Source organism: Gymnoscopelus braueri (genome assembly GCF_963280865.1).
Source record: "Gymnoscopelus braueri genome assembly, chromosome: 12".
Classification (NCBI taxonomy): Eukaryota; Metazoa; Chordata; class Actinopteri; order Myctophiformes; family Myctophidae; genus Gymnoscopelus; species Gymnoscopelus braueri.
Window position 1 is genome coordinate 16516652 of NC_137614.1, and position 132678 is coordinate 16649329.

General features: G+C 41.0%; 8 protein-coding genes across 14 annotated transcripts; 5 read left to right on the forward strand and 3 right to left on the reverse strand.

The window, feature by feature from the left end:
- The first annotated feature begins 11183 nt into the window (after window positions 1–11183).
- clstn1 (calsyntenin 1) lies at window positions 11184–48388 on the forward strand. 5 transcript variants are annotated; one of them, XM_080444223.1, is made up of 19 exons: window positions 11184–11501; window positions 26481–26603; window positions 30535–30564; window positions 32176–32371; window positions 32870–33078; window positions 33449–33598; window positions 33913–34098; window positions 34630–34878; window positions 36644–36765; window positions 37448–37610; window positions 38229–38279; window positions 39757–39914; window positions 40361–40509; window positions 41716–41957; window positions 44063–44233; window positions 45366–45511; window positions 45796–45931; window positions 46510–46694; window positions 47987–48388. In XM_080444223.1, exons 1-19 carry the CDS (start codon window positions 11414–11416, stop codon window positions 48179–48181), a joined length of 2949 nt encoding a protein of 982 aa, XP_080300349.1. In that variant the 5' UTR covers window positions 11184–11413; the 3' UTR covers window positions 48182–48388. The 5 variants fall into 5 exon arrangements, with proteins under 5 accessions (XP_080300349.1, XP_080300350.1, XP_080300352.1 ...); XM_080444224.1 differs by having other exon boundaries at window positions 46525–46694; XM_080444226.1 differs by lacking the exon at window positions 38229–38279 and having other exon boundaries at window positions 11185–11501.
- Window positions 48389–52835: 4447 nt separating this feature from the next.
- Window positions 52836–57218, reverse strand: lzic (leucine zipper and CTNNBIP1 domain containing). The gene is made up of 7 exons (XM_080445849.1): window positions 57006–57218; window positions 56395–56540; window positions 55477–55612; window positions 55177–55275; window positions 54962–55057; window positions 53311–53392; window positions 52836–53221 (listed from the first exon to the last, which is right to left on the reverse strand). Exons 2-7 carry the CDS (start codon window positions 56493–56495, stop codon window positions 53166–53168), a joined length of 570 nt encoding a protein of 189 aa, XP_080301975.1. The 5' UTR covers window positions 56496–56540; window positions 57006–57218; the 3' UTR covers window positions 52836–53165.
- A 494-nt stretch (window positions 57219–57712) lies between these two features.
- Window positions 57713–63687, forward strand: nmnat1 (nicotinamide nucleotide adenylyltransferase 1). The gene is made up of 5 exons (XM_080445848.1): window positions 57713–57817; window positions 58609–58768; window positions 59730–59913; window positions 60891–61015; window positions 62042–63687. Exons 2-5 carry the CDS (start codon window positions 58654–58656, stop codon window positions 62437–62439), a joined length of 822 nt encoding a protein of 273 aa, XP_080301974.1. The 5' UTR covers window positions 57713–57817; window positions 58609–58653; the 3' UTR covers window positions 62440–63687.
- A 6735-nt stretch (window positions 63688–70422) lies between these two features.
- Window positions 70423–71907, forward strand: rbp7a (retinol binding protein 7a, cellular). The gene is made up of 4 exons (XM_080445850.1): window positions 70423–70555; window positions 70858–71036; window positions 71499–71600; window positions 71706–71907. The coding sequence occupies exons 1-4, from the start codon at window positions 70483–70485 to the stop codon at window positions 71763–71765; spliced, it is 414 nt and encodes a 137-aa protein (XP_080301976.1). The 5' UTR covers window positions 70423–70482; the 3' UTR covers window positions 71766–71907.
- Window positions 71908–74675: 2768 nt separating this feature from the next.
- LOC308097142 (beta-microseminoprotein-like) lies at window positions 74676–75783 on the forward strand. Its single transcript, XM_080444745.1, has 4 exons — window positions 74676–74742; window positions 75072–75153; window positions 75333–75438; window positions 75562–75783. The coding sequence occupies exons 1-4, from the start codon at window positions 74740–74742 to the stop codon at window positions 75689–75691; spliced, it is 321 nt and encodes a 106-aa protein (XP_080300871.1). The 5' UTR covers window positions 74676–74739; the 3' UTR covers window positions 75692–75783.
- Window positions 75784–81023: 5240 nt separating this feature from the next.
- Window positions 81024–84827, reverse strand: LOC308096965 (sialic acid-binding Ig-like lectin 5). 2 transcript variants are annotated; one of them, XM_080444495.1, is made up of 8 exons: window positions 84730–84827; window positions 84021–84413; window positions 83316–83639; window positions 82810–83070; window positions 82406–82696; window positions 82143–82251; window positions 81885–81951; window positions 81024–81694 (listed from the first exon to the last, which is right to left on the reverse strand). In XM_080444495.1, the coding sequence occupies exons 1-8, from the start codon at window positions 84803–84805 to the stop codon at window positions 81269–81271; spliced, it is 1947 nt and encodes a 648-aa protein (XP_080300621.1). In that variant the 5' UTR covers window positions 84806–84827; the 3' UTR covers window positions 81024–81268. The 2 variants fall into 2 exon arrangements, with proteins under 2 accessions (XP_080300621.1, XP_080300620.1); XM_080444494.1 differs by having other exon boundaries at window positions 82143–82257.
- Window positions 84828–93767: 8940 nt separating this feature from the next.
- On the reverse strand, window positions 93768–98460 carry LOC308096399 (sialic acid-binding Ig-like lectin 5; the record flags this gene model as incomplete). Its single annotated transcript, XM_080443822.1, has 9 exons — window positions 98402–98460; window positions 98005–98111; window positions 97292–97678; window positions 96570–96893; window positions 95523–95783; window positions 95122–95409; window positions 94893–95004; window positions 94625–94688; window positions 93768–94388 (listed from the first exon to the last, which is right to left on the reverse strand). Exons 2-9 carry the CDS (start codon window positions 98078–98080, stop codon window positions 93768–93770), a joined length of 2133 nt encoding a protein of 710 aa, XP_080299948.1. The 5' UTR covers window positions 98081–98111; window positions 98402–98460.
- A 3705-nt stretch (window positions 98461–102165) lies between these two features.
- Window positions 102166–132157, forward strand: ube4b (ubiquitination factor E4B, UFD2 homolog). Of its 2 annotated transcripts, XM_080445853.1 has the most exons (29): window positions 102166–102486; window positions 103884–104103; window positions 106147–106282; window positions 107182–107269; window positions 107874–108018; window positions 108176–108404; window positions 108576–109055; window positions 110556–110660; window positions 113610–113751; window positions 114204–114304; window positions 115311–115425; window positions 115998–116081; window positions 117186–117242; window positions 117957–118073; window positions 119434–119532; window positions 119627–119740; window positions 120091–120289; window positions 121616–121754; window positions 121843–121942; window positions 122394–122521; window positions 122877–122975; window positions 123357–123592; window positions 124128–124254; window positions 124571–124715; window positions 125562–125696; window positions 126007–126198; window positions 126502–126676; window positions 129472–129618; window positions 130737–132157. In XM_080445853.1, exons 1-29 carry the CDS (start codon window positions 102463–102465, stop codon window positions 130802–130804), a joined length of 4146 nt encoding a protein of 1381 aa, XP_080301979.1. In that variant the 5' UTR covers window positions 102166–102462; the 3' UTR covers window positions 130805–132157. The 2 variants fall into 2 exon arrangements, with proteins under 2 accessions (XP_080301979.1, XP_080301980.1); XM_080445854.1 differs by lacking the exons at window positions 108576–109055; window positions 110556–110660.
- Window positions 132158–132678: the final 521 nt, after the last annotated feature.

Sequence of the window (132678 nt, forward strand, 5' to 3'; positions counted from 1 at the left end):
TTGTCTTGGAGCACTTGAAAATACACATGGAAAACCTGATTTATATCTTTCAAGTGATGTGTCCAAACTTGAATCGATTTAACTTAGACCCTATATTATCAGTTGACCGGGGTCCCCCAGGGCTCTATAAGCTCACAACACGTAAGATTGCAACGTGTTGTTGTGAGCTGGTAGATCTGTTATTTTCACCGAACGTTCGCTCCAGAATAGGAATACATAGGGTTCAAATGGTTAAAGCTTTGATGAGATAATTGGCCTGTAGCTCATTATTATGCCGTTATATATTTCCACATTATAACCATATATAATATAACCATAAGATTGGCCTGGGTCTGTACCAGTGTCTCCTCCTCCTCTTTAATATCACCCACATGCCGTATATGAACCTTCTACAAGAGTAATGAGGGAGCATCAGATTACTCACTTCCGCTGTCTGGACAGCAGGTTTTCCCATATACCAACACAGGGACGCAAATTTTTATCACAGACTTGTACTACCATGGGGGCTGTTAATATGAGTAGGCAATGTGTGTGGAGTCTGCACTTGTAATATTATAGCTTCATCCGGTGTGTGGGTGTACGGATGTGTTTGTGCGCACGCATGTGTGTGTGCTAACTTTATTTTATGTTCCCAGCTATTGCTAGATATTGTAAGCCTGTGATTTGCTCAATCTGTTTGATGATAGCCACAGAAAGTTGTCTGGAAAATGGTTAACTGAGTCTGAGCTCTACTGTCTTGCAACTTTTATTTTAGAGTGTGGCTTTCTTTCCACCGTGGTGGATTTCTTTCACTTGCTTGGAAAGTGGAAAGAATCTAGTAGTATTAGTGACTTCCCTATTTGTTGTGAAACGTGTATGATGTTTTTATCAGTATCACTAACTTTGATTTGATTGCAATTAGTTTTAATTCCCTGGCCTACACATCAACTGTATTAATTTGCCTCCCACAGGACCCCTGACTCTTAATTCTTAGGGTTCAAAATTGGAGTCCCCAGGGACCCAAAAGGCCATGCCCATCACAGATGAGTGATTAGACATGTTGTGACAGCCATGTCACTGTTCTCGCCCCCACCATTCTGAGGCAATAAAGCCAAAGAGGTGAGAGTTTGACTTCAGCTTGACCCACAGTATGAACTCCCTCTATGGCATGTCAGAGGTGACCTTCTGTGGGGGTCATAGGTCAAGGTCTTAAAAAAAAGAAGATCAAAAACATGGCACCCACACTGCTCCCATACGCCTGAGCAACATGGTGTCCATCTGGAGGAATTCTCTGTTGAGATCGTGGAACTTTTTCCAACTTCTTTCTGTAACCTGTTTCTAATGAATGGAAATCAAATCAAATTGAGGACGGCATAATTATTGGTTTAGGATTAGGAAGTAGAGTGGCCGCCTGGCCGGCTGTCCATCTGGGAACTGGAAGTTCCCTGGTTCGGTGCATGGCTCCTCCTGGCTTCGCGTCGAGGTGTCTTTGAGCAAGACACTGGACCGCTAGTGTGGCTTCCCAGTTCCCACTGCTCCAGTTAGGATGGGTCAAATGCAAGGAATGAATTTCCCCATGCCATGGAGATCAATACAATTAACAAAACAAAACAAAAACAACAACACAGGGCCATACTAGCTGATATCAGCGTACTGATTCTAATTAATGTATGACTCTCATTAATATGCATGTAGTCCTTGCTTCTGACTGTAGTCCTTGTTTCTGATCCTTGCGTCAGAGAATTCTATGGAAGGTCTAGGTATGTTATGAGGTAATCAGGACCCCATCTGTCAGATTCCCACTCACTCCTGCCATGTGATAGTGGCACCGTCTTTAATAACAATGGTGCCTGAGACTGCAGATCCTTACCACAATATAATAGCAGGATTTCACAGTACATCTATGATTTGATTTTTGCCAATATTATTGAAAAATTGTGTGTTGGCAGTGTACTAGAATATTTTATTTCCTAAATGCCAGAACAAACTTCAACATCACTGCAAGAACTAAACCCTCTTTGTGTGCAAACCAAAAGTAGGTAAACATGATTTGGAACCACATCAATATAGAAATGAAGAAAACTAATAAATAGGTTTAATGTCCCGTAAGACAAGCTGCAAACACTGGCTTGTTATATTGATGACAAGAGTCATCATCTGGCTTGTGTTGAATACTAAGTGCTTGAAATTAAATAGTAATGGTGAAAGCACTCTTCCAGCATTCTCTGAAGAGTTTTCATAAATGAAAGTGCATGTGGATCCACTGGAGACGATGGAGGCTCTGTGGTTAATAACTGACCTTGAGCGACAGCACCAGGCTGGAAGATAAATGAGAGCAGCTTGGGAGGAAAGGAACCAATCGCCAAAGATAACTTTTCAATGTTCTCCATAGAGAATGTATGAAAGAATTATTAGACTGCAGGCGACACCAGCAAGGCTCCCCTCCCCTGCTCCCCTCCCCCACTGACAAAACCACCCCCACCCCCAGACCCAATGATTACAATATTTCCTTTGAGGGACATTAATTTAAGAAGTTAAAGTTCAATTCCCTCCAGTGAAATATTTAAAAAATGTGTTATTTGCATTCATAAAGAATTCCAATTCTCACTCTGTTAAAATAAGATATATACATTTATGTTTTACTAAGAATGCAGACTGAAAGTTATCATAACCATTTCAGCAACTGCAATATCACATTTATAAACATTATTTATATTCAAATACGTGTAAGAACCTCTGAAAGAGATAGTAGCTTCCACAGTAAAATCCTCAGTGTTCATCTATCCATTTATAACTACTCAGAGAGTGTACAAATGTAATAACCAAATGGACCTGTAAGGCATCACTCAGTGGTAATTTAACTCAAATGAACACTGAGTGTAGTACAGATAATCGGCTGGTTGTTTAGAACCGGACTCAAGATCCACTGTGAAGGCCTAGCTGGGTTGTAAGGCCAGCTAGTCATCCTGAATATGCAATCCGTGATTGACTGGGTTGTAAGGCCAGCTAATCTCCTGGTACTCTGGAGAGAGTTAAGATGCTCTTCGAGCGTCGCTGAGGACACTGCCTTAACCAGGGCATCCAGTGACCTGTATACTGCTGGCTGTGCCCCTGATGTCACCACAGGGATGTCAGATAGTGTCAGACATCTCCATACATGGAGCTGCCCATGTCAGTTATGCCCAAATATGGGACCATGACGTCAGTCCTGGACGTGACGGCCATCTCCATATATGGAGTCTCTGGGAAGGGTTCGCTGATGTCAGACCCCGTATCTATGGCACGTCTTGGGTCTCTATGGCGACTTCGTAGGTCGATCGTCTCCATTTATGGGGATCTCCATATATAGGCCAGTGCTGGCAAGTATGCCCTGAACGTTCGCAAAAGCTGCCACACGGATTTCCTGTGGAAATACGTAAACATACAAGAACGTTCTCTGGCATACGCCGCCCCACGGATTTCCTGTGGGAATACGTCCAAAGTCAGAGAACATTCCCTTGCCTATGCCTGTGCCTCCATCTTTGTCTGCTCCGCATGTTTTGACCCATCATACATTACTTGAGGTAGTGATGAGCCCACTGCCCCATGAGGACATTTAGATGAGGTTTATTTACGTAGTAGTGATGAGCCCGCTGCCCCATGAGGACAGTTGGATGAGGTTTCTTCACGGAGGTTGGATTATATTCTTGATAATGCTTTCCATGTTCTCAAGGTCGTTGTCCATGAGGTTGGTCCCTGCCGCTGCCCCGTGAGGCTTCCAAGTTTTAAGATTCACGTGTCTAGCTGTGGGCTTTCCTTTGGCCTCCATGGTGTGGGCTTCAGCTAGAACTTGACTTCATTCACTCAGTGCAAGACAAGTTATGCCTACTGCAGCTCTCCACCTAGAGAGCATATACTCTGCCGCCTCGTCAGAGAAGTATTTCTGGTCGTCGTCTCCTGCGTGCCGAACCCTGATCGGTCGCTAAGGAACTCTGCCTTGAACGAGTCGCCCGATGGGACTGCCGTTCAGGCCTGAATCGTAATCTCCTGCGTGCCGAACCCTGATCGGTCGCTAAGGAACTCTGCCTTGAACGGGTCGCCCGATGGGACTGCATGCCGTTCAGGCCTGGATCGTAATCTCCTGCGTGCCAAACCCTGATCGGTCGCTAAGGAACTCTGCCTTGAACGGGTCGCCCGATGGGACTGCCGTTCAGGCCTGGTGAGGGGCTCCGTGATCTGAGCTAGAGGTCCCTGCGTGCTGGGACCGGCCTGGGGCTCCGGCATATTGCCCTCACAGTCAGCTCTGTATCCGGCTCTCCGTCGAGGGACCATGTAGTACAGATAATCGGCTGGTTGTTTAGAACCGGACTCAAGAGCCACTGTGAAGGCCTAGCTGGGTTGTAAGGCCAGCTAGTCGTCCTGAATATGCAATCCGTGATTAACTGGGTTGTAAGGCCAGCTAATCTCCTGGTACTCTGGAGAGAGTTAAGATGCTCTTCGAGCGTCGCTGAGGACACTGCCTTAACCAGGGCATCCAGCGACCTTTATACTGCTGGCTGTGCCCCTGATGTCACCACGGGGATGTCAGATAGTGTCAGACATCTCCATACATGGAGCTGCCCATGTCAGTTATGCCCAAATATGGGACCATGACGTCAGTCCTGGATGTGACGGCCATCTCCATATATGGAGTCTCTGGGAAGGGTTCGCTGATGTCAGACCCCGTATCTATGGCACGTCTTGGGTCTCTATGATGACTTCGTAGGTCGATCGTCTCCATCTATGGGGATCTCCATATATAGGCCAGTGCTGGCAAGTATGCCCTGAATCGCAACACTGAGGATTCTACTGTGTAAACACTTTCCAAAAGATGGTCTCCAGTGTCTTATGTGACAGCTGGAAGAAAAATAGAACAAATTATTGGGTTCCCATATCATCATATTCTAGAGAGACCAGAGGAATCTGGAGCACTGCAGTTGTTAACAACACAAGCTTCCGTCCACACTCTGGAGAGAAAAGAACACGCTGTAAAATCCTGAGTATTAATTTAACCACTTATGCCCTAATTTATACTTTGTCATACAACGGTGTCGGGGGAAAATAGCCGATCTACAAGCTCTCAACACATGGAATTGCAAGCTTGTAGCTTGTATTTGAGCTATTTTTGACAACAATGACATGCCCAAAATATGGATGCCAGGTTGAAAGTGGTTAATTCAGAGAGTGTACAAAACATAAACTATATGGGTCCATTTGGTATTTTGGATACATTTGTTGTTTTTGTACACACTCTGAGTTGCAAAATGGTTACATTCACACTGAGGCTTTTACTGTGCAGTGGCGTCTCATGGTCACGGCTGCTTTAAGATTCTCCTGATAACACTGTTTTCCTTGCTCTGTCTGCTCCCTATGCAGCCACCCACTGTGATTACTGCCTGCATTGAACGCTGCAAAAACACTCTTCCATTCTTACACTATCAGGATTTAGCAGTGAAGCCTCAAACAGCTCACATATTCTTTTAGGGCTGGTAATTGAATTTGTCTGGCGCTCATGCGCACGCGTACACACGCACACACACACGCACGCACGCACACACACACACACACACACACACACACACACACACACACACACACACACACACACACACACACACACACACACACACACACACACACACACACACACACACACACACACACACACACACACACACACACACACACACACACACACACACACACACACATCCTGTACACAAAGGAGCCTGGCATAATAGGATCTTTGCAGCCATGTAGCTGGTTTGTGACTCAGGTTTCTCTAAGGGCAGTTTCTGTCATACTCCCTAGCTGGTGGTAATGATTATGTAGGCAGGCACACACACACACACACACACACACACACACACACGCACACACACACACACACACACACACACACACACACACACACACACACACACACACACACACACACACACACACACACACACACACACACACACACACACACACACACACACACACACACACACACACACACACATATAGGAAATACTGGGGCTGGGGAAATGGAAAAAATCATGATATTATTTACTACATATACTTCGATATCGATATTGACGATAGTATCGTATTGTGACAATATCAAATTTATTTTAAATTGTTCAAAACTTTTCCAAAATAGTGAAAAAAGCAGATCTATAAGTTCACATCAGAATATCGATATGATATCAATATATTGGCCACTGGCCAGCCCTATAGGACAAACACCACAATCAGTCTGTCATTCAGTCGCTGAGCTTGAACTAACTATACTATTGGCAGAGCATGACAAATGCAGCAGAAAGGGATGTGACGTGGATGGGTGTTGAATTATGTATTCAGCCATAAGGCATTTGTGACCCTCGATCACTCTAATAATGTGGTAAATCCCTAAATCTAATCCACAAATCCTTGTCTGTGGCTGCTGTGAAGTGAGGCCATTCTCTGTCTCAGATGGAGAGCAACCTCAGGCAGGGTCTTTTCATTATGGAGGGTCATTGAAGGATACCCCTGGTTCAGCAGATGGCTGTTCTCCATTTCTCTCTCTACAAAGGCCACATGAGTGCACATGGGGAGCCTAAAGCCTGATTTATACTTGGCATCCTTCGTGTCTCGCGCTAGCTGATCTACAAGCTCACAACGCATCACGCTGCATACACATGGGGGCCTATTTTGCACGCTGCCTTACCCCTTCTGCCTACATTCTTTTGACATGTTTTACCACTTTGAAAAACAGTTTTAAATAGTTAAAATAGCCGACCTACAAGCTCACGAAGTGTCTATTTTCACTATTTTAAAATGTTTTTCAAAATAGTAAAACATGCCTAAAAGCTTTACGGCAAGATAGGGCCCCATGGTGTATCATATTATGTAATACTTCAAGGCAGTATTTAACTTTTGTTGGGCATTCACACTTTTCAACAGATATGCTTCTATTGAATGTCAAGATTGTGCAACTTCCAAACATATGCACTTAAAACCCCACTGTGTCCTTTCTTTATTTTAAATTCATTTTATTGTGTATAGCATGACTCACATTTGAGTTACTTTTCAACATGTTTATACTAACAATGAATCCAGTACATAAAAGGAATGCATGTCATATATTTCTAAATTAATTTGTGTTGCATATATATGTAAAAGAAAATATATTTTGTGTGAATAAAATGCATAAGCTAAAATAATTTTTTAGTTACTAACTTACTGTATGCTAAATTTAGAGAGTCGAGAAGGTTTTATTTGTCATTCATACAGGTACAAGTAGCGAAATGTTGCTGTGGCGTGTCTGCAAGATTGTACAGCAGCTTAATATACACAACATAAGTGTAGGGATACAAAACATATAAAATTGAAATACGGTGTGTGTGTGTGTGTGTGTATATATACCCCCCCCCCCCCCGCAGTGTGGGATGTGTCATTATGTTTTGCACTCCACCATATGTTGTGTTGAAAAACAAAGCAAGTAATCATGTGGAGTTTTATTACAAAGTGAAGTCTAACAATGGTTCCCAGATTTCCAACGAGCCTGCTTTCAAAGTCAACCACAACAAGGCATTAAGGGCCATGGAAATCCCTCAGGAGAGTCGTCATTCACAACAGTGGGTGAGGTGGTTACCAAGGAAGTAACACCTTTGTGATGCCCCACTGCTGTCTCACAGTCAATGGTCAATGGTCTCACGCATATCTTCCAAACCACTGCCGTTGTTTGCCATTGTCCCCCATAGGAATGACAATGGGCATTCTGTCCCCTCTGGCTTTCCCTGGAGAGATGGACATCTGTGGGGGGCTTCCACTTTCTCTCAGCCACTTCATGTTTTGCCAAAGGGCAAACAAACGACCATTGTGCCTTGGCTTGGGCATCGCTGCTCTGCTGATGGCTATATAGACCGTCCCAGTTCATAGACCATCAGTTAATTGTGGCCTCACACAAACATGGCCATTCTGTGTACTAAAGCTAGATAGATAATTGCAATCCCTGAGAGGGGCTTAAACTGTAATGTATGGTCATTATCTTTGTTAGATCACTTTAACATGTAACAGATTACATGCAAAGGAGTTACCTAATTACATTACTAAATAAAAGTAACTCATGAGTTACAATTACACTATTGACCCATCATGGCAATTAAATTACAGTTACTAATCAAAATGTTGGTGATTACAAAAGGGTTGCAGTCAAATATAAGGGTTCTGAGTCTGACTGATGCTAGGTTCTTGGTTTACCTGGGATTCTAGTTTCTAGTGCCTCAAGAAACAGAGACAGTGTAGTGGCTACACGGCCTCTCTGCATTCTATGTATGTGACCTATGACTTTTTGTAATAAAAAGTTGCCATATCTAGGCCTATCGCATTATTGCAGGTAGAGTTCAGGGAAATGTGCATGCAGGCAGCAAACATTTCAAGGTGGGTAGTGTTGATTTTAGAAAACCACTATGTTCATTTTGATTTTGATTTAAAATAAAACACATCAATATTCATTGAAGTTATATTGAGCAGCGTACTTATGTTGACCTGTTTTTATTATTTGCTATAATCTATCCTGGTTCAAAACATGTATTTAGAAAGTAATCAAATGTAATCTGGATACATTACTTTGATAACGTTATCAAGAGGATTAGGTCAAGTTTTAGGAGGGCAATCAATGTAGGCCTACTTTGTGGTGGATTGTATTTCAATAGGCTAACCTTCCAGCCCTGTTCTGGATATATGCAGTGGTGTAAAGAGCATTTACTCAAGTACTGTACTTTTTGAGGTATTTCTTTTACTTTACTGCAGTATTTCCAATTTTCAATACTTACTTAAGTAAGTACTTACTTACTTACTTCTACTCCACTACATCTCAGAGACAAATATTGTACTCTTACCCCACTTCAATTATTTGAAAACTTTAGTTACTAGTTACTGTAGATTTTGATTGTTATTACAAAACATACATTAACCCTATACATATCGGTCATTTGAAAATAGCCGATCTAGCTCACAAGCTAGATCGGCTCACAATGTCGATCTATGCGTCGTGATGCGACGCATTGTGAGCTTGTAGATCTGATATTTTCAAAATATTTGTATACATTTGAAAACTTGTGAAATGGGACATTCTGCATAATGAGTACTTTCAGTACATTTTGATACCAATACTTTTGTACTTTTACTCAAGTAAATTGTGAATTCCGGACTCTTACCTTCTACATTGCAGTATTGATACTTAATACTTAAGAAAAAAGTAGTACTTTTTCCACCACTGTATATATGGACTATACCGCTTGCATGATGAAAATGGAAAGCTGTTATGCAGTAGGCTTTTTCACAGAAAACACTTATTTTGAACATTGTTGCTGATATCCCAATTTAAAACGATCAACACATAAATCTACTACTGCAATTTAGACTACAATGCACGTGCAGGACTGACATTGCAGGAATTGGATAAACTATTAATGTTGATATCAGTATCACAAGCCTGACAAATTACAAAAGCATTTTGTTATAATCTCTTTCATTCCAATCCAGCCTATCATCTCTTCATGATTAAAATAGAGGCCATCTAATAAGGACTAAGGTGACACAAATCGGATTCATTTTTAATAGAAATTAGTTTGAGATGGCTGCCGTTTTAGATTGCTTATCAATTATGGAAAAACATGATGTAGTCTACATTCTCTCAATCAATTTTCCTGCATCAAACATTGCTGCATAGCTCTTTGCCTTGAGGGTGTTATACCTCTATTTGTGAGTGTTGATTAGGTAGCATCCTACGCCATGTCGCCAACAGTCACAATTTGGCAGCATCTTACCCTCACTCCACCACCAACAGTCCTCGAGGCGTGTTGGTTGTCATTGGCTCATAAATAATCAATGCTAAATCAACTGGTTGCTAATTTTCTTACATTTTAAAACATGCATAGCTCCCTCTTGCTCTCACACATATTATTTTAGCCTGAAGGAGGGGGGGGGGGCAGACAGTGTTGATTGATGGTTGACATGGAAACAACATCTTCTGGATATTCCACAACACACACACATCAGCTCCCACTATGACATTGGTTCTCAAAGTGGGGTCCCCAGCAAAATTAGGTATGCGTCACAATCATTTGAACCCCTTTATCCATATTTTATACTTTGGCTATTCAAAAATAGCAGATCTACAACAAGCTCATAGCGTGGCACCGAGTGCCACGCTATGAGCTTGTAGATCTGCTATTTTTGAAAAATCTTGAAAATGTGTGCAAATCTTTAAATCATTTTTTAAACAGGCAAACATTTTTAACACAAATCTTTGCTTCTGGGGGTCCCTGGCACAACACATTTTCAGGTGGGGGTCTGCGGCCACGCCCACATCAATTTGGGGGTCCTTGCCATTGCACGAAAAAGTTTGAGAACCACTATGATACCTAATAGAAGATGTATAGGGCCATATTCCTACCAGGCCCAGGGTGTGGAGAGGGTGAACAAACGGGTGTGTCCAACGTTTTTATGATCCCTCCTCGTGCTCGTTTGACCCACAGGATTAACACTTTATGCATTACTACTGTCTGAAAGGGAGATATGGGAAGGAATATTGTGGATTACAATGTAACTGCAGGTTGGACCTGAGGTCATTGTATATCACTCATTCTTTTTTTGGTCATATGCTGCATATGATATCCTACTATGCATCATGGGCTATATGCATGATGTCCATAATAATAGCATCCGCTTCAATACCACCACCATGCTCATTTTATTAGGACTCATTCTGGCAACTCCCCTCTCTACGCCAACAGAAGGCACTTGGCCCCCACCCTCGGTCTGAGTTTAGCCGTGTGTGTGTGCGTGTGTGTGTGTGTGTGTGTGTGTGTGTGTGTGTGTGTGTGTGTGTGTGTGTGTGTGTGTGTGTGTGTGTGTGTGTGTGTGTGTGTGTGTGTGTGTGTGTGTGTGTGTGTGTGTGTGTGTGAGTGTGTGTGTGCGACGTGCGTGCTCTAAACTCACTGCAAGCGCTCCCACAATAACAGTAGTGACGTCACTCATTGCCACCAGTCTCGTTGGATACAGCTGCAAAACTGAGAGAGAGAGAGAGAGAGAGAGAGAGAGCGAGAGAGAGAGAGAGAGAGAGAGAGAGAGAGAGAGAGAGAGAGAGAGAGAGACGCTCACAAGCACATAGAGAGAGACACCGAGAGAGCGAGCAAGAGTCAGAGAGGAGAGAGAGAGAGAGAGAGAGAGAGAGAGAGAGAGCGCTGATTGAGGTAACAGGGGGAATAGCAGCTCGAGCGGCGGAGAGGAGACAGACGGCCATCTTAGCAGCTATCCGCGGCTCTTAGAAACACATCATCTTCTGGGATATTATTTCATTCTTGTGTAGAGAAATATTCCACCCAGCCGACGTGGACAGAAGAAGGCTCCCCCGCGTGTTTTTAAACTCTATTTCGGGACGATGCAGCTCCGAGGGAATAAGCTATTTGCATCCCTGGTCGGACTTGTCCTGGGACTATTATGTGCCGTGGAGACAGAGACAGCTAAAGGTAAGGGATAAGTCGGGATTTACATGTACATCCTTATGTTTGTTGGCGCTGTACCACAATAAACGGACCGTTTACACACATGTTTAGGCTACCTATAAGTCTATCTGTGTTCTAGGGTTAAGGCCTACACAATAAGGATGATAGGATAGCTCCTATATGGTGGTATTCCCACGGGAGGGATGCGCGTTGAGGAACCTGTTCCAGGGATGGTCAGCCTGGGAGCCGCATAGCATAGGGATGGATGGCGCTCCGCTCCGCCAGGAGAACAAGTGCATCTATTGCATTTATTATTTAGACGAAACACATGTTATTTATAACGTCCAATTGTCCACTTTTCTTTTCTTTTCTTTATCTGATAACGCAACGAACTGGGTTATTTCAGAGATCGAGTCCCCCGATACGGCGTTTGTTCTATTTTTGGGTACCAGTCTGTTTTATTATACAACGCTCGTTGTAATAATCACGTTATTATCTCGTTCGTGTTTAAAACATCTAACTCCACAATACGGAGACGTTTAGGACTGTGAACTTGTTCACATTTTCTGTCTGTGTTCGTTTTAAAAGGGCACTTTCTTTAATCGTTTTTTTTTTGTGGCATTGAACATGATTAGAATATGTCTTCTGAATAATTCATGCCCCTCAGCCTCTGCGTAGGATATGCGACTTCTGATGGTCCTCTTTTCTTTCTTTCTGTCTTTCTTTCAATATATATATATTTTTGTACGTGTTTTTAAAACACCCAGGTTCATCCTTTTCTATTCGTGGCCTAAATGTCTGCTTTGGCAACGTAATGGGCGCGTAGGTCCGAGCTTTGCACGCATTGCAGGTCCTCCTCATACCAACAAGCACTGTTATGTGTGTCGGTGGTTTCAAAAATTCATGTGTTGCGAGCAGCACAGCCCTTTAGCAGATCTACAGACCTAGTTATTATGACAGGAATGGACATATTCACTCCCCTTTGAAATGTAGGCCTGCACTTTGTGAAGAATTATACAGGCCTTTTACTGCAGGGGGGGGGGGGTTCACCTTCCCTTCCCTGAACATCCCAATTCCTCATAGCATGGATTTATATACAGTAGATCTATTGAATATATTGACATCATCCAGATACCTCAGTGTAGATCTGTCCCAAGCTGTTAATAAAGGGCAGGTTGATATTAGTCACTGGATATAGCCAACGTTTCAGTGTCCCTGTGGCAACCTCCAATATACCCGAGGGAATAATGATGAGTAGTTTGTTGTTTCTGTGGCACACCCATTTTATGCTCGGACCTACAGTACAGGGTATTGGAGGCCATGATCAATAAAATGCTAATAAGAGAAGACCGGGAATGAATCAGTAACCGTCAAAACTTGCTGAAGGTATTGTTCAACAATCTATAATAGGCGTGTTGGTCATGTCAAACAGCTGAAGAAATGTATTAGCAATGGCCAGTCACCATCTGTAAATCTGTAAAGCAATACGTTGATTTTCATTAGGTCAATCAAAGGACATGCTGACATAGGCCTAGAAATTAGGTGTGTGTGTGTGTGTGTGTGTGTGTGTGTGTGTGTGTGTGTGTGTGTGTGTGTGTGTGTGTGTGTGTGTGTGTGTGTGTGTGTGTGTGTGTGTGTGTGTGCAAAGGAAGGTGTATATTTGGATAGTCAGGAGCCCACACCTGCTGGCATCCCTGGTCTTATCAGTTATGGGACGTCACCTGTGAAATGGTGTTAGCTTATCATTATTGTCTAAAGTTCAATTGCCTGTGTAGAGTTCCACCACATGTCCTCTCTAGTACAGCCTTGTATGTTTGCTCGTATGTGTTTTGTAATCCTATTTTCATCAAACTGTATCATCTGAAGCTTCTGGGCCTTTCGTAAGTTGTGCATTGATATTGACAGATGTCAGATGCACAGTAGATGCCTCTGTGATGATCTGTATCATTATAGAAACAAGCTGAGGCAGAGTCTGGTGGAGCTACTGGCTGCAGCAAAACATATTCTCAGGACATTCAGTACCTGTGAAAGAGTCACTGCCCTTACGCAAAACATGTGGATTTGCAGAAGTTATTCGTTTCCCTTTAGACATCGGGTGTGGGAACGTAATATTAGGTTTTAGTCAGTTTTGTGGCCAATGCTTTTTCCTATTCTGCTATGTTGAGCAGCTGCTGGATGTGCCCATATTCCCTCAGAGTGAGAGATTAGGCCTGTGATGCGCAGGCCTTTTCTCTGTACACACAATCCAGACAAAAGGGGCTGACTGCTGGGAACCATTCTCAGCTCATTCATCATCGAATTAACAAATTCTAGTTGAACAAATTGCTTTGTGTGAAGCACAAACAAATGCATCCTCTGCAAAGTCCTCATACGTATGAGCCCCCCCCTACTAGAATTACTAAATGTTGTTAGTTGATTTTACATGTATTAGGGAAATTTACTTGGACATAGTTGTTGACTTCACAAGATAGAAGTGGCTGTTCCTAATAGTCAAAAAAGTTATTAAAAAAAACTGTACAGAATGTAGCTCTGTTGAGTATAACCGAAAGATAGATTGAGGTTGATCACCATCAATTGCCAGGTTGCACCCTGGCTAATATCACACCTTTTATAGCCGATGTTTTGCAGAAGACTCACATTACAAAATGACATGTTATGCTTTGAACAAACAAACAAGATACCTGTATGACGCAGGCCATGTGACATACTGTAGAGCTCTATGTCTTGCTATATGGTGATAAAACCAAAGCTATGTGGATACACACAGCTGACAATAGCCACATTGTTCCCCTCTCCCATGCTGTTCTCATAAGACTGTTGCATGCCATCATTCAGTTCTGACACCAGAGTTAGTTTACAGGCTTGTTTTTCCTTTCAAACCACATTAAATAACACGTTGCCTAATGACAAACGTAAAAGAAGGCAATAGAGAGAGAGAGAGAGAGAGAGAGAGAGAGAGAGAGAGAGAGAGAGAGAGAGTCCGTGAAATATGATCATACAATACTCATCTTCATTACCTTAAACCATTACCTTAAACTGTGCATACTATGCATGCTAGCCTACATCACAGATGTTTCTCTTTGAACATCTGTGGGGTTTTTCCCCCCTGAGCTGAGATACATCAAATAAAATGTCAGCTATCTTTAATCTGTCACCTAGGTGGTTTTGATTGATGAACCCAATTAAATTTGACATTTATTGATTTTTGACTTCAGCCATCAAGTGTCATGCTTCAATGATAGGAATCACAGCTCAGACATGATCAAGCACCAAACACTACTGTGCCTGTGTAACTAAAAAGCCCTGCAATATGAAATCATTATATTGCTTCCTTTGAGCATCACATTGCAATTCTGAGAATGATTAGGCCTAAATAATTGCACTGCACTGCCCTTAATAACAATTTGCTTGCCCTACAGAGGCTTTATCTATCAAAGTTAACTCTTGAATTGTTGCCTGATTTATTCATAGAATTCCCAGTGGAACAAAGAGCTGTTTTGGCCCACAGTTCTGGGCCTAGATTTTGAGCGCACACATCACAATGTGGTCACTGTTAGAGGGACCACAACTCAAGCCCTTCAAGAATGTGTATGATAATCCTCAAAAAGTGCTGTTGTTGGAGGAGTGTTGCAGTTTGTAATGTGTAGCCTACTCAGACAACTGTCTTTAATTTGGGCTTGGTGATGACTTCCCCTCATTGGTTCCTTCAGTGGCTGAATGGAGTCAGTGAACCATCAAGAATGGGTCATTCAATTGTGGAAATTAAAGTCGTGCTCCCCGCTCAGTCAGCTGTCCAAGGAGCTATGTCCAGCAGAAAGAAATCTACATTCCCTTAAACCCTTTCTCATGATGGCATGATGTACTGTTTCTTACGGTGTGTGTCAGATTGACTTTTTCTTTTGTGCAGGTAAATGTCAGTCACAATAAGTAATCAAAATAGCAATTGAGTTTTTCCCTGTATCAAGAAATTACACTAAATAGTAATTAGATACAATCATTTCCATGAAGCAAGGTTATGGAAACTGCATTGACACCTGTTAAAGTAACTTGTCAATGGAAGTAGTTTGGCTATTATCGCAAAACTAACCACTATCCACAATGGATGAAAGGGAAAAGCTTCCTTCTTTGTCCTACTAATGTCCAATTATGTTGATCTCTCAGTGTGGTATTTTTCTGACACAGAAATATTAAACCACTGGCTGTTAATACAAGCCTTACAGCAGAACTGCAGCTTATCTGCCAGTAGATCTGCAGTTCTCCCCAGAGCATCATCGTTGCTGGGAGAAATATGGCTCTCCGGAGCTTGGTGTGTGTGTGTGTGTGTGTGTGAGTGAACACATTGAAAACCAGGAGTCTCTCCGTGTGAACCATGTAACCAGAGCGCACGTTACCTGCAGTCCCAGAACCGCAGGTCTGATACACTGAGCAGCCCCTGTGCAGAGTTACGAGGCGTCTCACTCCCTCACTCTCACTGGGCCTTTGTGCCATTCACACAGAGCGGTGATTGAGTTGCATTGAAACTTCTATGGCTCCCCAACCCCCTCTTCAGAGGAACACCCCAGCCCTGTTGTCGGGAAGGGGGGGGGGGGGGGTAGTTGGTCAGCCAGTCGGATGGTTGGTTGTGATTGCGTGAAGTAAGGACAAACAAACGTGGCTGGACGGGCAACTGAGAGGCACTCCTGTGTGAGTTGGATGTTTAGGTAGCGGGGCCCCCGAGAGACTGGCCTTGCCTTAATGGCCATCAACGTTTCCTAGAACAGTCGGTGCTCTGTGGTGGAGACGGCATGCGTCAACCAGCAGCACGGGACGTTGCAAGGCAAGGTAAACAGAGAAGTGTGCCTACCAGTGTTTCAGACCACAAGCTAAAACTCTGCTGACTACTTAAGACAGGCAAGCACAATGGAAGTCATTCTGTGACTTGCATTGCACCAAAGACCAGCAATTTTGACATCCGTTTCTGGTCTTTGTGACTGCAAGATATTTTTGTCAAACATCATTAAGTCCCTGAAGCAGCTCTCTGAACCACTGTGAAGGGCTGTGTGGGTGATTTTGTGTTGAAAATGCACCTGTGTGTACTGGAAAGGAAAGCAGTTCTGGGCAAGCATAGGAATTTTCCAGAAACCAGCTATACTTTGTTTTTCAAACTATACATGTAAGGGATAACACTTAGCCAATATTTACAGTAAAATAAACAGATTGACTGAGTGTCAATTATAATTACAGCTACAGTATTTCACCATCAATAAACTTACAAAATAAATAAATAAAGATATTCCCATTTCTATGACACCTGACTGTCTTTTTAATACCTGTTGTACAACAACTCCCATTCCATAATTAAATGAAGCTAGTCCATTGGGCACTTGGAACGATACAAGTTGGGAATGCATGCTGGTGGCACCCAGAATGCAGGAATTGAGAATAATTATGAATAGTCCTGAACAGCAATGAGCCAGTCAGCTGACCATGTGCTACCAGGAGTTACCGTCTCAAAAACAGTATAAACATTATTTCCGGTAAAAAGATTGTATCATCATTATTACTTCCAGCCAGGCCTGGGCAGAACTGTCCGTTGATCCGTGCAAGACTGGATGCTTAACATCGATGCCAGGAGCATGTTGACAGTTTTCATTAGTATTGCTGCGTATGAGGTTTTCACCATGCATACAAAGAATGTGGAGAAGTGTGTACTATCAATAAAATTAAAGGTAGAAAAAGCAAAAAAAAAAAGAAGAAAAAAGATAATAATAGTAAACATTTACTGACATCTTCTAATCTAGACAATCAGAAATGAGGATCTACCCATAACATGAATGTCGGTTCATGTTGTCGTAACATTTAAAAAACAAATTCACTGGTTTGTACATTGACCACATAATTGCGATGTTTGCAGTTTTAGTTAGTTTTAGACAGGAGGCCTCTGTTGCACGGCATCCCCTCCCTCTACCCTGTTAACAGTCTGTTAATATGCCTGGTATACCATAATGTAATCCCAAATCAATGAGTGCATTATGATTTGAATCCACCTTCAAATATCATACACTAATGACATTTTCTAATTACACTGTCGATGAATTCTGGATCAATTAGTATCTTGAGGCAAACGTAGTCAGAGTGCGGGGCAGATCTACAAGCTCTGTCACAACACATGTTCTGTAAGCTTGTAGATGTGCTATTCTTGGTGTGAGACACAATGCGTGACCAAGTGTAAATCAGGTTTAAGAAGATATACGTTTATTCCATGAGTTCGCAGGAGAAGTACATGATACACACTGTCGAGTAGTTCTCAACCAGAAGCAGGGATCAGACACAGATAATAGATAAGAGAGGGAGCTTGTTTCATAGAGCCAAGCTTTACTCATAACCATAAATACCAGGACCAGCATGTCGTGGTGTATTGAGATATTCAGAATATATCATACGGCCAACAACATACTCATGTTAATGTTTGTCACAAGACAGGTCATTACAGGCCTAGCACACACTAACAAGACTTGTAGGCCTTATACCATAAATTAGTCCACAACACAAAAGAAGTGTAAGCCAATAGTTTCACCAACTTAAACTTTACAATAAGGTGTGGTTCAGTGTTGTATTTGAATGGGAGAAATGATACCTTATCTCCTGCAACCCGTTTGCAGTCCAATGCAAAACAGGAATCACACAATTGAAAATGCAGAGCGCCTCCAGAAAATGCCACGGCCACTGCCACAGACGTGAACTACTGGCTGTGTTCTCATCATTACATAACAACCACTGAGAGGTTCCACAGCCTTATGAATGAGTTCATTTAAAAACGACAGACTGATCATGATCTCAACAACTAGCCTACGCTGTCATAATTTTCTGGTTCATCCCAAGATGACCAGTAGCTTAATGTTATCTTATCTTGTTATGTCTGTCCACTACTGAAGGTTATACTGTTGCTGGGTATGTGCAGAGCTTTTCAAAAGCAATAGAGACTAGAGATAGAATTCTTTCTTCACATCACACATGTAACAAGGGGACTGTGTGTGTGTGTGTGTGTGTGTGTGTGTGTGTGTGTGTGTGTGTGTGTGTGTGGGGGTGTGTGTGTGTGTGTGTGTGTGTGTGTGTGTGTGTGTGTGTGTGTGTGTGTGTGTGTGTGTGTGTGTGTGTGTGTGTGTGTGTGTGTGTGTGTGTGTGTGTGAGAGAGAGAGGGAGAGAATAGAGAATAGAGATAGACAGACAGACTGATAGATCGACCGACAGACCTTGATCCCACAAGGGAAATCAGTTGTCATGGCAGTATGAAACACAGGACAGAATAGATACAGAAAAGTAGATGGAGCTGTGTGTGTGTGTGTGTGTGTGTGTGTGTGTGTGTGTGTGTGTGTGTGTGTGTGTGTGTGTGTGTGTGTGTGTGTGCGCGTGTGTGCGAGCGAGCAAGCACGTGTGTGTGAGGTGGTGGGGGGGCTCATTGAACTATGGGATTAACAGGACCCATTGTGGCCCTGTAATTCTCACAGGAAGTGTTTCAGCATGGTCAGTAGGTCAAACTGTATAGGTTTCAATAAAAGTGTTGGGACTATCATAAAAGGCCTGTGGCTTTTATGTCTGCTGTGGCTTTCAAGAGACTATGTTTTACTGTTCCTTTTGGAGCTATGAATTAGACTACAGGCATTTCGAGATGTACATTTGGGCAGTTTTTCAGATGTCATCACACTGTTTCATTCCAATGGCTGCCTGCACAGACAAAATAAATCCAATCTGAATTAGTCCATATTGTTGAATCGAAAGGTAAGCTGTTGACATCTGAAAGATGATCCTTTACAATATTTTTTTTTCTAATTCAGTTTACAAGGCCAATACAGAAAAATTGTGCACAACATAAATGGTTATTCTGAGCCTGATGAGTTTCTTGATTAAATTATTATTATCATTCCCAATCACCTGGGATCCATGCTTTTAGTGAAGCCAGGCTACCTCAAAGTACAGGCCAAGTGTTCAAAATTGAGCTCATTTTCATATGATCTTGCTTATTGTGTACTACTAGTATTAATTTCGTCTTTGTGTTGGCTGCTGGTGGGTGAGACTGAGAACTGGGTAGTAGATATGTAGCTTGGTACAGCAGACCTTGGCACATATGGAGCCTCGCCATGGGAATTATCCTTGCCAGAGGTCAGCCATCTTCCAAACCCTGCAAACCCTCCTTTCACTGCAGAATATGAACCGCACAATGTGTCTTCCGATCATCTCAGTTTGGTACATGGAAGTGAATCAAAAGATTTGGCAGGACTGATTGTGTGTTTAGGTAGGTAGGTACTTTATTCATCCCTGAGGGGTTTATTATTGCACTATTGTATTGTCATGTTCTCAAACAAACATACATATCAAAAGAATCTGGTTAGATGGAGAGTAGTCTGTAGATAAACATGAGTTCCTGAAACTGTTACGTTCAGGCTTTCGTTCATGCCACCCATCCCCGTCCCCCCTTCCACAGGACGGGGCGCCGGGGCGGGCTGTTTGTCCATCAGACAGACAGCGGTGCGGTAGAGTTTTTCACTATACAATAGACATGCATGCGTATTGCAATTTGAATTGAAATAAAGGTACTGTTGTTCCTGGACAAAAGACAGATCAGTGTAAGTATCAAAAGAAAGAAATATGCATGGTCCCAGACAAAGGACAGGTAGGTACTGGTCAATTAACATGTTTTAGTTTGAATAGAAGATACAAATAGTATACACCCACACCTACTATTCATGAACCACATTAAGTTAAAGACATGCTAGGAAATCGCATATTCGCATATGTGAGTGTACTGACTTAGGATGCTTTGTATAAAACATTGAATTTGTGGAAATAATTCTCGACTAATATTTTTTTTACTATTTATTACCCTACACATTATTATATTACAAAGAAGATCGTGCAATTAGATCGTGAATGACAGTTTTATGTTTCTGTGCAGTCATGTCAGTGGGATCGGATGCACACAGTTGCATTCATATAGTAGCCCGTGCGCTCCGCCGGAACCAGAAGCGCTACTGAAAGTTGAACGTGAACAAATCATTTGAACGGAACATTGCCGTGAATATGAACGAAATCGTTCGTTCACTGAAATGAACGTTTTTTTTCCCACCACTAGAGCCAATTCCATCGTTTGTTTTAAGTCTGGCTAGTCCTTCGACCTTGCGAGTCAATGAAACAGGCGCATCCCATTATAGGATTAAATGTCAGTGGCATTATATGCTGTGTAGCCTGTGTAACAAGATTGCATACAAGGTACGGTGTAGCGTGGCTGTGAGCAGGTCCAGTCACCCACCATCTGTGCATAGCACATGTCTCTCTATGCGTTTGTCACTTGACACGTTCATTCTGCAGTGGGGTTTACAGGAATTCATGTCCTCTTTTTTCTACCTGCAAGGTTTCATTTGCTTTCTGAATGCACTGGGTTTAGGGGCATTACATGCTGGTGGCTCAAATCCACATAACCTGCATCATGACCCATGTCACATATCCCCCCTGGTCCCTATTCTCTGCACTTTGTAATACAACAGAAATGCTTAAAACATGTTGCACTGGGTTTAATAGACTGATAAAGCATGTGATATGGCTGTACAGTTAAAACGGCATATTGCTAATTTTCTTCTTGATTTAATTTGTCGAAATGTTTAATTCAATTTAGGACAACCTCTAAAGTGGAAAATAGCCAAGATATTGATGCATACTAGTGCAGATCTGCGAAGTGACATAGTTCTCCAGATGATGAAGGTTAATGACCAATATGTCTAACAGCATTCAAGGTGTAAGGGTCCTGAGGTTGTTGCTGGAATAGATAGGCTTTATTGTTACCATATTGTTTGCCCTATGGAGCAAGCATGTCTGTGGGAATACTGAGTTGTTGTTTTTTACCGTAATGATAGTGCAACCACATGGTCATTGTAACATCCGGTCACCCACTGGTGTGGCCCATTAGAGCAGTGGTTATCAGTAGGGTCCGGGGACCCCCAGAGGTCCTTGAGGGGGTTCCAGGGGATTACCCAGCAAAATGAGGAACGTTTGAGAACTACTGCATTAGATTTGATCTCTTTGGCTCACTGACTGTGCACAGTGCACACTCATGCTGACAGTGTGCAAACGTTTCCCAAGCCACTCCTACCTCTTTAACCCACCATGACATTTCTACTCTTTATCTGTCTGCACTGCTGCATGATTAGACACATTAAATGGTTTAAATGTGTGCTCAGTTTTTTTATTTGCAAACTGCCCTTGAAGTCATTCAATGGCTTGAACATGGAATTAAATTGGTTTAAGTGTATGGATTTCCCTTTATTTATCTTTTTTTTGTAATTTGAGAGAAGCATGAAACTTGTAGATAAAATACTGCAAGACAATTGCTTGTATGCTGAGTTTCTGATATGTGTTCTGCTGCTTGCCAGATGCTTTGACACAAGTAGGCTATGTCATTACGTAAGTTGTTAGAATGGAAATATGCATTAAAAACGAAGAAACGGCACATATTCACTTACATAACTTTGACCCACATCATTTCAAACCCTGTAAGATTTAGGAATATGTCTGTACATTTATTTCTTACAGCTACGTGGTATGAATTTTTATTAATTCCTCATGTCAGTTTTCATTAGGTGATCATTTTATATCATTTACAACATTATTATAAACATGGACCAGTCACTCTGCCCCTTTAAAAACTGGAAAACATGCTTTTGGGTTAACTATTACAATCTGCTGTGGAACTGTTTTCCAAACATTGCATACAGTGTCTTATATGCACCACACCAAGTGCTTCTGGACCCATCGTATTCTATATCGCTTGTTATCTGTCCTGGATATCAGTGAAAATTATCCAGGTTAACGTCCAGACTCATAGAGCATTGATTGATTTACCTGATTTATATATATTTGCACACTGTGTTGCGGACTGAAAATAGTAGATATATACAATCTTGTAGATCATCTATTTCCACTTCCAGTGTGCGACACTAGTGCGCAACTTAGAATAAAAAACTCTGTAGGATCCAAGTCATAATTGGTACCTTGTGCACCACATCAGACAAATGGTTTCCCTTATAAAGCTGAAGTAAGGAACTGGCAGGCTGCCATGTTAAGCAAAAATGTCAAGGTTGCCTACCTATTTACTAACTACCTACATCAAAGCTCCTTCCCTAATCTCATTCCCACCAATAGTCTGCCCTCCTCATTGGAGGCAAGCCACTCCCGTGATAATGATTTTTTAACACGATAATGCATAACACACAGTTCACACTGTCCAGAATAAGCAGCAGTTCATTATGAATTACCCAATTAGTGCTACCAGGGAAACAGAAAACAGTTGCATTTCGCTAAATTAGTGCTGGATTTGACTGAACGCTCTATGGTACAACAGATGTTCCTCCTATTCATGGTGGCTTGGAGGGGGATAATAAAGTTGTTTTGTCACCAGGGCCTTGTCGACACAATTTCACACAATGTATGTGTTCATTTCACGCTTTCAATTCAGTTTCCTTCTAGATTGCATTTCACGGGAGGTGTCAGAAAGTGAAACGTTTTTTTTGTTTGTTTTTTTCACCCACAATGATCCAAAGGCATTTGTGCCGTCTGCTTTTTGAAGTCCTCCTGACTCTGTCTCATCCTCTCCTTTCTTACCTAGTTCCCACTGTTGGTCATGTCACATGTTTTTGCAAGATGGTAAGCTAATAGCTTCATTTAACCACATTAGCCCTGGCCTCCATATTTTGGACATGTTATAGAGGCAAACAAACTAACAAAAGTAGTGAAAATAGCACATCTACAAGCTCACAACGTGAGCTATTTGTCATGTCAAGTATATAAGGCTTAAGTGCTAAGCCAACCATTATTGTCTCTTGTCTTCATTGTTATTCAAAACTGATTTCACTAGGCTGCCCAATTGTGACAAATGACAGTCCCTGTTTGGAGTGTGACTCATGTCTCTCCGATTTCCCTCAGCAACGCAGCATGTGGTTGATTAGCTTGTGTCAGAGTTGTCAGGCTAATAAGGCCGTCTGAATATTTTCTGAATTTGTTTCCTATCCTGTTGGGAGACTTAAAATTACATTATTTTAAAATCTCATGACATTATTTTAAAACCAGATTAAATATACTGTTTACGTATGTTTGGTGGGAATTGGGAAAACTCTCTCCAGAGTCCCTTTGAAAACGAAACTGGTGGCTTATGCAGGTTGACAAATATACTGCCCTAAGGAAAAACACTACACACTCCTTCTACTGTGGGGTTGCAAGCAACCATTGTGAGAATAATTTTGAGTAGACCATAAAATGGTGGTAAAAAAATCTGACATATGATGATGAAAACGTAATGCAATCAAAAAAATGTTTGCCTAATTTTCCTTTTTATTATGTATGGAACAAAGACTAATGATTCAGATTTTGGTGATGTTGCAAATGGCACATATTTATTTACATCACTAATAAAAATGATTTGATTACTAGACATTAAGTTGATTACATTTCTGTCTATCGATTATATTGATCAATAATTTCATCAATAATTTCATCAATAATTTCATCAATAATTTCATCAATAATTTCATCAATAATTTCATCAATAATTATTCAATAATTCATGACATAATTTATCAATAATTTGATTAATTGCCCCTATTCTGTAGTGTACGTCCTTCTTTTATGACTGAAGCACAGGTTATAGGTTTAGATTAGGACTATCTGTTTGACAGGAACATTGGAGCTTTGAAAATGTTGTCCCTGTAGGTAAGTTGGCCTTGGCAGACTCATGAACAAATTTAAGGCCCACATGTGTGATGTGACCGTGTTAATAGTTCATGTGAGGGGTAGATATTATTGTAGTCTGGTGTGGCACTGGCAGACAGACTGCCAACCAGTACACTTAAGGCCACATGAAGACACATAGGAAAATATGTTTATAAGGCTCATAAAGGCAAAAGAAAGGTGAGCATGCTTGTCTTGTTTTAGCAAGCTTGTCTTGTTTTAGTAAAAATGGACAATAGGCTATGCTTTAAGATCTGTTTTATGATGCTACTTTTAGCCTATTTGTGGATGTCCTGTGTTTTGTCAGAATTGATGAGGCTGTCATGTCATGTTTGTATTTCTGCAGCGGTATGTAGGCTAAGCCTTGCGTATTAGTCTAAATGCAATTTTCCACATCACATGAAACCACCCTAGTGTACTAGTGTAAGACAAATATCCTACCACCCCCACCCCCTGACAAATAAAAAAGTCTGTTCAAATGAACATTTTGCATGATATCCATCCTTGCTTAATTGTCATTGGAATATAAAAAAATTGCTCTAAACACTGTTATTTTATTCTTGGCTCAGACAGTGCCTTTAATGTTCCTAGGATTAATTCTTATTAGATATATCACAATTTACAATTTGGGCACAAAGTCTAGATTAATAAGTCTTAAAACAGGCGTAGATTTATACATCTGAATAATGAAAACCTGAGGGTCTATCTAATTTATCTCAGGACAGGGACTGCAAAAGGTGAATTATATAACTGTACCTCGGGGCAAAAACCAAGTAAAATGGAAAGTCTTAGTTTCATTTGGTGCCCACGTAATCCCAGTCAAGTACAAATAGCTTACAATTAATATATAATGATTGGGTAATTAACTGAGAAATACTATTAAATTATGTAATATCCCTTAAAACAAGACTAATTTCTTTTAGCTGAAATTGGCTTTGGCAGACTGATGAATGCTGTATAAAAGATTTAGCAACAAGTCTGTATATTTTCTCCCCTCGTTTCTTTAACAGGTTTGTGTGTTATGTGGCTTTTTCTGGGACTTCATCGATTATTGTGGTTGCTAATGATCCCTGTTCCTCATATTATGTGGAATCACAGTACTAGCTGTCTGACACCAACTCTACTGGAATTGATGTCTCTAATGCATCAAAATTAAGAGGATTAGCTATGGTAGCCACCAGCTGGACGACCAGTTGTATAGGTTGCTATAGCTTTAGATTTATGATTGTATAAATGATTGATGATTCCAGCCAGTATAACATGCACCAGAGAATGATGAAGCTTGTCGGATCACCACTGCATCATTTTAGACCTCTTTTTCCCGTCACACCATAGGATTAACCACTTAAACCTTATACTATCTGGGGTCTCCCGCAGGGCTTTATACTTGATCTGCTCCTTTTCCCCCTCTGTACTACAACTATGGACAAATTATGACGTAGTCTTGGACATGTTGCGTCTCCTGATTGGCACCACAATAACATGGGGTCAAAGGGTCATTGTGAGGTAAATTGTGGGCTTCCTCTACTTAGTATTCCAGTATCCCTACTAGGTGTCCTACTAGCTCTTGTCAGTGTCACATTACGCCACCAATCCCACCGACTCTGGAGAGGGGACATAAACATTGCTGTAGGAGTGCAGACTAGATTCTCCCATGCATCCAACACAGCTATCTAATCCAGCCTGCATGTGTCAGTCACTATACAGTAGCCTTTCATACAGTAGCCTTTCTTCTGCAGCCGCCATCCAAACAGAGCGCTGTGTGCAGCTGGGTTGTTTCCCAGGCTCTCAAGGCAGAACGCTGTAATGAGCTCCACTGCTGCTCCTATAGGCGCAGTTTGCACCTGAATCTCACTGGAGGCTGTCGCCATCACCAATGATGTTCCTGTCAAACCCCATTCGTTAGTATGGATCGCGGCTGCGTCCGTCTCAGGAAACGTTACCTGGCGGGACATAGCACATAGGCTTATCATGAATCTTTTTTCAAAGAATTCGTAATGGGTGTGTGCCACTGCAGGAAGTGATGCAGGCTCAGCAATTTTGTAGATGTCGATAATGATCCGAGGTGTATTTCTAGAACTCTGAAGTTTGATCGTGTTGGGCACATGAAACAAAATCTAATCTAATACAATACGGACTCTCTCTCTCTCTCTCTCTCTCTCTCTCTCTCTCTCTCTCTCTCTCTCTCTCTCTCTCTCTCTCTCTCTCCCTCCCTCTCATTCTCTGTCTTTGTGTCTTTCTCTTCTGCAGTTAATAAGCACAAACCATGGATTGAGACGACGTACCACGGGATCGTAACAGAAAACGATGACAAAGTACTACTGGACCCGCCGCTAATTGCACTGGACAAGGATGCACCACTGCGCTATGCAGGTGAGAGAGGAGGCTTGATGACGCTATCCTTTCAGTGCTGTCTCAGCAGCTCAGTAACATTGAATCACTCTCCTCTCCTTTCAGTTACCATTATCATAGAAGGTTTAAAACACATGCTAGATACTTTTTACCCTGAAGCTGTCAGATCATTTTCATTAGTGACAGATTTAAGAACATTGCACTTTTGTTTTGAGAGTTTGCCATGGAATCTGTGTGTATTTTTGAGAGACATGATCATGTCTGGATTATTCTTTTGGGTCAGACAGAACATACATTTGTCATGTGAAGAGGAATGTGTAAGCCTACCCTACATAGCATAAACCTGAGTGTTAACACTTTTTATAGTGTAAATCTAGGTTTGAATGGAATTTCTGATCAATTGATTAATATAAGTTCCCAGTCCCATCTATGGTAATTACCAAAAATGTAAAAGTCTCTTTCCTCTGTACTGCTTACAAGTGATAGGCACTGTTATGCGAAACACACCACATTTTGTACATACACATATATCCTCAGTGTATGATGATATGACAAAATGTATTATTAACTTATCTTAAATAAAATAAAAGCTGCCAAATACTGTAGCATAAAAATCACATCTTACCTAGTTTGTATATTAACTGTTAAATAATAATTCAGTTTATGTATTTACAGTGTCAGGCGTAGATTGCTTGGGGGTACGCCGCATGAAGGGTATTTTATGACTTGGCTCTCTACAGCTGGCCACCATATCCACCATCAGGACCTTTTCATATTCACATCAAACAAAGTTTGCTTTTAATGTTTTTTTTGTCCCCAAAGAGAGGCACAATTAGTGTGCCTTATGTGCCATGGCAGCATTAGACCGGGAGTTTTTAATCACATGGGGATTGACTTTGGCCACGGTTCAAAGCCCCATGGCATCGGGAACGCTCCCCCTCCCCCTCCCCCATCTCAATCTCATGAGCTCTATGATCTTCATACTGCTCCCTGCCTTTCATTCCACTATTATCACATATACCAGAGCCTGACCGATGCCACATTCTTGGGTCTGATGCCAATCCCAGTCCCGAGTCCTAGACCACCAATTACTGATGTTTTGATCGATATTTTATCGAAAAGTAACTTTGAAATCAATTCGAAAAACTTGGATTTGATTAAAATTTCTATTAAAGAACATTTAACTGATGAAAAAACAAATACATAAAAATAAACACAATGTTTTGATACCAATGTTGTGAAAAAAGTCAGATGATGGCCAATATATCGGTCAAGCCGATTGGTCTGGCTCTAACACACATTTCAGTGAATACACTGTTAACTTAACGTATTTCAGATTTTGCAGTGTAGAATCGTTTTTGTTTTTGTTTTTGTTTTTGTTTTACCGTCCAAACTGGGTTTTACACTCTGTTATGGACTGGTGTGAAGTGACTGGATTTAGATTTGTCCTGGCATTTGATTCAATTAGCAACCACTATTGATTGATAAAATGCACTTGCCCAGCATAGAGTCCCCAACATCAGAGTGAACTTGAATCAAGTACTGTGCCCATTCATCACTTGATGTCCAGCTCCTTTCTCAGTATATTAGAGTTCAGTTGATAGCTTGGTGCCCTTTCAGCTTTCAGTGGGGGGGCTCCCTCTTTGATGAACAGGGCTTTGCAGAATGGACAGTGTGTCCCTGTGAATTGGGTGTCCCAAGAGCCATCAATCTCATTTCACGCGGCAGCAGGGGTGCCTGTCTCTGCTCTGCCAACCTCGTCCGAGTCAATCCCTCTGCGTGAACAAACAAAGTTTAACTGTAAAGTCGACCCACAGGCCTTGGAGAGGCTTGACCACGCACGCCAATCACTGGATTTGAGCGAGGGAAGGTGCTGGAGATGTGTGTGTCTGGACATTAATGTCCATTCATTTGATGAAGGATTGACTTTAAGCATCTTCCTAAGTCTGCATGTGTATGTGTCAAGTGTTAACCCATTAAGACTTGAGGCCGATCCTACAAATGCCTTCTAAATCAGCAGTTCTCAAACTTTTTCGTAATTCCAAAAAAAAATTCAAACACTTTAAACATTTTTCAAAAATGTTCAAAAATAGCAGATGTACAAGCTCGCAGTGCGGCATGAAGTGGCGCGCTGCAAGCTTGTATATCTGCTATTTTTTAATAGCCAAGGCTAAAATCTAAAATGACAAAGATGCTTTCCTGGTTAGAATGGGTTAAAGGACCATACCGGTGGTCTGGCATGTTTAGCACACTGACTACAACTCACAGTATACAGTACTTGACATTACCAAAGCCATTTCCCAAAGCATACCGTTTGTTTAGTTTTTGAGGAAGCCACTGGATTCCTTTCATTTCCGTGCAGTACTAAATCAATTTGCAGAGACTTCAAACTTGCTTGAGATAGATAATCCAACACACTAAATATAATTGCAAGGTTTTTTGGTTAAAGTTACATTATCGTTGTGTTTAATGCATTTTAATGCACGGATTGGTAATGTAAAAGCCAAAAATAGTACCTAGAGAAAAGATTCAGAATGAAATTCAAACAGCTGCTAACAGCACAATGACTTTTAGCCAACATTGAATCAATTATTCAGGGAAGTTGTAAAATTGTAATGAGAAAATGTAAACAAATGTAAAATCTAAAAAGTAAAGCCATTAATGGGGAAATGGTCTATGTTTCTGTACAATATATGGACACAGCTGTGAATAGAACAATGACATGTATTGATGCCAGTGTGGCCCTTTAAGTTCAAGGGGGAAGTAATGTTTGGACAGTTTAAAACACAGGGAAATGATCTCTGCATTCTTCATTACCATGCTCAATAACAAGGCAGTTTTCATCCACAGTGTCCCAATCCAAGATCTGGGATATTTGCAATTTAGTCCAGGTGACAATTAGAACAGTCTGTCGACTAAATAAGGCTGACAACTGCTTTCATTCCTGTATACTGTACATTTATTGCAGAGGGAATGTTTGCTGCACAATTAAATACATCACAATTACAGTAAATTCATACTGACTGTTTTATTAACACCCCCCACATCCATAATTCTTCAGGTTTATATAAAACCAGCACATACCCAGTCTGCCTTTCAAGAGGATTAGGATCAGTATATAACAGCTATTGTGCATAGAACCAAGAGGGTAGTGAACTGAGTTTACATGCCCAGTGATATGCTGAGGAATTGCCCTACCCTGTCATGTATGAGCTGGTCATTAGGGCTAGGGTGAACATGGCGAGGGCAGAGGCCCGCCACAGCTCTCACTGCATGACTGGCCCTGAACAGCAGGCTCTAATGGGAAGTCCATTTCTAATTGCTGAGAGGAAAACAAAATGGACAGCTCAACCCGCAAGAGGCCCTGACTGGCACTCTAAAACAATCAGCCAAGCAGAACGCCACCGTAATGGGAAAGAAGTGCTTGAGCTGTATTGTATTACCCCAGATAGCTTTTAGATGAGTTCTTGGAGCATTTTAATTAGGATTGATAAAGTTCAATCAGTTAGTTTTTTTTTGTATATTGATGATTGATGATGATGATTTGTGAATGGAGCTGAGCTTGATGTATTTATTTCAATTGTCTCGAGAAAGACTGGTATTAAAACTGTTTCCTGTCCGTTGTCATTTTATGTCCTGCTTAATTTCCACTAGTTTCCTATTTCTTCCAAGCGTTTGCCAGAACCAAATGGCAAAGCCTTGGACTGAAGTGGCTTTTAACAGATCTGCAGATTGTAAACTGTTCTTTTATTTCATCTGGCTGAAGACTTTCTTGGACTGCTGAAATGTACATTTATTCTAAACTGAATCTGAATTTAATCTGTTCCGCTCAAAGTGAATGTGTATCTGCGAATGGCAAAATATGTATGTCCTTCTTCCTGTCCTCTTTGTATAACCTCTGAACTTCCTTTTCCTTCACTGATCCGGGTCTATCTTCTCTCCCTTCCTGTAGAGAGTTTTGAGGTGACCCTCACCAACGAAGGTGATGATGGGCTCTTTCACCTGCCTTGTGCTCAGTTGTTATTATTATTAACCCACTAACGCAAAAGCAGCATCCGCACTCTACACAGAAACTCTACACCCGCCATGCTCTGTAACTTCCTTCCCATTTCTTTTTATTTTCCAACTCCGTTTTTCTCACCCTGACTTTTATGGTGCTCCAATAACTGGATGAAAAGTGTGATGTGGGGCTGAGCGTACTTAGAAATATCTGTGCATGAGACATCCATTGTAGTTTGCAGACACTAACAGTTCTTCAGCCAGCACTAGGGAAAAGGAAAATGCTTATCAAGCATATTTCTGCCATTTAGGCAAATATATAAATACTTTCTGTCATCCGATCTGGAATGCAAAGCCAATATTGTGAACTCTAAAAAGCTGAATTTCTTTACTAAATTGAGTTCACTACCTGATAACACCCACAGCAAAAGCAATTGGAGCAGGAATTAATGCTGAAATTGGTATTTAAGAAACAAGATTCAAGATATTTGTCAAAGATCTTTTCACTGTCAAGATATTGACTTTGTTCTTACTGGTGCCGTTTAAGAAACGATCATGTTTACACAGGTAGAGCATAATGACTCCTGTGGACTCCTGACATTTCAGGAGTCTTCAGAGCCAAGTCGCTGAGATTGTTAACTTATGCAAACTCTCTCCGCTGTGAAGTTTCTGTTGTTGCATCTTTGCCTTAGTGGAAGCCTTTAGTTAATTCTCCACCACTAATCTCTTATCATAGCATGGCTGCAGTTATCATTTGATGTGGATGTCAAGCAAGTTGATATTTCTAACCCCAGTTCTCATCCAGTGCTTTTTATTTGACGACTGCTATTGTACTGATTTGGTCCTCTATGATTTCATTTTGTGTTCATTTCTCAGTTTGGGGCGAGAGGCAAAATTGCACAGGAAGACTTCCCTCAATTAAATACATGTTATACTGTATACTGGAGATGTTGTTCCAGTGGAACTCGGGTTAATTTTTGTGTCTCACAGAATTAGGTTTTGATGACTCCCTGAAATGGTGCCGCATCACTTTATTATAATGCTGTCTATTGCATAGAATGTTTGGATTTTCTTTGTTGTTTTTTTCCCCTCTTAGATAGGCTGCAATTATCATTCACTGCACAGAAAAATGATGTCTAACACAAATAGTGTTATTCTTCATGTAAATGTAGGCCTTACTCCCTTACCTTTTGGGTTTAGTAATATGATTTCGATTCAATATACATAAAGTACTCCTGTGAAATGCCTGTCCACATCTTTTTTCGGTTTTTACCTGCATGACTGGATGCTAATGTGTTTCAAATGGCTTGGAATAGACACAAAGTCCTTTATGGTACTAAATAGCCACCCCACACACCCTCTCCCAAATCCCCCTCAAGTACTCACCCATACAGTGCTTTGGCTTCCTCCACGGATACCACCCACCCACCCCAGTGTTTTAAACCCCTGGCTGCCAAAACCTTTCGCTGATCTTAATTTGTTTTGTGTGATTATATAGTTTTGTTGTTAACGTATCCTTTGGTTTGAAGTATCAAAAACATTCACACATTTCACTACTTATTCTGAGCAAAACACTTTTTTGATTGATATTCAGGTGAGATTTGCGGCTTCAGGATCCATGGGCAGAATGTCCCGTTTGAGGCAGTTGTCCTGGACAAGTCCACTGGTGAAGGGGTGATCCGAGCCAAGGAAAGGCTGGACTGTGAACTTCAGAAGGAGCATACTTTCACAATCCAGGCCTATGACTGCGGCGAGGGCCCCGATGGAGCCAACATGAAGAAATCCCACAAGTAAGTCATCATCACAGGTGGGCATGGATGCCTAACCCAACCATGTTCAACCTGGTGTCCCTATTTTGGGCTAGTCATTATTTTTTATTTACGAAACTAAATAGGATGATAATACTTTGCATCCTACATGAGTGCTTCCTTGTGCAGTCCTCCTCTGCCGTAACTTAATCCTGATGGATTTGGGTGCTTTTAAAGTAATCTGAGAACCAGATTTACCATTGCTTGCTTCAGCAGTTTGCTGAGAGTAATTTTGATCTGATGAATCAATGCATTCAGCCGTTCACTTCATTGTGAATAATGATGTATTTGGAAAGGAAAACCTATACCTTCAAAGCAGTGTAATTTTAAACGACAACAGGTACATCAAAGGGACTATACAAAGTACTTGTTATAATGAATAACTTGCACTTGCATGACAATTGTGTACATTGCTGAGTTAAAACCAGTTACTGTGATGCTTCTCGAACAGTTTCATAACTTTGAACGTGTCCCCAACAGGGCCACTGTCCACATCCAAGTGAATGACATCAATGAGTATTCGCCAGTGTTCAAGGAGAAGTCTTACAAAGCCACAGTCATTGAGGGCAAAAAGTATGACAGCATTCTGAAGGTGGAAGCAGTAGATGCCGACTGCTCTTTCCAGTTCAGCCAAATCTGCAGCTACGAGATCGTCACCCCCGACGTGCCATTCACTGTCGACAAGGATGGTAAGGATACAAGTAACAGTGCGTTCCAAACGCCTCCCAGAAAAGCTTCATTGTAGGTCAAAGAGTCACTCAGATCACATTGTCCATTGATCTGTTTGAACAGCAGAGGTGTAAGACTCATTTTGAATTCACCACAGCTTGCTGCCTTTGGAGACAAGCACGGTCTCCTTGAAATGTCATAGGAGTCGATCATCCAATTAATGTGTTGGTTTATTTAGCTGAAGATCTAACAACTGAAATGTGTGTAAATATCTTCTGAAAGGAGCAATAGTCATGCACAGAATACCATCACATTATCTGTGTCACGGTATTAGGTAAACAAACAAAAAAACATTTTGTTAACTTGATTTTTTTCTTTCTCTTTGTCCAGGTTTCATCAAGAACACAGAGAAACTGAACTATGCCAAAGAGCACATGTACAAGCTGACCGTGACTGCCTACGACTGTGGGAAGAACCGTGCCTCAGAGGATGTACTGGTTAAGATCAATATCAAGCCCACCTGCAAGCCCGGCTGGCAAGGTATCAAAGCTCCCCTTACACACTCTGTTTCACCAAGTTACGTCACTGATTGAGTGTGTCTATGTGGGGAACAAAAGCGCCATGGCTTCCTCACAGAACACACACAGGAAGACATTGTCAAAAGGTTATTTAACTCCCTTAAGCCCTTAGACCTTTTAATGTGGCTGGGATAATTAAAACAACCTTAAATAAGCAAAGTAAGTCTGTTATTGTTTGTGCGCTGAAGGGAATCTCATCCCCCCCTCTCTCTCACTTTTGTCTCTCTTTGTCTATGTCTGTCTGTCTGTCACTCTATGTCTGTATTGTCCTCTCAGGCTTCAATAAGAGGACAGAGTATGAGCCCGGCACAGGCAGCCTGGCTCTTTTTCCCAGCATGCACTTGGAGACCTGTGACGAGCCAATCACCTCCATCAAGGCCAGCATCGACCTGGAGACCAGCCACATTGGGAAGGGCTGCGACAGAGACACCTATTCTGAGAAGTCCCTTCACAAGCTGTGTGGTAAGAAATGACTCATCTAACCGTGTATATTACTTGTATTTTACTCTTTTACATTTTTATTTAGCTGTCTTGTTTTGGTCTGTATAGCGCTTTGGTTGGCATCAGTCATTGTAAATGTGCTTTCTAAATACACTTTGAGTTGAGTTGAGTTGTATATGTACACATACCTGACAATGGATGTACCTCATGAATTAAATTATTTTAATCACAGTCCACATTATAAACAATTGTGGTTGCTGCTGATTTGATCCCCCATTAATGATTAATTTGACTACACAGTGAGATATATTCCCTGACTGCGCAGTACAATACATATTTTAGTTGACTCTTTATTTAATTAACTTAAAAATATATATTTATTTATATTTATTGAGCACTGCAGGACTTTCACCACAAAAAGAGCACATCAAAAGTGAAAGCAATATATTTGTACAAATCTCTTAAGGTGCAATTCTTCATACAGTTCGTTCAGCGCTTCTTTCTTATTTAATTCACTATTCTGTATCTAAATGAACCTGTATCTTGTTTCAGGTGCCAGCACTGGTACCGTGGAGCTGCTGCCTGCGCCCAGCAGCTCTGCCAACTGGACGGTGGGCCTGCCCACAGACAACGGCCACGACAGCGACCAGGTATTTGAGTTCAACGGCACCCAGGCCATCAGGGTGCCCGACGGCGTGGTGAACACCAACCTGAAGGACCCCTTCACCATCTCCGTGTGGATGAGGCATGGCCCTGGGGCCCACGAGAAGGAGACCATCCTGTGCAACTCTGACAAGACAGGTAATGGCCCTGCGTGAGAGCAGAATGGAAGAAGTCCATTACTGCTTTGACCACTTAAGTCTTACATAATTTGTTGTATATCTTATATATATGTATATATAGTGAAAATTGACGACCTACAAGCTCATAACGCGTCAAAATGCAATGCGTTGTGAACTTGTAGATCTGCTATTTCTGCTATTTTGTAAAATTCCCAAATAGGCATGGCGGGGGTTAAAGTGGTTAACTAAACAATTAGTTATGTAATAATTAAACAGGTGATTGTACTCTTTGTACTGAAGAATAGAAGGTAGCCTAATTAATTGGTTGCTCTTCCCCACCCAGTCATGATTGTCTGATCCCCATCAGGTGTCTCTTTGTTGGTGTGGCCTATAAGAGACCAGTGTTTGTTGTTACATTCCCATTTGTTCATTATGATGAAGGCCAGCAGGCTGAAACGTCAATACGTTAAAAAGAACTTCATATGGAGCCAGAGTGTGCCACACTTATTTCTTCTTTTTAATTAAAACATTGCATTTCTTCAACAGACTTGTTCCTCTATATTTTATATTCATAGGCATAACCCTACACGTTTGACTGTAAAGCCCCAGTCTTGTTTCTTTTGTGCTGCATTGTAAATGCAAGCCATCACATAGAGGGGGTTTGTTCTGACAGCATCCTGTGTTTATTTAAGTATCACACTAGGGACATTTCAACTAATTAATACAGCACATATGGTGTCTGAAAATAACTTGCTAATAAAGACATCATACACCCTCAGGCTACAATCCGTGAATACACTTGGGCAACGCTAGTAAAGACACATCTAAAACATTGTAACAGGCTTCTAACTTTCTGCTAGTTTCATTGCAGAAACCTTTTTTTTTTTTTTTAATACTATTCTGAATTTTTGTGTGGTGTGTGTTGTCACATGTGCCCTGACATTATCCACTGTAAAGGCTACAATCTCTTGCATGTGTTGAACGGGGGTGGGGGTTGGTTCATCAGCAGATCTCCCACTGCTTATATAAGAAGGATTACATCAGGATCGCTGTGCCCAGGGCCATAAGTCTCCATTCACTTGACCTGTGATTTATGACCCCATATCCAGCCTGTTTTTATGCACATTAATATCTAGGACATTTTGTGCACCATTACATGTTTACTTATAATATTATGGTATGGGACTCAAAACGGCAGCCTTTTCCGTCGGTCGTATGTGCAGTCTAATCTTAAACTGTGCAACATAGAAACTGAATGTGGGTGTACTGGTTTGACTTCTTTGAGCTAAACGTTTTGACAGGATCCGGTTTGAATTGAAAACTAGGAGTCCACAACAGAATGCACTACCGGACAGCCCTAAAGACATTTTCAGTCAACTAATCAGTTTGATTTAATCAACAAATTTGTAAAATTGTGTTCATTCAATCATGCTGCGAGACCAGCCTTTTCAGGTTTTAGAGCTGAACATTCTAATGTTGATGTAACAATGGCGGATAGGCCCACTCCTGTTTTTGCACTTCATTAAATATCTTTGCCAAAACATTGTGACTCACAATGCATCGCTCACAATTTGTGAGCTTGTAGAGCAACTCATTTTTCTGAAATGTTCCCTCCAGAATAGGGATGCTAGGGTTTTATAGTATGTTTGAATTTGTAAAATAGTTTTTTCAGTGAATGTAAAAATGTTCTCCCTTTGTCTGGTTAACTTTTAAAACAAGACCACTTTCCACTTGAAGATGTTGTATTTTGAACAAATTTTAAATGTGCTTTCTTTCATCTGCAGAGATGAACAGACACCACTACTCTCTGTACGTCCACAACTGCCGCCTGATCCTGCTGCTCCGCCAGGAGCCATCAGAGGCAGAGAACTACAAGCCAGCTGAGTTCCACTGGAAACTGGACCAGGTTAGTCCCTTACGACACTGTTTATCAACCAGTGGTTCACGGACCACTATTGGTTCATGACATAATTACAGGTGGTCCATGGAAAGTGTAAATGTATAAATATGAATGTATCAAAAATATTTTCTATCTTCTATCTATACAATTTAAGTAAATGTTTTAACTAATAGGCGTACAAAGTGAAAGTTAAGTCATATACTTCGTTGTGCGCAGTGTCACCACCAAAAATATTTTCCGGTGTGTGATACCGACGTGCAATTTAGTACAAATTTGACTTTAAGATCAGTAATATTAAATATTATTATTATTGTTATTATTATTATGTTTAATAAAATAGAAATGTGTCTTATATAATAAATATATATTTTATTGTGGGGAGGTGCGGTTGTGTGGTCCTTGACCATTGTTCAAGATATGCTAGTGGTCTGGCACTCAAAAAAAAAGGTTGAGAACAACTGCCTTATGATGACCCCGGCTACATGGACCACAAACCATGGGGAATGTCTTACAGTTTATTTTCTAACCACGTGGTTTATGAGAGCCTTTCATGACGAAGCTGGAAGTATTGTTGGAAGTGTTGTTGAAGGACACAGTGTTCTCCTTAGGCTTCTTGACAGCCATGTAAATCATAACCTGACCCCTGACCTCAACGTCTGCACCGCCCCCCCCTCATTGTCTCCCCCAGGTGTGTGACAAAGAGTGGCATCACTTTGTGGTGAACGTGGAATTGCCGTCTGTCACTCTGTTCGTGGACGGCACCACGTTCGAGCCCTTTTTGGTCACAGAGGACTACCCCCTGCACGCCTCCAAGATTGACACCCAGCTCACCATTGGCGCCTGCTGGCAAGGTACAAGTCTGACATGTTCTAAATAGACCGCTGTGAAATGATATCATCATATGACATGAGGAATACTAAGAACTAAGAAATTGTAACATTTAATATGGATGAATCTCAAAGTACAACATCAAACTGCAGTGTAAGTACTTAATGGAGAGGTCTGTACACAGTCAAATTTTAATTTAGCTCACAGTGTACAAATGGAACCAAATGGACCTTTAAGGGTCCATTTGGTTCCATTTGTAGACTCTCTGAGTTAAATCAACAGTCAGTACTTGTGCAAGTGAATGTTTGGAGAGTGGTTAATAGGATGGTCATCTCTCTCCAAACATTCCGTGACTGGCCATTAATTCTGCACTCGCATTTTGTTGTTGCTTGTTATTGATGCAGATATATAATAACAGAGGTATCCACACTACCTGTACACCTATTATTCCTTTTGATTAGTACGTTTGCACAACTGTTCTGTGTATGCTATTTTCCAAGTACAGTATTAATCCTCTCCTTGTTAGATGATTCTCGGATGATGCATTGATATGACCTCCTAGAGTCATATCTTCGTTTGTCCTTCAAATCCTCAACTCTCCTCCCTATCTGTCCCTGCTCTCTTGTCTCTACCCTCTACAGAGAACTCAGGACATGACAATGACACTGAGACAGTCTCTGAGCCCACTCCAGGTTGCTCAAGTCTTTCGCTTATTCCTCAGATAATGTCCATTTGTCCATGATGTCCGTCCCTCCATCCTAACTGCATCCTCATGACATTTTCACTAGAATGACTCCAGTCCATTCTAGCGGCACGACTCTGTTCATTGTAACCCCTCGCAGCATGATGCAGTATGGATTAGATTGTTGTGGGTTTCCTTATTGCCTGCCTCAGTTTTGCTGTCTACACATCCCCTGTTTTTATTCTTTCATTTGCTCTGCCCTCCATAAACCTGATGCAGTTTAATCTCTATTCAGCCAATCAGACAGTTGGAGTTCTCGATTTCCGATACAAGCCCAGAACAGAAATAGACATAAAATGAGCTCAAACCCCTGAACTGGCTGCAGTGTTTGGCCATGCTGTCTCCTCTTTCAGAGCATGACCTTGGTGTGATATGCACCATCTCCTCCGTATCACATAACAAGACTACAGCAGTAGGCCCCCCCTACACGCACGCACGCACGCACTCATGCACGCACGCATGCACGCACGCATGCACGCACGCACACGCCCACACACACACACACACACACACACACACACACACACACACACACACACACACACACACACACACACACACACACACACACACACACACACACACACACACGACTCAGCTGGATGACTGTGTTAACCTTGAGATGCGGACGGCCAGGTTTGTCACGGTCTCTGCAGTGACGCAGGCCTATGCTCGTCATGTTTTGGCACAGCTCGATCCCCCAGCACGACTTTCTCACCTACACAGCAGGTAGCTCTCAGCACTGAAATGCCAAGGTTCACTGAAACAGCAAAGTACCAAACTGATTCGATAAGTGGTTCAGGTCATGTTTTCAATCCTCAAAACTGCATCTGTGATGTCACAAAGACGAGATGGGGTGAATAAAGATGATCTCACCGCAGCCTTTTTTTCCACTTCTCCACAGGTTTAATTTTGCCTGTTCAACCCCCTCCCCCCAAAACACACACACACACACACACACACACACACACACACACACATACACACTTTCTTTAGAGCAGGGTTAGAGCAAGGCTTTGGTAACACCATGTTATGGCTGAGGTTGCATGTGGCTCGAGGCCTGTATCAAGTCCCCCATCACCCATCATCCTTCTCTTCTCTTTTCTCTTCTCTTCTCTTCTCCTTCTCCTTCTCCTTCTCCTTCTCCTTCTCCTTCTCTCTCTCTCTCTCTCTCTCTCTCTCTCTCTCTCTCTCTCTCTCGCTCGCTCGCTCGCTCGCTCGCTATCTGGGCCCCAGGCCTTGTAAGGATATATATTGTAACTTGCATGAACACCAGTCACGTCGGCTTTGCACATTGAGACGGCACGCTTGAATCACTGGCTCAGAAAAGGTCAAAACCGCACATTGTACGCCTGACTGACTATGTGTTTCTTTTGTGTGTGTGTGTGTGTGTTACCTTCCCATTCTCTTCATTCCGGCGTGTTCAGGCGGCAACGCTCGCATGGCCCAGTTTTTCCGCGGGAATCTCGCAGGGCTCATGATCCGTTCTGGCAAGCTGGAGAACAAGAAGGTGATTGACTGCCTGTACACCTGCAAGGAGGGCCTGGATGTGCAGCTGCCTGAGGAGGTGGCTTCAGCTGTCAAGGTGAGGAGGACGCCAAGCCACTCCAGAGACCCTATATGGGCCACACACTCAGCAACCAGCCGCTGTAGGCTCAGACTGTTACACTGTGAATTCCTGAGTGTTCATTCAACTCTGAGAGTTTGCTGTACAAATGGAAGTTGTAGATTTGTTCCATCTGTACACTCGGGTTCAAAGGAACACTCAGGATTTTACTGAGTATGATTTAGATGGAACACAATGTACTGTTGAATGAACAAAGAGACATTCTTATGTAGGGTGTACATAAGTAACACAAGACTAAAGAAAGGTGAAATACAGAAAGGTGTCATTTTTTATAGGATACTGTAGATGACACCTAAATAAGATAAGATATAGATACATAAATGAATAAAAATAAATAAGTAAGTAAAACTATGCTTTAAATCAGAGATCCTCCCATAAGCAACCCATTGATATTCTTTCCTCAGGTGGAGTTTAACCCCAACCAGTCATCTCTGACGGTGGAGGGCGATGACATCGATGCCTTTGATAAGGTCATGCAGCACATCTCCTACCTGAACTCACGTCAGTTCCCCACGCCCGGCATCAGACACCTCCGCGTCTCCACCACAGTCAAGTAAGCCACGGAGACTAAATGACATTTTACCCAGTGGTTGTCATTGTCAAACTTTTTCACGCCAAGGACTCCCAAATTTATATGTATTTGTGGCCACGGACCCCCATCTGATTTTTTTTTTTACAGGGACCCCCATACAAGTTTTGTGTGTTGTTAAAATATTTCAAATTTTAAAAAATTTTAAAGAAAAATCTAGTTTTTCGAAGATGTTTTGAAAATGATAGATCTACAAGCTCACAACGTTGTGAGCTTGTAGATAGGCTATTTTCAAAATAGCTGACCCCGCTTTGAGAACTACTGAATTAACCACATGAAACCTATAGTGTCCCTATTCTGGGCATGTCATGACAGGTGAACATTTGACAAAAATAGCTGATCTACACGCTCATAGCGTTGTGAGCTTGTCTTTGTGTCTTCATGTCTGTCTGTCTGTCTGTCTGTCTGTCTGTCTGTCTGTCTGTCTGTCTGTCCGCGGCTAATCTCGCAAACCACTGGGCCGATCAGCGGAAAAATTCTCATGCACGCTGGCAGTAGGCCAAGAAAATGCCATCACAGTTTATTATACCAGAAATCAATGGAGAGGCAAATAACTCCATATTTGGAAGTCAAAAGGACATCTCAGCAATATGACATCACAGTGTCAATATGACGTCATCGACATGACGTCCAAGATCACATATTAGACCCTGGCTTTTTCTCTGCTTTAACTGCATCTGTCAGTCGAGGTCAGCAGATGAGCTTGTGAAGGTTCCTGTTACTAAATCACAATTCAAAAAGGGGTTCTATTCTCAAAGGAGGAATTTAATGTGAACAGCATAGAGGTAAAATGGAGGGCAGGTTTTTTTGATCCGGTAATGCTGCTACAAAAGGAATGCACATGGCAGGTTGAGGGAAAAGTCAAGGTAGATAATGTAAATGGAATTAGAAAAGCTCTGTGTTCTAAAATGTCTTTATCTTATTGTCCTTGGGACAGAGTGTTACAGTGTTGACAATGACATCCACGGCACCAACATGCATTATTCACAAGCAGTGGTGGAAAATATTTCCATTTTTGATACTTTATACTTCACTGCATAATAGTCAGTTATTGTGTCCTTCTTGCCTTCCTTTTTCTGTATTTATTGTCTGCATTTGTTGTGTCATATTTACACTTTTTGGGGAGTATAACATCTGGAACTTGAACGTAACCTCATCTCGTCCCCTCAGGTGCTTCAACGAGGACGCGTGCGTTACAGTGCCAGACGCCGAGGGTTACGTGATGGTGCTTCGGCCCGAGGAGCCCAAGATCAGCTTGAGCGGCATCGACCACTTCGCCCGCAGCGCCGCCGAGTTTGAGAGCCAGGAGGGCGTGACGCTGTTCCCTGAGCTCCGCATCGTGAGCACCATCACTCGCGAGGTCGACGCCGAGGCCGAGGCCGAACCAGAGGTCGCTGAGGACGACCCCACGGGTAAGGGAAACGCACACGTGCGCACACAATGGGAAGTCCAACCACAAAGCTACAGGAACTAGAGAAAAGGTCGTTGTAACTCCGCTCCTACAGCGTCGTATAGAAGGGATTCTCAACCTGTGGGTTGGGGACCACTGGTGGGCCATGAGGGTATTGCAAGTGGGTCCCCAAATAATTGCCAAAACACTTAAGATTTTAATGATAATATAACATTTATATATAAAATAAATAATATTAAAAAATAATCATGGTATTGTTTCTTTACAACTCTGACATTTTTGTTTTCATTTTGATACCCGATAAATAGGAATACTGTGTAAGTTCCATCGATCCAAGTCGGAACACAATCGATTGATTGATCATTAAAATAAACATGCTCTGAAAAGCCCACCCATCGGACCACTTAACATGGCTGCCGAAAGGCAAAAATTTACAAAGGTTAAAAATGTTGAAGTGAGCTTGTAGATCTGCTATTTTTGCTACTTTTGCGTGACATTGTCATATGATAAAGTATAAAATTGGACATCCATTTCTGGAAGAAAAAAAAAAGAAGAAAAAAACCTAAGATGAAATCTAGACCAAGGTTTCTGCCCAACAGCAACTACCTGTATGTACTGTACATAACATCTCTATGAACACCTGCACGCTACATTCCTGATCTTCTTATGTTTGTACCTTGAGGGGAAATATCTCTAGTTGAGTTGAGTTACTGTGATGGTGGAACGACTCCATGGTGGAATGGCTCCCTTAGGCATAGCGCATATACGTACAGTAGAAAGCTGTGTGGTTATAGACACTGACGCAGAGGATTAAGACATGGGGGAGCAAGGGATTGGAGGAAAAGGGAGGGAGGGAGAGAGAGAGAGAGAGAGAGAGAGAGAGAGAGAGAGAGATGGATAGAGGGAGGAGTTGTTTACTACAGACTCCGTGGGGAAGGGGACATTTGACCAGCCGTGCCATCTGTCTGGCCTCTATGTGAGGCGAGGCAGGGAGGGACGGGGAGAGAGAATAGAAGTAAGGGGGGCATACAGTACATAGGAAGAGAAACAAAGTGCTTTGGTGAACAACAGGCCATGTGGGACAAAGGGGCTTAAACACTTAAAACCCTATACTTAGTTGACCGTATTCCTAGGGGCTACTACACTAAATATCTTCCCCAAAAATCAAATCTACAAGCTATAATCTACAAGCTCACATAAAAGAAACAAAAGAAATACAAGAAAAAACTAATATCTGCAATTTTCGGCAATTGTTCCCCCCCTTAGAATTGTGATGCTTGGGTTTCAAATGGTTAACGTCCTGCTCCGCCTCTCTTGACATAATGAACTCATGCTCTCCACTGGACGGCAAGGAGCTGCAATCAGACTGTCAGACCAGTAAAATAGGCACACAAGGAATCCATTATAGGAGTTCCTGTAGTGCAGACTAGAGGCAGAAGATGCGAATGGCACAAATACATCTTAATAAAAATGTAATGTGCGCAATAAAATAATATGCGCTGTCACAGGGGAGAGTTTGCTTTACACCTGCTGACTATATGATCATGATAGTGAAACTTTTATTACGGCGTGGCTCTGCAGGAGTCTAGCCGCCTGTAAGAGGGTCGGTCTGTGTCTGTCTGTGTACGTCTGTCTGTGTTTTCTGAGCTAATCTCGCAAACGGCGGGACGATCAGTGTCAAATTTCTTGTGTACAGATGTCAGGGCCGCCTCGCGGCCCTGACATCTAGTAACAACAGTCAACAGTCTGTGGCGGGTCTTGGAGGCATGTGGAGTGATCCTGTGCTTGCGAATCCCGGACGAACTTTCAGAGCTTTTGTCAATTATATAGTAGTAAGATAAGATAAGATAATAGAAGTCAAAGGGTCTCTGAACAGGCTGAAACCTTGCCCAAATTTGGTATCATACGTCATAGATATGTCGTAGAGATCTTGAAGCTCAAGGACAGACTTTTACATTTACAAGCAAGTATAGTATACTGTGAGTGAGTGTGCATGTGAAACTGGGCTCAAAGAGCTACCGGTCCATATCCTCAAGACTCAACCTGGCTCTGCAACTCCTCATCCCTGACTACATTCTTTCTTTTCCTTTCCCGTGGTTCGTCCAGTTCAAGAGACAGTGGTATCAGAGGAGATCATGCACAACCTGGACACATGCGAGGTGACTGCCATTGGAGATGAGCTGGACGGCGAGCACGAGAGCCTTGAGCTGGACCTGGCCCAGCTCCAGCAGCGTGGTCTGGAGATGAGCTCCTCTAACCTGGGCCTTGTCATCACTGGTACGGACACTCGTAGACCCGTGCTAGGCCACACACTGTACTATAAATGATGTGTCCCCATGTAATGAACAACTGTACATGCAAAGAACATTCAGACACATACTGTATGAGGCATCAAATGAACATGACGAGCTTACAGTTGTATCCTGCTGTGAGTGAAGAAGACCGCATAGAATGGGTTTATCTAATCCCACTGGATTAATTCACCACCCCATAACCATGTTCAAATGCTATGCTAGCACATGCACACAATTGCGGTGCCTACTCTTACTCATGCATACTCGAATGTCTTTTAAGATCTATGAGACTAAATCTATGAGACATTTAGCAGCTGTTCACTCCTTAATTCCTTTCTATGAATATTCATCAGCCTATTTAGAAACATGCAGTCCCATGGTATATAATTTACTTTCCCACAACATTTGTTTACCTCGTATTTCTTTTTATTTGAGGCACTACATTGTTCTCTCTGCAATTATACGTAGCCTGCGAGTTAGTTCAGGCAGCATACACTCGAGAGGTTTCTATGTGGCTGTATACAGCGTCATGCAAGACCCATACGTCATACACTGACGTGGCAATCAGCTGTCCAATTGGGCGGGTATTTAAGTTCACCTAAATCAGGCGTTCCATCCGCTTGTGTATTCTGGTTTGTTGTCATGCAGCGTTTGCTCCCACCACCAGTAGGCTCTGCTATTGGTCTGTTCCCCATGGGGGGGTTGTTATTATATATCTATCTCCCTGCTCTTAATGGTTAATGATGGTTGTCTAAATTGTGCTGAGCAGGGAGAAAAATATAGCAGAGCCTGAACGCCAAGATGAAATATTACATCCACACTTGTATTCTCATTCTATATATTTGTTCAATACATATTCGGTCTATAATATTGGTTCAATCTATTCGCGAGTTATCTGACTGAACTCGGTTTATGTGACTATTTACCTTGTTGTTTGTCGACATGCTTACTCAGCCTTCTTTTTCCGATCTTGCAACTGTTAAGTTACTCTGGATAAGAGCATCTGCTAAATGCTTAAATTGTAGTGTGATTGTAAATTGAGGTATGTCAAATAGCATTATCTGCAGCTTGTAGTATCTCCTGTTCATGTGTGATTGTGCCTCTCTGTGTGGTAGGCGTGAACACTATGGCCAACTACGAGCTGGTGCTGCACCTGATCCGCTACAAGAACTGGCACACCGAGGCTCTCTTTGACAGGAAGTTCAAACTGGTGTGCTCGGAACTCAACGGCCGCTACATCAGCAATGACTTCAAAGTCGAGGTATTACATCGGATGTGTCCTTTCTTGGTCACCATTGTGAAAGAGATAACTTACCTGGTGAAATAAAGGAACCAAAAGAAACAAATAAATGCATAAACCTAAAAAGGAGGCATTCACTGCAGAGGGTTAGAAATGGTATCCTCTATCCTCCTCCGCACATCATCTGGGGAGAACTATGTGTACAAAAATATATGAATGCTTACTCATCATAATACATTTTTTCCAACATAATATCTAGGATTGTCATCATTCGACATAATCTGACACATTTTGTGTTTCCTCAGGTGAATGTGATCCACACAGCCAACCCCATGGAGCATGCCAACAATGCCATGGTACAGCCCAACTTTATCAATCCTGTGCACCACGCCTCTGTTGACCTGTCTGGACACAACCTGGTCAACGCTCACCAGGCCTCAGGTGAGCTTTAAACCACTTTTCGCCCCGTTATAGAAAAAAAGCAACGACAGGAAGCAAAAAAGAAAGCTTCTGTATATGGTTTCACAACCTAAGAGTAATTTGGAAGAGCTAGTTGGAAGAGAATAGCCAAATGTATTTAAAGAAGGCACACGCACGTGCGACACACACACACACACACACACACACACACACACACACACACACACACACACACACACACACACACACACACACACACACACACACACACACAGCCACCAAAAGCATTCCTCTGCACTTCAGTTAAACCCCATTAGCTCTAGTGCTGGAACACGAGGGAATACATTTGCCCTCTCTCTCTGCAACACAACTAATGGCCATAAAATGCCCTAGCACAGAATTACAGGCAATGACTTGGAAAATTAACTGTATGTTGTGGAGAACGTTGTCGAAGTGACTTTTACTTTTTTTGTCGTTGTGCGAAGTGAAACTAACGATGCCCTCCTGGTGTGTGTGTGTGCGTGTGCGTGTGCGTGTGCGTGTGCGTGTGCGTGTGTGTGTGTGTGTGTGTGTGTGTGTGTGCGTGCTGCTGTGCCCAGTGGTCCCCAGTGCAGCCACCATTGTCATTGTTGTGTGTGTGAGCTTCCTGGTGTTCATGATCATCCTGGGCGTGTTCCGCATCCGAGCGGCCCACCAGCGCACCGTGAGGGACACGGAGGGCGGCAAGGAGAACGAGATGGACTGGGACGACTCGGCCCTCACCATCACCGTCAACCCCATGGAGGTAAGCGCACAACCTTGCTTCAAACAAACGTCGACGTTAGCCCGACAGACAACATTAGCCCCTGCACAGTAGTGTCCCCCCTCTTTCTCTTGTGTTCTCTCTTCTCGCTCTATCCTCCTTCAGAGCAACGTTGCTTACTCGATTTTATGCAAAATTGTATTTTATTATTATTATTATTATTATACATAACTGTTTTATTGTACCGATGCTGTACATTACCGCATTCGTGTCCAATTCTACACTGTCCCAACTTCATTGGTATTGTACAAATGTATCATTATAATTCTCGTTATCACTGCTAATGTGCTTTTGCCGTGTTGTGTTTTTGGTAAAAAGAAAATGCTTTATTTCACTTTCCAAGTTAAAGTAATCCTACGGGGCGGCAGTGGTTCAGGGGTAGAGTGGCCGGGTAGAGTGAACTGGAAAACCGCAAGGTTCCCAGTTCGATCCCGGGCTGGGGCGCTCCCCTAGAGTTAGTGTCGAAGTGTCCTTGAGCAAGACGCTGAACCCCTAATTGCTCCCGATGAGCAGGTTGGTGCCTTGCATGGTTTCCTCCGCCATCGGTGTATGAATGTGTGTGTGAATGGGTTAATGGCACAATCAATGTAAAGCGCTTCGGATAGAAGCGCTATATAAAATGCACCATTTACCTTGTTTTGTGAATAGATCCTGTGGTCGAATAGCGACAACTACTGGTTGACAAGAGGTATTGAATGAAAGAAAAAAAAGAAAAGAAAAACATAGGGCACCTGGTTTTCAAATCCCGGGTAGGACATGAAAGTTACATATTGCAGCTTTAAGCTTGTTCCGGATGCTTGTATTCACAAATTTGACATTTGATGAATTAGGCATGCATGTGACTAGGCATGCATGTGTTATTGAAGACACGTCTGTCCTGTTTTTTTTTGTTTTTCTTTTACATTGTTGCGGTTAGGCCTTGGAGCACTGAAGTGACACATCGTATTCAGTTATGAAATCTCACTCTTTCTGCTGCCTGGCAACAACAGAGCAGCCCTTCTATTATAGACCTACTGGCAAACTGTAACTTTATTTATTTATACAATACTCGGCTACAAGAAAATAAATAATACCACAAGTTGACCACAATCCAGCTCTTGTCGGGCGTGTGCGTGAAACAAGCACGAACACGACAGTTTCATGGGAGTGCGCCCGCTTGTCGCTCCGCCAGACAGATTGGCCGCGCCTCCCTACTGCCCGCCCGCCTCTCATTGAAAATGTATGGTTAGGCGTGCCAGTCGCTTCCCGTCTGAAAAGCCCTTATCTCTGTCCAGACATACGAGGACCAGCACAGCAGCGAAGAGGAGGAAGAGGAGGAGGAGGAGAGCGAGGACGGAGAGGAGGAAGATGACATCACGAGCGCCGAATCGGAGAGCAGCGAGGAGGAGGAAGGTGCAGAACCTGAGGACCAGCAGGGGGCCAGCAGACAGCAGCAGCTGGAGTGGGATGACTCAACTCTCACCTATTAAAGACCACACGTACACACGCATGCACTCACACACACACGCACTACAGTACCTCCTCACACATACAAATCACTTAACCAAACCCACACCCTCACCAGTGTGAGCTGACATACACACACACACACACACACACACACACACACACCCCCACACACACACACACACACACACACACACACACACACACACACACACACACACACACACACACACATATATATATATATATATATATATATATATATATATATATATATATATATATATATATATATATATATATATATATATATATATATACACACACACACACATACACTGTCAAACACATGCACACACTCCCCGACAACGTCATTTTGAAGGAGCCATGATGTTGGGGGGGGGGGGAGAAAAAGAAATCCTATCAACCTATCTATGGTCCAGGTTTTCCTGTTGTCATCTTCGTGGTGGTACTCAGTGTAGTATAATAATCACCAGATCACTGATTTTTACTTTTGATTTGTGATTTTTTAATTTATTATGTTTTTAATTCCCAGGAAAACTTGGCCTAAATTTACATTTGTTTTTTAAATAATGTGAGGAAGTCCAACCTTGCACTTCGTGTTCACTCGGATCACAGCTTTCAGATGGAGAATATCTTTTTTATTTTTTTTATGTAGGTATATACCTTGCGCATTCATTTTTTTAATGTGTTTGCCGCTAAAATCACGACTAGCTTTGACTTGGGGTTCATAGACCAGAGAGTGAAACAAGGCGACGCTTCTCAACAAGTAGACTGCAGTTCTTTTTTTCTTTTCTTTTTTAGTGCATGAGGATATTTGAAAAGTCACATGTGTAGAGGAATAAATTGCTTTTTAATTATTTTGTTTTTGTAAATATAATGAAATGTAATTAGTCAATGTGTTAGTGAAGGCCTAAACAATGGGGTCCAATATCTACAATGACGCAGTAAGTAATGTAGAATATTTGTGTCACACAGGCTGTAGCATGTTGCAAAATTTAGCAGAGCTCTTCCGTCATGCTTGTACAAAACGTGTCTGCTTCAAAATGAGAAACCCAGGACTATAAGCGGAGGTTTCCGTGGCAAAGTGGTGTCCATTTTGTTTTTTTCTTGTTTTTTGTTTGTTTTTTTGGCTAAAACTTTTCTTTTGCTTTATGTAGGCAGGACTGGCTTCACACACACAGCAAAATCCTCAGTGTTGGTGTCAAAATGGACCTATAAGGACACATTTGTACGCTCTTTGAGGGTTCAATTAACTGAGGATTTTGTTGTGCAGACTCTTTGCTTTGCTTGCACAGGTGGCAATGCTATACTCAAGGTATCAATGTATTTTAGTCCCTAGAATTCACTGTTGTACAGAAGGGATTTTTGTTCAGGGTATTCACACTCACAAGAGAAATGCATACAAACCTTAGGTTTGTGTTGGGTATGGTACAAAAGATCATAAATAGCACTGTTGGTCTTAAAATATGGGTACTGCTAATATATTAGAGCTTAGAGAGGATATATTTTGTCAGCAGCTTTAAACTGCCCTTCATTATCCAGTCCTGCCATGGTGACATAAGTACACTGTAAACATCCTAAGTGTTGGTTTAAATCTGAGTGTAGAAGTAGACCCTATAAGGGTCCATTTTCACACTGTCATAGGTTTCATTTTTACACTCAGTTAAAGTGACACTTAGAATTTTGCTGTGTTGGAAAATAAATGAATCTCTACAAACTACTGAAAGAGCAGATCAATATGGACAGACAAGCTTTTAGTGGAGCTTGGTTGAATAGTGCAGCTGCTGGCGTCGTTTTAGGCCCAATTTATACTTTGTCGCACGACAGTGTCGAGCGTTGGAAATAGCCGACCTACAAGCTCACAACGTGTCGGGAATGCAACGCGTTGTGAGCTTGTAGGTCTGCCATTTCCAACGCTCGACACCAGCGTGCGACAGAGCATAAATTACGTTTTAGGGGTAGAGAGATGAAATGCAAAGACATCTCTTGATCGCTTCATTGCAAAAAAATATTTTTAAAGGTTTTTTTTGTGGCACAGCTATTTAACCCAAGATAATATATTAGATTCATTTTTAAAGCAGCTTCGTATCACAGAGTAATTACTGGCTTTTCTTGTGACTCCTTTTCTCATGGATTCACTGAGTTCCTGTTGGAGAAATTATAACTGAAGGGAGGAGTGCACTAGTTATGATAGGAAAACTATTTAAAAATGAATCTTATTTTGTTATGGTTTGAATCTTCAAATGAAATATTTTTTTGCAGTAGACCACTAGATTTTATTGTACATGGAACTGTACTGTAGAGTTGTTCTAAGATATTTGTTTACATTTGGTGAACTTGTTTTCCTTCCGGTATTAGTATAAAACTTATACAATTAATTGGGAAGATGTGTCCAATGTTAATCTCTATATCTCCTCTTAGACATGGCTGTTATTCATTACTGTAGTGTATTTTTCACCTAACAGACACAATTGGACATTTTTGGCTAATTTATGCTTAAGCACAAAGTGTTGGGTGACATGTAACTTAAGGAAAATAACGTTTTCAGCCAGAGAAAGTGTCGTATCAACACTTTTTTTGTTTTGTTGAAAATGCGTCACTTTTATTGAGCGACATGTTTCACAACACTTTTCTTGCCAAAGCACAAATTGGGCTTTACACCTTATAATGTTTCTGGGATTCCAAAATAAATATATCCATTTTCCAACCTGCTTTATGTGACTTTGGGGGCATTTTAGTTCAAGGAAGGGAGCAGAAAGTGTGGCATTATCAGTTTGAAAATGATTAGAACAGATGGCATCGAGGCTCTCATACTTTGCATGCAAATCTATTTTCTGAGGATACAATCAGATGGCTCAATAATAATACGAGGGGGGAAATAGCATATTAATTCTTCGCAAGTTTCGTCAAAGGACCTTTTTAGATACAGTCTCCAGGTCATCTTTGATGTTTCGAGCAAACCTTATGTCTGGAGTGACTAGATTTTTTCAGGTCCAATTTATTTATTGTTTTTGGTCAATGGTGGAAATGTGGTGAACAATCTCCCCTTTCATGATGACTTGGGCCTACAAAACATGGGGCCAGGTTTGAGCCGGCCGAGTTGGGAGTGCCTTTTGCCAATCACAGCGCAATTAACACAACTAACAAATAAAAAAAGTACTCATTTACGCTCTTTTAGTTGTGGCAAAGTTTTTTTCTTTTCTTATTTTGTAACTATTTAATGCTAGATTTCTTACAGAGCTGGGGGATGTGATTTTCTTTCATTTTATTGTAACAATAGTCCACTGCTAGTTTTATTAAAAGTGAAGACGTTTTACATAGGTGTCATGTGTCCATGTTGATGTGTAGAAAAAGTAGATCCATATTGTATCTTCTATATTGTACTAAATCATATTGACGGAATCCACCTCTTAAAAGATGTACATTACCGAATTGCTATAGGCAGCATAGTGGGTATAAATTTACCTATTTGTGTATAGAGGAAGGTCGTTTTCAACAGTGTACTATTGCCTGAATTGCTGACAGAAGTTTTTGAGGGCAGCATGAAATTCACAAGAACCAGTTATAAGCCTGTTCCCTCCAAAGTTCTCACTATGTCATTACGTCAAAAAATGTTTCAATGTCAACATTTCAACTAACACTTCTGCAAAAGGTACAACGCATTATCATTGTTAAGAGTACATTGGCTATGATACTGCTCAGAATTAACCTGGCATCTCAAGTTTTCCAAATCATGTACTTTCTGGTCAGCCCCTGAGATACTGTATTTTTCTCTCTTGAATTGAATGTCACACACTGCCTAATGAATTGAAATGCAACATAAAAAATGTAAATGTAAGGGGCTTTTACTTTGCATGAACCACATTTTGTGTATGTTCCATGTAGAGTTGTGAGGCTGGGGTGAAGAAGGAGGCTCACTACTGATTCTCTTGATTGTCTGTTTCACAAATCCATGCCACTCAAAACCATGTTTTATTTTCTTTCAAATCTTTGCTCAAAAGGGTTAAGGTGATGTTTTCAGAATTGTCAAATGCTTCCTTTGTGCTTGTTGGGGCTGCTCTCACTTTTCTACCAATTGAAAGGCAAATTGTGGTTAAGTTGATGCTTGCTCATAAACAAAATAAAGGATGACAAGATGGGGTATAAGATATTTCTTGGTTTCTGTCTTTATCAGTGGAGCTTTAAGAAAATATAACTCATCATTTCTGCATCATGAGCATTTCACTAAATCAATTATTATTCAGAAGCTTAGCTTTGGGTGGCAGTAGTGCACTGGAATAGTATTTGTGAACTTGAAGCTTTAGTGACCTCTGCTGGTGAATCATTTATTTTAATTGACCCAAACTGAAAGGCAGAATCTTTTTTTATATGATATCCCTTGCCATTAATACAAAGATTATACAACGACTAAAATGTAAATAGTACTCATGATTGAATACACACAACTCACCTGTGAGGCAACATATCAAGTCAGAATACATCTCAAAACTACATTGTAAACCACGATTGCTTATAGGCAACAGATATATAATGCACTACTGAAGTCACTCCAGTTTCATTATCCATGAGTGTTGATAGCAGATGACAGTCCAGAAAATTACACTGATGATTTGCAGCAGTCATGAGAACGACCCTCATTAAAAGACACCACAATCAAGAAATAAAAGCCTTTTAAGATGATAAATGCAGCATTACAATAACAAATACAACAAGCCAAATATTTCCCTTAAAGTGCTTGTATCAATTGCTGGATATGTTGCAAAAGCTAAGTATCAGATCAAACTCTAGTACCTATAATACACACAACTTACAATAATGTGGAAAAATAAAATACATTTAAAAAAGGTTTAGGGGTATAAAACAATACTGTTAAATAGTTAGGGCCTACCCATTACTGCTGAGAGTGCAATGATTGGTTACAAAATCAAAAGGACGATTGGCACTTTTGTCATTATTAACCACCAAGAATTAAAATTAACATTGTTATGCCTTTGTTTTCACACCAGAACTTGCTAGAGCCATGATTTTGTCTTCTGATCCTGAAAGACAAGGGTACGAAACAGACATGAAATACATATACCACTGAGAAACTTCAATTAATTAAAGATCTCAATTTGTTTATTCTCACCTAGGTCTGCAGTGATTTTTTCAAACTGGTTAAGAGTGGCCGTTGCATTCTCAGTTAGAAACGTCTCATCTTCTGTTGCGAGCTATAACAAAAGGTCAGAAACAAGAATAAGTGATCAAAAGTACAGGTTATAAGAAGCATATCGTCTCTGTCGGGTGGAAACCTCATATGTCCAAAAGAACTGTTACTTTTCAGGATTCACATTCAAAAATAGCAAAAGTAGCAGATCGACAAGCTCAAAAACACGTCGCTTCGCGCCTTGTTTCGAGCTTGTGGATCTGCTACTTTTGATACTAGTGACGCTGTAGTATGATCGAGTAGAGCATTAATTTACAAAAAAAAACACAAAAAGTTAAAATATGGAGATTTACAACGATATACAATATGAAATGTATGAAACAATGTTAGGGGCACTCGGATGGCGCAGGGGTGAAGTTCCTTTCGTCCACCGCGGGGACTACTGGTTTGAATCCTCGGTGGTGCCTCCGGCTTGGCCAGGCGCTCTAACCAACACAATTGGTTCTGTTGGGTGGGAAGCCGGGCAGGAAGGGCGATCTCTGTCGCTGCATTAGCGATTCCCACAGGTTGGTCAGGTGTGCCTGTACGAACTGAGTTCCTCCACATGCACTGGTACGCCCTACCGCCGGGTGTCATGTGTATTGGGGGAGACTAGAGCTCGTCTCTACACTCTACCCTGCCACATGACCAACTGTAGGGGTTAGCAGTGACACACACTAGCGTAGGGAAAATTGGGAATTGGCTTAATGAGTAAACTGGGAGATAAGGGGGGAAAGAAAGGTTGAGACCCAATATTACAACTGTTATTTGGGTATAACATTACAGTACCACGTTACAGCACCACCACCCATATGCTGGTATGATTACTAGCTCATATCTGCAAGACTTTCTCACTCTTTTCCAAAATATAGTTGGCTGGTAGAATTGTGCTAATGGCGGGGGAAATTTTGTTAGAACTGGCCACTTTGGGCCCGGACGGCTGGCGCAGAGGTCCGGGCACCTAGGCTATAATATACCCTGACATCGCATCGCGGGTTCGAGTCCCGTTCCCGATCTATGCTGCATGTCTCTCTCCATCTCTCTCTCCCTGTTTCCTGTCAATCTCTACTTTCCACTATAAATAAAGGCAGAAAAGCCCCCAAAACTATCTTTAAAAGAACAGGCCACTTTGGTTGCTGGACAAACAGCAGTCATTTCAGCCTATTAACAGCAGAATGACTCAAATACATCAGTCACAGTCATGATCACAAGCCACTTAATCAGCAACACCATATTTGTTCCAGGGGGATCAAAGACCACATGCGCTGTGTTGTCAGTTAGGGTTGAGCAATTTAACCAAAAATCTATCGAAGGTAATAACTGACTTAATCTTAAATTATATTTTTCTTATATATCAATAAATCAACAAAAAAGATTCGAATAGATATTTTTTTAGAATTGTCCAAATCAATTAGTCTGATTAACCACTTAAGCCTGTATTATACTTCATTGTACAATGGTACAATTGTGTTTGTAGATCAGTTTTATTAAAAAAGAAATATTGTGCATTAATCGTAATCGTGGCAAAAGTTTTAAATAGTCACGATATTGATTTGAAGTCATATCGCTCAGCCCTTTTATCAGGGTATCTGACCTTCTCGCCCAGTTTTCTCAGTGCTGTGAGGATTTCCAACTTCTGCTGTGTGTGCACATCCCGCGACAGCTTCCCCACCATGACATCACGGTCCATCTGCACACAATGTCACACCGTCAGGCTACATGTCAGGCCAGACTACACATTCAACTAAAATTAGATTAGATCAGTGGTTCTCAAACGTCCCCAAAGGACCCCCCACTTAAAACACAAACCTCTGCTAGTCTGGTTCTCAGCTGTCCTGGCTGCTTCTTAGCAAAGAGACGGATCACCTCTGGGGTTTTGAATGCCTGGCTGATTGCAGCTTGAATTGCCTGGTGAAGGAGGAGACAACAACTTTACAATCATGTTAGGTGGACTTGTGAATTAGTTAAGATAATATGAGACTTTACTGATCCCCACCACAGCTGACATAAAGCAAATATATTAGAAGAAAGGAACTTTTTAATAAACAGGAATTAAGTTAACAAAACGTATAAATAATAATAATAATAATAATAATAACAAATACATACCAGTTGCATCCCACTGAGCTCATCTACAAGTGTCATGTCTCCCGTCATGATCTTCTTCAGAGAGTCATTAAATTCACTCAACTGCTCCAGGGTTTCCCTTTTGGTCTCCTCATACTCCTCCTCGTCCAGCTCCTCTCTGAATACACAAAGGTTGGGTTGAGGAGGGGAATGGAACCTGGGAAGATTCAGCTGTAAACAAATGCTGCATTGCTGCTACCTCACTACAAACGAGCAGTGGTGTAAAGTAACTAATACATTTACTCAAGTACTGCAATTTACTTTCTTCAGTATTTCCCATTTTCAATACTTTTACCTTTACTCCACTACATCTCAGAGGCAAATATTGTACTTTTTATTCCACTACATTATTTGACAGCTTTTGTTACTAGTTACTTTGCAGATTGAGATTATTATCACAAAACATATATAAACCACTTCAGACCTATATATTTCGGCCATTTGAAAATAGCCTATCTACAAGCTCGCAATGCGACACATTGTGAGCTTGTAGATCGGCTATTTAAAAAAGAAATCTATACATTTTATACATTTGAATACTTGTGAAATGGGACATTCTACATAATGAGTACTTTTTCTACTTTTGGTACTTTAAGTACATTTAGCTACCAATACCTTTACTGAATTATACATTGCAGTATTGATACTTTTACTCAAGTTAAAAATGTTAGTACTTTTTCCACCACTGGAAATGGAACTTGTGATGTGAAACATTGTCACACCCCCTGGGAACATTCAGCTGTAAACAAATGCTGCATTGCTGCTGCCTCACTCACTACAAAACCAGACAAAAGACGCTCGTTGTGTAGAGATACTAACAGTACCTGCACTCTTCCAGATCCTGAAGCTGTTGCATCAGTCTGTCAAGTTTCTCTTCGATATTTATATTACTAACAGTACCTGCACTCTTCCAGGTCCTGAAGCTGTTGCATCAGTCTGTCAAGTTGCTCTTCCATGTTCTGCCTCAGTTTCCCAGTTTCTGATTTCCCTCGAGACGCCATCCTTTCCACTTCTGAGCTTCACAGTACCCTTTTACAGGTTTGAAACTTCAACCACAACAACAGTAGCGAAACATAAATGGATTAATAACACAATTATTTATCATTGTTAGTTTACATTGAGTTTCGTTATTATGACACAATCCGTGGGTTAAATGAGTTAGCTGACTAGCTAATACGCTCGTAGAGAGTGAGTCTTGGATCAAGACTATCATAGATGTATTGTATCGATTTTGACATTTGCATATCTATATCATACTGTAGATACGAAAGTAAAAGTCAGACTCAATCAAATACATATATGATAGTCTTGATCCAAGGCTAGTAGAGGGTCTAGCCTTGATACAAGACTATCTTGTGATCCAAGGCTAGTAGACTACTAGAGTCATGTTTTGGAGCTTAACATCAATGTCAAAGCGACTAACTGGATAGTTTGGTGGAATCTCACTAGCTTGCACCAGTGAGAGTTAACACACTGATTAGCTATAGCATCAAAACGCATGATACCCTCACCTGCCTCGAAGAGTCTTGGTATTAACAGTTGTTGTGATGAGATGCTGATCAATGTTAACTGTTCACTACGGCCAATGTCGCTTAAAATGAACAATTAAATAGTTCAGAAGAATTACCAACTAGAAATGACTATAGAGCTATATAATATGGCAACAATTACTCGTAAACATGGTTGCGAAATATTCCATTCCAGCCTGTCTGAGCCTTTTGTTTTGTTCATGGATGGATTGTGAACGTAGCTCTAGTGTTGTGGGTGCGGCTTTCTGTGTCAGGAAGGAAGAAAGGAAGGAAAGGCCACTGACGTCCACAGTAGAGAAGCACTGGGTACTAGGGCTTCTTTTCGCAGATAAGTGAGGCTGGGACCGAGGCTAGGGCGAGGGCGGCCCTTGAGAACTGTAGTTACTAGTTACTTTGTAGATTTTTATTATTATTACAAAACATACATTACCCACTTGAAAATGGCCAATCTACAAGCTCACAATGCGACGCACTGTGAGCTTGTAGATCTGCTATTTTCAAAATATTTTGATACATATCTACATTGCAGTATTGATACTTTTACTTAAGTAAAACATGTGAGTACTTCTTCCGTAAAACATTCTTCCATCACTGCTGATGACGTATGTGAACATTCCTTCTTTACTTTGCCTTGGTTGTGTCTAGCAGCCAATCAGACGGGTTTATTTCTAATCATCTTGTCCAAACAGAAACAAATGAGTGACTGATACCGGAAGCATAGCTGAGTTGAGTTTCGGGAATGTTTACTGATGTTATTTCTTCACAGGCACGAAATGATGTCTTCTGTTGAATAGGTAACTTGTCTTTGACTATCTCTATTATTAAAACATTATTATGACAAGCGTAACTTGCTGCAAGCAACCTTCTTTTTTAAGGTTAACCAGTTGTACTTCGCCGCAAACAACAACAAACTGGAGTTTATTGACAGAAGGTTAATGCTCATAACATGACAACTGTTGATTTATTTTCTATTAAGTCTTGACAGAAACTAACTAAGAGGATAACCAAAGCTTTCCGTACTTACTACTTCTGCAATATTGGGGAATACAACCAGATCTGTTTCATGAATCGACTCTCAATGGAGGGTATTGCATTTGCAACTTAGATGCAGACGATGACGTGTATTATTGATTGTGTTATCTTTATACTATGTTGATGAATTGAATACATAGGACCAGTGGTCCTATGGTGGATTTAAATTTATGAACTTGTTTCCATTGAGGTTTCAATTGTGGTTTCCATTCCATTGTGGTTTACATTGTGGTCCACAAGTTCCCAGGACCTTTTTGTGTTATCCTTTTTGCCTCAATGTCTGACTGTACCATGCTGTTTACATGTTTGACTATGTATTCAGTCAATCAATCAAAGAGACTGCATCTAAGTTGTACTATTCCAACTGGCAGTGGGGCAAAGCACCAAAACATACATTTTGGTTACAATTATTATTGCCTACATATTGTCATAAAGGTTTGTATGTACATGTGTTTACATGTATCCCTTGGTAAGGTCAGAGCAAAGGGCATGCTTTCATTGCAACTTAATCATTAACAGTTACTGATGATGACATTGTTTCTCCTTCATACAGCACAAGCTGTCGTATTGAAAAACAAGAGTAGATTCAGCATGAGGAATGGAGTCCCGGGATCGAACCAAAGTGGTCTTGCTGGCCTGTGGGTCCTTCAACCCTATAACCAACATGCACCTGAGGATGTTTGAACTGGCTCGAGACTACCTGGAAGACACAGGTGGAGTCAAATGGACACACACTTTTGTTATAATAACCCATTAAAGGGATATTTCACTTAAAAAAAGGGTTATTTTATCGTCTACTCAGGCTTTTGTGAGCCCCCCAGACAGTTTTGAAGTTGCTTAATTCAGTATTTAGATATTTGATATTCATTTTATCAGACACGCCCCTTCCTATACAAACCCATTATAACTTCAAACTCCATTTAATGTTGGATTCATCAAAAACACTCGTCCTTGGTTCTGGTGACTCATCCTGCCCTCCTAATACGTGAGGGGCCCGTGTTTTTTCGAGTACTTATTTGAATTATTTTATACATTATTTTTTTTCATTTTCCAAAAATAATATTAAAATTAAATGAAAAAAGTAAAAAAAATCACGGTCTCCTCACGTAATAGAAGGACAATATCAGTTTGAAGTTACAATGGGCTTGTATAGGAAGGGGGCGTGTCTGATAAAATGAATATCAATATATAGCAACTTAAAAACTGTCCGGGGTGCTCCCAAAAGCCTGAGTAGACGATAAAATGACCCAATTTTTTAAAAAGTGAAATATCCCTTTAAGACCTGAGGCTGATTCTACAAATGCCTTCTAAATCAGTAGTTATCACACTTTCAAGATGTAATGGGATAAAGCAAATGACTTGGTCTGCACCTGAGTACTTTTACTTTGGTACTGAAAGTATATTTTGACACCAATACCTTAGTACATTTCGAGATATCACACTTTAAATCAGATGAGCATCTCAGTCTTTTCAGATTTTCCAACATAACCCCCCACACACACACATGCCCCCAACCACCCCACACCCCATGCTTCTTATTTGATTAATCGGAAAAGTAATTGATAGAATAATCTCTAAGAAAATAATCGATAGTTGCCGCCCTAGTTCCCAGTGGTCTTACTGTTTAATATCTGACCTCTGTTAACCCCACTTTTGTCAACCCTTACATGTCAGGCCAGTACAAGGTGGTGAGGGGCGTCATTTCTCCAGTGGGTGATGGTTACAAGAAGAAGGGCCTGATTGAAGCCTGCCACCGTGTGGAGATGATACAACTGGCGACAGACAACTCTGACTGGATCAGAGTAGACCCCTGGGAGAGCTTACAGCCTGAGTGGATGGAGACAGCCAAAGTACTACGGTGAGTACATGGTGTACTAGTTAATTTGTGAAGGTTGTCAGCTGTTCTTAAACGCGGTGGACTCAAAAGACTAATATGGGGATAATGCCAGGTTGTCACAGGACCGATTTGTTTTACAGATTGTAGAACAATCGACTGAACATACAAAAGACTGTCAGTCACCATCACCTGCACTCTGTTTTACTGCAGTGCTTGCCACCTTTCCATCACCTTAATTTATCTAGTTTCAAAGTTATATTTAACCATGGAGATTAGGTAGGTAAGAGTCTCCTTTTTGAAGTAGTCGTGTTGAAAAGAGCAGTGTCACGACAAACACAGGTTGCAGACAAATGTATAACAGTAAAATATGGTAAAAAATTAATAAAAATAATCACATAAATGGCAAGGAAAAAACCAAACGTTGCTAAATATACACTCAAAAGGCAGGCGGTCGTTCAATTGTAGACTGACAGTCAGGGGCCAGCTTTCATACAGTAGAAGAAATTGGCCATACAAGCACAACGTTCCTTAAGTCGGCCTCAAGACTGCTTCAAAACTATTCCTGTGCCAGTAAATCTGAACATGTAAATAAAAAGGCATGCTCTATGCATTTCAGTATACACATGTATAGCATAAAATCCTTAGTTAACTATTTCCTGAATGATGATAAAACGGTAATCATAAACTGAACAGATAGGATTATAATAAGGCATCATATGTATTACTGGGTTCAAGCAGAAGTCTTGAAATTCAGTTTAATTTTTTTTTTTTTTAACAAAGACGAAAAATTCAGATTTTAATATGAACCTGTTTTAGCTGAGGTTTGAGTAGTACTATTTCAGTGTGACTAATACTGTACAACAACTTGTGCGTATCATTATTTTTCAGCTAGCCATGAGTGCAACTATTCCACGGCTCATCTTTTACTTTGATGTCATAATGTGTTATTTATAAATTGTCTTCCGCACCTGAGCCAACTGATGTCTATACTCACTTAGGTATCACTATGGACAGCTGGTAGAAGCCGGCCAGAACAATGATGAGGTGGACACTGTCATCTGTGCAAAGAAGCGCCGCATGGAGGAGAATTCTCTTCAGGATCCACCTCATCGTATAATGAGAGGTAAGACATATTGCTAATTTGCTATCGTTTGCATTTTTGTACTCAACTCGATTAATTTGTGTGCTGCCCTCCATGTTGGTCAGATTTGCTATTAATTAGTCTCCATGTGCTGAGGATGAACACTGGACAGAAGATTAGATGCAAATACAGAAGGGATTCTCAACCTTTTTTATTTCAAGAACCCCCCACTTTTATATCCATTAGGCCATGGACCCTCATTTGATGCAAATTTTATCTCTGGGACCCCAATCTACACTGTAAAATCCTCAGTGGTAATTTAACTATTAATTAATGATTTAGCTGGTGACCCCCCGGAACCCCCTAAGGGAACCGTAGGGGTCCCCGGACCCCACATTGAGAACCAGTGACATAGACACATACCCCCGGAACACATTGCTCATTACGTATTACCCCTATTAGCAGACAAGTTGTTTAAATTGTTTCTAGAAGTGTAGAAAGTAACACTTGCCTTGAGCAAAACCAATTACAGTTCACGACTTTGAGGACGCAGTGGTTTACTAACACTCAGCCACTGCCAGACATTGGAGGTGTGGTGTACGTAGTTTACGTCAAACCTAAAGATTTATTTTCTCTTTTACCCCTGGAGGCTCATAACTTGCAGCTGTGGAACCAAAGGAGGAACATACATACACATGAAATACTACTTTATGTACATTCCTGCTTTTGACATTCATATATTGCGTACTGTTCAAATATGTACAGTATGCACAGTAAGACGACATACATTTTGTTGGCCCTCCGGCTTCCCAGCCAGCTTTGTCTGACAACATTCTTCACAGAAGATGAATGAAATCTGTGTGGATGCTTTAGTAAATATTTGGGTTATTCCAAGTGAGTACACGCAACGATAGTAAAAGTGTGTAACGTGCCAAATCTGTCGTGTTACATAACAGTTGAAATCCTTTCAGTTGCAGTGGCTTGTTGGATAACTCTCTCTGCTGTCAGATAACAGCAGGGTTACAGTAACCTCGCTCAAAACTATCTCCTTTTCTCCACGCTCCTCAGACAGTCCTCGTCTGATGCTGCTGTGCGGGGCTGATGTCTTGGAGTCCTTTGGGATTCCCAATCTGTGGAAGCAGGATGACATTGCTGAGATTGTGGGCTATGGCATGGTCTGCATCACCCGCTATGGCAACGACGCTCAGAAGTTCATCCAGCAATCAGACATGTTGTGGAAACATCGTAAGAACATCCACGTAGTCCGGGAATGGGTGACAAACGAGATCTCTGCCACTCACGTGCGCAGAGCGCTGCGGCGAAGACAGAGTGTCAGGTACCTGCTGCCAGACCCTGTGGTTCGCTATATTCAGGATAACAACCTGTACAGTGCAGAGAGTGAGCAGAAAAATGCTGATGTTGTTTTAGAACCTCTTCAGAGAAACATGGGTGCGTCCTCAAGCTGAAAAAGCACATTGAGTGATTACATCCCCACAAATGCCTTGGCTTGGCTCTTAGGCGGGTGCAGTTATGGTTTGACCCAAAACAAATTGCAACAAAAGGTTTTTCAATGGATTATTGTAGTATTAGGTGTACTTAATAACATATCAAAAGTTTACCAAAATCGGACCACTAGAAAGGTAACATTTTCAAGATGGCCGCCGCAAGTTCCTTAAAAAGACCATTACTCCTTCATTATTCATCCTAGACAAGTAATGTTGGTGCCTATCCCCATGTTTTGGTAATCTTGAAATCTAATTAGCATATATAAATTATAGTCAAGTGATTACAAGTTCAATTATAAAGGAATTTGTTATAAGCATGGTTATAAGCACATATATATATATATATACATAACAATGTCATTTGACATTTCTCCCTTTTCTACATAATGCCCAGGATTGGTGAATTGGTAATTCACATTCTGTTGAAGCTTTCAGGAGATTTATTTTCATACCAAAAAGGAATAAATTCATTATTACTGGGTGGTACTGTGACATTTGTAAAAACATGGCTGTAAGTGATAAACTGGGAATGTTACACGAATCTTGGAAGAAATTCCTTACAGAGAAGTTTCTTCACTATTTTATTTGTAAAGGTGAAATGAAATAATAATCCTAGTCCACTAGGGCAGTCGTTCCCAAACTGGGGGTCTCACTCAACAGTAAATAAACCAACATACAGTATAAGTGTACAGGGTATCTGCACCTTTCTAAAGTTACAATTTAATGACTCTTAAGACCTTTTTAATAGCAAATTGGCCACATTCTCAAATATTACAGTGGAGAAATGGCCCCTTATGGGCCTGGAGAGGATGTGCAAGTCAGCACAGAGCTATCACAACATTTAGTGTCTACTGTCTTGGGTAGGGGTGGTAGAGGAGTGTGGCCGGATAGGGTTCAGATTTGCTTGTCACAGACATCTTATTCCTGAGATAGTAGTTGTGGGGTTTTAGTGCAAAATTAATTTGATTGATTGATTGATTGATGTAGTTTATTTAGAAAGACATGAGAATAGTACATGACAGTACATAACAGTACATGGAAGTACAAATTCACAATACAAGGTCTACTAAACTGGAAACCCTCATTAAGCATTACGCTTGTTTAAGATGAGAACCCCATGCACACAAATCATGATGAAATATAAGAGGCAGGCAGATATACACACTACTATACAGAATGTCATACAATCAGCTTTCAGGTTACTGGTATGACGAGAGAAAAAAAAAATATATATATATGTACAAAAGAGGAAAATGAAGGAGGGGGGGGGGTAGGGAGGGGTAGGTTAAGACTTAGACAGGGGCCATTTTCGAATTGCAGCCTCCTGAAGGTGTATCTTTAGGGCAGTTTTGAAAGTGAGTAGGGTTTTACACTCCTTTACTCCTTTTGGTAGGGCATTCCACATTTTTGATGAATAGCATGAGAACGAGTTCATACCCTTAGTTGAGCCAAATCTGTGTTGAACATGATCAGTGGAGCTGCCTCTGGTGTTATGATCATGGACTTCATTAACATTTTTGAAGTATTTTGACAAATACAGGGGGATCCCAATGTTGTGGTGTATCTTGAAGACCAGGCCCATAGCAAGTTGCTGTACTCTGTCCTCAACCCTAAGCCATCCAATCCTAGCAAAATGAGCAGGGGTTAGATGGGTTCTGTGATTGAGGCCAAGAAGTAGCCTTACAAGTTTGTTTTGGGATGTTTGGAGCCTTGTTTTTAAGGCCTTGGAGGTGTTGTGATACCATGAAGTGCATGCATAATCATAATGACCTTGAATGAGGGCCCCTGCAAGAATCTTCAGAGTATTCTTACTGACTAGGCGATCAATCCTCCACAAATAGCGTGTTGTTCGGTTGACATTTTTGATCACTTTTTCTGCGTTTTTGTTACCAGAGATGTTTGCCTCCAAGATGGAGCCCAGGTAGGTAATTTCATCCTTTCTTTTGATGACATTATCACCCACTTTGATCGTGAAACTCTCTGCCTTGCTAAGGTTAGGACTGGACCCAAAGAGGATGGATTCAGTTTTACCCAGGTGTAATGAAAGTTTGTTGTCAGAGAGCCAGATGCAGATCTTGTTGAGTTCGGAGCTGAGAGTTTTCTCAACCTGCAGCCTGTCCCTTTTCACATGTCTTCTATTTTGTGATTGGTACTGCTGGCAATAACCTTGAACTTTGATCTTTTTTTCTGGATAATTTTTACTTTAAAAATTGATTTGAGAGGACAGGATGCTCTGAGCCATAATGATAAGTCACTGGGAATATTAATGGTCAGCCACCAACCAGACACCGACTCTCCTGTGAGCCAGTCAGACTTAGGGACACCCCTGACTGCCTGACACACAGTCATGCACCACGTGGAGGTCTTACAACCACAACTATGGGGGGGGGGGGGGGGGAGGTCCCTCCTCACTAACTATGCCCACTCACGAGTGCCCATCTCGGGCATAGGAGCCAGCATGGAGGTCCACTTGGGACCAGTGGGACTATCCAGTGAGCCAGGCGACATAGGGATACTCCTCTCAGCCTAACGCATAAGTTTCATTTCTGCCTCCTCCTCACTCTGTCTGTGAGGAGGAGGCAGATTGTGACTATTGTTTGTTGTGTTTTGAGGATATCTTGAAGCCTTGTTCCAGTAAAACAAATATAACTAGTTGAAACGGGTGACCATTTCAGAGGGTTTTAACTCTTTCAGTGCCAAGAGTATTTTCATAAAGTACTCCCAAACTGCCAGGAATTTGCGTTTTTTTTTATTTTTAAATTTTGTAATTTTTCATTCAAATAAATGATCTGATTGGGGTTTTAAACCCATAATACAGTTCTACCAGTAGAGAGCAACAAATCGACACATTGATGACCTCGCTGGCTCACTCACCCCCTCCCAAACAGGCTCACGTCATATCCGGTCCTAACCGGATGTTGACATTTTGACAATCGTTGATCAGGCTAAATTACGATGCGATACACGACTACGATGACTGATCGTCACCCAGACCAAAGAGAGTAGACGTGGACCTCTCCGTTCGCTTTTTATACCGTGTGAAAAACCGTGACTTTCCCTATTCTGGCCGAAAATCACCGGAGAAAAACAACGTGACCCGGAAATGACTTTTTTTTTTTTACATCCGGCTCCGGGTGAGTCTGATGTAGTCAGGAAGCGAAAGTGATCATGAAAAATATACAGAATAGCGCGACCACAGTCAAAAGTAAAAACTCGGGATTTCTCGTGCTGGCACTGAGGGTACTCGGGAAAAACTCGGGATATGTCGGGGCGTGGCACTGAGAGAGTTAATAGAGTCAAAAAGAAAATATTGGATTTCACAATTATCTAAATGTATCTCTGCAATTTGGACAAGTCCTGTGGATTTCTATGCCCCCAAAACATAGGGTTAGACACAAAAAGTACTTGTCTAGGATAAATAATGAAGGAGTTAGGTTATTTAAAAGATTTTTTGGCCATTTTGGACGCCATCTTGAAAAAAACACCTTTCCAGTGATCAAACTTTGGTAAACTTTTAGTATGTTATTAAGGACACCTAATACTACAAAAAACAGTTGAAAAACGTTTTGTTGCAATTTGTTTTGGGTAAGGTGCTTTTTTTTCATAACTGCACCCGCCTATCTGTTCTGTCCAGGAGCTCTGGTTTAACTTTAGATACAATGCGGCTGTGTTGACTTTAACATAGATTTTAAACCAATCACTGTGAAGTTCTTCATTTTTTGTTACCGTGCTGTAGAATAGGCTAGTGTGTGTGTGTGTGTGTGTGTGGAGGGGGGGGGGGGGGTTTAAACAAACTGTCAGAATAATGTACTAAGTGGGCATATTTAGTGAATACTAATAGTGTGCCTTTGCCTTTTAAATTAGTAATAATGTTTAGTAATAATAATATTAGCTCAGATTTATATAGCGCTTTTCTAAGTACCCAAAGTCGCTTTACATAAAGATAAGCAAGGAACCAACTTTTTAAAGAAACTAAAGCAATAAAAACAAAAAGGTAAGTGCTATATTAAAATCGATAAAATGGGTTGGAGAGACATATTAACTAGACCTCAGCGGGGAAAAGCTATCCTGAAGAGGTGGCTTTTGAGTGAAGTTTTGAAGGAGGGGAGGGAGGGGGCATTTTTTATATGGTTGGGGAGTGCATTCCAGAGGTAGGGGGCAGCAACAGAGAAAGCCCTATTAGTGTTAGTGCACATACAGTAGTACAGCAGTCAAATCTGCAAATGGAGAGTACCGTAACACTATAGCTAGTTTTGTCTGAAATGACATGCTACTGATATGTTTTTGATATTTTAGATTTGCTAACAAATTAAGGATTCACTACTGCAATTTATTTAGCAGATTCAAATTCAACATTATTGTCACTTTGTCACTATCACTTGACCCACACAGATGTAAACGGGTGGGTAAAATTATTTTTACCCCCAATATCTCTTTGGTTTACAAAGGTGTGAATGATAATTGTGTGGGGAAATACAGCCACAATGTTTTTACACCCTTATATGATGGCCATATCAGGCCAATAGTAATTAGGATTCACAGAATATGTTTACACAATGCTTTGTAGTAGATTTGCAAATGAAGAGCATGGTGTGTGTGTGTGTTGGAAAAATAAAAATACATAAACCATTTCTTTGATTTCCAGCCTGGGAGGCTCTGCGTGACTGTTAGCTATTGTCCACCTTACTAGCCATCTTCTCTGACAAGGAAATGATCACAGTGTGTCGCTCACAGAGTCAGAGCAGGTGCATTACACTTGGATTTATTCAACAAACAGGAGCTAATTAATGCTTACAGATTGATGAGGCCGGTAGGGGTCAAAACCAGTAGAAGCAGTCCAACCAAAATAACAAACAATCTGAGACAGGGCTCAGACCACTAGGAACGTAACATTTTATCATTCGTATTTCAGATTTTATTTAGAAGTGATCAATACATTAATAATAGTAGTGCAAAATAATCATAATTTGAAACAAATAATTTACCGTCATCTAGTCTGCTTGTTGGCAGAATATAGATTGGTTGACCAGTCCCAATCTCCGAAATTATTGAAAGGATAGCCCTTTGAGATCTTTTAGGGGGTCCTATAGACGTACAAAATAACGTATATAAACAAAACCAACATTACATAACAAATGTACACTACAAATACACAGATCACCCTCTCCCACCCACAATTGAAAAATCCCTATCAACGGTACCAACTGATCAGCCCCTCGTATACTTAATGTATACTTAATTACATGCTCGGCTATTTTTGGCGCACAAATCCGACTAATCCGACGAAGAAACTTGGCTCCATATACAGAGGATGTACAGAATACGATGGGAGAATAATTTAGCAACTGGGATATATAGGATATAAAAAGCTGTGAGTTATTTACTGTAGTGTTTCTTAATCTTTTTTTAAGGGCCCACAGTTTGGTATACATTAGGCCAATGATCCCCATAAGCCTGAGGGTACGAATTGAATATGTACACTCTCAAAATGCGTCACATTGCAAAGCGTTGTGAGCTTGTAGATCTGCTATTTTTGAAGATTTGTTGACAAAGACTAAAACTAAGGACATTTTCTCTATGACTAGTTAGTTTTGTAAATGCACCATTTTGCCAAGCCTGGTTTTTATTTCATCTAAGTAAAATATTTTCTGATTGCATTGTTGTGCACTCGATTCAGATAGGGGAAAAGAATAGAGAGAGAAAGAAAACAAGGAAAACGGGTCAGAAGTGTCAAATATTCCTAATATGACTCAAGTAAATATAAACATAAGGTGCATGGTTAAAAGAAAGAAATGGGACATAGGCTCAGGTTACAGAGATCCAGGTTACATAGCCCCTTCTCTCTGTCCCACTGATCTCCTCTCTTCCCCTTCTCACTATCCCTCTAGTTCTCCCTGTTGTGCGTTATCTCAGTTCTGAGGTCCTTTGGGTATATTTGAGTGTTATTTATATCTGCTTATACTGGGCCTGGGGCTCTGTCTCTCCACTCCCGCCTATCCCTATTATTCCTTTGTCTTGTCTTTTCTGCCTGTCTATATTGTTATGTTCTTCGTACTTTATCTGTCTCCACTCCATGACTCTGTTGGCCTTTCCACATCTCTACTCTCCATTGTGCCCTGTGTGCTTATAGTAGGTCTCTGACCCCTAGAGGGTCCTGAGTGAAATAATTAATTCTGAGTGTATATATTTGTGCATTCTTCAGAGTTTCAGATGGATAAACTAACACTGAGGGTTTTATGCTGTGGTGTCAGTTTGGGGGTATCATTCCCAGTAGACCAGCGATTCTAAAAAGTTTTAATTTCAAGGACCTCCAGTTCAGTATGCATTAGGTCACAGCCTCAGGCCCCCATAACTCTGAAAGTATACAAATGGAACCAAATGGACCCTTACTGGTCCATTTGGTTCCATTTGTACACCGTCAGAGTTACAGATCAGTAAGGGACCATTTGGTTCCTAATTATCAATCATTGAGCTGGGAACCCCCTCATGGACACCAGGGAGGGGTCCCCAGACCACACTTTGAGAACCACTGCTATGGACAAGAGACAGATGGACAGGAGAACGGCCAGACAGTCTGTGACAGAAATCTGCATTGACACCTAATCTATTTAATCAAATATATTTTTTTTTAGATTTTAGATTTAGATTGTTTTTAATCATAATCACCTTTTATTGAAGTAAGACAGCAGCTGAAATAACTGCAACCAGTTAAGATATATAGATGAAAATTGAGTCTGATTCTGATAGTAGCATGTTAAAATGTGGGACAATGTCGGGTCTCTGCTCTATATGTGAAGTGTCTTGAGAAAACTTGTTGTGAGTTGGCACTATAATATTTTGAATTGAATTGAAAATGCAAATGGCCTACTTAAGCGTAATGATGACAGGTGCATCTTCCCATGGTATAAAACTGCCCAGACAAGCTTTTCCACATACCTTCCACTGTTGTATGTACGTTACATGCTGTTGCCAAGCTGTGGTCAGGAGAGGCAATGGGGGCTTAGGCTACCATAGATCAAATCATCACAACCAAAACCAAACGCGTGCATATACAAGCATCTACAATCACAAATTCTCCTCACTGCTTGGTGAGGCGTGGCAATTTATATTTCACTTCAAAGTTATTTTTGTCACGGAAACCAGACTCATTTAAATTCAAATAAAACTTAGATAATTATTATTCAATATTATCTTAAGACATATTTCTGGAATCAGAATCAGATCTATTCTTAACCTGCCAATCACAAGGTGTCTCAATCACGGGCCTCCGTCATCCATCTGCTGTCCTAATATATCCAGACTTTATTTAACAGTCATTTACAGTACAACAAGTGTCAGGTAGCTGGTCAGTGTCCTTGTACAGTATGTGTCCTCATGTTGCATTAATCTTAATATAGCCATTGAAGCATGTGACGATGTAATACTAACTAACTAGTCTGACCACTATAGTATTTACTCAAATACATACACGGTGTATAATATAAATCTTGCATATCACCGCATAATATAGAAATTCCCTAACAGTATCCTCATCATCATTAAATGAGTGTTTGAAAGTAAACCCATCTGCTACTATATTCAGTATTTGTGGATTCCAAATTCAGCCTCAGTTTACAATATAAAGCTTGTAAATGAATGCATTAGCAAACAGGAGGCAGCATTGTCTTCCATTATTGAAAAGAGCACCCCTCCAAACACTGGATGTAAATGTGCTTGTGTAGCATTGTGTAACAAACGTTTTGAAGTGTCTATTGCTAGATGAGCTGCCCACAGGCACCAGTCTTAACTGTTGTGTGTTGGTTTCCCACGGAAACCAACAGACACCTGCAGGGACAGAGACAAAACTTGGCCTCAGGTGACAGCAAATGAAAAGAAGGCACACCTCTTTCCCTGTCACCAGTGCCTTTAAGACCAGTTTTTGATCAATCTGTCCTCACTCACCTTCACCACTACACAGCATAGTCTTCTCATCCACATACTGCAGTTGAAGTTTATGGTCTAAAAATGCCAGATAGCCTGTGTGGCACATGGGACATGATCAGCAATGTCAACTTGGAGGGCTACATGGTAGCACTAGGTGTGTTACAGCTGTTTTGATTTATTATTATTATAGTTTTTTTATTATTCAGGATGTGTTTATATATATATATATATATAATGTATGTAATATTCAGTTCTCATTTTAATACTGGGTGTTGTGCACTGCCTGACACTGAAAAAGAACATGCTGACTCTGGGGTTTTTTCCTTTGTGCTACCTGTGTTTGCAAGAGCAGGCAGAGAGTGAAGGACAGTTGTTGTATATGCTAACTTCTGCCAGTGAATCAGCGTGGCGGGATTTAATATCCAGTGCGGGGAAACATCTTTCTGCCTTTCCCAGGTATCAGCCTTTTTGTGAGAAAGATTGCTGCAAGATTGAAGCACAGGAAAGTGATTGAGCAGCAGGGAGACCTGTTCATCGTCAAAACCATTAGCACTTTCCGGACATACGCCTTCTCCTTCAAAGTGGACCAGGAGTTTGAGGAGTTTACCCAGGGTCTTGACGACAGACACGTCAAGGTAGGAGAGTGTAAAGATTATATTCAGGGTTCATTTTGTAATAAACAGGGGTACACACTCCCTTAACTACTTAAGCCCTATGTACTTAATTGTACAACATAATAGTGAAAATAGCTGCTATAGTATAGCTTGTAGATCTGCTATTTCAGTTACAGTATTTTTTAAATCAATTTTCAAATTGTTAAATTGTGACATTATCAAACATCAGACACAAAAAGGAAATGCACGTATTTAATTCCAGCAAATCAAACCCTGATTATATTAATGTCTGACTATAAAGATCAGATGAAGGCTAAGGATTGTTGTGGGATTGACATGAAAATGAAAGGTAGCAATACTGCGTGTAGGATAAAGTACATGCTGTTGAGGAATGAATGAACTTTGCATAAACTCAGTTTTTATATGATATGCTGTAGTACATTGTGTTTATCTCTCCCCTTTGCATTTTCTCTTTTGGTGCAGTCACTGGTCACATGGGAGGGGAATAAACTGGTATGTCATCAGTTTGGTGAGAAGAAGCAACGAGGCTGGGCTCACTGGATTGAGGAGGATAAACTTCATCTGGTAAGGACATTTAAGTTATATGATCTACACACAATTTACAAACAGCCAGAAAGACATTTGGAAAAATTATGTCGGTTGAATATATCAGTGATTTCATCTTCTTAGGAGCTGTATTGTGAAGGCCAAGTTTGCGAGCAGGTTTTCAAGAAGAATGGGAACGAATGAAGATGAATGGAAGTCTAATCTCTGGATAAGAGGAATTGTTCTCTGGAGGAAATTAGCACATTGTGCTCTCTCAATGTCATTGAGAAGACCAGCCTATTGGCCCAAAGAACATTGTGTGGTCTAGTATTTTCCTTGTAATGTGACTTGACTGCACCTTTGATGCAGTGCTAATCAAAAACGTCTGGGTAGGCTTATGCTATGGACTGTCTGTGGCTCATTGAGGCAGTCTGGAAGCCCCATCTTCCAGGCTGCAATGAGGGGCACTTGATGCTATGTGGATTTAGACCACTAGGTGGCATTATTGGTTTAACTTGACCAGATAGTCGGCAGCTATGGATAGTAGTTTGAAAAGCTTGTACCATGTTATGTACCTACCACTTATGCTTGCAGCATTTATGTTGAAAATATTCAACATGTTTATGCCTCTAGTAGGGGAGACTAGGTGCAATTGCAACATCACAAATTGCACCAATCAGAAATTAGATAGAACCAACTCATTATGCACATGGTCTGTGATGACCACTTATATATATGCCAAAACTCATTTTTTTAGGCATTAAAGTAAATGATTTAATCTCCAGTATTTTTCTCATACTGTCTTAAACTTTAATGTCTATGAATTCAAATCTGTTTTTATGACCATTCTTTTGTCTAAACCTCATTTATTTTTCAGACAGCTGGTCTGTTGGTGCTGTGGTGTTCATACTATTTGTAATAATGAGGTCTATCAGTCTATTGCTGATGTAGATGTCTTTGAGCAGCAGATCTGTTTTGAGATATGTTTGAAATCAATTGTATTATAATTTATATAGTTTTGTACAATAAATAATCTTTGAAAGAAATAGCATATTTTATACATGTTTTATACATATCATTCAATGCAAGCTTCATTTGTCACGCACAGCTCTTAAAAACACAAGTAAAAACAGAAGTGATATGTATTTTAGTCAATTCCTTAGATCTTTATTGTGGTCTTTCTTGCATGCAATATTAAATGAAGAGGGCATTTACTGTTGGTACATAGCAACATTTTATAATAACTATCCCTTGTAAACAGTTAATAGATAATTTGTAAATGACTTAGTGATGACTTATTCAATATTTGTAAATAGTTGGTTACTGATTATTAACTGAATTATAAATCTTTTATCTATAACGAAAATGAGAAAGAGACATGACTAAAAATAAAACATATTATAAATTGTATTACAAATCTGTAGAAAAATGATGTTATGCCAACATCATCCTATTGTAGCTTTCCCTCAGTCATTCCACCACATGGACACATTTATATCCAGAGATGCATTTAAGGGCATCATAATGGATGTAGCGAAGGAGGCATGTCATTGTTTTTCTCGAGAGGTCACTTATGTACATGTTTGTTGCATTTGTTGTATTTTAATGTGTTGTGATTTGTGTTGTTTTTATATGGCAGCTATCTTGGCCAGGTATCTCTTTTAAAAGAGATTCCTGATCTCCTCCTGGTCAAATAAAGGTCAAATAAAAATGAATAAATGTATTACGGTAATTGAAAGAAACAAATGTTTGAGTGAGAATCATAGGACTCCAACATGTGCAGCTCAGAGTTTTGATTTGATTAGATTTCTCCTGCCAGGCTGGCATGCATGGTCTGAATAAGAGTGAACAAGCACTTCCCAGCATATGTCTCTGCTGCAGTAGGGGTACGGCAGCCAGCACAGAGACTGTGGCTGAGTCTCCTGTAAGGCAATAGGCTGCACCACCTGAAGGTTTGGGTTACAGACTCTGACAGCATACATGTCGAGTGGCATAGCCCGAGGGGCAGGGACTCCCACGGAGGGACAAGGCCACATAGCCTGACCAGAACCTCTTGGGCCCTGGGTACTGGTATTGGGAGCCTTGTGTCTCATGTTGACATAGACCTGTCTATGAGCTTGGCATTGCTTAGAATCCAGCTTGACCCCTACCATCTTGCTGCTGCCAACAAGGGTTGGGTCACATTTGACCCAGCTGTTAGGATGCGTAAAGTGATAGCTGGTGTTAAGTAGCCACTGGTGGGCTGGAACTGATTACTGATGTCATTGACTTGCATAGCGTTCATGCCAGCTGCATGTATTGGTTGGTGAGACATGGCTTGCATTCCTTTTTTGAAATTGATTGAAATTTTTATTAGGCAAAAGAATGTAAAACAACACAGTTACATTTATAATGCTTTTGTCTAAAAGGTCCGGCCAAAAAAGTCCTTGCGGACTTGTTTCCATTGGGGTCCTTGAATTAATTTCATAGACATATATAGTAGCAACCAAACAGTTCAAAAATCAACATGAAAATACAGATAATACAGAAAAAATACCACTATGTACAACAAAAAAAAAAAGCATGAAAAAAATAATAATAATATATGTACAAAAAAGGGGGGGGGAGCATGGAAAAATTAAAATTATATACAAAAAAAAGCATGAGGAAATACAAAATATGTACTTTTTGCATTGGGCAAGGGCTACGTAGAGAAGCTTGGACCCAACAATGCTACTACTTCAAGTCATTCTCCATATTATTATTATTATTATTATCATTGTCAACATCAGCCACATAGTTCAGAATCAGAATCAGCTTTATTGTCACATCACAGATTTACAGAAGTAAAACAGTGGGTGAAATTCGTTTTTTTTAGATGAAAGAGATAAAAGAAAGGGAAGAAGAAGAGAGAAGGAAGAGAGATCAATCAAAGAAAACAAAGAAAATATCTACATATTTACATATAGTACCTGAGATAAGTAGTTTACATAAACCTACACCATTTCCCCCCCAAATTGCTTTACATTTACCATTATGTTTGCTCCCTACATGACACATGGACTTAGGACCCACCCCCCTCGCTTTGTTTAATTCCAAAGTCTCTGAGGACTCACTAGTTTAAAAGAAGAGGCTAGCAAACATCAAGAACAAACATATTTTAAAAGGAGACAACAATTGGTCCCGTTCAGCTGCCACCATGGTGAGTTTAGTTTTACATAGGTACAAATTTATATATTCATTTTAGTTGTAGTGTATCTATTGAAACATAAGTACAGATGCTTTTAACTCTAGATTATACATTCATTTATGTATAGGCTACATGCGTAAAGCTATGCAATTATTTACAGATTGTCTTTTTAGTATGATGATTGTTCTGATTATTACTGATTAAATACATCAATGTTGTTAGTACGTGTTCTGATTAACAATTTCAAAATAGACAATGTCAGTATAACATTAGGTAAAGGATGCAATTCATGAAAGCCAGCATATTATAACTCTGTCTCTATTTTTATTTTTCCTGTGAAGAAATACTTGGCTTTAGCTTTACTGTTGTGTGCCCTGCCTTCAATGATACATGCTGCCTGCTTTCAAAAGCCCATGAAGCAAGGTAACACACACACACACACACACACACACACACACACACACACACACACACACACACACACACACACACACACACACACACACACACACACACCTCTATAGAGAGAGAGAGAGAGAGAGAGAGCGAGAGAGAGAGAGTGACTGACAGTAAGTTAACTTGCATTTATTATGTAACCATAGGTATGACTCATTGTTATGATGATGTGGATGGCACATGGCATGCAGCAGGCTCCAACTGGAGGAACAGTAAGTGCTGGGACTGTGGCTGCGGTGGATGCTGTACCGCGTGAGTACCACCAATTTCAACGCTGTATTTACTAACCAGCCATTTCGATGTTCAATTTATGGAAAAACAATTGATTAACTTGTCAAGCCATTGCATTTTCTAATGTTAACTCTGTGATTGCAGGTATTCAGAACCCAGGTCATTTCCTGATGACTGTGTGTCAGAGTTGGATCTGAAAGAGTGTGTCTACAAAGTGTACAAGAAGGATGACCCCACTGTATCATGCCCAATTTATGCTTCCGTAGGGAAGTAATATCATTACTCTTCTGTTTGTCAGGCTTACATTGTCTGAAATCCTAAGTTCTTCATCAACTTCTGTTATGAGAAGCTTATTTCCAATAAAATGATCATAAAGCATATTTGCCTAATCTTTTGTAGACTTTTCCAGTTCAGCAAAGAGGTCCATAACCCTGTGCCAAACTGAATGTCTTCTGTGAAACCATTTGTATTGTCATATTTTTAAACAGGTTACCCTTAGCCTGGGTAAACCCCTCCCTCCGGAAAACTCATTTTTATTTGTTTTGAAAATGAGTTTTCCGGAGGGAGGGGTTTACCCAGGCTAGGTTACCCATGCCACTAACCATAAATTAAAATGTCACATACATATAAGTCATACATATACTGTATTGTACAATATATAGGAAGGAAGTATTACTGCAACAGCCAATAGAACCATCCCAGGGGACCACATGTCTCAGGGCCACATAACTATGGGCATCAATATCAATCAATCTTTAGTTCAAGAGTTTATGTATGTTTGTGAGGGAGACTTACAAACAAGTAGCACATTTTAATCATTTTATTATTTAGCAGTAATTAAAAAGACAGGTTGTATTCATCAATAAACATGTAGTCATTCATTGACATTGTGTCAACTATAGAGTCATTTTGAGGAATGTGGCTTAGAACTTCTATCTAGTAATAGTAATTTAATCTATTGTAATAAGCTATTATAATACTTATAATTATATAATCATTTCAGAACTTACACAGAGCAGATGAATGATGAAAAGAAAATGAATGACACACAGTCATCGGTAAATGACGTGGCAGGGTAATATCTACAATCCCAATGTTAACATTAGAAAATGTAGTATTGATTTTACACAGACTGCAGAGGTACATGAACTGTTTTTCTGCATTGGATTACTGTTATAGTAGCTGGGTATTATATGCATCACTGCATCCACTGTAGCTACATTCACAACATTTACTGTTCCTCCAGGTGGACCCTATTGCATGCCATGTTTTATCATCATAATCCTGACAATATTTCATTTCCATTGATGGTCATAATCTTATCTATGGGTACAAAATATATAAAATGATGATGAAAAAGTAAATGCTATAAATAAATAATTTGTTCCTGGAGTTGTTGGTTTGTTTATTTGTTTGTTTGTTTGTTTTCACCTATATAAACCCAGAGACATAGTTGTAACAGGCAGCAAGTAGCATTGAATGTATCAGACGTAAGAATTGTGCTGCAACCAAGTATTTCTTCACAAGGAACAATGACAAGAAGAACTGCGGTTTTGTCCTTCTGCTTTTGAATTTATTGAACCACTGAACCACTTTGAAACAGAGCATCCAAGTCTTAGTCCATGAGCCAGACAAGATTTCATTATCGAAAGAGTGGGCAAAACCAAACCTATATTAAATTGTTCATAGGGTCAATACGAGTAAATAAATATATGATAACCTCTCCACAGGAGCAGCTTTTTCATGGTTATCACACATTTTGTCATTTTCCCCATACGTACATGACAGGTGAAAAAATGACAAAATTTAAAAAAGAGTTATCATAATGAAACTTCCTGAGTTGATTACTTACATGAAGACAATGATTTATCGTATTACAAGTTTTCTGAAATTGTATATTTAAATATGCAAATTAGGCATTTAGTCCATGAGCCAGAGCCCCAAAATTGAGCCAGATATTGAATATTCCCTCGTTAAAAACCTTTGACTCCAACATCTTAACAAAATGAAATAAGTATGTTGACTCTGGCTTTGTCCAATGTTCCAATGTTGATTCTGGAAAGTTATGCAAATTTGGGCATATTTTCCTAATGCCTAATTTGCATATTTAAATATACAATTTCAGAAAACTTGTAATACGATAAATCATTGTCTTCATGTAAGTAATCAACTCAGGAAGTTTCAACCCCATGTTCCCTCAGCAGTCAGCACCTACAGTATTAACTTTTTTTCCATCCAAATCAGGCCCTGTGTTCCCTCAGTTCTGTGTTCTCTCATGAACCTTTTTACATCCCAAATTCGGTCCCATGTTCCCAAATGAACTTTTTAAATCATAAACTAGGACATTGTTTTAAAGCACACATCTAAGTAATTTCAAAGTAATATAGAAAACAAAAGTCAGAAGTGCTCCTTGTTTCTCTATTCATATGCTCTGAGTAAGTGTGTGTGTGTGTGTGTGTGTGTGTGTGTGTGTGTGTGTGGGTGTGTGTGTGTGTGTGTGTGTGTGTGTGTGTGTGTGTGTGTGTGTGTGTGTGTGTGTGTGTGTGTGTGTGTGTGTGTGCGTGTGCGTGTGCATGTGCGTCTGTCCGCAGCTAATCTTGCAAACTACAGACCGATCAGCATAACATTTCTTGGGCACACTGCCAGCAGGCCAAAGAACTCAATTCCTGAATATTATAATCTAGAATACCATCGGCTCTTTGTCACTGCCCCTCTGCCCCCTCTGGCCACATTTTCCAGGCCTTCACTGCCTATTTGTCCCCTTCTGCCGTTCTGCCCCCCCTCTGGCCTTTTTAATGTACACTTATTCCCCCTGCTTTCTCTCTCTCTCTCTCTGAGTCTCTTTCTGTCTATCTGTCTCTCTATGTCATTGATTTCTCCTGCAGCTTCCTCTGGTCCTGACGGATGCAACCCATGACGTGCATATTCTGGATAGGCCTCCTGGCCTGTTCACCTGCTAGTGAGGTCCACCTGTTCACCTGCTAGTGAGGTCCACCTACTCCTCACCGTTCAACACCCCCTGCTGACAGGCGCCGTCCCAGACTGTTGGTTGGACGGTAGGACAAAGATTGCCCGCCCAGCTTCTTTTTGTTTTTTTGTGGTTAATAAATAAGATTATTTATTAACCACATCTGTGGAGTTTCCCTTTTTAAATGGTTTATATACATTTCTTACTTCCTCTCGTGATTCATTGCGCAAGACTTGCAAAGTGGGTGTGGTGGCACAGTGACAACCTGCCATATTACAGATCACATTGCAAGTAAGTAAGTAAGTAACACTTTCTTGTTGATTGCTACTGTTACCCCCAAATTGGTGACCAACCGAAGTCTGTGACTCCAGTGGTCCCTGTTTTTTCCTGCACAAGCAGCACATTTAGGGTTAATTCAATTCAATCTTTATTTCAGACCCAGGAAGATCCATATCACAAGAATACAACACCACACAATAAAAACAGAAAATAAAATTAAATAAATAAAAATAATGCAAATAGCCCACATTGTTCAGTTTCTGACATACAGATGTGCGCCAATGGTTCCTCAGTCTAGAGGTGAACCTGACAGAACTGCGTGTGGGGTCCGTTATGACAGCGATTATGTCATTTACTGACTCAGATGCTCTACACATAAACTTATACATAAGGTTACGTTGCACAGCAGCACAGGTGGGTACCCCAACACTAACAAACATCTGGCTTGCACTGGAGCTTCTTGGAGCTCTCAGCAGCAGCCTCATGCAGTCATTATAGGCCACTGTAAGGCGTCTGATGCTGCCTTGCCTGTAGCGACTCCAAAGGTGGGCAGTATACAGTGGTGTACAAAAGGATCTAAACAGAGAGATCTTCACAGGTACTGAGCACATGCTAAATTTGCGACACAGCATGTTTGCTTGGGCATACAGCTTACGCCGCTGCCTATAGATGTCCTTGTCATCTGATAGGTCATTGGAGATAATATGTCCCAAACAAGTAATCTCACTGCACACACTAAGGGCAGTGCCAGCCAGGTAGAAGTCAGGAAAGGTAGATTGTCTGTCTTCCCTACTTCGGACAATCATGACCTTACTCTTTTTAGCGTTGTATTTTATATTAAAATCAAAGCCATACTGTGAGTATATCCTCAGTAGCTGTTGTAGCCCAGCACTATATGGACTAAAGATGACCAAATCATCTGCATACATCAGGTGATTAATTAACGAGTCACCAACTCTACACCCTGTCCCACATGCATTTAACATCAATGATAAATCATTCATATAAACATTAAAAAGGAAAGGAGAAATAATTCCACCTTGACGGACACCATTGGTCACATGAAAAGGAGCAGATATTGACTTCCCCCATTTTACTCTCATTGTCTGGTGAGCATACTGTAATTGCTTTTACAACAGCAAAAGTTAGTGCTTGCTTGCATTATGCACTTTAATTACATATTTACATTCTACATTTAATTAATTCCTGTGCACTATTACTATAAATTATTTTTACCAGAGGATGTCATATGGTCTGCTGGACAGCACATGAAGTTGTTAGTAAAATGTTACTATACTGTCACTTGACATTCTTTGTGATATTTTTGTCCTCAGTTTCCTGCCATAGAATCCAAACTGTGTGATTACAAAATATGAGTTTATTGATTGATTGATTGATTAATTGAATACTTAATTAGTCAAACACAATAATACATATCAACAACAAATACAAAGCTCTATATGTACAAAGGAGAAAAAGGAAAAACTTTCGGCAGTGAATGACACCTCCTTTCTATGGGAGAAATGTGTTTACCTCCCCTTGTGGTCTCCAGATAGATGGTTTGTCAGGCCTGTTTTGAAAGAAGCCAGTGATCCACATTTTTTAAGGGATGGTGTCAGGGCATTCCACATTTTGGTGACAGAGTAGTAGAATGAGACTTTTCCCATGTTTGTTCTTTAACTGGGTACTACCATATAGTTGTCGTTCTTATTTCATATGCCTGTAGAGTCCACTACTGTATGGAGTGCAACACAGGTAGAGGACTTGTCCTATCATGCTCTTCCCTTTAGTTTGAAATTCTTTCACAGACTAACTGATCTGCTGGACTAACTACTATATTATTTTATGTCAGTAGATATAGGGGCGCTGGTGCCATTTAAAGTCTCAGGCTGATTTGTGTTCTAGGAGATTTGCTCTAGACTGAGCACTCGTTCTAATTTGATCTTTATACAATTATTGTCACATCACTTGATTACAGGTGTAAATGAGTGTGTGAAATATTTTTTGGGTGCAAGCCAAACACATTAAATCACATCACAATTCTCACAAGCGTTCCAAGCACAAGCTGACAGCATTAAGCGTTAACTCTCAACTTTACACCTTCAACCTTATTTTGGGCATTTCATTAGGTGAACATCTTCAAACATTTTCACAAAAGTTCCGAATAGCAAGAATATCCAATCCTGAAGGTCGTTTCTGTTGGGCCTTTTGTCAGCTATTTATTTTGCTGTGCCACACCATTGAACAACAGAGTATAATAGGGCTTAAAGGAATAGTTCACCCAAAAAATGATTAAATGATTAGTCACCCCATGGAGACTTGAATTCGTGGATATTTTTTAGTTTTTGTCGCATTCCTAAGCCAATAATTTCATGACCATCGGACCGGTAGGCAGCGGTTCCGGTAGGAGACACAAAGGAGACTCTTTGTGTCTCCTACCAGAACCGCTGCAGGTCCTCAAATTATTGGCTTAGGAATGCGACAAAAACTAAAATATCCATAAATTCAAGTCTCCATTGGGTGACTAATCGATAGAAATTCATTTTGGGGTGAACTTTCCCTTTAAGTGGTTAACCAAATCCCAGACAAATGTTCACGGTGTCATCATCCCTCATCCATAATGGCTTTAACATTGGAATAAAGAGCCGTATCCTCACCCTCGTCTTCCTCAGTCGTACAGTGTTCTTCTGTCTTCTCATGCTGTCCGATCATTGCTTCCTCCTCCTCATCTTCCCCCTTTAATGTCCCACTGTCCTCCGCCCCACTGTCTTGCATCTTGTTCACTTCCTCCCTCTTGACTTCAGCATACTCTGTTTCTGTTGTCTCTTGTTTGCGCTCTGCTTCCTCTGCATTTCTCCTTTTCAGCTGAGAGTAGTCAATATTGGCATAGTCCTCTTCTTTCACCTCACCCTGAGGGACTGAGCTATCTGGCGCTCCGCTGTTCTGGTCTCTGTCTGCTTCACCTCCTCCCTCCAGATTCTCTCGCTGTGGGGTCTGCTCATCTCCATCTACTCCTTGTCCTCCTCCTGTCTGGGAGGTGAGGAGAATGTGTAATTGATATGAGCAAGTCAGTCATAAAGATGCCGAACCCTTTCTTCGAACAGACAAGCGTTCAGTGAAAATCAACATGTTTTCAATTTTCAAAGCTTAATAATGAGAATTCATAATTTCCACTGTAGAACCAATATAGATGATCACTAGAAACAACTAACAAAAATACCTGTTGATCTTGACAAGTGACCATCTGCAACATCTCAGCCTGGTCTCTGGAGTTTTTCTCTGTGCATCTGAGTAGAAGTTTTGAGAGAGAAAATTAATAGAGAAGAAAAAAAGCATCTAAAAAACATCTTCAAAAAATTACAAATAGGAGTTTCATATTTCTCAAGAAAAATGGAAACGGACAATATCTGCAATTCTTGCAAACATGAATAAAGAAAAAAGTGGCAACAGCTGTTGAACGTAAAATGTAACACTTCACCTATGGCATGCCTTTGCCAAACAGCAAATGGTCATGGAAAGTGTAGCACCAATCAGAAATGCAATGATAGTCTTCACTGTAATAATACTGAAGAATCCTTTATCTTTATCTTGACCTAGAGGAAAGAGGGAATATTTGTGAGAAACACATTCTCTGTCATATTTGTTGACCATAATATGATACAATTTCTTAATAATTAAATTGGTTACAAACAAGGTACAGTGTTGACAGTAATGTACAAATATTTAAATGTATGTGATTACCTTCGTGCATTGGCTCATCTTTTTTGATGATAAGTGTCTTATTTACTGGTGTCCCATAACCTTTGCTGAAACACTTAACAGAAGTGTTGTAGTGGTGTTCAACAGTCAAGGAGAAGGTACTGCTGACAGTGAAGTTATCCACTGTTGTCGTGAAATAATTCACACTTTTGTTCTCTATTACCGGCCATGTGATTGTAGGCAAGGGAAACCCCTGACTGATACACACACAGATAAGAGTTCCCAACGGGAGGCTGAGCACACATTCAGATCCTTTGAGGATCACTGGAAAGGCTGGGGACAAACAAGCAAAGTTGTACAATAAAATCACATGAAAGAAAATGTGTATGTATTGTAGAATGTGAAATAAGATGTTTCCTCAAAGCAGATCAGTGCAGTGTACTTACTCATCACAGTTATATCAGTAAACGTAGTCAGAGTCTTGTTCAGATGCTGTGCTGTACAGCTGTACCTTCCAGAATGTTCTCTTGTCACCATAGGAATAACTAGATTGGCCCTCTCAGTACCATTCATAAGTTTCTTGTTGTTAGAGTCAAGTCCAATCCATATGACAGTAGATGGAGGGGAGTTTTCAACATCACAGGTCAGATTCAGAGTACCACCTTCTCCTACCGTGGTATTCCCTCTGATTCTGGGCTCCTTCAGGTCTTTGACACAAATTGACAAAAGGGACATTTGAATTAATGCAACAATGCGCTATTCGATTGCTCTAAACAAGTGGTTTTTGACCAGGGGTCCAATACATGACAAATGAAGATGTGATGTGACTTCACTTTAACTTCCAGACCACCATTAACCACTTGAACCCTATCATCCCTATTTAATTGGTGAACATTCAGCACAAATAGCAGATCTACAAGCAGGGTCAAAAAGGATGGTATGTTATACTCACAGGTAACATTCAGGGTCACAGTCTTCAGTGTTGTAATGTTTCCCTTGAAGGTCACCTGACAAGTGACTTCACTGCCATCGTGTTCAGGTGAAGGGGTAAAGGTCAAATTTGAGCTGTGTATCTGACCAACACTAGTAAGATTCTCTGTTTTGAAAATAGTGACATTGCTTGTGATGAGAGAGTCAGTGTGTCCTGTCTTCCTCCATGTCCAGGTGATGTTGGGAGGAGTTCCAGAGCAGAGCCCTGGGGCGGTGCAGGTCAGTGTGGTCTGATGTCCCTCTGTCAGAGCAGGAGGAACGTTTACCTCAGGTTTTTGTGTTAGACCTAGTGGGACGGCAAACATGACAACAAAACATTGAATATTCGTTACATTATTCAATACAACTGTCATCAAAGACACGTTTCTAAGATCATCTTTATTAGTAAAGCATTCAGTAGATTTATTTATTTCTCCCACCCCAATTTGGTAGCAAACAACAAACATAGGATCATCCTGTATATCGTTGGTGTCCACATTTCAACCTTTTACGTTTTTTTCATAAATTAATGCCCTACTTCAACATACAAGACTGTTACACAAAAGTAGTGAAAATAGCCGATCTACAAGCTTGTAGATCGGCTATTTTCACAATTTTCAATAATTAAAAAAATAATAATACAAGGTTTCCACCCAACGGTGACGATATAATAAAGAGTACTTCATACCTGTAACTCCGAGGGTCTTTTTAAGAACAAAGGTATAGCCATCATTAGGCTTGTTTCTTGTGGGGCTCTCAACTCTAAATTGATATGATCCAGTATCGGACTCTGTAAGATCATTGATGGTGATGCTGCAGTCCTTCTTTTTGATTTTTGGTTCCAACAGGGCCACTCGTCCTCTGAACAGACCCTGAGCTTTCTTGGAGGTGAATATTATGTCAGCATCCTCACATTTAGCTTCAGAATCAGATTCACATTTAAACCATGTTGCAGATTTGGGATTGAACTGAGCACCATGAGTGAAATAACATGGAATAACAATACATAGTCCAGCCTCAGGTGTTAGGAGCTCTTTACTGAAGGTGATACTCCATCCACCTTCATAGCTTTCATGTGTACCTGTTTAAAGCAAAGATATAAACAAACATAAGAGTAAAATATCTCATAAATTTATTTTCTTACTTTCTAACAATATTTCATTAGATGAAGTGTGTTAATCAAACCAATACTTTTCAAAAGTTTGTTATCATCAGCCTATTAATTCTACAGTGTATTGTCCCTAATATATAATCTGTGTTTAATAAACAAAACAAATACATCTTTGTAGTTAGTGAGTGTGTGTGATTGCACAATACGTGCATGAACGTAAGACAAGACAATACAGAATAAAGTTACAGTAATTACAAAAGAAAAAAATAAAAGCAAAAGAAGCTACCTCCTGTGTCAGATACTTTTTCCTCTGAGCCGCCCATCACAGAGAAGAGCACTGTCATCCAGATGACTGCCAACATCCTCTCTGTCTCCACAGGACAGCCTATTCCGTTCAAAATCAGACAAATCTAGTTTATATGTGTACATATACAGGATTTTATACTGGTTCATTGGTTCTGCAGGGGGAACCTGGAACTCATACAGTACAGACATCATACTTGGACATCATTGACACTGTAAATAAATAATACAACCACAACCACTTTTGTACACTTTTAATTCCCCAACAATCTTCCCGATACTCAGCAACCAAAGCAATGCATGCATTCAGATCATCTGAATTAATGTATTATTTTACACATTTCTTTTGTCATATTTTGGATAGAATAATCAATTTAACTGACCTTTTACTTGAAAAAAGGCGTTGATTGTGTTCTACCTCTTTCTGTGTGTTCCTCCCCGTGTCTCTTCTTGATGGTCAAGTTTCTCTTATCTTTCTGCTGTGAACTTTTTGTGCCTCTAATCATCTACCTCTTCCCCTTTTCTACAATTCAGGAAGTTTATTTGAATACTAACTGGCCTGACTGCTCCTCCCCGCAGCCTAAAAACTCTGAAGTTGAGAGTTTTCTAATAATATTAAATGGCTTAAAAATTATATCTGGTCAAGCTTGCCTATTTTGTCATAAGTTACCGTATACGTTATTGTTATTGATCCCCGTGGGGAAATGTGTCTGCTGTATTTAAACCATCCTAACTATTAGGAGCAGCGGGCAGCCTCTGAGCAGTGCCTGGGGACCAGCTCCGGTTGTACTACCACAGTGCCAGTGCCTTGCTCAAGGGCATTGGAAGGAGTATGACACTAACATGCATGTCTTTGAGTGTGGGAGGAAAAGAACATGCATATAGAAAGGCCCCTTTCAGGTTCAAACCCAGGATCTTCTTGCTGTGAGGTAACAGTGCCACACATCTAAACAGACAATATAAGCAGAGATAGATCACCAAGGGGCCATCCACACCATAATCAAGAATCTTATGAATTTCTACAAATTGTTTCTTTCAAGTTATTGAAATGAAAATTGTTGTCAAAACTTTTGCTTCCCTCCTTGCTGTGGTGAGTACATTTTCACAAGTACAAATTCAAGTTCCTCTCCTTTTCAGGCGGGGGGGAGGGGGGAATCATCTGATTAGGTTTTTCAGTGTTACACCATATTTGTTTAAGCTTTATTTATCCAGGAGAAGTTGCTGACCAAATGCTCTTTTTCAGCAACACCCTGCTTCACAATCGCACAGACACACGCATCAGAACTTGTGAACCGCCCAGTATAACCACAGTGTTACACTCTTAGCCACACTGACTGGGGAGCAGTTGAAGGTTCAGTGCCTTCCTGCTCAAGGGCACTTCAACGGTGTCGGGGGATTTTTTTCTGCCATTCCGGGGAATCAAACCGGCAACCTTTTTGCCACAAGTTCGCTCCTCTAACCTTTAGGCCACCGCTGCCCCCTGTATTACACAGTGCATACAGCAATGACTGGCATCAGTATAAGTGCTTACTGAATTCAGAGCCAACTTTACTAGTGTATATTACATTTCTAAATTTAACCGGAATGGATCTTACTACTGCTTACTCTGCATATGTCATAAATACAACTTCTAGTCGAGGGGGTATACTCAGACTGCAGGGGCAACATATTAACTCCATGCTAAATCACAATAGTAACAATACAAAGACAGAAGAGAGAAGTAACACTTTAAGACTTTGTAACTGATACAATCATACTGCAGACACTGCAGAAGACACTAACGTTTTTGTTGTTTTGTAATGTCCATCACATTGCTGTGTTGATTTCATACAGTTATATGTATGTTCTTTATTTCCTCAGTATGATCTACTGTATGATTCATATGCATTCATAATAAATATGTAATATGCACAGCTGCTCTGTATTCATGCCGTCCTACTAACTCATATTACTAGAAATTGTTATTGGACTTCATTAACTACCTTAAAATATGATATAATATGATATGTTCGTCATTTGGCTGCTATAGTGTGTAAGGTATTCCACCACATATTGACTCTTTCAAGGAATACCGTATCATCATGTTGTATTTCTTTATCATTGCAAATGATCTCGGCATGTTCTCTTTGCTCAATAATTACTGTAGCAAGTATCGAAATAACCTGGCCTTGGCTCCATGTGCCAGAAATGACTTCCTGTTTGAACATTGAACTACTAGACCAAAATTGTCTCCAAGTAAGGACTGGTTCAATCTGATTGGCTGTTACTTCTTGTAACTATGGTTAAACTTGTTGTTCATGCGGTGCAAAGTATTAAAGTATGGTACTGTCGCAACATTTTCGAATTTCCTGAAAGCTGGGCCTTGCAATCAATGTGACCTACAATATATACTGTATTTCCTTCCTGGTGTGGTGTCTGATAAAACCAAAACTATAAATGTACTTGGCCTTGAGAGAATGTTGTGCCTTTTCTTCCTTTGTTTCATTTCTTGATTTAGGCTGCACCTTTTCCCTGTTTGTTTAAAGCACACAATTTCTGTTCAACTTATTTGTGGTGTCTGATGAGCCTGATTGATTAGTTCCACTTAGAAATGCACAAAAGCAATAAAGACAGCAGCACATGTAATTGCTTTGTGTTTATATTCAACAACAGATCATTGTAACTTAAGCTGCATTGTGCAATATTTTTGACCCCACTAGCAGCGGGGTTCAAGTATGGGCTTGTTGTTCTATCTGTCCTTTGGACACATATTACTACTGACTGGATTGCCATGAACCTTAATCATCTGGAGAGGATGACCTCAACTGATTTTAGTGACCCCTGGGCCTTTCCTCTAGTCTAGCGCCAGCATTTGGACAACATTTCTAATTGCACAAAGATATCATAAAAAACTCAGATTGCAGCTTTTCCTTTTTTAATTATGGCTTTTTTTAAATCACTCTAAAGCTTTTGGTGTTATTGTGTTGAAACGTGAAAGTGAATACAATATAGGTCTACTCCCTCCGCCCCCAATTAATTATATTTTCCTTTTTACCACGTGGCAATGAAGGGATCAGCCATCTAGAACAGAAATAATCAACTTTCCTAAGGGTTAATAAAAGTACTGTAATGACTTGCGTTACATTGTAAATTAGATGAATGCTGTTTCCTTGCTTGACTTCTGCTGTTCATCAAACACGTGCTAAACACACATGCAGTAACTGTTGGCTAACCACGCCAGATTATAGATTCCTTAATAGCAGGACATAACAATGCACAGGAATAGCAGTGAACAGGAAGAGGGGCAAACAAAAGCTACAGTATCCCTCGGCCAGCCCACAGGACACCTCAACTCACACCAGTGGTCCTCTCAAATAAATATTGACACTTAAACATTTGACATTTGTAGCATAAAAGTCCTTCGTCCCGAGAGGGTCAAACAAAGGGATACTGCCTTCTAGGTTGTGAGAGCACAGTCTTGGGGTAAAGGGAAACGTCTTGTAAGGGAATGAGACATTGACATTGGGGGCACAGTCAACACCTCTGGGGAGTTGAGAGCAGCAGAAAAGGCTTGTGTCTTTGAGCTCTCTTACTGGGCCAAGCAGAATGAAAGAGGGAAGTTGTATCATGCACAGGCAACTACTTGCAATCACTTGCAACAGGTCAATTCAGACTGCTGCAATTTCTTGCAACTGGTTGCAAGTTGCAATTAGTTGGGTTGTGAATCATTGGTGTGGACTGGGCTTTAGGTGCCATCCGGACCTCCCCCTCCTTCTTCAGAATCCTACGGCAGCCCACCAAGTGACAGTAAAGATTAGGGCAACACTCTTACTTCTGTGTGTACAACCCCTACCCTCAGATCAATTCTCTGGCCTGGAGGTCTCTCTCTTTGGTGTAGCCTATGTGCAAATGCCTTTTCGGTTTCATCCTGGCCAGCTGTAGCAATGGCATGCTCTGCCCCCCCCCCCCCCCCCCCAGGAACCTCAGTTGCATCTGGTAGTTTTCCCATTGATTGATTGATTGATTGATTGATTGATTGAATACTTTATTAGCAGTTTGCAAAAAGCACAGGAAAGTACAGCTGCGTTACCTTCATGTGTACATTTGAGTGACGTACAACTGCTAGCTGCGCCAACACATTCCCTAACAGAGTTGCAGTACAAGCTTCTAGTCGGAGGAGGATCAGTTCGGGGCGGAATCCACTCGCATATAGAGTGGGGATGAGGTGTATGTGTGTGGGGGTGTGTGGGGGTGTGTGTGGGTGTGTGGTGTGTGTGTGTGTGTGTGTGTGTGTGTGTGTGTGTGTGTGTGTGTGTGTGTGTGTGTGTGTGTGTGTGTGTGTGTGTGTGTGTGTGTGTGTGTGTGTGTGTGTGTGTGTGTGTGAGTTCACATCAGAACTTGTGAACTGCCCAGTATAACCACAGTCGTATACTGTTAGCCACACTGACTGAGGAGCAGTTGAAGGTTCAGTGCCTTCTTGCTTCTTTAGTTAGTCATTCACTGCTCCAGCCCGATTTTTTCTGCCAATCCAGGGAATCAAACTGGGAACCTTTTTGCCAAAAGTGGGCTCCTCTAGCCTTCAGGCCAACGCTGCCCCCTGTATTACACAGTGCATACAGCAATGACTGGCATCATTACTGAATTCAGAGTCAACTTTGCTAGTGTATATGTTACAGGGTGAATGGAGAACCAGGTAGATTGAAGAAGGCGCGTTCGTTTTTACCACCCACCCAGCAATTCTGTAGAAGCAACACTAGAGGGAGCCACAAGCCAGGCTTGTGCACAAACATATATGGCTGCGACCACACACACACACAGTCACACACACACACACACACACACACACACGCGCTCATGCTTTTTTTGGTTTATTGAAAGCAGGACTGTTAAGATACTTTTATTGTGTTCTGGCTTTTGTTTTACTTTCTCCCTGACACACACACACACACACACACACACACACACACACACACACACACACACACACACACAGTGATCCATGAAAAGAACTATTCTGTCCCTATCGGTTTACAACTCAAACGGCGCTGAGTCGACAAGTGGAGCATCGGCCGGTCAGCGCGGGCACTCGCGCCTGGAGGCCAACCCTATCCGCGCTTCCTCGGCCTCAAGCTCCACTTGTCGGCGCGCCTCCGTCGTGGACAAGCGTGTGCGTGTGCACGCGTGTTCAGCGTTCCCCTAGCGTAGCTTCCTGGTTGCTATGTGGGGGGGAACAACAAAAGAGTAAGACAGGTTCGCGTCGGCACATCAAAGCCCCGCCTCTCCGCGTTCTCCGGACGGTTTATTTCGCGAGGAGGAGCTCCTCCTCGCCTCACGTAATGAACCCCCGCCTCGCAGTGCCGCGTCCTCCTTCTCCTCCTCCTCCTCGCGAGCCTCGCTAATAAACCCTATCTCGAAAAGCCCCGCCTCGCCCCGAAGCCCCGTGCCTAAAAACGAGCGCTCTGTCTTCAATCTACCTGGTTCTCCATTCACCCTGTGACATATGTTTATATTACATTTCTAAAATCAACAAGCTGTAATTGATCATATACTGCTTTCCCTGCATATGTCATAAATACAACTTCCAGTTGAGGAGGTATACTGAAAGAGCAGAGGCAAATAAAACATCTTAACTCCATGCATAATCACTATAATAACAATACAAAGATAGAAGAGAGAAGTAACACTTTAAGACTTTATAAGTGATGATACAAATTACACTGCAGACACTGCATAAGACAATAATGTTTTTGTTGTTTTGTAATGTCCATCACATTGCTGTGTGTTGATTAAGGTTAAAGCAATATTAAATATGAGTCGGGTTATTTTATTGTTATTAATTCATAGTTTTTTAATTGTTTATATACATTTAGGGCATGCATGGTGCCAATTTCTTACTTCCTCTCACGATTCATTGCGCAAGGCTTGCAAAGTGGGTGAGGCGGCACAGTGACAACCTGCCATGTTACAGATCACATTGCAAGTAAGTAAGTAAGTAAGTTTAATATTCCACTTTCGTGTTGATTGCTACTGTTACCCCCAATTGGTGACCAACTGAAGTCTGTGACTCCAGTGGTCCCTGTTTTTTCCTGCGTAAGCAGCACATTTAGGGTTAAGTTAGTGCTTGCTTGCATTATACACTTTAATTTCATAGTCTACATTTAATTAATTAATTATTTGTAGTACAGAAATAATTCCTGTACTATAAATATAATAAATAATTTTTACCAGAGGATGTCATATGGTCTGCTGGACAGCACATGTTCACATAAAGTTGACTGTGAAATTTGACTATACTGTCACTTGACATTCTTTGTGATATTTTTGTCCTCAGTTTGCATAGAATCCAAAACTGTGTGTGATTTCAAAATATGAGTTTATTGATTGAATACTTTATTAGTTAGAAATGTAAACAGCACGTGGTACAGTCAGACAATTAGGCTAAAAGGATAACAACATAGCAATTCATCAACATAGCATAAAAATAACACAATAATACATATCAACAACAAATACAAAACACTATATGTACAAAGGAGAACATTGAAAAAATGTCGGCAGTGCCAGTGAATGACACCTCCTTTCTATGGGAAAAATGTGTTTACCTCCCCTTGTGGTCTCCAGATAGATGATTTTTCAGGGTTTTGAAAGAAGCCAGTGATCCACATTTTTTAAGGGATGGTGTCAGGGCATGCCACATTTTGGTGGCAGAGTAGTAGAATGAGAATTTTCCCATGTTTGTTCTATAACTGGGTAGTACCATATCGTTGTCGCTCTTATTTCATATGCCTGTAGAGTCCACTACTGTATGGAGCGCAACACAGGTAGAGGACTTGTCCTATCATGCTGGTCCCTTTAGTTTGAAATTCTTGCACAGACTAACTGATCTGCTGGACTAACTACTATATTATTTTAAGTCAGTAGATATAGGCGCGCTGGTGTCATTTAAATTCTCAGGCTGATTTGTGTTCTAGGAGTTTGTTAGGAGGCTGAGCACTCGTTCTAATTTTCATCTTTATTGCCACATCACTTGATTACAGTGTAAATGAGTGTGTGATTTTTTTTTGGGTGCAAGCCTTCAACATTGCACTTACAACAAAGATTTACAATAGAGACAGAAAGGATGGAGCTTCTTATCTTTCTATAATGTGTTTCTATTGGCTGCCATAGTATGCTGGATGGGTGTGAAGAGGAGGGTGAACAGGGTAATTCTTCTCCTTGTTTATAGGCAGCATATAATGGGCCATTAATAATTGTAATGGATCAAATTACATCTGATCAACTTACATAAATGACTTAAGTCAATTTTGACCATTTTGTTTGAGTTAAAGCACATCACAATTCTAACAAGCGTTCCAAGCAGAAGCTGACAGCATAAAGCTCTCAACTTAACCACCTTCAACCTTCAACCCTATTTTGGGCATTTCATTAGGTGAACATTTTCAAACATTTTCACAACATTTCCAAATAGCATGAATATCCTATCCTGAAGGTTGTTTCTGCTTGTAGATCGGCTATTTTTGGCGTGCAACGTCATTTGAACGACGAGTATAAAATAGGGCTTAAGTGGTTAACTAAATCCCAGACAAATGTTCACGGTGTCATCATCCCTCACCCATAATGGCTTTAACATTGGAATAAAGGTGCATTGATGGCACGCACCTAACTTTTAGTTTTTCAAATACTTAAAACGTACAAATTCTTACTTTTACTGCCTGGGGTCGATGTCAGCAAGGGCATGTGGTCGCAATCGGTTACTAACACCAAATCAAATGGGTTCAAATCTGAGCCAAGTCTCCTGAGGATGCGCGTCTGAAGCCTGTCCTGGACAAGTGTCTCCAGACCTAAAAACAGATGATGATGATGTGTTCTATAAAAAAATACACAAATATATATTTTTTTAATCTTAAAAAAAAAATCTCCTAAACAAATCTAGGCTTGGTAGGAGAAAAAGGAAAAAAATCGGTAGTGAATGACACCTCCTTTCTATGGGAAAAATGTGTTTACCTCCCCTTGTGGTCTCCAGATAGATGGTTTTTCAGGGTTTTGAAAGAAGCCAGTGATCCACATTTTTAAGGGATGGTGTCAGGGCATTCCACATTTTGGTGACAGAGTAGTAGAATGAGACTTTTCCCATGTTTGTTCTATAACTGGGTAGTACCAGATAGTTGTCGTTCTTATTTCATATGCCTGTAGAGTACACTACTGTATGGAGTGCAACACAGGTAGAGGACTTGTCCTATCATGCTCTTTCCTTTAGTTTGAAATTCTTTCACAGACTAACTGATCTGCTGGACTAACTACTATATTATTTTATTTAGATATAGTGGCGCTGGTGCCATTTAAATTCTCAGGCTGATTTGTGTTTTAGGAGATTTGCTCTAGACTGAGCACTCGTTCTAATTTTATCTTTATACAATTATTGTCACATCACTTGATTACAGGTGTAAATGAGTGTGTGAAATATTTTTTGGGTGCAAGCCAAACACATTAAAACACATCACAATTCTCACAAGCGTTCCAAGCACAAGCTGACAGCATTAACTCTCAACTTTACACCTTTAACCTTATTTTGGGCATTTCATTAGATGAACATCTTCAAACATTTTCACAAAAGTTCCGAATAGCAAGAATATCCAATCCTGAAGGTCGTTTCTGTTGGGCCTTTTGTGCTTTTAGATCAGCTGTTTATTTTGCTGTGCGACACCATTGAACAACAGAGTATAATAGGGCTTAAAGGAATAGTTCACCCAATTTTTTTAAAAATGATTAGTCACCCCATGGAGACTTGAATTCGTGGATATTTTTTAGTTTTTGTCGCATTCCTAAGCCAATAATTTGATGACCATCGGACCGGTAGGCAGCAGTTCCGGTAGGAAACACAAAGGAGACTCGTTCTGCCGGTCCTCAAATTATTAGCTTAGGAATGTGACAAAAACAAAACAATATCCATGAATTCAAGTCTCCATGGGAGAAGAAATGTCATTTTGGGGGTGAACTATCCCTTTAAGGGGTTAACCAAATCCCAGACAAATGTTCACGGTGTCATCCCTCATCCATAATGGCTTTAACATTGGAGTAAAGAGCCGTATCCTCACCCTCTTCTTCCTCAGTCTTACAGTGTCCTGTCTTCTCATGCTGTCCGATCATTGCTTCCTCCTCCTCATCTTCCCCCTTTAATGTCCCACTGTCCTCCGCACCACTGTCTTGCATCTTGTTCTCTTCTTCCCTCTTGACTTCAGCATACTCTGATTCTGTTGTCTCTTGTTTGTGCTCTGATTCCTCTGCATTTCTCCTTTTCAGCTGAGAGTAGTCAATATTGCCATAGTCCACTTCTTTCTCATGCTGTCCGATCATTGCTTCCTCCTCCTCATCTTCCCCCTTTAATGTCCTACTGTCCTCCGCAGCACTGTCTTGCATCTTGTTCTCTTCTTCCCTCTTGATTTCAGCATACTCTGTTTCTGTTGTCTCTTGTTTGTGCTCTGCATTTCTCCTTTTCAGCTGAGAGTAGTCAATATTGGCATAGTCCACTTCTTTCACCTCACCCTGAGGGACTGAGCTATCAGGAGCTCCGCTGTTCTGGTCTCTGTCTGCTTCACCTCCTCCCTCCAGAGTCTCTCGCTGTGGGGTCTGCTCATCTCCATCTACTCCTTGTCCTCCTCCTGTCTGGGAGGTGAGGAGAATGTGGAATTGATATGAGCAAGTCAGTCAAAAAGATGCCGAACCCCCTTTCTTTGAACAGTTCAGTGAAAATCAACGTGTTTTAAATTTTCAAAGCTTAATAATGAGAATTCAGAAACTTCTCAAATATCAAAGATATAGAAAGTGGAGATAGTGTTGTGTATAACATTTCCACTGGAGGGCCAATATATATGATCACTAGAAACAACAAACAAAAATACCTGTTGATCTTGACAAGTGACCATCTGCAGCAGATCAGCCTCTCTGGAGTTTTTCTTTGCGCATCTGAGTAGACATTTTGAGAGAGTAAATAAAAAGCATCTCAAACACTGTTTAGGTAAATTATTAACAAAAAGAGTTTAATATTTCTCAATAAAAATGGAAAGAGTTTAATATTTCTCAATAAAAATGGAAACGGATAATATCTGCAATTCTTGCAAACAAAGGACAAAGTCCCAACAGCTGTTGAACATAAAATGTAACACTCACCTATGGCATGCCGTTGCCAAACAGAAAATCAAGGTCATGGAAAGTGTGACACCAATCAGAAATGCAATGATAGTTTTCACTTTCACTGTACTGAAGAATTCTTCATTTTTACCTGGAGGAAAGAGGGAACATTTGTGAGAAACTTCATAAATAATATGATACACTAGTAGCAAACAGGTACAGTACAGCATTGACAGTAATGTATAAATATTTAAATGTATGTGATTACCTTCTTGCGTTGGCTCATTTTTGATGATAAGTGTCATATTTACTGGTGTCCCATAACCTTTGCTGAAACACTTAACAGAATTGTTGTAGTGGTGTTCAACAGTCAAGGAGAAGGTACTGCTGACAGTGAAGTTCACCACTGTTGTCGTGAAAGAATACACACTTTTGTTCTCTAATACCGGCCATTTGATTGTAGGCAAGGGAAACCCCTGACTGATACACACACAGATAAGAGTTCCCAACCGGAGGTTGAGCACACATTCAGATTCATTGAGGATCACTGGAAAGGCTGGGGACAAACAAGCAAAGTTGTACTATGATATCACGTGAAAGAAAATATGTATGTATTGTAGAATGTGAAATAAGATGTTCCCTCAAAGCAGATCAGTGCAATGTACTTACTCATCACAGTTATATCAGTAAACGTAGTCAGAGTCTTGTTCAGATGCTGTGCTGTACAGCTGTACCTTCCAGAATGTTCTCTTGTCACCATAGGAATAACTAGATTGGCCCTCTCAGTACCATTCATAAGTTTCTTGTTAGAGTCAAGTCCAATCCATATGACAGTAGATGGAGGGGAGTTTTCCCACACATCACAGGTCAGATTCAGAGTACCACCTTCTCCTACGGTGGTATTCCCTCTGATTATGGGCTCCTTCAGGTCTTTGACACAAATTGACAAAAGGGACATCTGAATTAATGCAACAATGCGCTATTCGATTGCTCTAAACAAGTGTTTTTTGACCAGGGGTCCAGAACCCCACCAGTCATGTTCTAGTAAGTTCTGGAAACATGACAAACTAGAAAAAGTGCTCCTCGGAGCACAGGTCTCCGCCAGGCCAGGTACGTTATTGTGGCCTCCTGGTGGCGCTATAATAGGCCAATGTTAAAAGGGTGCCCGTTTCTTCTTAGGCCTTTCACGACAATCGGACACTGCATTCATGTTTTGAGGCATTTTGTTCCAAAAATGTGTTTTGCTAAATTAGACCTGCTGGTGGCGCTATAACAGGCCAATGTGAAAGGGTGGCATTTCTTCCTCAGCCTAGTGGGAATGTGCGTGTAAAATTTCACAGATATCGCAAGCTGAGTGCATAATTTGAGGCATTTTGTTCAAAACGGAGCAATCCTGCAAACTTTGGAAGCCAACCTTAGCTAATGAGGATGGAATATGGGAAATCGGACAGATCCGTGTTCATCAAATGGCTAGAGATACTGTATACCGATTTGCATGACGTTTGGATAAAATCTATAAAAAATGGTTTTGCACAAATCGGCCTCCTGGCGGAGACAATGAAGATCATCATGTGATGTAACTTCGATGATTTCCATTAACTTGAACCGTAGCATCCCTATTCATAGTAGGTGTACATTACAAACAAATAGTGTACTAACAAATAGCAGATCTACAAGCTCACAGGGTCAAGGAAGATGGTATGTTGTTATACTCACAGGTAACATTCAGGGTCACAGTCTTCAGTGTTGTAATGTTTCCCTTGAAGGTCACCTGACAAGTGACTTCACTGCCATCGTGTTTAGGTGAAGGGGTAAAGGTCAAATTTGAGCTGTGTCTCTGACTGACACCAGCAAGATTCTCTGTTTTGAAAATAATGACATTGCTTGTGATGAGAGAGTCATTGTGTCCTGTCTTCCTCCATGTCCAGGTGATGCTGGGAGGAGTTCCAGAGCAGAGCCCTGGGGCGGTGCAGGTCAGTGTGGTCTGATGTCCCTCTGTCAAAGCATGAGGAACGTTTACCTGGGGTTTTTGTGTTAGACCTAGTGGGACAGCAAACATGACGACAAAACATTGAATATTCATTAGATGTCATCAAAGACACGTTTTATGAATCATTTTCAAGATCATCTTTATTAGTAAAGCATTCAGTAGATTTATTTCTTTCCCCCACCCCAATATGGTAGCAAACAACAAACATGGGATCATCCTGTATATCGTTGGTGTCGGCTGGAAACCTTGTATCTCCACATTTCAACCTTTTATGTTTTTTCATAAATTAATGCCCTACTTCAACATACAAGACTGTTACACAAAAGTAGTGAAAATAGCCGATCTACAAGCTTGTAGATCGGCTATTTTCACAATTTTCAATAATTAAAAAAATAATAATACAAGGTTTCCACCCAACGGTGACGATATAATAACGAGTACTTCATACCTGTAACTCTGAGGGTCTTTTTAAGACCAAAGGTAAAGCCTTCATTAGGATTGTTTCTTGTGGGGGTCTCAACTCTAAATTGATATGATCCAGTGTCGGACTCTGTAAGATCATTGATGGTGATGCTGCAGTCCTTCTTTTTGATATTTGGTTCCAACAGGGCTACTTGTCCTCTGAACAGACCCTGAGCTTTCTTGGAGGTGAATATTCTGTCAGCATCCTCACATTTAGGTTCAGATTCACATTTAAACCATGTTGCAGATTTGGGATTGAACTGAGCACCATGAGTGAAAGAACATGGAATAACAATACATAGTCCAGCCTCAGATGTTAGGAGCTCTTTACTGAAGGTGATACTCCATCTACCTCCATAGCTTTCATGTGTACCTGTTTAAAGCAAAGATATAAACAAATATAAGCGTAAAATATCTCATCAATTTATTTTCTTACTTTCTAACAATATTTCATTAGATGATGTGTGAGATAGTTTTAATCAAGCCAATACTTTTCAAAAGTTTGTTATCATTAGCCTATAATTCTACAGTGTATTGTCCCTAATATATAATCTGTGTTTAATAAACAAAACTAATACATCTTTGCGGTTAGTGAGTGTGTGTGATTGCACAATACGTGCATGAACGTAAGTGGACAAGACAATACACAATAAAGTTACAGTAATTACAAAAGAAAAACATATCAGCAAAAGAAGCTACCTCCTGTGTCAGATCCTTTTTCCTCTGAGCCGCCCATCACAGAGAAGAGCACTGTCATCCAGATGACTGCCAACATCCTCTCAATCAGTCTGTCTCCACAGGACAGCCTATTCCGTTCAAAATCAGACAAATCTAGTTTATATGTGTACATATACAGGATTTTATACTGGTTCATTGGTTCTGCAGGGGGAACCTGGGACTCTTACAGTACAGACATCATACTTGGACATCATTGACACTGTAAATAAATAATACAACCACAACCACTTTTGTACACTTTTTATTCCCCAACAATCTTCCCCATACTCAGCAACCAATGCAATGCATGCATTCTGCATGTATATTTTACAACAATTTATTTTGTCGTATTTTGGATAGAATAATCTATTTAACTGACCTTTTACTTGAAAAAAGGCGTTGATTGTGTTGTACCTCTTTCTGTGAGTTCCTCCTAGTGTCTCTTCTTGATGGTAAAGTTTCTCTTATCTTTCTGCTGTGAACTTTCTAATCATCTACCTCTTCCCCTTTTCTGCAATTCAGGAAGTTTATTTGAATACTAACTGGCCTGACAGCTCCTCCCTGCAGTTCCCCTGAGTTTTCTAATAATATTAAATGGCTTAAAACTTATATCTGGTCAAGTATTTTGTCATTAAGTTACGTTACCGTATACGTTATTGATCCCCGTGGGGAAATGTGTCTGCTGTATTTAAACCATCCTAACTATTGGGCAGCCACTGAGCAGTGCCTGGGGACCAGCTCCAGTTGTACGACCACAGTGACACAAGTTCGCTCCTCTAACCTTTAGGCCACCGCTGCCCCCTGTATTACACAGTGCATACAGCAATGACTGGCATCAGTATAAGTGCTTACTGAAGTCAGAGCCAACTTTGCTAGTGTATATTACATTTCTAAAATTAACAAGCCGTAATGGATCTTACTACTGCTTACCCTGCATATGTCATAAATGGGGTATAGGGGGTATACTGGGGGGTATACTCAAACAGCAGGGGCAACATATTAACTCCATGCTAAATCACAATAGTAACAATACAAAGACAGTACAAAGACAATACAAAGACAGAAGAGAGAAGTAAGAGAAGATCGTAACTGATACAATCATACCGCAGACACTGCAGAAGACACTAACGTTTTTTTGGTTTTGTAATGTCCATCACATTGCTGTGTGTTGATTTCATACAGTTATATGTATGTTCTTTATTTCCTCAGTATGATCTACTGTATGATTCATATGCATTCATAATAAATATGTAATATGCACAGCTGCTCTGTATTCATGCCGTCCTACTAACTCATATTACTAGAAATTGTTATTGGACTTCATTAACTACCTTATTTAAAATATGATATAATATGATATGTTCGTCATTTGGCTGCTATAGTGTGTAAGGTATTCCACCACATATTGACTCTTTCAAAGAAATACCGTATCATCATGTTGTATTTCTTTATCATTGCAAATGATCTCGGCATGTTCTCTTTGCTCAATAATTACTGTAGCAAGTATCGAAATAACCTGGCCTTATCATAAGGCTCCATGTGCCAGAAATGACTTCCTGTTTGAACATTGAACTACTAGACCAAAATTGTCTCCAAGTAAGGACTGGTTCAATCTGATTGGCTGTTACTTCTTGAACTATAGCTAAACTTGTTGTTCATGCGGTGCAAAGTATAAACAGTATGGTACTGTGGCAACATTTTAGAATTTCCTGAAAGCTGGGCCTTGCAATCAATGTGACCTACAGTATATACTGTATTTCCTTCCTGGTGTGGTGTCTGATAAAACCAAAACTATAAATGTACTTGGCCTTGAGAGAGTTTTGTGCTTTTTCTTCCTTTGTTTTATTTCTTGATTTAGGCTACACCTTTTCCCCGTTTGTTTAAAGCACACCATTTCTGTTCAACTTATTTGTGGTGTCTGATGAGCCTGATTGATTAGTTCCACTTAGAAATGTACAAAAGCAATAAAGACAGCAGCACATGTAATTGCTTTGTGTTTATATTCTACAACAGATCATTGTAACTTAGGCTGCATTGTGCAATATTTTTGACCCCACTAGCAGCGGGGCTCAAGTATGGGCTTGTTGTTCTATCTGTCCTTTGGACACGTATTACTACTGGCTGGATTGCCATGAACCTTAATCATCTGGAGAGGATGGCCTCAACGGATTTTAGTGACCCCTGGGCCTTTCCTCTAGTCTAGCTGCCACCATTTGGACAACATTTCCAATTGCACATAAGATATCTCAAAATCTCAGATTGCAGCTTTTCCTTTTTTAATTATGGCTTTTTTTAAATCACTCTAAAGCTTTTGGTGTTGAAACGTGTTGATCCCTTAGTGAATATAATATAGGTCTACTCCCTCCGCCCCCAATTAATAATATTCTACTTTTTACCACGTGGCAATGAAGGAGGGATCAGCCATCTAGAACAGAAATAATCAACTATCCTAATGGGTTAACAAAAGTACTGTAATGACTTGCGTTACATTGTAAATTAGATGAATGCTGTTTCCTTGCTTGACTTCTGCTGTTCATCAAACACAGTGCTAAACACACAAGCAGCTACTGTTGGCTAATTACGCCAGATTATAGATTCCTCAATAGCAGGACACAAACAATGCACAGGAATAGCAGTGAACAGGAAGAGGGGCAAACAAAAGCTACAGTATCCCTCAGCCAGCCCCCCACCAACCACCTCAACTCACACCAGTGGTCCTGACTCCTCTCAAATACATATTGACACTTAAACATTTGACAGTTGTAGCATAAAAGTCCTTTGTCCCGAGAGGGTCAAACAAAGGGATACTGCCTTCTAGGTTGTGAGAGCACAGTCTTGGGGGAAATGGAAACGTCTTGTAAGGGAATGGGGCACAGTCAACACCTCTGGGGAGTTGTGAGCAGCGGAAAAGGCTTGTGTTAACAGGCTGTCTTTGAGCCCTCTTACTGAGCCAAGCAGAAGGAAAGTTAGAAACAGGGAAGTTGTTTCATGCACAGGTCACAGGAAGGGAGTGATGTTCCTCTGTATGGTGCCAGTCTGTGTCTGTGAAGTAGTACCTTCCTTGCTTAAGCGCAGTCCACACCAATGATCCGCAACGCAAATAGTTGCAACTTGTAACCACTTGTCTTGCAACCACTTGCAACAGGTCAATTCAGACTGCTGCAATTTCTTGCAACTGGTTGCAAGTTGCAATTAGTTGGGTTGTGAATCATCGGTGTGGACTGGGCTTTAGGTTTCATCCGGACCTCCCCCTCCTTCTTCAGAATCCTACGGCAGCCCACCAAGTGACAGTAAAGATTAGGGCAACGCTCTTACTTTCTCTGTGTGTACAACCCCTACCCCCAGATCAATTCTCTGGCCTGGAGGTCTCTCCCTTTGGTGTAGCCTATATGAAAACGCCTTTTCGGTTTCATCTTGGCCAGCTGTAGCAATATGGTACAAGTGGTCTTGGAGCTTCCCTTATGCTCTGGCCCCCCAGGAACCTCAGTTGCATCTGGTGGTTTTCCCAACACCGTCTGTGCCCGTGTCCAGAGCTCCTGGTGCTGATCAGTGGTGTAATGGTGATTATTGGGTACCTGGGAAAATATTCCAGTGGAACGCTGTGGTGTCCCGTGTAGCGACCAAAACATCACTGGTGCTGATGTTCTCTTGTGAGAATGGTCAGCTGCTTTGCCAGCAAAGCTCTTCACAACACAAGACCATCGCTCTTTGGGATTGCAGCAATGTCTTAGTAGTTCACTCTGTGCATGGGGAGAAGAGGCCAATGACAGCTACCCTTTCTGGGGCTCCTACAGCTTTCTGTAGAGGGCACTTATGGGCAATGCACATTGGGGTCACAGCAACGATGACAGGCAACACAGGGTATTAGACCCCAAAATGACCATGAGAGGCCCGACTAGTTTCTCTCAGTACTCACAAGTTTCCAGGGAGTGCCATGCCACCTTCCCCCATGAAATGGTGACTGTTAACGTAAGAATTAACATAAACACTAACCCAAAAAAAGGAAATAAAGAATAACATAATTGAGGCCGAATAACATAATAATCATATTTCATCGTTCTATGCTCTATTTGACTCTTCCGCTAGGGGGAACACGTCGATATACAACACCGCCACCACGTCACGTGACATGAAACCAAAATGGCCGCGCTTGTATATTGACGTCTTGAATAGCCAGCTACTTTTCTATTTGTTTCATTCTTAGTAGAATACTGTCAAACAACAGGTATTGTGGAGGAAGCGTCTCTGCCCATCCTCGTTGCGTTGGTTGGCCCGTTTTGAGCCCGAAGACAATCACGGCTGACACCTCTTTGTTTAAACGAGTTAGACGACTATGCACGTTAGCTTCTAATAGCAGCAGGCAGGCTAGCTGGCTCTGGCTGCCTCACATCAATACACTTGTTGAAAATTAAAGAGCATAGCTAGCTCACTTAGCTTACAATGGAGGAGTTGAGTGCCGACGAGGTAAGCTGACAGGCAGTGTAAAACAAGTCCTTCTGATCAATTGGCAGCCAATAATTGTCATTTGGTGTTTCTGCGGCTTCCGTCTTTGTGTTGCCTTATTGCTTGTTTTCTCACCCCCGATTCGAAGACCACTACAGTAGTCTTCTTCAATGGCTAACCAACTAGCAGCAACACCGTCTATGGACCGTCTATTTCGCTGCTAGTCGGCTAGCTATTGATGCTAAGTCGCCACATTACTCTAACATGAATAATTGCATTGAATATAAATTCTATATTTGTTTTAACAGTGCACGTCAATGCATGTCGCTGAGCAATGTGAAATTAGTTATTATGGTGTAATACATTATGTACGAGTAACACGTCTGTACAGGTTGGTGTTTTTGTGTCACACAGAGGTTAGCATGCAGCTGCAAAGCTATAAATGCCTCAGCGTAAAAGGCTGACATATCTAATGCTATTTGGGTGAGAGGAATACATCCTATAACGGGTCATGTCCTATCAGTCCGTGTGTTGTTTAATACATCATTATTTATTTATCCTGGGGAAATGTCATGCTTCGCCGGAAGGATTGTCTAGAGCCGGGCTTTCGCGAAGCTAACATTGTGGCGACCGTTATGTTGCTAAAGCGTTAGCTGGAAATTAGCTTGCGAGGCGACTCAGCATAAAAACACAGCGGGCCACCATTGTGCAATCATCTGTCGGCTGTATCGTGTCGAGGTGACAGTTATTGACAGCAGCAGATCCTTAAAGTGTAATGACAAGCTGTGGGGGGTGTTAAGATACATCGTCCGTGCATCATAGTTATGGCTACTACGATTGAATTACCAACTGTGTGTGCGTACTAGCATAATTGTTTTGCTAACCAGCTGAGCGAGGGCTATAGCTAGTGGTGACATTTCCCCCCATTGTCTGTGGTGTAGGTTGAGCTGCATCTGTCTCTGTCCGACAACAAGGCCTATGGTGTCTTGGTATAATAAATACTTAAAAGTGGTTATCATAATAACTACGTACAATACTATATATCCCTTCATTTTGAGAGCCTACCTGGCTAGATAATTCTTCTGAGACGGGTTCATTTCTATGTCAACAAAATAGGCTGGCTGACTGGGGAAATCTTTAACACACAGTCCTCATAGTATGGCATTAACTTGGTCTATTTAAAAAAAAGTCAAGTTACCCACTCTTAAACACTATATAGATAGCGAAAATGGCAAATCTACAAGCTCACAAAGCGTAAACTATTTTTGCAGAATGTTTGCTGAATGTTCATCCATTTTTCTCCATGCCCAAAATGTGATCAATACCGTCAGTTATTATTAACAAGCCTTAAGTGTTACATCTATTGAGTCTATAATAAAATGTTTATGAATTTTCTCATCTGTATTAATTCAATTCAGATCCGTAGAAGGCGACTGGCTAGATTGGCAGGTGGGCAGACATCCCAGCCCAGCACACCCCTAAGTACCCCACTGACGTCCCCACAGAGAGAAACCCCACCTGGACCCCTCCCGGGACCCTCGGTGGCCGTATCCCAGCCTCTGCCACCAGCTGCCTCCCAATCATTGGGTCTAAATGTCCACAGTGGTACCCCTGCTACTTCCCCCATGGGCACCTCTGGTATGAATACAAGGAGAGCCACAAGTAGTACACAGACAAATCCATAGCGTTAATTTAAGTCAATGTATAAATAGAACCAAAACCAAATTGACCTGGCAGTAAGGGTCTATTTGTTCCATTGAGTTAAAATGTTCACTGTGTATTGTGATTATTCTGCAGTTTATGGTTGTCTTCTTCAACGTGTTCCGTCATGCTTGGGATTGAAAGCAAGTAGGATATGTTGTATGAAGTCTGTTCTCAAACTTATGCGGTGCTGTACATGGCACACTTCACTTGAAGACAGGGGATGACGCATATAGACAACAGATAAAACTGATGACAGATCCAGCCAGCTGTTCATAGAAGTCAACATTAAGCTATTGTATTTTCCTATAATATAATTTAGTGTAGTGTAATCAGATGGCCGTGCTAGGCTTTGGCTTTGAGGCATGGGGTCATTGGGATGTAAACAAGGTACAACCTTGGTGACACGACTTCTGGACCTTGGTATGGACAGCCAAAGGCAGTCAAGCAACACTGAATACTGTAAACAAAACACGCACCAGTTTATTGTGTCAGCCAGTGTCCCCTTTTGACACTGTGTGGGCCCCACTGCACAGAATGGTAGATGATACTTTCACACGCTATATACGCTGCTCTAGAAATCACACAGTGCGTTGTGAATATGGATGAATACAATGGCAATCACCTGGCATTTTTGCCAGCTGTCCTCCACAATATGCTAGCTTTTTTGTGACTGATTGCTTTACAATGGGTAGATTCAATACCATGATGCCATTCTTTATTCCTTAAGGGATCAGGCTATGCTCCTTTAAGGATAAGGATAATTCCTTTTAACAGGTCGTTCATGAAAGTCCTTGCGGTCTTGTTTCCAATGAGAACCTGTGAGCAATTAGGGGTTAAGAGTCTTGCTCAGGGACAAATTTCATTTCATCGACACATATGCTGGACTGGCCTGGAATCGTACCTGGGGCAACCAGGGCCTCTGGCTCCCTAGGCGGGCTCACTAACCACTCAGCTATGGCCGCCCCCTTTCTTGATATTTGTCTGGATTTAAAGTAGTCCATGTTTTGCTTTGAAACTATTTGTTTATAATGTGGTAGAGAGTAACAAAGGCTAAGGTCGGCGTTCATGACCTTTATGTGATGTGTTTTTGTAAAGCCTGTTTACTATTGATTGCTTAAAGCTGATTACAGCCCACATCTTACTATGGATGAAAGGTCGCGAATTACTGTAAGTACTGTAACTGCTTGTAGGAAAGTAGAATCAAGAGGGTTTATTTTTCACTCACTCATATAGGTGCCGAACCAACATTTCACTGCCTGTACCTGTATGAGTGAATGGCAATAAACCCTCTTAATTCTTGATGCTATTGTCCTACAAGTTGGCAATTGAATTAGTGACCTTTCATTCACAGTAAGATGTGGTCTGCAATCTATAGCAAACAGCCTTTACAAATTACAATAACGCATCACATAAAGGTGGTGAATGTTGACTTGACCTTTGTTAGTTCAATGTGGTTGGATAATATTTCCTGCTGTTTATATCCTATTAAGTGTTCGGTAGTAGAATGTGAAACAAAAAATGTCTCAAATTAACAATGTAATCCTGTCACTTGTCACACTTCTTGCTGTTGAGGGGTTGCTGCGCATAGCATTAGGTAGCAGTTCATTTAAGGTAGTTTAACATTAAATCAGTCATGCAGTGTGTTATTGTAGTTGAGGGTGTGTACTAATACTATAGTGTTTTAACTATTCTTAGGTTGCATTTTATGCAGTTTTTGTCTATTGTTACTTTGCATCTAGCTTATTGTCTGCTGTAAATTTATTTATAACTGAGTTCATGGCTTAGACTAAATTTGGGTGGAAAAACGTTATCGGTTCAAATATTTTGTAAATGTATGCATTGCATAAGCGTTAACACGTGTGCACGAGTGTATAATTTCGCTTTCTGTTTATGATTTTATGGCATATCCTAGTCAGTCAAGTTGATCTCTTTGTACTTATCTCGTCTGTACGTATTTGTTTCGCTTTGCTTTTCCAGGGGTGGTATTTGGCAGTCAGAGCAGTGAGGGTGTGAGCTCCCTCTCCAGCTCTCCCTCCAACAGCCTTGAGACTCAATCCCAGAGTTTGTCCCGATCCCAGAGCATGGACATTGACACCGCCTCCTGTGAAAAGAGGTGAGGATCTCCCTGCCACAGAGTGGCCTATTGTTTAGCTCTGCAGAGGACTTGTTGCTCAGTCCTTTTCAAGAATAATGGTTTTGATGGAACTTGAAGTCTGATATGTTGGTGAATACGATATGGTGTGTTCACCGTTCACAGTTGTCTCACTTCAGTTTACTGTCTGATGGGGATACAAGTTGCTGAATACTAAGGCTGAACCACCAGTCAAACCCATACACCATTGTCAGTATTCTGCAATAAGAGCTCTCATGTACCTCGTTTTAGCCCGCTCCACGCAGTCACTAGACTGCCTGGTGAACTGCTCCAAACCAGGGAGAGAGCTACTGGTTGCTGCCGGGCACAAACAATAAAGCATTTGTGCTGATGCCATTTTATTGTGAAAACGTTATAAGAGTAACTCATCCCACTGAAACAAAACACAGCGTTGTTCTGAACACGTTTTTGTTTCTCAAACAGTTCTACTCTTTCTGAGTATACTGACACAGTAGTGCAGTCAGAGATTAGGTTTGGGGATAATCATTTTAATTGGTATACCTTTGAAAGTTAATCTGATCTTCCTCAGAATATACTTGGGCCTTAGATCAACATGTATAGTGACCCCTCATTTAATTTCTAGTTTTATAACATTCCGGCACATTCTCTGACTAAATCTAATTATAAAAGTTACCCTTTCACCATTAGTAATGTCCTTACGTTTTTAATGAATTAAAATGACTAATTTATAATAGCGGGTGAATAGCAGTCAATAATCAGTACCCATGTTAATGTTTCTAACGGATGAGATGAGGTGACAAAAGGGGAACGGTGATCCTAGATCCGGTCTCCCACACTGAGGTGGTGTGTGTTGATTTGTGGAAGAAGTGGTTGAATGAGCAGAACTGTGTTTATCCCAGTATGTCCCAGGTGGACGTGGACTCAGGGATAGAGAACATGGAGGTGGAAGACAGCGACCGCAGGGAGAAGAGGAACTTGGCTGAAAAGGTAAACGGACACAGGCAGGGATCTTAAAACAATTCCTACCAGGGTAAAACATGCATATACACTTACAAAGTGATGCGCGATTGTGCGTTTTTAAAGATAGGAAATGACTGATAAAACCCCTGTGAGACTTAAAAAAGCATCTTGGCTCAAAGGAATCAAAAAGAATAAAGAAGGAACAATAGAATCAATATGACAAGAAGAGATAACTCTGATAATCTGATAACAGCGTCTACCCATAGCCTGCCCATGTGATCAAACTCTTTTTGAGATCAAGTGAGTCTAGGAATGAATATGGGAAAGACTTGAGCTTTTTTGTTTAATTGATAATCCTGGAAGCTAAGTGGGTACTTCCCACACTTTCTATTCTTTTCTTCTTAAATTCAACCTTGTGCTGCCTCTTGAGAAATGTCGGAGATCTGCGTCACATTAATTTTGGCTTACGCAAGTTTAATTTCTACAGAATGGTTTAAGGTTCGACATTGAAATCAAGTTCACACTGAAGTGGTGGAATTCCCCACCACGAGTATAAAGCAAGAGCAAAATGGATGCTGAGTGAATAAATATGGTCTATGCCGTTCACCTTCCATTTGTATTTGCACTTCAGGAATCCTCTGCCAACCCAGATGTCTCTGAAGAGCAGGCTCTACAGCTCATCTGTAAGATCCTCCGAGTCTCCTGGAAGGAGCAGGACAGAGATGTTATTTATCTCCCTTCACTTGCCTCTGAGTTCCAGCAGAACCCTAAAGATGGTAGGTCACAGATACGCTGGAGGTCACGGAGAGGCATCCCAATGATTAGAATAAAATACTTGGGTAACCTCTGAAAAGTGTTGTTTGCTCTCACTAGACACATTAGAACTACATGTTCTGTTTGTGGTTTATACAGTGTTATTTTCTGTTCTTTTAGTGTACTCTGACTTCAAAGACCTGATTGGCCAGATCCTGATGGAGGTTCTCATGATGTCCACCCAGTCTCGTCATGTCCACAACCCATTTGCCAGCCTGACTGCCACCTCACAGCCAATCGCAGCTGCCAAATCTCCCGATCACCGTCTGACGCTAATTCAACCCTCCAGTCAGGGAAGCAGCCCTATGGCCCCCTGTGCAGGTTCATTTGGAGCCAGCTCTCTGTCCAGGCAAGTACCAAGGAACTACAGCTTATGACCAACTCATTTCAGACAATCATAATAGAAGAGGCATTGAAGATACGGATCTTTAAAAAAAAAAGTGTATTTTTGCTGATTTAGGAGGGATCATCCTGTGTTAAATGATTTTTGCCAACCCGTGTCTCACAATGTTGTCCACAGTCTGTATGGGTCTAGCCCACACCCGATGATTCTGAATCCAGCCAGGATGACCTCCCCATCTCTTCCCACCCCAACCTCCCCCACCGTGGCATCGCCCCTATCTACCCCTCAATTTGTTGTGCCCCCAAGTCCACCCACAGCCACTGTTCCTCCAAGGCTTTCCCTCAACACCCCATCTGCCCCCATGCCAATCTCCCAGCGCTACCGCCCTTACTCTGTCACCTCTCCCTGGGGAGCTCTCACCCCACCTAGCCCAGGCCCCAGAGGAGGTAGTGTTTCTATGCAGTCCCCGAGCTCTGCTGGGCTTCCTGTGCCCCCCAATACCCCAGCCCTTCCACCTCCACCCAACCCCCAGCCCCCATCTCTGAGTTCACCCAGACCTCGCCCCCATCCTACCTCCATGCCCTTGCCCATGATGCCCCCTTCGCCAAGGTCGAGAGCCAGACGAGCTGCCTTTGCCTCCCGGATCCCACCGTCTAGGTACCTCATCGGCCATCTCTGACAATGTGTGATGCACCTGCCAGCTAGCCTACTAAAGCTTTAACCTTCTGCGACACACATGCAACATACCAAACCCAAACAGCCAAACCCTCTTGGTAACGTGATGTGATTAGGGTGTGAATTAATTAACTGGCTATGCAACATCTGGCTGTCTCCTTTTGTTAGACTGGCTTCATTCTAATTTAAAGCTGCTTGCATGTGTTTTACAAATGCTTGTGGTTACAGTGGATGGAGTGTGACAGGTGGTGTTGTACATTCTTCTTTGCAGTGCGACAACGCTCAACAAATGAGGAGGAAAGGGCTTAAGGCTAAAACACATAGGCTGTGAATGGCGCACGTCAAATCAGCTGCTCCATTATTGTCTTAGTGCAACCTCCACACCAGTGGTGCTAGACGTGCGCTAGCGCGTGTTGACGTCCCGCTTGGCGTTCCTTTACACCATAGTTCTATTTACAGGTACCTCTGTGTGGTGAAAATCTTTTTTTTTAATGCATTGGGGTACCCGTGGGCATGAAACTCTTCTTCTGCCCCTGTAGCAGATTCCCATTGCAGACTAGCCCCAACCTGTTGTTGTCAAAGGCACAATGGAGGAGGAGAGACTGATTGTTGAAAGAGAGAAATATCCAGAGTTTTTTTTTTTAAAAGATATTTTTGGGGGCTTTTATTCCTTTATTTTGACAGGACAGTAGGCTGACAGGAAATGGGGAGAGAGATGGGGGGGGGGGGGGGGGAGACATACAGCAAAGGTCGTCGGGAACGGGAGTCGAACCCACGACACGTTGTCAAGCTGCATTACCAGTGTATGTGGTATGCGCCTGGACCGCTAGGCCAGCGGACGCCCCAGAAATATCCAGAGTTGTGGCACACAATTGGGTCACTATAAAAACCTTCCCAAAACAGAAGAATGCCTGGTGAGCCATAGCTCTGGAGATTTGCTATTCAGGTGAGGAATCAAATTGCCTGGACTAGCCTACTCGGACAGAACAAATGTCCCGCACTGTGTGTTCTCTCAATGGTGTTCTCCCTGCAGCGTGTGGCAGCGTGACGCTTCCTGTTGGTGCTACGTGCGGCAATTGCGCACTTGCGCTGTGCAGGCAGTGTGTTTTCTGCTTTAGGAGCACTTTACATTTCCTTTCTGAATGCATTACTACATACATCTCATATGACTGTGTGAGACGGCACATTTATTGAGAAACATGTGCTTTGACGTGTGTCAAATATTGAACCACTAATAGTACTGATTAATCTAGTTAACAAGGAAAACCTTCAAACAAACTAGCATCACTTCTGCATCCTTTCCTTCATGTTCCTTTCTTCTCCATCTATTCCTCTTGTGTGATTTTTGTCCGTTCTACATCTTTATTTGTGTTTTCCAAATTCCAACCTTTCTCCTGATTCTACATCCTCATGCATCATTATTTTCCTCCAACCTTTTCCTCTTTCCCTTTCTTCCTATCTTTGTTTTACTCTTCACACCAGTCCCCTCTCCTTCCTATTCTTTGCCCTCTCTGACGTGTCTCAGGATAGCAGTGATGAAGAGTCTGATGAGGAGGAGGATTTTACAAAGGTTCAGTTTGAGTCAAGGTACACCATTGCACGGTGTGTTAGTGTGTATGCGCACACTCGTTTTCAGTTGCGGCCTACTGCATGCTTCAGCGTTCCCAGGTTATCTACCCTCTAACAGTCCACAAATGCTGCAGCACTGGGATTCCAAAAAGGACAAATGGCTTGCAGCAATGTTTAATACAAAAGATGCATGAACTGTACAAGAAACGCAGGAACTGTACATTTCATGCATAAATTCACAGCACACAACAGTATGATATAGAAAGCTATGATGGAGTTTTAAAGATGCTTTTTTTTTTTAATGCCTTTATTTAGAGAGGGATAGGGAAAGTAGGCTGACAGGAAATGGGGAGAGAGATGGGGGGTGACACGCAGCAAAGGTCGTCGGGAGTCGAACCCGCAACACGCTGTCAGGCTGGCATTGCAGCCTAGGGTGATGTGATGTATGATGTAGTTTTAGACATGCAATCCCTTCCGTCTGTTATTTAGGCCCATAGCAGTAGCAAAAATAACCAGCTGTTTCATAGTCCTCCTCATAAGAGTCTGACAAGTAAAATATTCCTACAGCTCTAGGGATCGGTTCTGGTTGATTGGGTTACATGATTTTTGCAAGAATATCCTATACCTAAATGGAGAGAAGATGGTGAAGCTTTGCTAAATGTCAAATTTGCACCTTGAAGTTAAGTCGTGTTCTATCAGATCATGCTGTGCATTAAAGAAATGGACCCACTACTACAGTGAAAGACTAGATCATGAATGTATGGCCTGCATTTCATTAATTCATCCCGTTTATAACTGTGGTAATGGGTACAACACTGGGTACTCTAACACTGGGTATAGCGAGTATTCTGACATCAGTTACAACAGGGATTCCATAACAGAGTGGGGCATGCATTCCCAACTTGTGTGGTTCTGAGTGCGACCCTCCTTGTTTTTTTGATTCATTGAATATTATATTTGGACAACACACCAGTGGTCAGAGCGTGGTGTATAGAGAGAAGTTAGAAAAGTAATTCTGAAATCTAAAAGCAAACAAAACCAATATTAGTCTCTGAATGAGCAGAGAATGGTCAACTGTATTAAATGTTTATTTGACAAGTTAAAGTAATACTAGGTAACGTTTTCAACAAAACTAAAGTTAAATTGTATATCTTTTGCGAGTGGCAAAAGTTTCACAACACCCACTCCGTGAATTTCACCCCCGGAAGCCTTTTATTTATATATTTTCTATTGAACGTGTACTGGGGGGACTTTCCCGGGAAAATGACGTTCCTGGCCAACGTCATGACGTCGTGGCCGACGTCCTCAGGAACTACCGCAACGGTTTCCTGTTTGGCCAGGAACTACCGCGCTATTAACAAAAAGGAACCTCACGCTGATTTTAAGATAATGTAGGATTGGAAGATCGAAAAAGAACAGAAAAAGAAAGCACAGCTCATGGTAACTAATGCTCCACTGGCTAAGAGAAACGATCCGTAGATAGTATAAAACAATTAAAAGATCGCTTTTTGAAACGCTTCCGGCTTCCGGTGAAAACGAATGGAATTCTGGGTAATCGAGGACTAGGGAAATTGTATGCAGTGACGGTAGTGACCAGCAGAGGTAAAAATCGTTATTTGTGATTCTGCATTGTACAACTTTAATAAGCATAATGCTTCTTTTTGTCCATAGTACTATGCATTAGTGATGTGCGGGTCGGGTTTTTTCATGACCCGCCACGGAACCCAACCCGCCTCAACCCGCCCCGCGAACCCATATATATATCTATGGCTCAACCCGCCCTGCGACCATATATATATATATATTATAGCGCTCTTTTAAGTACCAAAAGTCGCTTTAAATGTCTACAGTAGCACAAACTTGTCATGGGCTAAATAAACAAGCATATGATGTTCAAAATAGTTTTTTGTTTTTTTTTGCGTGAGAGCGGCTGACCCACTCACCCGCAGCCCGCATAATTGCCTCTGAAATCCTGACTCGACCACCCGCGCCGCGGGTTGACCCGCGGGACCCACGGGTTACGGGTCGGCCCGCTCATCACTACTTTGCATAATGTATATTGAAATCTGACCAGCTCATTGGCCTTGTGGTTAGTGTCCTCCCTGAGATTGGGAGGACGGGGTTCAATTCCCCGGCCGGATCATACCAAAGAAAGATCAAGGACTTGATTGGGGGTAAGTCTCTGTGACATACTAGCAGGCAGCCTTCCATTGTTGATGTAGCATTGATTATAATGTACTGTGTACAGTAGGTTTTACTGCACTGAACTCGGATAAGACTATTTGGTGGTTGTGTTGCTACAATGCCATTGTTGAACTTGATTTATGCCCTCTTCGGACTGGCACTTCGGCTGTGAGGAGGGCAATGCCGTTAAGTGTGGTTCAATCCGTAGTTATTTCTTTCAATTGATCTGTGTATTATTATTTCAGTGATTGAAAAGCAATGACAGTCGAGACTGAGTTGGAATTTCTGTTTCTAAGAACTTGACCTAATTTTGCTTTCAACCTCAAGGAAGGAAACTGCAGTCGGGGTAGAGCACACAACACAATGCCTGTGTTTTGTGACTAGATAACAAGACTAACCGCATTATGGCCTGTGTGTTATACTAGTGTGAAACGGCTCACATGCTACAGATCTGGCATTTCAAAGCAGGCACTATTTCTAGTTTAATGATGTTAGGATAATTCCATTGTCTGCTTCAAACAGCAATTGCAGATTCATGGCAGAAGACCGACCTGTAGGGTTTCTCTTTTTAAAGCCCAACATTGAAATGCTGGCTCGGTTGCAATTTAATGCCTTGTTTTTGTTTTCAGGACCACTGGAAAACTGCTGTCTGTTAATCCTACATACCCATTATATTTCATTGCCCCAGATGTACTTCTCATTGTTTTCTGTTGTTTTTAATGACTCTCACTTTACCTTTTCTCTTTCTCCTTGTCTCTTGTTTCCACCGCTTTCTCTCTTTAGTCTGGGTGCATCTGGTGGGGGGATGTCCTGCGATTCAGCCGGCGACCGCTTCACCATCGAAACGTGCAAAGAGACAGAGATGCTTAACTACCTCATTGAGCGCTTTGACAGTGTTGGCATGGAAGAGAGAAAAGCTCCCAAGGTAGCCATCTGGATCACTGTTGGAACGGGACAAACACATGAACATAAAGAGAGCTGTCTTTTTATTCAGATAGATACTGGGAACGTTTTTGGTCTTGTTCTTTTCAATGAAGTAGAGAAACTTAGAAGCAAAAGCTTAGACAAATTTAAAGATTTTGGTAATGTTACCACAATGATCGGAAACTGTTATTTAACTGGTTTAAAATCATGCACGGTTTGCTTATCATTTCTATGGTTGATAAGCTGCTCTGAGAACGGGCACAGCCCGTCCTGTCTCATATTCTGGTTTCCAAGGAGACTATCCACATAACCCGATAGATGTGGAAACGAGAGGCGGCTGTGTACCCCACAGGCCACTGTGATTCAGCAGAATCTGAAGAAGGTTGCCCTGACATTGACAGCCCTAATGCTTATCACACCTCTCTTTGTCTTTTTTTTTTCTCCCTCTCTCAGATTTGCAGCCACCCCAGTGTCAGCCAACTCCTCAGCAACATACGCTCTCAATGTATTTCTCACGCTGCGCTGGTCTTGCAAGGCACTCTCACCCAGCCCAGGTCAGCCAGCCAGCCAGCCAGATCTCTCCACTTTGACTTTTTACTGTTCTGTGTTAATTTGTTCTCCCTTTGGTACGTGTCATTTTATGTGGACACATTGTTCCTTTTATCTTCTCTGTGAATGAGTCTCCATAGTAGAGATGCGCGGATCGCGGTTTTAGCCGCGGTTGCCGCAGTTAACCGCAGTTTGGGTGGATTTGGGTCAATCAAATATAATTATTAATTCATATTGGATAAACCGCGGGTGAAATAATGCGGGAATTAAATTAATGATATCAATCTATAGGCCTATAATAGCTTTTAAAAAGCACTACATTTCACCGTGTGTGCGTTTGTAGTATTTTAATATTACGTCATTTTACACCAGGCACAATATAGCCGCTCACGACATGTTGCTTTGAAGGCAGCCAGTGTTGCCAGGTTGCGAGAGAAATAAGTAGCCAGGTCTATGAAAACAAGCCCAAAACAAGTGCCAAACAAGCCCAAAAGTCGCAACACAGAGCATTGTTTTTGCTCTGTGTTTTGTTTTCACTTTTTCTTTCTTTTTCTGTAAAGCACTTTGAGCTGCATTTATGTCATGAAAGGTGCTATATAAATAAAGTTTATTATATTAAAAGTCGCTTATAAAAAGCTTATAAAAAGCCGACATGGCAACAAAGTGGTTGAAAGCGAAAGTAACTTAATGAAGACGTTCGCTTGTTGTTACCATGGTTGTGGATTGTATACAGTCACTGCATCGCGACAGTGGTGAGTAACACTGTTTATAAGAAAACTAACATCAGGAAAATAACAATTATTTGGTGCGGTTGGTGCGGATCTATAAATAGGATGATATAAGTACCGCGGGTGGATGGCGGATGGATAATGAACTTGTTAACGCGGATTTGGGTGACAAAAAAACCCATCCGCGCATCTCTACTCCATAGCAACTACTCTTTCACCTTGCCTCCTCACACATTCACGCTGGGGTTGTTTTTTTTATAACTCAATGTCTTTCTCCGCACAGGAGTCCTCTTCAGCAATCTCTGCTGGTACCTTATTTGCTGTGCCGGAACCTTCCATATGGCTTCATCCAAGAACTGGTCCGCATCACCCATCAGGAGGATGATGTGTTCAGACAGGTGGGAGACACAGTAGGCCACCAAAAGAAAAAGGATTTCAAACATGACAAAGTGCATTTCTGAATTATACGTATACAGAGCTCTGTTTCAGCCAAAAGTTTTGTAATTGAAAGCCAGAGTTAGGTACAGTACCAGGTTTCTTATTTGGCTGAAATTTAGCTTCAAGGTCATTTTAAGATTAGGAAAACATTCTAGAATCCCATGATGAATGTAGGCCCCTCACACAATTTGACAGACACACTCATTCAATTCAACTTGCACAGTATGACAAGGTGGATAATCACGATTTGTGTGACATATTAAGCTGGAAAACAAATCGCACAGCGTGCAAGCATCTTAAAGCACATTTTTCACAAAGACCTTTCCTGGTGCATTAACCATATGAACCCTGGCGTCCCTATTTTAGGCATGTCGGAAGAGCCAAACCTTCGTTGAAACTAGCAGATCTACAAGCTCATTCTGAGGAATTACAAATAAGATTCACGCTGAGGATTTTACTGTGGGCTGAGTTTTCTTTTGTTATTTCATTGATATTTTCTCAAACTATGCTTTGGTTTGTCTGTATTTTACAGATCTTCATTCCCATCCTTCAAGGGCTGGCTTGGGCAGTGAAAGAATGTTCCTTTGACAGTGACAACTTTAAATATCCCCTCATGGTAAGGTTATCTGTATTCCAGTCCTACCTACAGTACCACACAGGGGGAGAGCAGGAGAGCAGACTTAAAAAGCTCCAAAAGTAATTTTTTTAATGGTTTGGTTTTTTTAACCAATCTCTATGGTAGTGTTAATACAATATAACTAGTGCATCTGTAGTGATTGGAGGTGGACTCCCTACTCTTCTGTTGAGACATTTAGACCCTGGTGTTGGGTAGGACACCTACTGGCTGACAACTAGTATTGCCTGGTAACTAGTATTGGGGCTGCCTTTTTGGCATAGTTGTAGAAAGTCTCTTGTGTGAGACCTGGTAAAATCGTGGCAAGAAGTATATATATTTTTTTAAAGTACCGTAGCTCTCATGGTATTTCAAAATCTTTCCCCCTGGAGATTGATGACTTATCTTGCACTTGGGGACTTACCTTTTTAATTTGGGTTAAAAAAAATATTTGTATTTCATTTTATATACATATTATTTCCCGTCCCCATTTCTAGTATATATCTGTCTGTGGAAACATCAGTCTCTTCTCTTTATTTCTCCACCCATCAGAGAGAAGGCATTCTCTCCTATGTATAGTGGATTGTCCCCACACATATCTCCTTCTCTGGGCTGACTGTATATATACATCTCTTGCTAATTTGATGAGCTTATAAGTAAACCATGTGCTAAGCTCCAACCGTAATAGTGGTCACAGTGCTGAATGCAGAGATGGAAATATTCAGTGCATCTGATAGGATACCTCTTGAAATTCATGTAGCTAAAGCCTTATTTATTACTTTGTTGTGCGATGGTGTTCCATGCTGGAAAAAGCAGATCTACAAGCTCACAATGCATCGCTGTAACACATTGTGAGCTTTTAGATCTATTTTCCAGTTATTACTAGTTCAAATTTGATTTTGGACTGCCACAGAATTAAATTGATCTCAGCTACAAATAGTTTTCTGTCAAAAGTCAAGACTTTGTCAACCCAAGGATGTGTTGGTGAAAGCAAATGCAGTTGTACAATGTCAAATTTACTTGTGAGACAAAATTGAGACCTTTCTGTTTTAGAGAAGAATTTCCAGTGCAGATTTGTTTGTAACATTTGTTGTTCTGCTTCCTCAGGCATTAGCTGAGCTCTGTGAAATCAAGTTTGGAAAGACTCACCCCATATGCTATTTGGTGAGTGTGCTGCAGGATGGCTCAGTCTAAATGGTGATAACTATGTGTTCTGGAAACGGCACGGCATTGAGTACACCCTACCACTTCCAAAACAAGCTGTTCGGGTCATTCGTTCCTCTGGATAAACTGTTAAAATGCACACCAGTCAACAGTGCAGTTTGCTCAAAATACATTGGACATTTCAGATTAAGCTCATGTTTGGTAGTCCTTGCAGACTAACCACAGCAATGCCTTATCTGAATTGTTGTACTAGATACCAGCTGTCCCACTTGACCAAACCACAGAGGAATGCACCCTGCATAGTTTATTTATGGCACTTTCTTGTGGCTGGTGTTAAGAAGAATGACATGACAAAGTTCCTTTTGTGGAAGAATAATGACTGGGCTTATTTTTTAGCCTTACTGCAATTTTACAAATCAAATATATTGGTTTGAAGTTACATTTAAGCTCACTTAGTTTGGAAAGAAATGTCAATCACTGGGTTAAAATGCATGATGTCTGAACTGTTTATGTACATTTTAGAAAACACTGAGACCAGGTTGCATTGTGAAAGCAATTTGTTTTTGCTCAATTACACTTAAAAGAACCTTGGCTGTTGATGAACACATATTGCCTGCTGCAGGTGAAGTTTTTGTTGAGCAAAAAGTGTCAAGCAACGTAGTATAAAAGTAGCCACTGAAACTGAATTCTCTCTCTGTCTTTGTATTTGTGTAGATGACATCACTGCCCCTGTGGTGTCCCAAGTCTTTGAGCCCTGGTTGTGGTAGAGAGATCCAGAGACTGTCTTACCTTGGAGCCTACTTGAGCCTGTCTGTCTTTGCAGAGGATGATGTGAGTGACACAGTGATTGGACAGACTGGCTAGTCCATAAAATAATAGAGAAAATCAAAATATGATATATTAACAGCCAAAATGACAGTACCTTGAACATAAGTATTGCCTAGTCTCGTGTAGCTAGTCGAGTTCGAAACGGGACTGAAAATGAATGCCCGAACTGGGCCGGCCCGAACATTTACCGTAATTTCAGACCCGAGACCGGCCCGATAGCCAAAAAGAAAAAAGAGTTAATGCCAGAAATGGCTGCGTGTGCCGGCTCAACTAAATTCACAGTACGGGTAACGGGATGAGAGATAGAGTCTGTCACATAATGCACGCCGCATGCAAGAGCGAAAAAGAGAGCGAGCAAGGGAGAGATAAAGAGACGTGACATGGTTGCATCTAATCAACTTCTAGTAGGTGAATACTTTATTTGTAAGAACCGCTGTGACTCTGTGTAGTGGACACACGCACAAATGCGCGCACACATACACATAAATAAAAAAACTCCATGAATGGACATGATATTAAGGCTCACCAGTCATCACTGACTAGGCTAAGCAAACGGACGATCGAAAAAGTTCTTTACTTACCACAGTGTATAGTTTTCACGTTGTAAAAAGCAAGCCCACAATTTATAATCAATTGCCTGGAGAGAAGTCTCCCCTTAGAGGAGTAGTTCACCCAAAAAAATACTTATTTTCTATCAATTACACACCCCATGAAGCCTTGAATTTGTGGTTTTTGTCACATTCCTGAGCTAATAATTTGATGACTGCATCATCGATCAATAGGAGACTCTGTAGGAGACTATCTCCTAACGGAGACTTTGCTGGTCATCAAATTATTGGCTTAGGAATGCGACAAAAAAATCGCCAATAATATAATAATAAACGCAGCCCGAGTCGGGCATGGTCGGGTTTGGGCAGAATTTGTGAACTCTAGCAGCTAGATGATATAACGAATAACATGCAGAACCAATGCAGGGGGGTGGGGTCCTTTATATTGGGAAGGTGGTAATGATTTGTTTTCAAAGCAGTGGGTGTAGCGTTTTCAGCAAAGGTTTGCTAGCCAAGACATTGAGTTTAGAGGTCACCACCAGATCTATTGGTAGGTGGGCGGAGATCGCTGATTGTCTATCCAATTTGAGACTAATTATTCCCTAGCAATATTCAAGGGAATACAGCTGGCAAAAATTGTCTGATGAAAAACTTGGGAATGAAGAACAAGCAAGATGTAATCATGCACATTTTCTTTGTCTTTTCTCTAACTTGCTGTTCTGAACTTGTTCAAGTACAAGTGTTTTTTCTAATATCATTTGTAGTATGCAAGTATACAGTATTAATGTATGTTTTTATGGTGTTTTAATTTTCAGACCAAAGTGGGAGATAAGTACTTCTCAGGCCCAGCCATCACTATTGAGAACACTCGAGTAGTCAGTCAATCCCTGCAACACTACCTGGAGGCAGCTAGGGTAGGTTCCTACTGTTTGCATCCTTTTTTAAGGCTTTCACTTAAACCAGTGATGGCATCATTTCATGTGCCTAAATCTAATATTTCTTCATCAGGGTGACATGTTTAAAGTCCTTCACAACATTTTGCTCAATGGAGAAACACGTGAAATGGCTCTTAGTTACATGGCAGCTCTAGTCAACTGTAATGTGAAGAAAGCCCAGTTGCAGGTAAGAAGCAAAAAGTCTTACGGTATTCACTCTGCATGTCTTTGGAATTGTACTGCTTGGGTGTATTATAAATATATTCTAATAGATAATTGTGCATAATTTGTACTCATTGGTGGTTAGGGTTAGATAACTTTTAGATTGTGTTTTCATACATGTTTCAAATCAACATTGGTATAGACTTTAAACAATACAAAGTCCTTTCCATTAAGTTCTCCCTATATCCTCCATTAGGGGTTTGATGAGTAGGGATCCATTTTATTGTTTAGGTTGTCCTTTTGTTTCCAACACAAAGTTACACTGCATGTTCTGTTATAGCTACCCTCTTCTTTATTCCTCCTCTTTCCCCCCAGACTGACGATAAGCTAGTATCGACAGATGGCTTTATGCTGAACTTCCTGTCAGTGCTGCAACAGCTGAGCATGAAGATCAAACTGGAGACGGTGGACCCATACTACATATTCCACCCACGCTGTCGTCTTCAGGTCAGCTCTGAGGAAACCCGCCTAAAGGCCACCATGGAGGAACTCAAGAGCTGGCTAGCTGAGCTACGTAAGTTGACAATATACATTTATTACATCCAATGCAATTAATTGTCATTAGAGCCCGATTGAGCCCGATAAACAATGCTTTGATCCGCTGGAGCCATTTTTATTGCTTATCACTTACGAATATGATTCATTAACTCTCTCAGTGCCACACAACGAGATATCCCGAGTTTTTTCTGAATGCCCTTAGTGCCAAGAATGAAAAATCCTGAGTTTAAAAAAATATATATATTTATTATTATTTATTTATTTTTGGAAAGAAAATGTCAGAACCCAAGATATCATTATTTGAAGATTTACAGCTCCATCCACTCTTTGTTTAACTTATAACTGAAAAAGGCTGTATCTCGCTTCCTAAGCACTTTTTTTTTACTTTGAAAAAAATTCAAATAAATTGCTGGCACAGTATGAACATATTTTTTTATTTCATTGGCACTGTAGTAGTAGTGATCCAATTTTACATCAAATAAATTGTCCCCTTGTGATTATCTCAATCAGTCATTCTGCTTAATCTGGAAGCTTGTTGGTTGTCTTTAAAATGATAAAACATGCACATATTTAACAAGGTGTAACAGTGAAAAGAAAAGAAAATAACTTGCAATACTGTTCAGATCACAGTTTTGAGCTTCAGTTTGGTATATTATATTTGGTAAATGTGTGTGTGTGGGGGGGTGCCATTGCCAATTCCAATGTACTCATTTGCTAAAAGAGATGAAATGCAATATTTAACTAATATAAAAAAAGACAGTGATTCTACTTTATTATAGTTAGATAAAAAATACCTGCATTGTAGGCTGCATTAAACCTCAGCCTCTCCGACTATTTCAGATTCAACTGAAATATTCGTCCGCCCCTTCTCTTATGTGATTGGTCACTTGTTCAAAAACCGACATTAATGATGAGTTCTGCAGAAGTTTAGCATACACTCTGCAGAAACAGACACCAATTTAAAAAAGCAAGCACCAGCAACGCTCCACATAGAGCCGCGATGCATTGTTAAAAGATTCGATTTGGCACATGCACTGACAAGCTGACATGTACTCTATGCGCATGGCTTTCAATTCTGTGCGTTGGTGACTCCAACACTTATCGCCACCGACAGCGGTGCGGTGGAGAGCTACCTTAAGCTTGTCCAAGATGTGCATGGTTATTGTGGAAAAATATGTAGCAAAAAATTACTACAGCAGCATCACAAACATTTTTTTTTAACAGTAAACCTAATGGCATTGGTCTACTTCTGTTTGGTTTACTCATCTGTTATTCATTTTGAGTACACAACTACATTGTGTATTTGTCTCATGTATGAATTGTTTCATGTTTCTTTTAACAGATGTAGACCCTAACAAGTTCTCAGAACCCAAGTTCCCAACAGAGTGTTTCTTCCTTACGCTACACTCACACCACCTGTCCATCCTGCCAGGCTGCAGGCGCTATATCCGCAGGCTGCGCGCTATCCGTGAACTCAACAGGTACACACACTCTCTTTGAGCTTCAAATTTTTCATCTGATCCAAGTTTGTTTGTTTGTGTATTAACACTGATGTTTTTCTTATGTTAGAACTGTGGAGGAGCTTAAGAATAGCGAGAGCCAATGGAAAGACTCGCCGCTAGCCAGTCGACACAGAGAAATGCTCAAGAGATGCAAAACCCAGCTCAAGGTTGGTCTCACCTGTTGTTCTTCTACACCTCCCTTATCTCTCCTTTGTTGGGATACATTCACACTAGTCATCTATAAAATAAAAAACGGCCACCGTGACTAGCTTTTTTGCACTAAACCGTATGAGAAATGAACAAAAGGTGACCACATAGTGGCCGCTTTTAGAAAACGCTGTTCAGAGCGCCTTTTCTGGGCAAGCAGGGCTCTTGGATGAGCAGAGCTGCTCATCCCCAAGCTGATGGTCTCGCTATGCCCCGGTATCGGACGTTCAACATTGCTCAATAAGCTTCCTGGCTGTTTACCTGGAGCCTGCTTCAATTTGGAAGCTGAAGGAGAGAATATATTTATTTGTATTTTTTTATGTACGATTACTTGAAATGCTGAGATGGAGCATTTTTATTTATTTCTTCAGCGAAGTGCTGTGCTAATGACGTGTGACTTTGTCCTTTCAGAAACTGGTGCGGGCCAAAGCCTGTGCTGACGCCGGCCTTCTGGACGAGAACCTGCTCCGCAGATGTCTGCAGTTCTACAGCACGGTCATTCAGCTCATTCTACGCATGGTGGACCCTGCCTACCCACTGTGAGTCACACTGCTAGACTGTTGCCGCAATGTTATGAGAAAGCAATATGGTCTTTTCACAAGGAGGAAATAATTAAACCAAATTTACATTTTGTCCTTTTTAATGTGTCTGTAATGTTTTGCTTTCATTGCAGATCAACAACAAATTAGAGTAACATGTTTTTTTTACGGCTTTTTTTTCCTTTATCGATAACTTTAATTGTAGAGAGGGAGGAAGCGGTTAGAGAGAGTCACGTGACATGCAGCAAGCAGGTCCACCGAGCCGGGAATCAAACTTGGGACTCGTTGTCAGGCATCAGAGCCTATGTGGCATGCACCTTAACCACTTGTTTGTATTTTCCTGTCTTTTGCACAGCATTACCCTGCCACTGAACCCAGAGATTCCTAAAAGCTTTGCTGCTCTGCCCGAGTTCTACATTGAAGACGTAGCCGAATTCCTGCTTTTTGTTGTCCAGTGAGTTCATGGTTCTTTTTATCTCAAACAAATTTCTGCCTTGGGCTTCTCATAGGCTATGTTGATGGCAAGAAAAAACGTAATTACGCTGGCCTTAACCACTTGAATCCCAGCATCTATATTTTGGGGGGAACATTAGCCAGAAATAGCAGATCTAGTGTAGACGAAAAAAAGAGGTACAATTGTAACTCGGGTCCGTTTTACTAAGAAAATGTACTAACCTTCAAGAAGTACAGTATGTCAGAAATTACATCCCCAAACATTTTTTTCCTAAGGGATCAGATAACTTGACCTCATCAAAAGTGTGAATAATTTGACAGGAGCTGTTCTCACTTTCTGTATTGCCCCTGTCTCCTTCCTCCTCCACTTCCTCTCCCCCAGGTATTCCCCACAGGTCCTTTATGAGCCATGCGTGCAGGACATTGTGACCTTCCTGGTAGTGTTCATCTGCAGCCAGAACTACATCAGGAACCCCTACCTTATTGCCAAGCTGGTGGAGGTGCTGTTTGTCACTAATCCAGCTGTACAGCCGCGAACCCAGCGGTTCTCTGAGATGATGGAGAACCACCCCCTATCTGTCAAGCAACTGGTACCCGCTCTCATGAAGTTCTATACTGGTGAGGTTCTAACAAATTAAAGGCACAGTTCATGTTGTGGGTGTAAGAAATGATAGGATGAGATATACATATAGTCCAATATAAAAACAACAAAATCTCTCAGGAAAAGAGTCACTCCTTATCGGTGTTGGGAGTAACACATTGCTAAGTAATGCGTTACTGTTATTCCACTACTTTTTCTGGTAACTAGTAGTGTAACTAATTACTTTCCAAATTCAATGAAGCAGTTACAGGGGCTCTTTTCTTTGTGAAAATAGCCGACAACGTTAGATGATTAATGTATCCTCTGGCGATCTAGTCTCTAACCTCTGCAGCACCATATAGGAATAATACAAAGTTTTCTTTCCCTAACTAATAATTAACTAATAACCTTTATAATGCAGTGACATTTTTTTACTTTTTGAAAGCAGTAACTATAACTATAAAAAATTAACTTGCCCAACACCGCTACTTATACTAAATGGTTCTAATATGCTGCAGTGTTACTTTGGGTAGTAGTTGTGTCACAAAGCTGACTCTTGTCTACTCTATTCAGATGTGGAACATACTGGCGCCACCAGTGAGTTTTATGACAAGTTCACCATTCGCTATCACATCAGCACCATCTTCAAGAGTCTTTGGCAGAACATCGGTCACCACGGCACTTTCTTGGAAGAGTTCAAGTGAGTTTGCTACATTATCGTTTGTGTAGACAAATTAGTGTGTGTTGTAGTCAACCAGTCACTGTCCATAATTCACTGACAGTTGCAATATTATACCACAGAATTAGTTAAGTTTGGATCATGCCGGACTCTGAACCAATGCCGATAGAGATGATACATTTATTACCAACTTAAAAAATGATTTAATTAGTTAATTTCTCCTCCTTGCAACTAATGTCAAGAAAATATTTAATTAATCCATTAGAGGGAATGGCGTCATTACTGTGACCTGACAATTTAATGACATCCTCTTTATTGTGCTCTCCCCTTCTCATAGTTCTGGGAAACAGTTTGTCCGCTACATCAACATGTTGATCAATGACACCACTTTCCTGTTAGACGAGAGCTTGGAGTCCTTGAAACGCATCCATGAGATCCAGGAGGAAATGAAAAACAAGGAGCAGTGGGATCAGCTGCCCAGGGTTAGAATATTCTCTATGAATTCACAAAACCTGTGTGTCTGTCTTTCCCGGGCATAACTCGGGCACTGTGCGACCGAACGGCCTCAAACTTGACGCGTGTGTCCCATATGACCCTGGTGCAGAGTGGCAATTCGATCGGACCAACGGTTTCTGAGAACCGAAAAACAACTAATATCTTTATCTGTCAGTTCGGGGCTGCGGAGGAATCACCAAATGGGTGTTTGGGAGGGGTGTGGGCACCAGCTTCCCTGATAGGCCAACCCGAGGCGTCGGCTTAACTGATTGGCTGAGCTTTGCATTGCGTTTGTGTCGCTGCGCCAATGTGTTTATCTGGGCACCAAATAAGATTAATTATTAGTGAGGTAAGTTACATCAGGTACAGAGGTGCCTCTGGCTTAGTTATCTAGAAAATAATAACATAACTTAAGTCAAGTTTGGCTGAAACTGGAGTGACAAAACAATAAGTAAGAAAGCTGAGAGAACCAAGAATCAACATCTCACCTCAAACTAATGAACAATAGACTAATAGGACAGACCTGAAGTGGATAATGAAGGTTACCCTATTTCAAATACGTAGGTTATCATGATTGCCAGCTGGGATTGTATTTATTAATAAGTCAAAGCTTTTTTATTATTTTGTTGTCATTTTCTTGTTGTTGCTTCATTTAGAGACGGTTTAGAGGGAGACCAGAAGCTTGGGGTAGAGAGTGGAACTGGGAACAACTTTCAACACAATCAGGGACATTACAGTTAATGTGGTTAGCTACTTGCATGCCTAACCTCAGTCAAGCTTTGAATGGATTTATGAATTTAGGACAAACGTGGTTCTCGTCATCCCTTCCCCAGGAGCAGCAGCAGAGTCGTCAGTCCCAGCTAACTCAGGACGAGCGGGTGTCTCGCTCCTACCTGGCCCTGGCCACAGAGACAGTAGACATGTTCCACATCCTCACCAAGCAGGTCCAGAAACCCTTCCTCAGGCCCGTAAGTATTAGTATTGGTAGTAGTACACACAGATATGTTGCACACACTAGGGAATACCCTGTTTATACTGTTGTTGTAGAAATCTAATGTATTATTCATCTGCTCTTCTATATACACTCCTGGTGAATGCAAGAGCTTTTTTATCCATTTGTTAAACGAAATGTGCCAATTCTGTGTTGAAAGCTCCTTGTAAATTAATTTACCGGTAAATATAATTAGAAATGTGCATACACACTTGTATGACAATGGTGTATTTGTGTACAACAGGGCTTGCTATTTTCGATATTATACTGTACATATGTATTTCTAGGAGCTGGGTCCTCGTTTAGCAGCCATGCTGAACTTTAACCTGCAACAGCTGTGTGGGCCTAAGTGTCGAGACCTGAAGGTGGAGAACCCTGAAAAATACGGTTTTGAGCCCAAAAAGCTCCTGGACCAGCTGACGGACATCTACCTACAGCTTGACTGTGCCCGCTTTGCCAAGGCCATTGCAGATGACCAGGTGGGCATTGATGGCAATACACAAGATTGAAATGTATAAATTAGTACTATTTCACTTAAAAGGGATTTGATAAATTTTTGTAATGATGGCTGAGTGACCTTTAGATATATACATCAGGGAATATTTTTGTTCCTGAAAGGGAAAGTGGGTAGCCTGGTGTTCTTGAATACATTTTCTTATTTTTAAAACAAAAAAGAGGAGAGTTGATTATCACATTTTTGGATGGACATGTTCACTAAATGTTCACCAACTGTCTCACAGGCTTGCTTCAGACAAAGTAATTTTTCCTCCTCTTATCTCCAGCGGTCCTACAGCCGAGAGCTCTTCGAGGAGGTAATCTCCAAAATGAGGAAAGCTGGCATCAAGTCCACCATTGCCATCGAAAAATTCAAGCTGCTATCGGATAAGGTGGAAGAGATTGTTGCCAAGAATTCTCAGTCTGAAATGGACTACAGTGATGCTCCTGATGAGTTCAAAGGTGAACACACTAACTGAGAATTGCAAAACAGCTCTTAGTCTTCTTGGACCTTTTGATATTAGAAAGTCAAGGAACATTATATATTGTGGTATTTAAAGATGGAGGGCCACAGTTATATTTCCTCCAAGGGGCGGCCATAGCTGAGTGGTTAGTGAGCCCGCCTAGGGAGCCAGAGGCCCTGGTTGCCCCAGGTACGATTCCAGGCCACGCCAGCATATGTGTCGATGAAATGAAATTTGTCCCTGAGCAAGACTCTTAACCCCTAATTGCTCACAGGCCCTCATTGGAAACAAGCCCGCAAGGACTTTCATGAACGTCCTGTTAAAAGGAATTATCCTTATCCTAATGATCATTGGGTATTTGTTAGTTATATATTCAGATTTATTCAGATTCACCGCCCACTTCTGTAGTCTGACTCAACACCCCATCTGTCTCCTAGATCAAATGGAAATAGAGGTATTTAAAAAAGAGTTATTCTATTATTAAAACTAGAGGTTCGCGCCGCTACGCAGCCTTGCTCTGGCAAGAGACTAAGCTAGCAAAAAGCGGTGCGAGGAACATTGGCGGTGATACAAAGCTGCAACAAACCAGCTTTTTGTTTTTCCACCATCACAGGTTGATAGCATTCATTCTATTATCTTACTTTTATTTCTTAGGTTCTATAAATCAAAGCATTCCTTGGAAAAAGTTAGAAAGACTAAAACTAAATAAAAACTAAACTGTAAATGGAAAAAAGTAAAAAGAAGTAACCCAAACAAAAATGTATCAAAACTAAAACTGAATATTTCATAATGCTGGTCGAGCATGTCTGTGTGCATTCGTGTGCGTGCGTGTGCACACGCCTTCACGTGACGTCATAAAGAAATGGCGTCCCCCCCCAGCTAAGAAATCACCACTATGCCACTGGCAAGCTGATAACACTGAGCTTCGCACTGCACAATCATTCTGCTTGTGATTACTACATGGGCTTAAAGGGGTAGTTCACCCCCCAAATAACTTTTTTTCTATTGATTACTCACCCCATGGAGCCTTGAATTCATGGATATTTTTTTGTTTTTGTCGCATTCCTTCCTTTATTATTTGATTATAATAAATTTAGCCCCATTGATTCCGGTAGGAGACACAAATGCATTTGTGTCTCCTACCGGAATCAATGGGGACACATTTATTATAATCAAATTATTGGCTTAGGAATGTGACAAAAACAAAAAAATATCTATGAATTCAAGGCTCCAGATGGTCAGTAATCAATAGAAAAAAAGTTATTTTGGGGGTGAACTACCCCTTTAAGACAGTAAAAGGAACTGACTGAACCCGTTTGACCTAGTGATGTCCAAGTCAGTTACTTGACATCTGCTCTAATCTCAAATCAGTTGCAGACAGAAAGTAACAAGAGCAACCTCTACTGTGGTAGAATTCCAGCCATTTTGCAATGGATTTGTAGCTAATGGAGGTCATATAGACAGCTTAGAGCAAGGATATCCTATAACCACAGACTTAATATAATCTAGGGTGGGAACGTGGCCCACATACCACCTTTGATTGCTGGACATGCTAGCATGCCCACCACACTCGAATGGAGTGTGCCGTACAAGACACACGAGTGTCAACTTTCTACAGAGTTAAAAGTTCCCCCATGGCAGGTCTTATTTTTAAACGTGTAACACACGAGTCGCACCAAAGCAACCGTGTGACATTTCGGTACAGGGCATGTTTTAATCTCATTATCTTAATGAGATTTTTATTGGCCATTTCCTTTGCTGGGGTTTTGGGAGGTGCACTAGTTAACCTGTCACATAAAATACTTGGCGTATCTGAGCTGTATTTTTGCAGGCTGGAGATGGACTTTTCTTGGGCTGTCGTGCAGTAAGCATATACTGTATATGACGGTGTGAAGCTCTCTGTGCCTCACCTCTGAGCTATTGGGGGTGTCCATCAACCAGACAAAATAAACTTGGTTGTTCAAAGTATTCACTTTTATAGGAGGTTATAAAAGTATGTGATGTGACAATGAAGTGTGGCTGTGACAGTTACAGGAGTGCATTTGGTGTGCAATATGAAATGTAAGCTTATCATAAGCTTATAATTGTCTTATAATTGCTAAATCAATAGTAGCAGCTCTGCAGTGAAGTGCATAAGATATCTTTTGCACCCTGATGGTGTGGAAAAACAGCTAGAATCCTTTTGTGCCCGTCTCTGCTGTCCCCATCCCAGCTTTCCTACCATCTGTCTTAATAAAAAAAAAGAAATATGTATTGGGAGGTAGACGGTTAACTTGGCCTTTAACACCTTTACCGCCGGGCCCGTAGTTCTACGGGCCGTTAAATCCAACGGTTAAGCGCCGAGCCCGTAGTCCTACGGGCTGCGGTCTTTTCGCGCATGCGCGGTCCGGGTGCACTTTCGGAATTTTTTTGATCCACTTCCGTTTCCGGTTTGATGACAGGAAATAGAATTATTTGGGATCCGGTTTCGACGATCACGCCCGCTCCCATTCTACAGACGAAACTGAAACTCAATTCTCTTCCTGTAGTTTTTTCTCCTCGCATTTCACTGTTTAACGTAATCCGCTCTAACTACAGTCATGGAAGTCCGTTTGACATGCGGTCTTCACTGGGAGATACAGGGAGATCTCGCGGATGTAAACAGACCGTTCACGGCTCAATCTTAAGGATTTTAACAAGATCTATGGCGACATGAAAAAAACAAAAAAACACCTTGGCACTGGTGAGTACATTATGAGATTAACCTCTGGCGGTGGATGTGTTAAAACAATGTGTGTGTGACTGTTCTAATAGACCCTCTAATGGACACCCTGATGACTGACCCTGTGATACTGCCCTCTGGGAACATCATGGACCGCTCTATCATCCTTCGCCACCTGCTCAACTCCCCCACTGACCCCTTCAACAGACAGCCACTCACTGAGAGCATGCTGGAGTCAGGTAACCGGCACACCATGATACTCTCACAACTAGAAAACAAGATGCTTCATGCAACATTGGTTTTCACAATTGTTTGTGCTTGTTTGAGATGGATGTGTTATGAAGGGTAAAAAACTAACAAAAAAAAGTAACTTGCAGACGTGACTTCAAGTCGGAGAGATGACCGAGCCTTTTCGGCTGCTGCCCCCAGACTCTGGAATAGCTTACCCCTCCATATTAGATCTAACCAGTCCATAGAGGCTTTTAAATCTTTACTATAGACACACTTTTTCTTCCTGGCCTTAAATTATAGTTGAGCCCTTATGGACCACGCCATCATCCTGCGCCACCTGCTCAACATGCTCCCATGTAGTTTCCCATCTACAGCTGCTATTTAAAATTGTAACAATCGGCCTTTAACTTTAAAAGGATAACCGTTAAATAAAAGGAAATAACGGGATCGGCAGGTTTTTAACTGATGCTTTTTATATAGAATTCACAAATAGTTGACCAATCAAATGCTAAATAAAATACACTTTGGGATTTAATTCTGTCCCTGTCTCTGCGTTGCGGTCCGAACAGACTCTTCTATACGCGCTCCCGAGAAAGTCTATTGTTTTTAGATCCAAACAAAACGTAAACGATCTTACGCACTAACGGTCCAAAAGTAACTTAAAGTTTGGGGTTACCCTTAAATTTGTTATCCACCGGAACAGAAAACATGGATTTACCTCACCAGCCGTGTTCCGTCAGAATCAATGATTCAATTACCCACAGTAATCAGACCCATTACCCCCCTTGAATGGGAAATGTTGATAGTTTTCCTACATGTATTCATCAAATACAATAACATGCATAGGTCAAGCAGAATAGTATAATGTGCCTTTGTCACAAAATGTTTTATTTCAAAATGTACACACGCTGATACTTGAGTGACAGCTGTCACTCATAACCTCGGGCACACCTAATTATTGCTTCTAGCTTTAATGTTTCTTGCTTTGCACGATCTTCCAATGTGAACAGAGCTTTAAAGGCACAAAACCCATACAGTACATAATACAAAGACAGCACAGATATCAAAGTGAAATATTTTCTTTTCTAGCCTTGCTGTCACTTTTTTAACCATATTTTCTTTTCAGTTCCTGAGCTGAAGGAGAGGATCCAGGTGTGGATGAGAGAAAAGCAGGGAGGAGGACGACTAGTGTAGATGGCCTGCCCCAACTTCTGCCCCGTTAACCATCAACTAAGGGATGTTACCAACTTGCCTGAATTCAGTATCACCACCACCAAGAAAAGAAATTATTCAGGACAAAAAAAAGGAAACCTTTTTTGATTTTTACCCACCTTTTATCGTTTTTTTGGTCTCAGACCATCATCAAAAAACAAAACATAATAAAGTTAAGACTTTTAAATGGGTTTTTTTGCTCATGACTTTGTGTATATATCTGAATATATACATATATTTAATGAGAGGTAGTCAATGCATTACAATGCTGCAAGAATGTTTCCAACATCTAACAGTTTTAGCAGCAAGGTGCATTAATTTGCTTCACTGATAATATTCTTTTTCTCTCTCTGTTTTGTAAGACTGTATGTTGTCTTCGTTAGAGACATCCAATTATGTGAAGGGGAGTGGAATACATTTAGGGAAGGGGTGCGGATGGGGTTCTGATAAAATGGCTTGCCTTGAGTCTCGCCATTGAGACGGTGACAATGACAAGCTTAAAGGACTTCACATAATGCTGCTCCTAGTCATACAGCCAACAAATGTATGTGTTAACACTCATGAGGCTCTGAAATGAGAAGTATACCCTAAACAAGGATGTAGCTCAACGTGAACTCTAGCTAAAGGTTAATTTATACTTTTGTCTTATGACCGCATCGCTTGTTGAAAATTTTTTTTTGGTGAGCAACATGGTTGTACGACAAAGTATAAATTAGGCTTAAAATGTCTGCTTTCTTTTTGAGTACAGTGGGAAGTCAAGCAGCTGTATGGCAGATACCTGTACGGTTGGTCATTTCTAGTTTGTTGTTTTTTGGTTTGTTTTCTTCTCCCTAATGACAGAGTGAATTTACTTTGTGTGTGTGCATGGCCTAAAGTCCAGAACCTCCTAAAGCCTGAGCTGTACTTGGTTGTGCATTGTGTCTCGCACCGCAAATAGTAGATCTACAAGCTCACAACGCGTTGTGTTGGGAGCTTGAAGACATGATATTTTTGGTGCATGAAATGGCGCCCAACTAAGTGTAAATCAGGCATAAGCGCCTCGTGGACTCATCTTTTTTGGCAAAAAAGGCCGAACGAGAGAATGTAGCATGAACACACTGGTGACACAAGTTGTACCATAGGAGCACACCATTGGAAAAAGAAGAGAAAAGAAAAGGATGGTCTTAAGAATGACCAACATCTCTCAACTGATGGGCTCTCTTTCGTAAAGCGCACTGTACCTAACTTGACCTTGCTGACCTTAACTGTACAGGAATCTATTTCCTTTAACCACATACCTGTTTTGGAAGCTAGGATTTTGAACTGAAATAAATGATGATGCACACATGTTCAGAAGGAGTCTTTTGTGGATTATTATCAGTAGTTTATTCGTTTTTGATTATTAGAATCAGAATCAGCTTTGTTGTAATGAATTGGGTGAAAGTGGGTGAAATTCTGCTTTAGATGAATCAAGGTAAATTGATTATTCCAAAACTGAAATTCAAATTAATTTAAAGTGTATTGCGGTGTTGTACCGATGGCCTAGTGGTTAAGGCTCATCCCACATGTAGGCTCTAATGCCTGTGTTGCGGGTTAAATTCCCTACTCCGACGGCCTTTGCTGCGTGTCACTCTCCGTTTATCTCCCCCCGTTTCCTGTCCTATCTTCACTGTTCTATCCATAATGAAGGCAGAAAAAGACCCAAAAATAAAACAAAATTAAAGTGTATTGTGGTGGAGAACAGTTCTCTATAAACTATTTGAACAGACTAAACCACTGGGTTAACTGGAGATATAACAACAAAATATACACAGAGGCTGTGATTGAATGAATGTCGGCTTTGTGAGCTCTATGCCAAAATGTAGTTACAATGTCCT

What these genes read in the sequence shown, in the direction of transcription:
- clstn1 (XM_080444223.1), top strand. Translation starts at nt 11,414, where the DNA reads ATGCAGCTCCGAGGGAATAAGCTATTTGCATCCCTGGTCGGACTTGTC. An exon ending in CTGCAAGCCCGGCTGGCAAG is followed by an intron (nt 33,599 to 33,912) that starts GTATCAAAGCTC and finishes TTGTCCTCTCAG; the next exon opens with GCTTCAATAAGAGGACAGAG. An exon ending in AGTCTCTGAGCCCACTCCAG is followed by an intron (nt 38,280 to 39,756) that starts GTTGCTCAAGTC and finishes CGGCGTGTTCAG; the next exon opens with GCGGCAACGCTCGCATGGCC.
- lzic (XM_080445849.1), bottom strand. Translation starts at nt 56,495, where the DNA reads ATGGCGTCTCGAGGGAAATCAGAAACTGGGAAACTGAGGCAGAACATG. An exon ending in AGCTCAGTGGGATGCAACTG is followed by an intron (nt 55,276 to 55,476) that starts GTATGTATTTGT and finishes CTCCTTCACCAG; the next exon opens with GCAATTCAAGCTGCAATCAG. An exon ending in AAAAATCACTGCAGACCTAG is followed by an intron (nt 53,222 to 53,310) that starts GTGAGAATAAAC and finishes CTTGTCTTTCAG; the next exon opens with GATCAGAAGACAAAATCATG.
- nmnat1 (XM_080445848.1), top strand. Translation starts at nt 58,654, where the DNA reads ATGGAGTCCCGGGATCGAACCAAAGTGGTCTTGCTGGCCTGTGGGTCC. An exon ending in AGACTACCTGGAAGACACAG is followed by an intron (nt 58,769 to 59,729) that starts GTGGAGTCAAAT and finishes CTTACATGTCAG; the next exon opens with GCCAGTACAAGGTGGTGAGG. An exon ending in GAGACAGCCAAAGTACTACG is followed by an intron (nt 59,914 to 60,890) that starts GTGAGTACATGG and finishes ATACTCACTTAG; the next exon opens with GTATCACTATGGACAGCTGG.
- rbp7a (XM_080445850.1), top strand. Translation starts at nt 70,483, where the DNA reads ATGCCAGATAGCCTGTGTGGCACATGGGACATGATCAGCAATGTCAAC. An exon ending in GGGCTACATGGTAGCACTAG is followed by an intron (nt 70,556 to 70,857) that starts GTGTGTTACAGC and finishes TGCCTTTCCCAG; the next exon opens with GTATCAGCCTTTTTGTGAGA. An exon ending in TTGACGACAGACACGTCAAG is followed by an intron (nt 71,037 to 71,498) that starts GTAGGAGAGTGT and finishes CTTTTGGTGCAG; the next exon opens with TCACTGGTCACATGGGAGGG.
- LOC308097142 (XM_080444745.1), top strand. An exon ending in TCAAAAGCCCATGAAGCAAG is followed by an intron (nt 75,154 to 75,332) that starts GTAACACACACA and finishes ATGTAACCATAG; the next exon opens with GTATGACTCATTGTTATGAT. An exon ending in TGCGGTGGATGCTGTACCGC is followed by an intron (nt 75,439 to 75,561) that starts GTGAGTACCACC and finishes CTGTGATTGCAG; the next exon opens with GTATTCAGAACCCAGGTCAT.
- LOC308096965 (XM_080444494.1), bottom strand. Translation starts at nt 84,805, where the DNA reads ATGTTGGCAGTCATCTGGATGACAGTGCTCTTCTCTGTGATGGGCGGC. An exon ending in AAAAGTATCTGACACAGGAG is followed by an intron (nt 84,414 to 84,729) that starts GTAGCTTCTTTT and finishes TGCTTTAAACAG; the next exon opens with GTACACATGAAAGCTATGAA. An exon ending in TACTGATATAACTGTGATGA is followed by an intron (nt 82,697 to 82,809) that starts GTAAGTACACTG and finishes GTTTGTCCCCAG; the next exon opens with CCTTTCCAGTGATCCTCAAA.
- ube4b (XM_080445853.1), top strand. Translation starts at nt 102,463, where the DNA reads ATGGAGGAGTTGAGTGCCGACGAG. An exon ending in ACCGCCTCCTGTGAAAAGAG is followed by an intron (nt 106,283 to 107,181) that starts GTGAGGATCTCC and finishes TGTTTATCCCAG; the next exon opens with TATGTCCCAGGTGGACGTGG. An exon ending in TCCCGGATCCCACCGTCTAG is followed by an intron (nt 109,056 to 110,555) that starts GTACCTCATCGG and finishes TCTTCACACCAG; the next exon opens with TCCCCTCTCCTTCCTATTCT.